The following is a 133,093-nucleotide window of genomic DNA, read 5'->3' as shown; positions in this document are numbered from 1 at the left end:
AATCATTGTTTTTATCATATTGAAACCAATGTGCTTTATAAATGCTAATAAATTCTGACGATTTGGGGTAAAGAAATTTACAGCGGGGTTTGAATCAACGACCATTTGACTCATTGTTACCAATATTTATGGATCTTGGCACGGTTCCGTTCTGTGACGATTGTGCCTCAAACAACATTCAATAGCTTGCTGGCCGCCATTTTGCAGACCATTTCTTGACAAATTGAAAATTGTACCAGTATGGACTAAAAACCCAATCCACATAGTTCCCCCAGCAGGATTCGAACATGATTCGAACAGGATAGGGTCCTACAGAAGGAAGGCGAGAAGAGATACCACTACCCCAACCAGGCCACCCAATTGTTAATTGGTTGTAAAATCATTGCTTAAAAACAACTTTTTTTTCTGTGTATGTCGCTCAAATTAATTTCAAGTCTTTGAGAAAACAAATATTAAGTAATTTCCCTGCAATTCCTAATTCCAATCTCATCTCAATTACGTACTACGCCACAGCTTATTATGCAAACTCAACATCGTAACAAGTCTACATTTTTTTCTTCAAATTCTATATATTTTATTATTTTTTCTTAAATGTCCTATAGTTTTTATTGATTGATTTGTTACCACTACTGGAGTACTCCACGCTGCGCTGTTTCTTTGTGTGTGACTCAATGAGCCGTGTTTTTATTGCCAATTTATGGATCTTGGCACGGTTTCGTTCTGTGAAGGTTGTGCCTAATAAATATACAACGACAGTTAATAAATTGCTGGCCGCCATTTTGCAAACCATCTCTTGACAAATTGAAATTTTTACCAGTATGGACTGAAACCTAATACACATAGTGCCCCCAGCAGGATTCGAACCGGGGTCCTAGTAGCCTTTAGTCAAGGCGCACGCGGCACCCCCAGATGTCAAGAACGACCCTAGCCGCGAAGCACCTTTAGCAACTCGTATTGGGGCCTTATGTTTTTTTTATTGGGTTACTCTTTGCCACAGTTCTTTGGTTGAAGAAATGTAATGCATAATGCATGAGCATGATGAGTTGTTAGCCAATAAGAAGACGCAATGCCATAGATGACACGCCGCATGCACGCCCCATGACCCACACACACATAATGGTGCACTAAAAAGTCATGTGCTGAGGGCAACATACAGAAGGCGCATATATTATGAATAACTAACTAGATAAACGAGTTGCTAAAGTCGCTTCGCGGCTCGCCGCACGCGTTTGTCTTTTTTTCGGGCGTGATATCTTGGGGTGCCGCCGCCGCGTGCGCCTTGATTAAAGGCTAGGGTCCTAGCGAAGGTAGGGAAAAAAAGAAATGACTTACTGTAATTTCGTCCACCAGGCGCATTTTAATGCCAAACCAAGTTTAACAATTCAAGTACGTTGTAAATTTTTGATTGCTTGTTATTTTGTTGTAAAGCGTTGTGGTACCCTTTTTTGTGTAAGAACGTTGTATAAATGCTAAGATTATTATTATATGTTAAATTTGCATTGGGGATGCAGAATATTAATTTTGGTTTTTACCCATACACCGATGTGTGTTAGCACTGTATACTCAGTACTATCCCGAGTCCTGTGAAAAAGTATCAGTAGGCTTGTTACTCGGGTGGGATTCGAACCCACGACCCTTGCAATTCTAGAGCAGTGTCTTACCAACTAGACTACCGAGGTTGCTCGATAGCTATAGCTAGGATTAGAACTGCCTCGGCCAATTTCAGAAAATATCCATTCATTTTAACTCCTGGCTCAATCAATTTCGTTTTGAAAATGAATGCACTCTGAATCAGCATTCAAGAGTCAAAAGGAGTTATTCAATTTCAACAGTTAAGCATTCACTGGTCAAATTAAATCATTCAATTTCATCAGGCCGCAAGACTCATTCAATTTCGTTAAAGCCAGGCAGCTAGAGCTGGTCAACCATTCATTTTCATTAATGGGCAAACATTTTCCCAATGTTTGCATTCAAATTAAAATTCTTCGTTATGCCCATGTGCTTATACTCATTCGTTGCTGCCTATGTTGGACAGATAACTCATGCAAAATGCGTCAGATGGTATAACCATAGCCAGACATACATGCCGAGATGTCTTGCACGTCAGATCATTGAAGGTTAAAGAAGAAGATGGAGACAAAATATAACCCAGAACAAAAACACAAATAGAACATTTTTGTATAACAAACAAAGAAAGAACCTGTAAAACAAAAAACAGGTTACATTGAGTTTAAAGTCACCTGGAAGTGGTATTTTTTCAAAATAAAGCTTTTGTCACTTATATATGTGTTTTGATGAGTTGAATGTGAATAAACAGTTAACTAAGGTTTAAAAAAATCAGTTCTTATGTTATTTACAAATTTAAGAGTAGACCCCGACCCGAGAGGGCGCTGTTCGTGACGTCAATCGAGGCAGACTTTGCCTGTAATGCGTAGAGTAAACACAATTGCAAAGTACATGTACGGACCAAGTCGTGAATTTGTACGTTTCAAAAAAAAAAGAAAAAAAAAGAAGATTTTTCCGGCAATGCCGCCCAGGTGTATTGCTGCTGAATGCAGAAAAACACTTTTTGAATTGTACCAACTCACGACTTGGACGTACATGTACTTTGCACGTGTGTTTACTATACGCATTGCAGGCAAAGTCTGCCTTGAATGACGTCACAAAAGGGGTAGGCGGAGTCAGCCCCCAAACAACTTTAGATATTTTTTAAACATATAAATCGTGACAAACAATTACTAAAAAATTGTTTTATTGTTCGTAAGCATATACTCTTATGTTTGAAAGAAAAAAATTCTATTTCCAGGTGACTTTAACTTATTTGTAAATTTGAGAACAAACCCTTGTATTTTTCAGCTTTGTGTTTCCGTAAACAAAACTTGTTAACAAAGAAAAGAACCTGTGTAAAAAAACAAAACAGGATAACATTGAGTAATTTTTAGTTTAACTTATTTGTAAATTTGAGAACAAACCCTTATGATTTTAAGCAAAGTGTTTCCGTAAAAAAAAAGACTCGTTAATTTCTTGTTTGACAAGTTCTGGGCATAGCAAAAACAAAGACAATAAGGCTAAAGCAAACAAAAAGAAAGTTTTCATTTCAATGTTATCGGATACAGGCTTTAACTTTAAGGGCAACAAGGCAAGCAAAGGGAACAATTATTACAGTTAAGAAAACAAAATGATGTAAATAATGTAAAGTACATGGAAACACCTGTAGGAAAACATCTGTGTTAGTGATTCTAATTTCCAGTTTACTCATGTCATAAAGCCATTATAAGTCATCTTTAATTTGAATGCAAAGAAGTTGAAATTTGTTGCACATAAATGAAAATAAAACTCAAACTAGCAGCAAAATCATGTTCGCTTCGGTGGCTCTTTATTTGAATACATCAATTGCAAATAGGTTGTAGAAATTCAACTTAAGAATGGTCAAAGTGTAGTCTTGAATACCTATAAATGAAATAGAATGACTGAAGCGAATCTGAACGATCAAAATGCAATCATGTGTGCACGAAAACGAAATTGACTGCTTTAAGAGCTGAAAAGAAACCCTCGTTTGAGGGGATTAGGGGAAACTGCGTGAATTTGAATGCTTGTTAATGAAATTGAATGATTTTTTTTGCTGAAATTGGCCGGGAAAACCTATAGTAAAGGATTTTAAATTGGCATATACTAAGTGGGCACTCGGACTCGCGCCAATATCTTCAGTCAGTGAAATAAATTTTAAGTCCTCAAGAAAACATTTTGCAAGAAAATTTCCATGACAACTTAATTTTTGGTTTCATCTAAATTTCTTATACGCCACAGCTTATTATGCACAACTCAAAATTATAATAAGACGAGTTTTTTTCCCTACAAATTTTATATACTATATTTGGGTTGAATTATCGTTGTTTTTGAGAAACTCACTGTTGCGCTGTTTCTTTGTGACCCAATGAGCCGTGTTTTTATTGGGAAATTTAGAATCTTGGCACGGTTCCGTTCTGTGACGGTTACACCTTCTTGGTTAATACCTGGCATTTTCAGGTTGTCAAGAGATGGTCTGCAAAATGTTGGCGAGCAAACTGCTGGGTTTTGTTGGTATATTTATGATGGGAAACTACGCTGCCGCAAACAGGCGGTGTTGGAAGCCATGCCCTCCTTTTTGGAGCCAGTGGCGAGACAAATGCTACAAGATGCATGGTGCCGACGTTACATGGGAAGAGGGCAAGCAGATTTGTGTTGAGTTGGGTGGGATGATTGTTGTCCCTCAATCCAAAGAAGATTTACAACACATCCTCAACATGTTCAGTTCCAGCAATTTCTGGATTGGTTGCAACGACCTTGACGCTGAAGGTTTGTACACTCTAAATTACAAGGATTTAAATTTAAATCCACAGAATTAAATTTTAAATTTTCAAGGATTGTCGTTAGGGACCAATCAGCGTGGATTTAAAATTAATCTTTCAAAAGATTAAAACAATTAGTCTTTGGAGGATTAATTTAATCAATCCCAGTGGATTTATTTTTTCAAATCTTTACAGATTTAACCTTCACCCGTTGAATGATTTAAACCTAGATGCTAGCAATCTTTTCGGATTCATTTCTAATTTACCTTGGGATTAAAACATTAAACACGATTTCTGAACCAGCAGGAAAAACAAAACAAAGTAAAAACAACAGTTTTTAAATATTTGCCTTCAAATTTTTATTTTCAAATATACATGTTAAATAATACACATAGTTTCGACAATAAACCTCGACATACATTTGACCTATGTTGTCCATAAACATGAAAAGTTCTATTTTGTAGCTACATGTTTATCACTCGAGGGTTAAATATGCAATTTCATTCAAATATTCTAAGAAGATTCGAGTGGTTGTTAACCAGTTGTTTACAGCCTCTGGGCACATTTGAGAGATTTAATTTTAATCTAGTTACGACACTAGCTTTATTTCAAATAACTTGTTTAAAAAAAAGATATTGCCACAAACAATTTGTTAAATGCTTTTGAATTAACTGATTAGCAACCATGCCAACAAATGCAAAATTTTAATTGTATCTTAATTGTATTACATGGGAATAATATATCAACGAAAAAACACAAGACATGCTTACCAGCTTGATCTGACTATTATTAATGTTGGAATTTGCATCAGATACAATTGAAATCTCTTGACTTTGCCTGAACGAAGAAAACTGTAAACAGCGACCAGAAGGAAGACAGGTCACCTGAAAAATGGAAACATTCAGACGATAAAAATTAAGAAAACCTCACATTATTAGAAAGAGTTTTAGTAGTAGCCTATGGAACTTCAAACAAAGCTTTAACTAGAGACAATTTGGTCCAACAAAATTGTGTCATTTTTTTTTTTCGACACTTATGTTATGAGACTTTTCGTTTCTGATTGACTTTGTCCAGGTACCTGGGTGTGTTTTGGTGAAGGTACTATTGACGTGCAAGACAAGAGATGGCAGGATGGTCAGCCAGACGGCGGAGACGATTGCGCAGAAGGCTGGGCTGGTGGCTGGCACGATGGGGGCTGTGGAGCAACACGCACGTTAATATGTCAGCGTCCCGTAGCTCCAGAATTTTAAAGGTTGCTCAATATTCTGGCCAAACTACTTCTATGAAGATTATTCGGGCACATTGCCCTAAAATCTCTTGAAAGTTTGCTGCTAATTGCTCAGTCAATTCGTAGATCAGCATCTTTTGCACTTCACAAACTTGTGAAAAATTCGCAATCTGATAGATAAACACACTACAGAACGCTTGATTCATGCTTTTGTAGTGTGTCATCTTGATTTTTGCAATAGCCTCCTTTCTGGGATTTCGGCTCGTCAAGTGCAGAAGATGCAGAACAAGTGCAGAACATTTTAGTTGTAATTAAGTTCATCTTACTAACTGATAAACTGATATGGCGTCAAACGTTGACACAAACGTTTAAGCATTCTCATGATCAACTTTTAGTATGAAATATGACAACTTTTTTTTTGATTCAAAGGAGCACCAATTTTTTCAAAGTTAGGCCCATATAAAGGTCACTTTTGGAAGTTGTTAAAAAACTTGTTAAAACAACTTGTTAAAAATGCTAAGGTTTTGCAAATGATTTGTTTACGACTTTTTTCTCCAGCTACCATCTTTAAAAATAGGTAATTTCAACCCTAAAGCAGAGTCTTTCTCGAAATCTAATGACAACACACAAACAGGAACAGAGCCCAACATCATGGCTCTGCTTACCGCTGAATTCTCCGCTTACGATCACCGTTATCCGCTTACTGTGGTGCAAGCGCCAAATTTCTGCCTTAGATGTGTGAGCGTATTTAGTAATGTTTAGTAACGTGGAGTACGCACGCCTCAAGCCAAAATTCTCCACTAACACATGAAATACCCTTGACATAAGTACAGAATTCCATGCTTCCGCCGATGAATTCGCCAAAAACTTGCGATTTGATGGTGAATAATTTCACGTTCGCCCTCGGTCACCCCTCGACCTGTCCATACCAATATGTTATGAATTTTTACGAATGCTTAACAATGTTAGCCAATGATTGCCAATGCCTTACAATAGCTTACGAAAGTTGCCAACGCGTACGCACGCTTTACCAACGTTACTAATGGCTACCAATGCTTACGAAAATCTACGGCGAATGACTGTCTTCGCAACATTCGCTGAAATTAAAAAGCGTTTTCCATTGCTGTTTAACACTGTTGCGAATAATGTTAGAGCGAATGTGCTTACGAATGAAACTATTTGACAATCGCTCATACTTCGCAACATTCGCCGTGTCTTCGTAAGCGTTCGTAACAAATTCGGAGCGGTTACCCGTCACGCCCCATCTCCTTACGAAGATCGGTCAATTAACACATCGGTTTGTTAATTTCAGCGAATGCTGCGAAGACGACCATTCGCCTCGACATTTGTTAGCATTGGTAAGCCATTGCTTTAGCATACGTAAGCGTTGGCAACGTTCGTAAAGGCACCTGTAAGGCGTTTGTAACCTTCGCGGGTCCCCTTTCTTACAAATGTGGTGTTGCTGTTTGTCAAACGAACAAGTGGCCAGAGCGAGATTCGCCCCGGTATTTATAGCAATCGCGGTCGCGTAATCCATCGTTCGGAAATTAGTCAGAAAATGGCAAGACATTGGCAAAGATGGTAAGACATTCGTAACATTCCTAAGTGCATTGTTAACGTTTGTAAGCCCTTTCGTAAGCATTCGCAAGCATTCGTAACATTCGCTAGCAATCGCTTCATTTGTTTGAAATTGTTGGTAAGCTCAGTCGCGACGTGCGCAACGTTCGTTGCCTTTTTTGTAAGGCATTGGCTAGCATTGTCAAGCGTTGGTAAGCATTCGTCATATATTGTTAAGGAGAGGTCGAGGGACAACCGAGGGGTGACTAAGATGAAAATATTCACCATCCAATCGCAATTGTTTGGCGAATTCACCGCGAATGTAATCATTTTTATTCGCAATAATTTATTCATAATCGCAAGAATATTTGCCACATTTTGATTGAGGGATCTTCGAAAAGAGGTGGAGAATGACTAGTGAATGTTCCGAAATATAATTATATGTAATCTTTATGATGTTTATGTTTTAAAATTATTTCTCAGCACTGCAAGTTAAATAAATTATATTATGCACAAAAAAACTACATTTTACTCAACTTCTCAAATGACTTGTGCGAAGTTATAACCGACCCCAAAACTTAAACATCAACCCTAGGCAACCCAGAGCCTTTAACAAACTAACCAACCCTAACCCCTCGCCCCAGTCTCTAAATATTAACTCTAACCAGCCTGAAACTTCAAAATTAACCTTAAGCAACACCGATCCTTTCAAACAAACCATAACCAACCTCGACCCTCCACACTAACTTAACCCTAACCCCTGACCCTTAAACTTAAACAACCCAAAACCCTTCAAATCTCCAACCAACCCGACCCTTCAAAAGTAACCCTTTTCAAAACAATTCTTCAAAATTACAATTGAAACCTAGCCGTCCCTTCAACATTACCCTTGACCCACCACCCGGCCCCACAAATTAACCCTGCAACCCCGAGCTCTCAAAATTAACCTTTCGGCTAAGTCCATTAACATTGGCCACACAACCGAGCAGTCATTACCACACAGTGAAGACCGGTATGGCTGGAGATTATGTCCCCTGGAGATTCGGTGTCGCCCCCCCCCCCCCCCCACCACCATATGGCGAGCTGTGTGTGCAAACCTCTTCTGATAGCGCCCTCTTTTGAATCATCATCATCTCATGTTAATTTCTCATTATGGGACAGAATTTTCGGCGGGCAGAATTTTCTGGGCAACGGCTCCTCACACTGTTTCTGCCTAAGGACATGATTGTCTCCCCCTCACATATTTTGTTCCTCCTCCCCCCCCATTTCAAACTGTGTAGTCATTCACCCTCCTTAATCTTTAAGGAAAGGTTAGACTGGGCCCCTGTCTTTATCCGCAACGTGCCTCGAAGAATGACGTCAGACGTTCAAGCTAGGGAAAGGTTTGCCTGAACATGACGTCAGACTTCGAAGCTCGTGAATAACGCCAGAGAGTGGGTTAGGGTTAGGGTTAGGGTTAAGGTTAGGGTTAGTCCTCTATAGCCTTGGTCAATCCCCGTCCATTTGCACCTTTTCACCTAGATTCATAATGCAGACGAAGTGCGGCTGCCTACGTCACCTCGGACCAATAAAAACACAGATATAGAAAGGTTACGTCACTGCACGTTTATCCAATGAAGTGATCGTCCAATAAAATCACTGGTTCTGAAAAGCAAGTACCTGGCATCTATGGACATGTGTCCTGGGGAAATCTATCCACTGGATATTCTGCCCCCCATATAATTATGGGAAACTAACATTGGCTAGAGGAGGAAGACTCAAAAGAGGGCGCTTTCAGACGAATATTGTGAGAAACAGCTCCCTATGAAGTAACATAGTGCGAGTTTCTGGTGTGTGAGTTTATTGGTTAAAAATATTCATTTGTTGTGTTTGTCGCTCAAATATGTTTTTCTTAAATGTCTTACAGTTTTCATTGATTGATTTATCACCACTACTGGAGTACTCCACGCTGTGCTGTTTCTTTTTTTGTGACTCAATGAGCCGTGTTTTTATTACCAATATTTATGGATCTTGGCACGGTTCCGTTTTGTGACGATTGTGCCTCAAACAACAGTCAATAGCTAGCTGGCCGCCATTTTGCAAACCATTTCTTGACAAATTGAAAATTTAACCAGTATGGACTAAAAACCCAATCCGCATAGTTCCCCCAGAAGGATTCGAACAGGATTCGAACAGGATAGGGTCCTAAAGAAGGAAGGCGAGGAAAGATACCACTACACCAACCAGGCCACCCAATTGTTAATTGGTTGTAAAATCATTGCTTAAAAACAACATCTTTTCTGTGTTTGTCGCTCAAATAAATTTCAAGTCTTTGAGAAAACAAATAAGCTATTTCCCTGTAATTCCTAATTTCCATCTCATCTCAATTACGTACTACGACACAGCTCATCATGCAAACTCAACATCTTAACAAGTCTAAATGTACATTTTGTTCTTTAAATTCTATATATTTTATTATTTTTTCTTAAATGTCCTATAGTTTTTATTGATTGATTTATCACCACTACTGGAGTGCTCTACGCTACGCTGTTTCTTTGTGTGTGACTCAATGAGCCGTGTTTTTATTGCCAATTTATGGATCTTGGCACGGTTTCGTTCTGTGAAGGTTGTGCCTAATAAATATACAGCGACAGTCAATAATTTGCTGGCCGCCATTTTGCAAACCATCTCTTGACAATTTGAAATTTTTACCAGTATGGACTGAAACCCAATGCACATAGTGCCCCCAGCAGGATTCGAACCGGGGTCCTAGTAGCCTTTAGTCAAGGCGCACGCGGCACCCCCAGATGTCAAGAAAGACCCTAGCCGCGAAGCACCTTTAGCAACTCGTTTTGGGGGCTTATGTTTTTTTATTGGGTTACTTTTTGCCACAGTTCTTTGGTTGAAGAAATGTAATGCATAATGCATGAGCGTGATAAGTTGTTGGCTAGTAAGAAGACGTAATGCCATAGATCACACGCCGCATGCACGCCCCATGACCCACACACACATAATAGGGTTTAATGCGTAACGCAGTAAACCGATTTAACACCAGGAAATATGCATAATTATAGTCAGGTTGCACAGTCGGGGCTATAAGCGATTGGGATTGTCAGGGCGCATTCAGACGTGGTTCCATTGTTCTTTTCAACCAACCAAAGCAATGCATTTGGGGAAAGGGTGCTTGTCTTTCTGGGAACCGTCATTGAATATTCTGCCACCGAGGAGTTAAGATAGATTGTATAGTTTCGCAAAATTTTCAGACCTAATGCTGGGGCAAGTACAGCCCCAACAGTAACGCTAGTAGGTAACACGAGTACCGTGAATACGGAAAGGTTTCAAACATCTAGTATGTATAAAGGGCCAATAATTGCGAACATCCCACAGATTAATAGTCAGGATATTTCATGGCCTTTACACGTAACTCGGGGTATAACGGACCAACATTCTCAAAGCATGAGTACAGGTACACAAGGACAAGAAAGGGCGGACAATCATAATTTTTTTGGCAGCTTGCCGTTTAATATGAAAGTTAGTCAGAGCTTGTGTCAGTCAGGCCAATCAGGAATAAGTAAGCCTAGTAGTTTAGTGTACAACTTGGCAAACTCTAGTCAATATTCAGGGTATTCCATACATAACAGGGATGGGGCATGTAGTAGGTTAGGAGGGACATCATCTTCAATAGAACTGGGTGGTGCCCAACTTTCAAATGCAGGGTGCAAAATAAGTACAGTAGGGAGCAGTTGCATGTGGGGGTCCATTGATTGCACAGCGGGCTCTTGAAGCATACCGATGGCGGATAACATGCAGCATATGAATTAACCATCAACTCCCTTTAATCCATTGATATCGGTTTGTAGCGAATTGGGCGAGGGCCTACCGCTAACCTTAAAATTTTTAAGATTATTCATAGCGAGTTTGTGGATTTTGCTGTGATCTTACAAAGAAGAGTGACCCTATAGTAGTACAAATAGCCTACCGCTAACCTTAAAATTTTTAAGATTATTCATAGCGAGTTTGTGGATTTCGCTGTGATCTTATAAAGCAGAGTGACCCTATATTAGTACAAATAGCGGTCAAGACACAATAATTCTTGCTGGCTGTAAACGAGGGGGGTTTTATAATATGGAAAAATAATAAACACAGGCGTCCAATTACTTCTATACATTACATGGACCTCTGCATTTTTGACTTATGTAGCAGTGTATTTGCGAGCTCATCTCCATAGAACACATAGAATTATTGAAATAGTGTCAGATCGTACGCACAGAGAGCAGCAGCTCGTCCAATAAGGGGGGATGGCGCACTTTTAGAATGAGGCAGCAATTAACACCAGTTAGATCATGGGCATAATTGACGATGAATTATGGGCATTGCACGTCACAGCACCATGTGTTAATCAAGCTCTAGAACAAAGGGTACATAAAGAATAGAAGGGCAATACCAAGTTTCATTATGACCTTTCGGAATGATTGATCATTATTAGGCACTAAATGGCCAGCTTCCATAAATCAAGGGGTAGCCTATTGCATAATATTAAAATTAAAGACCTTTGCATCTTCTTCCATTTGTACATACGTATCTGGTATTTCATATGTTTAATGAATAGGGTGGTATAGATGGCCTTAGCTTTCGATCCAAACCGGACCTAGTTCAGAGGCATAAAACAAGTACAAACAAATACATATCCATTCATAGAAAAAGAGAGGGGAAATGGATTAAAGGAAGAAAGAAGCGGGAAAATAACAGCCAATCAAAGTTTCTATTTCAGAAACAATTGGGGGCTATGAACCAATACGAGTAGAGTGGCGAGGACAAAGGAGGTTTCATATGAAAGGATGGATTACTGGACCATAAAAGTGGTAAATGCATCGTTCGTTAACAATGCAGGGAAACATGAAAGGGTAGAATTAGAGAACAAGTTGCATCATGATGCAATTAACAATGGTCAATTAATAGAGAAAAGCAAGATCAAAAGTACGATGGTATTAAAAATAGGTATGAGGGACCTGTGGGAAAAAAGGGGGGTTACTTACATGAGATAGTTATAGTAACAAATATATAAGAACAACTTTAAAAAAAAAAATTAATTTATACTTGAGTTACAGAATATAAACAACATTATAGTTCTCAAGCAGAAGTGAAGTGGGGGTAACGGGAATTTATTTAACACCAGTGTTTATGTTTAGTCCAAAGGACTTGACTGTCTTGAGTTGGTGAATCCAGTGTGATTCTCTATGCTTGCAGTTATATTTCATATGTTCATAAATTGCACAAATGGGAGGATCCCAAGGGTAGTTTCATTGTTTCCAAGATGAAAGCGGATTGTAGACGCTTGGACCCTCGGCAAGATTCAAGATGTTCCATTACATTTCCAGTGCTGAGCAGTCTGGTTAGTTTTTACCGCCAGTCTGCAAAATATTGAATTATTCGGTTGGGTCCTGAGGCGAATTAGAATAAACCTGCTTTATACTTGTTAAGTATAGAGAGTTACACGGTTCAATGGTTTGGCGGGAACATTGAATAGGACTGGGTGCGGTACCCAGGGTAAGGCTTATCTGGCTATGCTATCAATATACACATTAAAGCTTTGTTAATTTAGTCTTTTTTTTTAGTCGTTATATAGTTTAAGTATCATCGGTAACAGTAGCAGCTACCATAGCTTAGCAGGGAGGTCAGTACTAGCTTGAACCTGAAAGCGTTGATTTGCATAGATCAGGTGTACGTTTCCAATATCGGTTGGTTTTTCGTATCTGGCGGTCAACACAGCACTGATGTTCCATGGCAATGACACGTTGTGTCGTAAAAATGTCGGCACAAAATGTAACGAACAATGGAGGCAGGCTAAACCGTAAAGCTTACGTATTTGAACAACAAAGGCGCATGATTAAAAATTATCAGTTGATCCGGTTATTCAAGTTACAGGGTGTAATTATTGTCAGTGAAGACGAAAATTCGGTCGTTACAAAAAGTAACAAACATTATAATGTGGGACTAAACGTACAGAGTATGTACATGAGATGAGAAGACGCATGATTAAAAATGATCGAGTGATACGGTTATTCAAGTTACAGGGTGTAATTATTGGCAGTGAAGATAACAATTCGTAAAGTGGTTACAAAAAGTAACCCATTATAATGTTGGATTAAAATGTAACAGAGCATACACATGAAATGACAAGATGCATGATTAAAAATAGGTTCAATTACAGGGTGTAATTTTTACAGTGAAGACAAAAATGTTCGATGCAAACGTAGAAGAGTGTGAAGATGAAAAGAGAAGATGAATGATTAAAAAGGAATCAGTTGCTCCGGTTGCAGCATAGCTTGCAGACATCTTCATCCGGTTGCAGCATAGCTTGCAGACATACCATATTTGACTTATATGACCTTTATTAAAGTAGCATAGTTAATGTTTAAAGTATAATCAGCTTATGAAGCTCTGCTGTTAAAAGCAGCATTCTTGGTTGCCCTTTTCGGTTATTCTGAGGGTGAGTGAGTTTACAACTCACGATGGCAAATTCCCGGGCGTTGCGTATTGGTGATATTTCCTTTAATCAGGAAGGGAATTTGCAAGTAGTTCTAAGATATTCAAAAACGGATCAAGTGGGTAAAGTTCAATCATTTCTATTGACAGGAATGCCAATACTTCACCGTTTGTACATTGAGGGGGGACCCTATGTCAGCCAGACATGTTAATCACATCTTAAAGTAGGGATTAAGGCCTTCAGGTAAACCCCACACCCTTTTCAGTTCATAGTTGCAGGATATGTTTGGGGTTCGGGAGGAACAAATCAAAAGTATGGGGAGATGGAAGTCTGGAGCACTTGAATCCTACGTTAGGCCAGACTTAATGTTTTCAATTGTCTAAAAGGGGGTAGCTTGTAGCAAGGTCATAAATAAGCAGTGTAGACAACCGCTTCTTTAATTAGCATATTGCCGTTTAAGATAAATAATCATTTACAAGATTGGTGAATGTTGAGTTGGTTGTTAACAAATTGTGTACAACATTTTCAACTACATACAAGACTTTGACAAGATAAAATATTGGTCAGAACAGATTACCCAGGCTGTTTTTCTTTGAATTTGTTTTTATACAGATGTTTATCGGGGACAGTATCATTCGCCACAGCAGCGGCACAGTGGTGGTACAGTGAAATGGAAAGGCGTGTCTGGGGCACGCCTGGACGGCTGGGACTAGGCTCAGGAGATACGGCAAAAGGCGAGGTCCCGACGGCAATAGTGTTACATCTAAGTACCAAAGATATCTTGAAGGAAAATTCGGGACAGATAACACATAGGGTAAAAGGGAGCCTAAAGATGTTCATCAATCCGATGCAAGAACGTTGGTACCGGGACAGTATCATTCGCCACAGCAGCGGCACGGTGGAGGTACAGTGACATGGAAAGGCGTGTCTGGGGAACGCCTCGACGGCTGGGACTAGGCTCAGGAGACTCCTGGCAAAAGGCGAGGTCCCGACGACAATAGTGTTACATATAAGGACCAAAGATATCGTGAAGGAAAATTCGGGACAGATAAGACATAGGGTAACAGGGAGCCTAAAGATGTTCGTCAATCCGAAGCAAGAACGTGGATACCGGGACAGTATAATTTGCCACAGCAGCGACACAGTGGTGGTACAAGTGACATGGAAAGACGTGTCTGGGGCACGCCTGGACGGCTGGTACTAGGCTCAGGAGATACCTGGCAAAAGGCGAGGTCCCGACGACAATAGTGTTATATCTAAGGACCAAAGATATCTTGAAGGAAAGTTCGGGACAGAGTAGACATAGGGTAAAGAGAGCCTAAAGGTAATTAGGAACATCCTACCCAACACACGGTTAATTTGGTCAGACATTTTGTTAAGGGTGAAGTATCAAGGTAAAGTTAAAGGAGGGCAGAAAAACGCTGCACTTGGGATTTAAATATGTATGCAAAGAAGATACTTCGGGAGATGCAAAACGCACCTGTTATAAAACACCCCCATCTCATTAACCCTTCCCGGAAGGTGCGTACTGGCAAGACATGATTCATTTGGTTCCATCAAAATTTATCAGACGGGTTGACACTCGGAGAAAGTTTTGTAAAAAAAAAAAAAAATAAAAAAATAAATAAAAAAAATAAAAAAAAGGGGGGGGGGGGTGTTTGGGCAAATTTTTATATCAAAATTTGCTTTGGCGGTAAGTTTAGGTTGTTCCTATAAACAAGAAGCTAATAGGCATTGTAGCCTGTGAGGAAGTGGTAAATTCATTTATGTGAATTGATATGGATAAATATGGTGGTAATAAAATGATGTGATTGTATATAAAGAAGTAGATTAATTTGGTACCTTCTTGGCAACTCGCTGGAAGTGGGAACCTCATTGACCCGGAGTTTTCTCCAGTCAATGAGTGCATTTATAATTATAATAATTGTAATTAGTCTGGTACCTTCTTTGGCAAATCGCCGAGAAGTGGGAACCTTTGCGGATTGGAAATTTACCGTTCGCAAAGTGAGGGATTGGGACCCTTTGCGAATTGGTCGCAAAGTGTATTATAATGGGAACTGGTATACTTCTTTATGAGTGTGGATATCACTGGATGGAATTAAATAAAGGGAAATCCCTTATATTATTATGAATGGGCGTTTTACCACCGAATTCAGAGTACGGAATAAATTAACTCTTGGCAGAGTTCACTACAACAACAAATCCTTGTGTCTGTGTATATTTATCAGGTGGTAATAGGGTTTAATGCGTAACGCAGTAAACCGATTTAACACCAGGAAATATGCATAATTATAGTCAGGTTGCACAGTCGGGGCTATAAGCGATTGGGATTGTCAGGGCGCATTCAGACGTGGTTCCATTGTTCTTTTCAACCAACCAAAGCAATGCATTTGGGGAAAGGGTGCTTGTCTTTCTGGGAACCGTCATTGAATATTCTGCCACCGAGGAGTTAAGATAGATTGTATAGTTTCGCAAAATTCCCTCCCTCCCTCCCTGGGGTTAATGGAAGGGTCAGGGTATTACGAAATACGTGGTACAGATTGATATGACTGATAATATTACAACTTACACTTAAAGCGGTAAGTTTAGGTTGTTCCTATAAACAAGAAGCTAATAGGCATTGTAGCCTGTGAGGAAGTGGTAAATTCATTTATGTGAATTGATATGGATAAATATGGTGGTAATAAAATGATGTGATTGTATATAAAGAAGTAGATTAATTTGGTACCTTCTTGGCAACTCGCTGGAAGTGGGAACCTCATTGACCCGGAGTTTTCTCCAGTCAATGAGTGCATTTATAATTATAATAATTGTAATTAGTCTGGTACCTTCTTTGGCAAATCGCCGAGAAGTGGGAACCTTTGCGGATTGGAAATTTACCGTTCGCAAAGTGAGGGATTGGGACCCTTTGCGAATTGGTCGCAAAGTGTATTATAATGGGAACTGGTATACTTCTTTATGAGTGTGGATATCACTGGATGGAATTAAATAAAGGGAAATCCCTTATATTATTATGAATGGGCGTTTTACCACCGAATTCAGAGTACGGAATAAATTAACTCTTGGCAGAGTTCACTACAACAACAAATCTTTGTGTCTGTGTATATTTATCAGGTGGTAATGGTGCACTAAAAAGTCATGTGCTGAGGTCAACATACAGAAGGCGCATATATTATAAATAACTAATTAGATAAACGAGTTGCTAAAGGTGCTTCGCGGCTCGCCGCACGCGTTTGTCTTTTTTTCGGGCGTGATATCTTGGGGTGCCGCCGCCGCGTGCGACTAGATTAAAGGCTAGTGTCCTAGAGAAGGAAGGCGAAAAAGTAAACGACTAAAGCCCGGTTCATACTTCATGCAAAGCGAATGGGAAGCGAATTTGACGTGAATAGGACGTCACAACCCTCTTTTCGCAGCGATATTCGCAAGTGAGTTGCCTGGAGTTCAACTTTGCTGCGAACTTTTCGTTGCGAATTTGTGACGTCAACATTCGTATCGCATTCGCATTCGCAGGAAGTATGAACCGGGCTGTAATTTCGTTCACCAGGCGCATTTTAATACCAAACCAAGTTTAACATTTTAAGTACGTTGTCAATTTTTAATTGCTTGTTATTTTGTTGTAAAGCGTTGTGGTACCTTTTTTTGTGTAAGAACGCTGTATAAATGCTTAGATTATTATTATCATTATTACAAACAAACACTTCCTCAAACGAAAAACGACGTGTGAGTTGTCAGGAAAAACGCCAGAGTGTATTATGGCTTTGCATACGTACTGAATAGCGTATATAATAGCGTATATAAAATAAATAATAGTAATATTAATAATAATCATAATAATTATTATAATAATAACAACAATATTGAGATTTTATATAGCGCACGTATCTACCAACAAGGTAATTAAGGCGCTGAGTATATACAACAATTTAGAAAGATAGGTTACTTATTGAAGTGATGAATTCTGAGACCCAACACCTTCTAAGGGTTTACAAGGTGCTACGGCGCATACAGCAGCCAAAGCCAGGAACACTGGGGCGAACCCCTTCTCTTTTCTACAAGTGCACTCGGTTCTTTTACATGCGTTACACAACACATGGGACAAACGGCTTTACGTCCCATCCGAAGGAGGAAGCAATTGTTAAGTGTCTTGCTTAAGGACACAAGTGTCACGGCTGGGGATTCGAACCCACACTCTGCTGATCAGAAACACAAGAGTTTGAATTCTGTGCTCTTAACCGCTCAGCCACTACACTTTCCCACTTTTAGGGAAAAGTTGCAGCCATTTTACACATAGAAAACATTGGTGGGAGGTAGTTCTAACTGTCATGTGGGTCATTGAGGAGTCTGCCTCATGAGGGAAAAAGTATACACAAGTGTGTATACAATTCCTACCATTATATAAACTCAGACAATGATTTGAATGTGTATTTATTCAATGTTCAGAGGAGTATTGCACTGTTGGGTACAGCAACATAATTTTACAAGTAAACTACAGAACAAAGAAGATATAGTAGTAAAGGATTTTAAAGTGGCATATACTAAGTGGGCACTCGGACTCGTGCCAATATCTTCAGTCAGTGAAATAAATTTTAAGTCCTCAAAAAAACATTTTGCAAGAAAATTTCCATGACAACTTGATTTTTGGTTTCATCTAAATTTCTTATACGCCACAGCTTATTATGCACAACTCAAAATTATAATAAGACGAGTTTTTTCCCTACAAATTTTATATACTATATTTGGGTTGAATTATCGCTGTTTTTGAGAAACTCCATGTTGCGCTGTTTCTTTGTGACCCAATGAGCCATGTTTTTATTGGGAAATTTAGGATCTTGGCACGGTTCCGTTCTGTGACGGTTACACCTTCTTGGTTAATATCTGGCATTTTCAGTTTGTCAAGAGATGGTCTGCAAAATGTTGGCGAGCAAACTGCTGGGTTTTGTTGGTATATTTATGATGGTAAACTACGCTGCTGTAAACGGACGGTGTTGGAAAATGGCCACCAGCACAGGAGGGACACCTAACGGAGGGACACCTACCGGAGGGACACCTACCGGAGGGACACCTACCGGAGGGACACCTACCGGAGGGACACCTACCGGAAGGACACCCACCGGAGGGACACCCACCGGAGGGACACCGCTATGCCCTCCTACTTGGAGCCAGTGGCAAGACAAATGCTACAAGATGCATGATGTCAAAGTTACATGGGAAGAGGGCAAGCAGATTTGTGTTGAGTTGGGTGGGGTGATGGTTGTCCCTCAATCCAAAGAAGAGTTACAACACATCCTCAACATGTGCAGCTGCGACGTGTTCTGGATTGGTTGCAACGACATTGACGCCGCAGGTTTGTACACAATTCTAGAAACATATCTTGATAATTAGATTAATTTTATGACAAATTACAAGCAAAAGGCCGAAATGCTACTCAGGAAAAATTTAAAGTAATAAGATAATGATAGAAGGCTTCCCTTAAAATAATTACTGGCTGAGGTGCTGTAGTTTTGTTAGCAATGAGTAAAACAATGTCACGAAAATACGTTTTACATGCTAAAATAATGTCTGTTTGTTTTACACATTTCTCAAAAACTACAGCACCTCAGCAAGTAATTTCAAGGGAAGCTTTATACCATGAATATCTTCAAACTGTGTGGTGTAACAAACCCATACAGTTTGAAGATAATGATTGACTCTGAAGTCAAGCTAATATATTGTTAATAAAGGTTTTCTCGGTCAATTTCGGAAAAGTAGCAGCGAAATTAACCATCAGCCTATCTCATATTTCGCACGAAATAGAATGCTACTGAAAACTCTATAGAATGCTACTGAAAACATATACTCTATTGTTTGAAGGAAAACAAAAATATATTTCCAGGTGCCTTTAATTCAAACGCATGAACATTAAATTGGATGCTCATTTCCCGAAATTGACCGAGAAAACCTATACATTCATGTTATAAGACTTTTTGTTTCTGATTGACTTTGTTTAGATACATGGGTGTGTTTTGGTGAAGGTACTATTGACGTGCATGACGAGAGATGGATGGATAGTGAGCCAAATAATTCGAAGGGTCCCGAAGATTGCGCCGAAGGCTGGGCTAAAGGCTGGAACGATAACGATTGTGGAACACAACGCAGAGTAATCTGCCAGCGTCCAGTACGAGCACTGTAGCTGATGCGAAAAGTTGCTTAAAGGCAGTGGACACTATTGGTAATTATTCAAAATAATTATAGGTTTTCTCAGTCAATTTCGGCAAATGAGCAGCCCATTTAAGCACCAAGCTTTTCTATTTCGCGCGAAATCAAATGCTAGTGAAAATAGTCATTCAATTTAACAATGCATCAAAGCAGCATTCAAGTTCGCAGACATTTTTCGAGGCGTGTTTGTCACAAGAAAAAATGATGATACGCTTGATTGAACAGAGTGTTAAAGGAATTTGACTTGGCTCAAAATTGAACGGCCTTAGTCTGAATTTGAAACGCAGTAACAACTGGAGAGGCAAAACTGCTTCAACTCGAACGCATGAAAATGAAATTGGCTGCTGATTTTCTGAATTTGACCGAGAAAACCTAATTAGCATAAAACCTTACTTGGTAACGAGCAATGGAGAGTGGAATTGAATAATTAGTTAACTACGGTTCAAAAAAATTAGTTCTCATTTTATTTCCAAATTTAATATTTAAGAGTAGGCCCCGACCCGAGAGGGCGGTATTCGTGACGTCAATCGAGGCGCGGTATTGAAGAGAAAATGTGTAGTCTGGCCCCGCACCCTACGTCTGGGTACCTGATTGGTATGATGCCTACGGACAGAACTACGGTCACGGAGCAGACTAGTCTGGTTCCCAGACCCAAAAATCTCCGACTAGGCTCTGTCGAATTTAGGGTCCGGTATCACCCAAAATCACGTGACCAAAAAGGAGGAATTCATCCTCTTTCGAAATTATCCGAAATGTTCCGAACGTGTTGTCGTCAACATTCGGACAGTATCGTTGTTGTTCGGTACGGACTCGTAATGTTAGTCCTGTCGGCCGTAGATCCAGGAGTTTTTATGCCAGTTATTGCCAATGCAGGCGTTGTGCCTAAATAAAGCGTTTGCAAAGCGATGCGACAAGTTCAAAATATATAAACCTGGGAAATCGCTTCCAGATTGTCATTAATTGACGATCAAAATAATCTCGTAACCCTCCGGCCCGGCGGCCGTTGGGAGGAGGGTTACGTTATCGCAACTAGTAGTACGTGCAGACATGGTTTCCCTGGAGATGACCCCCCGACCCTGACAAGTTGCGTCATGGTCTATTTTTAACCGTGGGTTATACCTGACCTAAGATTTTTAACAAGAGTCGTCAAGGAATCTTTGGTCAGGGAACCAGACTAGGAGCAGACTGCACGCACTACGGCTAGCTGCTGTGCGGACGGCCCACTCGGATTACCCTGCACGGTGAATCGCAAGCTAAAAAGAAGTTCAAACTTACCAGAATTTGGTACGTTTGGCATACGCTTCTTTGGGTTCGTCACGTCTTTCATGTACCTTTTTTGCCTTCCCACTCTGGAAAAGTTGTTGGGATGGCGCCATGTTTTAGAACAACTTTTCTCTTCATGTCAAATGGTGGTGTATTCCGGATTCGAAGCACGACGCGACGGCTCGAAGTATTCGCTGCACAGCACTGAACAAGACGTCGGACCGGACCACTATTGCTCTTGTGAGTCTGACTTTCGCGACCCACAACCGCCCATACCTGGGATCTGCAGGAAACACATGCAACCTGACCCAATCGTTATAGTTGTTGTTTTGCTGCACCCTGCAGCAATACGTCTTGTCGGCATTGCCGGAAACATTTTTTTTCTAACCGTTCAACCTCACGACTTGGATGGATCGAACATGTACTTTGCACGTTTGTTTACTCTACGCATTACAGGCAAAGTCTGCCTCGATTGACGTCACAAAATGGGTAGGCGGAGACAGCCCCCTCAAACAACTTTATATATTTTTTAAACATATAAATCGTGACAAACAATAAAAACGGTTTAATTGTTTATAAGCAGACACTCTTATGTTTGAAAGAAAACAAAAATCTGTTTCCAGGTGACTTTATCCAAACTATTTGAAGTTGAGTTTTTCTTCAAAATATTCTCAAACACATTCTGAAAAAGAGCAGTTGGCAAGTTCTCTCATTATTACTTGCTGTTGATCTTTCTATAGAGTTCACTGTGCACTATTGGTTTGGAGCTAATGATAAGAGCTATATAAAGTTAGATTTGGTTTTTATTAACATATAGTTTCATGTCTGTGTGAAAAACACTTTAGTTGTAATAAAGTTCATGTTACTATAAACATCGATATTGCGTCAAACGTTGACACAAACGTAAGCATTCATTTGAATTATCAAGTTTTAGTATAAAATATGACATAAAAAAACAAAACTTGTATTGAAATTCGCTTTTGGAAGTTCAATTGTTATAATGCTAAAGGTTTTGCATTGTACTCTCCGGCTACCATCTATAAAACGAGGTAACTTCAACCCTAAAGCAGAGTCTTTCTCGAAGGCTATTTGACAACACACAACCAGGAACAGAGCCCAATTTCATGGTTCTGCTTACCGCCAAGTTTTCCGCCTACGATTACAATTATCCGCTTACTGTGTAAGCGCCGAATTTCTGCGCTTCCCCCGTGTAAGCGTAGAATGCCTGACTAAAAGCCAAAATTCCCCGCTAACCCGTGAAATATATTTGACATAAGCTCAGAATTCCCTGCTTCTGCAAGCGCCGATTATTTGCTTACGGTAAGTAGAGCCATGTAAACTGGTGAAACAATGGAATTCGAGGATAAAGATGAAGGAAAGTAAAGCAGGGGGGGGGGGGGGGAGGGTAACAACAGAGGCGGGGTCGGGAAGGGGATTGTTTTTATCACAGGGGATACTATGTTTTGAAATTTAACGATGGACTAAAAAGGTTTCAAATGTAAGTTAAGATAATCTAGATGTATTGTATTATAACTATTTGAACGGGGTTAATTATGTGAAATTTGAATCTTTACACATGAATGCTTAGATTAATTTTAATGTTACGGGTACACGATTTCAAAAAGATGGTGGCCCTGGAAAAGCCGATTGGTTTAGTCTCAACATTTCGACAACTGTACTTTCGTCGTTGCCACTATTTCCTATAACGACTCATTTAGAGCGTACGACATTGAATAATACCAACCGGCTCTCATAGAGACAACACCTAAGGTTTTCAAGAAGAAACAATTATATACAGTATCCGTCAGACTAAAATGATAGGTAATATTTAATTGATGTAAAAGTACAAGTTTAATGTAAATTGATGATGTTTATGTTTTAAAGCCATTTCTCAGCACTGCAAGCTCAAAATAAATTACATTATGCACAAACAAATGTATTTTACTCAACTTCTCAAAATGACTTGTGCGAAGTTATAACCAACCCCAACACTTAAATATTAACCCTAGGCAACCCAGAGCCTTAAAAAACTTACAAACTCTGACCCCTCGCCTCATCCCAACCCCTAAATATTAACTCTAACCAACCTGAACCTCAAAACTAATCCTAAGCAGCACCGATCCTTTCAAGTAAACCATAAACCAACCTTGCAACCCTCCACAACCTCCACAACCTTGCAACCTAACCCTAACCCCTAAATTTGAACAACCCCAACCCTCAAAACTCCAAACAACCCAAACCCTTAAAAAAGAAAACTTTCCAAACCATCATTCAAAATTACCATTAAAACCTAGCCGGCCCTTCAAAACTAACCCTGACCCATCCAACCCCACAAGTTTATACCCGGAAACCCGGAGCTCCCAAAATTAACCTTTCGGAGTTTTGGCTCTGTCCATTAACATTGGCCAGCAACCGAGCGGTCATTACCACACAGTGAAGACCGGGATGGCTGGAGACTCTGTCCACCGGAGATTCGCCCCTCAACTCCAACGGACTCCCCACAACACCACACGACGCTCAACCAATGATAGCTCTTCACGCGTGTACAATTCATCAAAGATGGCGGCCGATGACGTTTTCAACTAGTGGTTTAATCCCAACGAGGCCTGATTCTTGATAATTTACCTCGACGAAGCGTTTCATTTATTGAGAGGAAATAACTAGCAGTTCGCAGCGTGAACGGGGAACTTTTGGGACGCTTGGTGGCAGCAGACTTACCAGGTAAAATCCACTGTCTCGGTAATGTGCGCATGCTCAGAACTACGTCAACAATGAATTTTTTTTTAGTAAGTCTGCTGCCACCTAGCGCCTCAAAGTCTCCCATTGACCTACCCGCACGGTGGCTTTAACGGCACTTCGAAACATGAGTTTACGTTTATGTAGGTTAAAGGAACATTACAGAATTTAATTTTGCTGTAACAGTTAGTGGCAGTATAAGATGTAATCCACTATAACATAAACTGACAAACTTGTAAACGTTTGAGATTGATCGGCCATCTGGCTCACGACAAAATAGTGAAAAACAGATTACACATTTTTTACTTTTGCTTGACATCGTTTAAAATGAATTCATAAAACGCTGACTGAGCAATAAACTCCAAAAGGGAAATTATTTATATTTATTTCTTATTAAATATGACATTTCCGACAGAAGCATTTCAAGGGATTGTTCTATACTACTAGTAATAGCTATCATCATCCATATAGTTGAATGCAAATCTGTGATCTGGGACAAGTTTTTTTGTCTCCAATTCTGTAATGTTCCTTTGAGTAAATAAATGTTTGATGTCGCTAGCCACCAGCAACCTACCCTACCTGAGAAGAGAATAAACAGTTTAACATTAAACAAATATTGAGTGGCTCAGAGTGGGATAAAAGAATTATTATCGCAAGGTAAAATTTGGACTGTTCCATTTCACGAGGCGAAGCCGAGTGAAATGGACCAGTCCAAATTTTACCGAGCGATAATATTCCTTCCATTCCACGAATTAAAGCCACTCAATATTTGTTTTATATAACTGACATATAGATCCTTGTCATTTGATATATCTTAAAAGTATAACATTATGAAAAATCACACAAATTACTGGTTCGGAACAAATCATATATAGCGCCGCGTAGCGGTAACAATGCACAAATTTAATAGCATTCGGATCACAACCTTTAGCACAGGTGCTCTTTTGTTTTAGCAGCTGCGCAGCGGCGCTGTACTGCTCAAAAACATTGGGAACAATGATGATCCTAACTGTTGAATGGGAAATGCTATTCCCCATGGGCGAATAGGTCTTTTTGATCGCCGGTGCGGATGGGAGTAATAGTGAATGTCACGTGAAGTAAGTTCCACCAATCAAATGACAAGGATCTGTATGTCAGTTGTATAATCTCAGATATTCTTTTAATGAAACTCAAGTCAATAACTGTAAGCAAACAATATCAAGACAATCGTTACTACTATATCAAGCACTCTTGGCTAAATATCAAATTTACGCTCTTGTAAATATAATCATAATGTTTTATCATAAAGTAACATCCTAAAATGTTGACAGTTAATTTTAATTGACAAAGCAAAAACAAAACAGCAACTGTCTCAAACTAAAAGTTGAATTTTCTCGAGGAACATTATAACCCGATGTATCTTGTGGTACTCTGCTGGGTGCCAGCCAGAGCCAGTTTCACAAAGCTGCTTAAGCACAAAAAGTGGCTAAGCACAACAACAATAATTATGCTTATCAGAAAGTTGTTACCAGCCAAACTACCCTTTTCTATATCACATATGCAATTTTTGACTGGTTAGTGCTAATTAATTTTTGCAGACCGCTGAACATTTTTAAACAAGATTTTCTGCTAAAACAGGCCTATGAAATTAATGATTTTGCGAGCTACAGGCATTGTAAGTGCAGGCAATGCGGGTATTAATGTTTTGCTGAATGAATGGAAAAAAACAAAGCAAAGTCTTAATAGAGAGCTACATGTATATAATTCGCAGTTTCTTTCTCCGAAGTCTGGGAAGGGACAGCGGTAAAAGAAGAAGAACAAAGTATTGCTAAATTGTTTTAAAACAAAGCTAATCAAAGTCGTTTCCACTGAACCCTTAAATCAATTCGAACGATTATAATATTAATAGATGAAAGTTTGCATCGGGGATAAAGAATATTTATTTTGCCCACTGCTAAAATATAGGATTCGAACTGCCTCTAGCTACCTGGCAAGCCGTGGTTTAGTTGGTAAGACACTGCTCTTGAAGTGCAAAGGTCGTGGGTTCGAATCCCACCCGAGTAATAAGTCTGTTTTTTTTTCACAGAGTTCGGGAAAGTACTGAATATACAGTGCTAGCACACATCGGTGTATATAGGTAAAACCTAAATTAAGATCATAATCTTTGAATGTTTTTTTATCCGATGAAACAAAATGATAAAATGGAAAAAACCACAAAATCTTACGAGAATGCTACAATGTAAAACTCAATAATTTCGAGTTACACAACATTGTTTGTTTCAATAGTTACACTGAAACATAAAGTCAATAACTAGACAATGGGGAGTGTAGAAACTTGAAGACGATAAATCGACTGTGAGGAACCAAAATATCAATCAAAAAGAAGCAGGTTAAACCCATGAAACAATTCTTACAAACTTTCTCATAATTGGCGTGTTTTTTAAAATAAGTGCAATGAAATAAGTAGATAGTGCATTATCAGATTTCAAACTGTGGTTTTTATAAAACCTACTGGGTGCTTATTATTACTATAGCTAACATAATTTTGAACGCAACCGAACGGCTTTAAAAGAGTCTAATACAGATACAGATACAGCATTTTGTCATGATCCAAGGCAGCCGATTTCACGAAAGGATTAATCCTATCTCGAATTAGGACGAGTAACCCATCTCAACTTAGAATGGGTTCATTGCGTCCCAGCGTCTTCGGATACGGAACTTAACTCGTTCTAAGTCGTAAGATTAATCCTAAGTTAGGAAGAGTTTTGTGAAATCGACTTCGGCACGTTTACTCTGATCTTAGTGCTGCTTAGTCTTGATTGGAGACGTTCATTTTGTAAACTTAGTTGCTGATATCGCAACACGAATAGTGTCCGCAACAAAAATCACTGGAGAAGAGATATCTGTATCACACAAACATCTGGATCAAACCTAACAATCCATATGTGTAGACTTGCTCCAGTCCTTCCATGCCATGCTCTAAAACAGTCGATGTAGCGCCCTCTACCGGTGATTAATAAAACAAAAGTCGCGAATCAAGACTACGTGCTGCTCTAATCATCATCGGTGTCTCCCTTGACGAGGGCAATAAGAAGTTTACCGTAGTCTCCAGAGCAGTCGTCTTTGATGAAACTTGCTAAGCCGACCTCATATTTGATGAAGAAGGCAATCTTTATTTTCCTCATATCAATCTTTACGGATCAGAAAATGAATAAAGTCAATCAATGAAATGAATCGCTTATTATCGGAAATACTACATTAACATGCGCCATAAAAAAAATGTCATGAATGCAACTCTGGGCTCCATTCAAATTTGTTTGGAGCTTAATAACTGTCAAACATTATTTTGATGGAACGAAGCAACCATAACAAACGGGACCTACAGCTTTTACGTCCCATCCGAAGGACGCAACAATAGTGGTTAAAGTCACCTGGAAATATATATATTTTTTTTACAGTAGTTCCTACCTCTGATCGTGAGACAATGCATCGGATGAGTCGTTCATCATCAGTGCCAGCTCCCTTCATTGAATCATACATACGATCAGCGAAAAACTCTGCAGGGCTCTTAGCACGGGCAACTGCAATTTAGAGACAAGACATTGATCAGTACTTTATTTTTCGAACTGAAAAATAAATGAATGCATATTATGATTAAATCTGCAACCATAAAAGTGATTTATGTAGAGTTGCAAATTTATTGAACTCTTGATTCTGGCGTTTTGATTGTACTGACAGTATCACTGGAAACAATAAAGTCTTCAAAACGACAAACTTTTTAGACAAAGCATATTTAAATATTAATAAGATGCTAAGATTTTAAACAGAGTGTGCAAGTTAGACGCGCTTTAAGTATGTCAGTTGTATCCTTAAAAAATGCTTATAGGTTTCAAAGTGATTCCCTTTTAAGGCTGTGGACACAGTTGGTAATTACTCAAATAGCATAAAACGTTACTTGGTAAAGAGTAATGGGGAGAGGTTGATAATAAGTATAAAACATTAGGAGAAACGGCTCCCTCTGAAGTAAGACTGGTCTTTGACAATTGCAAAAGGTGTCCAGGGCCTTTAAGACACTGGACACTGTTGGTTATAACTTAAAATAACAGTTAGCATAAATAATTACTTGGTAACGAGCAATAGAGAGCCGGTGACAGCATTACATGTTGTGAGAAACGGCTCCCTCTTAAGTAATGTAGTTTTTGAGAAATTGGTATGGCTTCTAACCAAAACAATAAAATACTTCAATTGCCTAAAGCCTTTTACTATGTATCTGAAAGTACACTTATTTTTGTGCAACAAGGGTGCTTTTCTGCCATTATTTTCATGCAATTTCAATGAGCCATGAGCCCAAAATGTTCATAGGTTTGTCATTTTATGCATAATATGCCAGGATACACCAAGTGAGAACACCTGGTTTTGGCAATTACCAAACGTGTCCACTGTCTTTAAAGGAACACGTTGCCTCGGATCGGTCGAGTTGGTCTTTGAAAAGCGTCCTGTAACCGTTTGTTATAAAATCGATATGGTTAGAAAGATGTTGTAAAAGTAGAATACAATGATCTACACAAATATGCCTCGAAATTGCGTGGTTTTTGTTTAACCTCGTCGACACACAGTCGGTCATGTATGGGAGTCAAAACTTTGACTCACATAAATGGCCGACCGTGTTAGTTCGCGACGTAAAATGAAAACCGTACAATTTTGAGTGATACTTGTGTGGATCATTATATTCTACTTTTAAAACATCTTTATGCATTTTATAACAAACGGTTACACAAGCTTTTCATAGTCAAACTCGTCCGATCCAAGGCAACGTGTTCATTTAAATAAATGGATGATAATGTGTGTGTTTGACCTTACCTATAGCGAGGTAGCCATCCTGTAAATTACCGCTGCATTCATCGCGGATGGATTCTTCAATGTCACAACCAGCAATCTATAACAAAAACAAGAACCAGTGACGTCACTGTTTATCAACATTGATTGATTGTACATGACGTCATTGACCGCCATCTTTGATGTAAATAAACTCTCCATTATTCCTCTTTTCATTTTGAATATGACACTTTCAAAGGGTTTGGGACCTTTTTGTACGACACAATACACGAACGTCCTCAGATTTCATCAAACCTAAAGGTACAAAGCTTCCCTTAAAAATGACTTGCTGTGGTGCTGTAATTTTTGAGAAATAATTAATACTTTTCCCCGAAATTATATACGTCTCAACTGAAACCAACATTATTTTGGCATGTACAACGGATTTACGCGACGGATTTACGCGACTAAAAACATCACTCTGTGATTTACACCCCCCCCCCCAAAAAAAAACCCAAAAAACCAAAAACTTGCTTACTAATGAAGCTGAAACTTGATCAGGTAAATTAAACTACATGACTTCATTCACAGTGAGTAGGGATTCATGTCGTGGCCAAAAACTTGATTTACAAAAGGCATCAAACCATTTAAAGGCAGTGGACACTATTGGTAATTACTCAAAATAATTATTAGCATAAAACCTTTCTTGATTACGAGTAATGGGGAGAGGTTGATAGTATAAAACATTGTGAGAAGCGGCTCCCTCTGAAGTGACGTATTTTTGAGAAAGAAGTAATTTTCGTGTGACAAGGGTGTTTTTTCTTTCATTATTATCTCGCAACTTCGGCGACCGATTGAGCTCAAATTTTCACAGGTTTGTTATTTTATGCATAAAATGTTGAGGTACACCAACTGTGAAGACTAGTCTTTGAAAGTTGCCAATAGAGTCCACTGTCTTTAAGGCTGAAGTTTTTCTTGATCGTATCATTTCGATTTCAAAAATACTCAGATCATCAAGTGAATAATGGCAGCACCATTCTATTTAGTCTAATCGACCTCAGTATGTTTGTGTTTGGATTATCAATAAAGTCTAGTATCTGTACTTCTTGGTATTGTTTGAAGGTTTCCTTCAGCTGCTCGAAGTTTCTAGTTGCCAGGATACGGTTGAATGTGCTCTCGTCTGTGCCCCAACGATCTTCACCAGCCTAAAATAATAATAATAAAGATAATAGTAGAAACAAATCAATAAATAATTATTAATTGTTGGTTGTTACCCATCACCGATGTGTGTTAGCACTGTATACTCGGTACGTTTCCTGATTCCTTTGAAAAAGTATCACATGCATATTACTCGGGTGATATAATTTGACACAACCTAAAACTCAGATAACGAGCTGGTATCAACTTCTGATTAACCGAGAGGATTTGCAAATTATAAAGCATACTGATCGAAACGTCGAGTTAATCCAACGGTTCTTTTCAGAACCACCCCAACTCATTTAGAGATTGTTATTACATGGCGTTACCGCAAACTCTTCTATAAAGTAAACTTGGTAAACATGGGAACACTTCAAAACACTTCAGAGTTGAATATGAATGTGACTTACATCAAAGAGTTCTTGTGCATCTTCCTTTGCTTGGTCTTCATCCACATCATCACTCTCGTCACGGCCGCACTGAAACATCAATGTACAAAAGCGTGTGTGACAATTTGCATTTTTACCTTTGGATCGGGCGAGTTGGTCGTTGAAAAGCGTTTTAAACCCGATGTTATGAAATGCATATGGTTAGAAAGAAGATTTAAAAGTAGAATACAATGATCCACACAACAAATATGCCTTGAATTTACACGGTTTTCCTTAAAGACAGTGGACACTATTGGTAATTGTCAATCATTAGTCTTCACAGTTGGTGTAGGCCTACCTCAACATATGCATAAAATAACAAACCTGTGAAAATTTGAGCTCAATCGGTCGTCAAAGTTGCGAGATAATAATGAAAGAAAAAACACCCTTGTCACACGAAGTTGTGTGCTTTCTGATGCTTGATTTCGAGACCTCGAATTCTAAACTTGAAGTCTCGAAATCAAATTCGTGAAAAATAACTTTTTTTCTCGCAAACTGCGTCACTTCAGAGGGAGCTGTTTCTCACAATGTTTTATACAATCAACCTCTCCCCATTACTTGTAATCAAAAAATGGTTTTATGATTATAATTAATTATTACCAATAGTGTCCACTGCCTTTAAACGTCGTGAACTAACACGGCACGCAATTTTGTGGAGTCAAATCTTTTACGCCACCAAATGGCCGACCGTGTTAGTTCGCAAAAAAAAAGGGAAAACCGTGCAATTTCGAGGCATATTATTATGAGTGGATCATTATATTCTACTCTTAAGACATCTTTCCAACCATAACAACCGGTTATAAACCCTTTTCATAGACCAACTTGCCCGATCCAAGGCAACGTGTTCCTTTAAAGGTACTGGATATGTTTGGACTCAAATACTTGTTAGCATACAAAAACGACGACAGAGATCGTTGATAGTATAAATCGACGTGAGATACCACTTACTCTGAAGCAACGTAGCTTGAGAAAGAGGTGACTTCTCATTCAAATGTTTGAAATTAAGGAAGACTTCAGACCTGAAGCCTTTCTCAGACATCTGAAAGCACACACGTTTGTATAACAATATCACCCCGAACAGAGATATTAAAATATAGCGAGTGCGCCAACATCAGGGCTAGATAGCTCATAGCTTATAGAGGCTCCCCTCTATATTTCTGAACTTCGAATTCAAGTTTACACTCCATCAAGAAATCTTCGATCAAGTTCCATGCTTCTTCTCATTGAACCCAAGTCTCAACACTCACGGGGAGACAGGTCTTTTTCTTCAGCTGCGCCACGCATCTGGAACTCTCTACCACTTAATCTTAAATCTTGTCTTTGTACCACAACATTCAAATCTCTTCTCAAAACTTATCTTATGTCACAGTTTTTCAGGGACTAGTTTTGTTGTGTCTGTTTTTCTTTGTTTTGTTTTGTTTTGTTTTTGTTTGTTGTTGGTTTTTCTGCGCCTTGAACACCCAGCAGGGTGGATACTTGCGCATTACAAGTCTTCTTCTTCTCCTTCTTCTTCTTCTTCTTATTATTATAGCAACCTGTCCATGGTTCATTCAAACACACATAATAAATTAAAACCTACCGCGCAGATGGACAACATGAGATACTTAAAGTCCCCGGATGTCTCGCTCTCAAGGTCCTCAGCAAGGTCCCGCTCAAAAACTGAAATAAAAACAAAATGGACATTAGTCTACTGACGATGACTACCGGCCCCTGACCATGACTTCCAGGAGACTGTCTCCTGACGATTACTAGAGCAAGCTAGTCGAAACGTTGAGAACTGACTCCGGGAAGTCCCCACGATTCCACTAAAGCAAAAGTAGTTCCGGGCGATTTGACATCAAATTAAAGAATTTGAAGCTTCAAGAAACTTTAAAGTCACCTGGAAATAGTTTTTTTTTTTCTTTCAAACATAAGAGTATATGCTTACGAACAATAAAACAATTTTTTTAGTAATTGTTTGTCACGATTTATATGTTTAAAAAATATATAAAGTTGTTTGGGGGGCTGACTCCGCCTACCCCTTTTGTGACGTCATTCAAGGCAGACTTTGCCTGCAATGCGTATAGTAAACACACGTGCAAAGTACATGTACGTCCAAGTCGTGAGTTGGTACATTTCAAAAAGTGTTTTTCTGCATTCAGCAGCAGTACACCTGGTCGGCATTGCCGGAAAAAAAACACATTTTTTTTTTTTTTGAAACGTACAAACTCACGACTTGGTCCGTACATGTACTTTGCAATTGTGTTTACTCTACGCATTACAGGCAAAGTCTGCCTCAATTGACGTCACGAACAGCGCCCTCTCGGGTCGGGGTCTACTCTTAAATTTGTAAATAACATAAGAACTGATTTTTTAAAACCTTAGTTAACTGTTTATTCACATTCAACTCATCAAAACACATATGTTAGTGACAAAAGCTTTATTTTGAAAAAATACCACTTCCAGGTGACTTTAAGTCAAAACACCTCACGGATTCTTTTGGAAATGAAGAAGTAAAAAATCAAGGCTGACAAAATTGTGGGTTCCCTGGCTGTGTGGTTTAGATAGAAATTTGCTTCTTAACTTAACTTAACTAAAATGCATCTATAAAGCACTCTAAAACTGTTTCAAAGCGCTTCAAAACTTCTCTACCTAGTTATGATCTTTATAGCCATATAAAATACTGTACTTAGTGTGGTTATAATAATGTTCTACATAATCACTTTTTTCTTACCGATTGCATAAGCCATCTTGATTGCCTCAATTTCCTGCAAAGTTATAAAACAATTCTATAAGAAAAGTTTGAACCTAAATAATAATTGTGCTTTTGTTACAATTATTGATCAGACTCATTCAGTAAAAACAAAAGAGGAAACTTACCGTTTTATTTGCTCATCCCAAACAGTTCCCTGTATATACCCTATTGACATTAATACATTTATTCTCGTTTGAGCTGAAACCACTAAAGGGTCTGTGTACTTTTTGTCAGACAAAAAAAAACAATGTCCACAGATTTACATCAAACTTACACAGTTTGAAGATAATAATAATAGAAAGCTTCACTGGATATTGCTTGCTGAGTTGCTGTAGTTTTTGAGAAATGAGTAATGATAAACTTTCGTCTCAGTGATTATCAGACGTAAATTAGCAGGTAAAAACGTATTTTTATGACTTTGTTTTACTAATTTCACAAAAACTACATCACCCCAGCAACTAATATTTTAAGGTACGCTTTCTACTGTCTTTATCTTCAATGTAAATCTGTGGACATCGTGTTTCGTGTTACAAAAAGTACCCAAATGTCAGTTTTTACAGCACCCCCGTTTTGCAAATTTTGAACCACTATAAAATTAGTAAAATACATGTTGTACAAAACAGTCTTTTGTAAACAGCTAAGGCGACATCACTTCGTCTTTGGCTTACTGTGGCTACAACCTGAGGCAAATTTAATAAAGCCTATAATTAAGCATAACAAACTTGCTCAGCTCAGAAAAATATTGCTCAGCCGAAACTGGTAACCAGCCAAAAGTTCATAAGGTGTTACATTGTTGTGACTGGTGCCCAACCCATTTTTTGCTTATTTTTAGCGTAGAAGTTTGCTTAGCAGTATTTTCTGCTTAACATCTTTATGAAATTATGCCAAAAGTTTCGTTGAATAAATCAAGGTCCTGTGTCAGAAATATACTTTTAAAATGGCTGACCGAGCCCAAGGCACAACCTCTCAGCTAAGCCCTAAGGTGTTTGGAACATGCGTCTGCGCTGATTCTAGTCTTGGCCCAAGACGTCAGTGATCGATAGTGTATCCTACGCTGACTTGTAAGTCGCCACAGCGCGCCCTCTTACGGTATGATTTAACCACTATCGACCACTGACGTCTTGAGCCAAGACTACGGTGATTCAAACTAGGCTTGACAATAAGCACTTTGTATTATCGTGAGATCAATGGGGAGGCTACACTTATTCAGTCAGCAAAAAAATATTTAGTAATCTTGATGATTGACTGCCGTAATCAGCTGGATTCAACAATTATTATTGGTCCTACCTCATTCATCCTTGTACACATGATTTCAATTATAGTACGCTCATCTGTGCCAGCACCCTGGAAGACAAACACAACAGAAATGGTTTTGTTCTTAAAGATGCTATGTCAGATTTTTGGCCCCAAACATTAATTTTTTTTTGAGTAAATGGTATTTCAAAGAGTACCACCATCTCTAACGAAAACAAGTTTAACTTTTACATTTAATGGTCAGGAACGATGACAAAAATTTAGAGCGTTTCTTATAAAACACATAAGAATTGGTCACGTGATATATTGTCGGGATCCCGACAAAAACTAATTTTGAGCACTTCATTTCACTGCTACTAATAATTGGCGGACTTTTTCGAGCAACGGCTCATATTATAAGTTATCACACAAGCGCGAGTGGAATACGGAAAAATATAGCGCGTCTGCGTCCCATATCCAACTCGGCCTTCGGCTATTTTAATTCTATATCTATGCTTCGGCCTCGTTGGATATGGGACGCAGACGCGCTATATTTTCCGTATTTCCACGAGCGCGCGTGTGATAACGTATTTATCTTCAAGCAAACTTGGCGCGTGACATACAACACACAAGACGCAGGTAGTGATATTAGCCGTGCAATATTATACAAATATTGACTGCTTCGAGTGCTATGGTTAAAACTATGACTCCCGAGGTGATCTACGGAGCGTTCTATTTTCCCGAGGCGAAGCCGAGGGAAAATAGAACGCTCCGGGGATCACCGAGGGAGTCATAGTTTTTAACCATTGCACGAGTAAAAGCAGTCAATATTTGTTTTATAACACCCCAAACATTTCTAAAACCTGTATTATTATTATTAAGTTACAGACCTGAATGCTACAATCCACGGACGACGCGAACACAGATTGCAAACACTTTTACCTACTGTGTTGCATGTAGTGTCGGACAATCCGAAATGGTTACAGACTATTAATTTATCATCCTCGTACACGCAACGGACGTCTGGGTACTGCACGCCGTGTGCTAGTCTGTCGGACTAGCGCACGGCGCCATGTGCTAGTCTTCGGACTAGCGCATGGCAAACCGACGCTCTATCACACGGCCGCCGTCTAGCAAAACTAAGACATGTCATGTGACGCGCTCTAAACCAATGAGCAGGCACAATACTTGCAAGGGGTGTTATAAAGGTTTTTATCACCACTCCATTCTGCCAACCTGATTGGAGGATTAGCGCGTACTTGAAGATAAGACAGCTTGTTACTTTCTCGACCCCCATCAAAATACATATTGAATTTTAAATCAAAATTTTTGGGTCAAATCGGCACATAAGTGGGGAGACCAAATTGAGTTGGATTTTGTAAACACTGGACACGTTTAAAGATGTTTGTGATAGGGAGTAAACAGAGCGTCGGCCTCATTAAAAAAAACTGAAGGCCCTAAAAATATTTTATTCCAGACAGATTTGAGAGCCCAAGAAAAGAGGTACAGTGTTACAAATGTTACCCAACTGTGACCTTGGCTGGTTGACTTCCCGCTTGAGGTATTTTGGATGACATAGGCCATGCAATTAATGGTCTTTTTTTTTGCCGGGAGGTGTTGGGACATTTTTCAATATTTATGCTCAGACGTTTGGAAATTTACACTGGTTTAGGGTGTTTTTATTTTAAAAGGGTGAATGACTCGATTGGCACTGGGATTCCCCATATTTAACTGAGCAGAGGATTAAAGTTCAAGAGTCAATTAATAATTTCCCTTTTACAGTAAAAAGCTGTGAGACTTTTAGTATTTTAGTGTATTTTTTTAATATTAAAAAAAATGTTTGCTTTGGAAGTTTATTCAGTAGGATGCACCCTTGTACCTTCATTGCGTTGCGCAGTGTTTTTGCGTCAAAGACCGGTGGGGGCGTCATCAAGGCTTCTATGGCGTCTTCCAAGTTGCCTCTCAATTCACTTTTCAGCTCATCAACAAGATCCTTTGAGGTCAAACAGACATATTTTTGTGTGCTTAACTTAATCATTCATTCGAATTAAAAATAATTTATTCATCAGAAAGCAATACATGACTTACGGCAGTTATTTGTTCGGGACAAAATATAAAATCGACAATTATGGTGAAATAATCTGTTCCTTACGGTGTTTCTGTGGGAAAAGTTATATTATTTATTAGAATGTATTTTAACTGACATTACAAATCGTACACAGAACAGGATGGACAAGAAACTAGAAGAAATGTTCAGTTTAAAGGCAGTGGACACTATTGGTAATTACTCAAAATAATTATTAGCGTAAAACCTTTCTTGGTGACGAGTAATGGGGAGAGGTTGATGGTATAAAACATTGTGAGAAACGGCTCCCTCTGTAGTGCCATAGTTTTCGAGAAAGAAGTAATTTTCCACAATGTTTATTTCGACACCTCAAGTTTAAAACTTGAGGTCTCGAAATCAACCATCTAAACGCACACAATTCGTGTGACAAGGGTATTTTTTCTTTCATTATTATCTCGCAAGTTCGATTACCGATTGAGCTCAAATTTTCACAGGTTTGTTATTTAAGGCATATGTTGAGATACACCAACTGTGAAGGCTAGTCTTTGACAATTACCAATAGTGTCCACTGCCTTTAAGATTTGTAAGGCAAACCCCAAAATGGGGGAAACCCACTCAGGTATAGGGACCGAAAACCAAATCCACATGCACTCCGGTCTGACGTGGTTTTGGATTCGTTGAAGTCTGGAATCTTAAAACCTGTAGCTCCGTCCAAACCAAGCTAACAACGCCCTCTATGTCCACCAAGAAAGAATGTTAAAGACAGTTCATCATTGGATATGGTCACCAGTCTGAAGATGGAACACCTAAATAAACATTTTGAATAACATCTACGTCATTTTTGGATTCGTGAAAACTTCTTAACTTATATTCAATAGATTTTCCCAGCCTTTCCGAAATTTGTAGTATATATTGATACACTCGGGTTGACCTCTTACCTGTCCATAACATGCCTTGAACTTCATAGCGATTTGGAGTCTCTCCACACCGGTCCTATTGGCCAATATTTCAATGATTTCATCTTCATCCGTGCCTGCAAAAAGTGTGCAAGGGAAGGTACATGTTTTTTTATTACTCAAAACAAATATTAACTTAAAAACTGACTTGGTAACGAGCACTGGGGAGCTGTTGGTAATATAAAACATTGTGGGAAACGACTCCCTCTGAAGAAACGTAGTTTTTGAGAAAGAGGTAATTTCTCACTAAAAATAATAAAAGACTTCTAGCTAGAAGTCTTTTATTCCTATCTGAAAGCACACAAATTCGTCCAACAAGGGTGTTTTTTCTTTCATCCTTTTCTCGCAACTCCGATGACCAACTGAGCTCAAATTTTCACAGGCTTGTTATTTTATGCTTATGATGAGATGCACCAAGTGAGTACACTAGTCTTTGACAATTACCAAACGTGTACCTTTCCTTTAAGAAACAAACCGTTCTTTTTATTTTAAAGGCCTGGACACTTTAACTCAAAATAATTGATAGCATAAAAATTGACTTGGAAACGAGCAATGGGGAACTGTTTATATCATAAAACATTGTGAGAAACGGCTCCCTCTGAATTAACGTAATTTTTGAGAGAGAAGTAATTTTTTACTCATTATGTTAAAAGACTGGAGCATGTTATTGGGCATCTGATCGGAAAGCACACAATAATTTGTGCAACAAGGATGTTTTTTACTTTCATCATTATCTCGCAAACTACGATGACCAATTGAGCTCAAATTTTGACAGATTTGTTATCTTATGCATATGTTGGGATACACCAAGTGAGAAGACAGGTCTTTGACAATTACCAAAGGTGTCCACCGCTTTAATACAGTAGTCTTCAGTTAAAGCCTAATTGATTGTTACTTTATTTACAATTCTGACGAATTTATTTTATTCGTCCTTTTCTGGGCAGGTAAATAATAGGGACAGGGCTGACGCTCTCAGGTTATTGGAAATTAAATCATTAGAGATAAAAAGAATAAACATCTACCGCAGGTATCGAAACCCTTAAAACTTTAGTGCTCAGTTCGCGTTTTGCCAATCTGAGGGCTTCCGTCTTGTTCTCCTTTCCATATTAAGTTTCAACAATAACTGATTTGATCAATTAGTATAATAAGACTTTACCTAGTCCTCGCATGGCACCTTTCAGTGCAACTGCATCCTCCTCGGCATCAAAGTCATCCTTAGCAAAGATGGTTCCCTGGAAACGCATTCAAAAATTACGTTAAACAAAATGTATTGCTCAGCACGCGTTGACTTAAGCTAATTGGTTCATACTTCCTGCGAATGCAAATGCGATACGAATTTTAACGTACAAAAATCGCAACGAATGGTTCGAAGGCGTTGAGCTGCGAAATATTTGCAGCGAAAACAAAGCTGTCACGTCAAAAATTGTTTTGCATTCGCAGGAAGTATGAACCGGGCTTATGTAAATAGAGGTTTCTATGTTTTGACTTCAAGATTCGCTTCAGTTGCGGTATTAATTCTCCGCTGAATTTCTCGAAAATCTCCGACTGCACAACGTCTCAAACACAGAAGGGCAACAACTATTTAAAAACTTTATAAAAAGATAAGTAAAAAATCTAACACAAGGAACATACAAAGGGCTTATGCTAACTCATCTTATTGAATACAATTACTTGGGCATATGATATCTTAACAAATATTCAAAACAAAAATGTTTTCTCAAAGTCACCTAGGCTCGAGAATTGACTGAGCCAACCACTGTTTTCATTTTTATAATCATGGCGGAAGCTCCGTGCATATGCATAATTCAGGATTTGCTTACGCCATGTTTTTGACTGGCAATTTCCTTCGCTGCTCTACTTTAGAAAGCAAATTAGCTCTACTTCCTTTGATCCACTAGTCTTCATTGGCGACCCTGTTTTTGTATGACTCACCGCAGGTAGAGGGCGCTACATCGACTGTTTAGGAAAATGACTTAGACATTCGCAAATACCATTACGCAATCAGTCATGCTGGTCTACCTAGGGATCAAACTATGAGTGCTATCTCGACCACCATTACCTCATTCAACTCGTACAGCGCGTACCGATTTTTTTGCGATAAGGGACGCTTGGTGGCAGCAGACTTACCAGGTAAAACCACTGTTCAATGCAATCTGCGCATGCTCAGGACTACGTAAACAATGAACATTTACCTGGTAAGCCTGCTGCCACCTAGCGTTCCACAGTTTCCTTCATAGAGCTGCTAAGCACAAACATGTGCTTAGCATGACATTTCTTTCTTGATAAAAACAGGATTACCAAACAAATTTCCATGTGTTGACAATTGCTTGTTACTGGTATTCAGCTGGTGTTTGCTTATCCTAAAAATCACGTGGAAATTTGGTTGATAATCCTGTTATCAAGGCACGAGTTTCATGCTATTGCAAATTTGTGAAATCTTGAAATATACCTTTCCCATGAAATATTTATGTAAATTGCACATTGCGCCTGCGCACTAACATTTTGGTTGGCAAAATGAGGGAACATCGCGCTGTTTTGTACACGGCTAATGTGTACACGGCTATGGCGTTTGCCAACCAACAGGGTCTGTACGCATGCGTGAATGTGATTAGCATATTTCACGAGAAGGGTCCATTGAGCCAAGGTCTTTGGATAGACTACCGGGCAAGTTTACACATCTGAATCATCCAGATGTTTGTGTGATATATATATATCTATTCTCTAGTAGTTCGTTCTGCGATATCGGCATATAAGTGCATGAAACGAACCCATCGGACTTTGATTGGTATTAGTCAATAATTAAATCAGCTTTAAAGTGACACTTACCAGGAGTTCCAACCCAGCTCGGGCTGCTCTGTATCGCACTATATACTGCAGGAAGATAAAAACATTAAAACAATGTCAGAAAATTATTTTCCTTGACTTCAATCTCCCAGGCTCAATCTCTCTCTTGCGTTTAGAGGGCGAAAGGTTTCAGAAAGACATTGGGACAAACAACGACTTAACCTCGGTTTTTTTCAAAGAGGTTACCTTAAAGGCACTGGACACCTTTGATAAAATATCATTTCACTTGGTGTATCTCAACATGCATAAAATAACCAAATTTGGACTCAATTGGTCGTCGAAGTTGCGAGAGAATAATGGAAGGGAAAAAACATCCTTGTCGCACAAGTTGTGTGCTTTCAGATCGTTGAACTCGATACCTCGGAGACCTGGTCTCGAATTCAATTCAGACATATTAGTGAGAAATTACATCTTTCTCACAAACTACTTTATTTCAGAGGGAGCCGTTTCTCGCAATGTTTTATACTCCCAAGAGCTCTCCATTGCTCGTTTCCAAGTTAGTTTTTATGCTAAACAATTATTGTGGGTAATTTTAAAAACAGTGCATTTAGAAGGGTCATTAAATTAAGTCCGGAACAATTGTATGGTCATTCATATCTCAAATTTTTCAATTTTGTTAATGGACGCCAGTTAATCTGTTTGTTTGTCTGGCATAGTTTATACAATCGGAATTTAGACAAACAGACATCAGTTTGTGTAGTTATGCAACTTTGTAGTCTTTTGGGATCATAATGATAAGATATTATTCAGGATTAGATTAACGTTTACGGGGCGAGCTGGAGATAAGAACAAAATGCTACGCCAATATCTGACTAATTATTAAGGTACCGGCACGTTTTCTAATGCTTGTTCCAATCATCATTTGCACTGGCCACTATTGGTAGTTATTAAAAAAACTCTTAGCATAACAACTTGTTTGGAAACAAGCAAAGGAGAGCTGTTGATAGCATAAAACAGTGTGAAAATCGGCTCCCTCTGGAAAGTAATTTTTAGTAATTTTTTTTTAAACTCAATTTTTAAAGACTTCATGCCTGAACCTATAGGGTGTTTTTCTTTCATATTTATTCGCAACTTCGACGACCAATTGAGTTCAAATTTTCACAGGTTTGATATTTCATGCATAGTTGAGACACACCAACTGTGAAGACTAATGGGCTTTGACAATTACCAAATGTGTCCAGTGCCTTTAAATGAAAACTTACTCTAGGTTTTCTCGGTCAATTTCGGCAAATGAGCAGCCAATTAAACCACCAAGCTATTCTATTTCGCGCGAGTGCTACTGCAAAGGGTGATTCGATTTCGTTTTGTGATTAGTCAAATGTAATGTTGCGTCATTCGATTTAACAAAATAATCTTCAATTTAACAATTGCATGCAAATTCGCAGACGCTTCTTGAGGCGTGTGTTCACGAAAAAGAATGTCGATACGCTTAATTGAACAAAGTGCTAAAGGAATTTGACTCGACTCAAAACGAAATTGAATGGCCGAATTCTGAATTTGAAACGCAGTAACAACTGGAGAGACAAAACAGCTTTAATTCAAACGCATGAAAATGAAATTGGCTGCTCATTTGCCGAATTTGACCGAGAAAACCTATACTATAATTGATGCTATGCCAATCACTCTAACAAACCTGCACTCTAAATGGAAGAGATTTAAAAGTTAATCCAAATGATTGTGATAAGAGATCAATCCATTTTAAGATTTAAAATCTAAACCTAAAAATGGATTTGTCCCTAATAACAATCCCTTACATTAACTTTCTACTGTCTCTCCATAGTTGTAACTTGTTGGAAAGGACGAGTTACAGTACAGACTAGACACATATAGCATTAAAGGCAGTGAACACTATTTGTCATTAATCAAAATAATTATAGCATAAAACCTTACTTGGTAATGAGTAATGGGGGAGAGGTTGGTAGTATAAAACATTGTCAGAAACGGCTCTCTTTGAAGTAACGTAGTTTTCGAGAAAGAAGTAATTTTCCACCAATTTTATTTCGAAACATTTAGAACTTAAGGTCTCGAAATCTAGTATCTGATAGCACACAACTTCGTGTGACAAGGGTGTTTTTTCTTTCATTACTCTCTCGCAACTTCGATGACCGATTGAGCTCAATTGTGTACAGGTTTGTTACTTTATGTTTATGATGAGATACATCAAGCGAGAAGGTGTCCAGTGTCTTTAAGTCATTAAGAAAGAAAGTCCAACCATGCACGAGGGACAGTTGAAAATTAGTCTTTTATTACTTCAGATACCTCTAATGTTTAAATGAACACGATTTTTTTAAATATTATTTATTATTAATGATTCTAAATGAAAAAAGGGGCCTAAGACATCAGACTGCCACGTCAACAGAAATATATCTGATGCTCTTTTACTCATATTATACTTCGAGAAAGACATGACAAGTACGTCTTTCAATTATAATTGTGGCTAAAAAATAATTTACTTCAGTTTGTCTATATTTTCCTGTATTATTTTTTTCCAAGTGAACATAAAAGTTTTTTTTTTAATTGAATCGGAAATGAGTTCTTTTAGGCCTTGTTTGATTGTTTCACTTGTGATAAAATATGTGACAATAAAACAGCTTATTGTCTATTGACTATTGTGCATAACAACCTTATTTTGCGAAAATAGTCATTTATTATATGGATGACTGTTGTAAACGGAGAACCAAAACCCCAAAAATGTTTCTCTTAATAAAAGCTATCATGCGGTAAAAAGAAAACTGATGAAATAATACTCTTACCTCGGCAAGATCTTCCATGTTCTCAAATGACTTGTTGGTTTGTCGTCAAAGCTAGACACAATGATCAACAATTATTGCCAAGTTGTCGTGCCGCCGATCGACCCAACCCTATTCCGTAGTTGCGCTACCTCATACGATTAGTATTTCACCTTTGACCTGGATGAAAATGGTCATATCTTTAGTGTTTATTAAAACAAACAATATTACGTAAATATCTAACTTTGTTTTGCAACTCCTACATATTGCAATTGAACACACCTCCTTTGCATTGCACTCACCTTATCTCTAAAAGTTGTGTATTAACTTAAAATGTTTGATGTAGCCGAATAAGAGGATTAATGATTACTCGGGGATACATGATGATGTTTTACATGCACTTTAGTCAGCAACTAGCGCTGTTTGTTGAGGAAATTAGAAAATGTGTATGGACTTCGATTCTACCAGACTGCCAGGTGGCTTGTCGAGGATTCGATGTTGTCATTTCCTGGTTGTTAAAATAATTTACAGAAAAAGAAAAATATAAAACTGGGTATTTTGTCAAATATATTGCAGACTCTAGTTGTATCCAGAAAGATCACATTTTCATTGTTCTGTTTGATAAATATTAAATTCATAATGTAGGCTCCCTGAATTATAAAAAAGTGGTTCAGTATGGATTAGGTCTATAGTATTATAATTTGGACCTTCCTTTGAAAGAATCAAAATTATCCAAAGTTGAAAACTAAAAAGTGCACTGTGAAAAAATCCCGTAAATTTCAAGGTCCTTTCCTGGCAGCTAGAGTGCCTGTTAAGTCACCGTGAACTTTACAGTGGAAGGTTTGTAAATTGTGCCTTGAAGGGGTAGTTTGCAAAACTTCCACCGTGAAACTTACTGCACTATACCTGGCACCCTAGTTGCCAGGTAAAGCACCGTGAATTTAATGGGATTTTTTTTTTTTTTTTTTTACAGTGTGCCCCCCCTCCCCCATCCGAAACAAAAAAAACATGTGAAGTGTGCACCTACATGTTTACTTTTAACAGTTAAATAATACAACTCCACCAGATGTTCTTTATTAAGCGGTATCCACAAATTATTGATTCAGAAACGCGAATGACAGAACGACAATGGAAGTGCCGCACATCCCGATCCGTACAAAAATGTTTCTCTTAACGCTAACACACGAAGTGTGAACATTAGAACAAAGAGGTCAATATAATGTAGGGGCTTGAAACACTATGTGGACTTACATACGCCCACACGTTTTTTTTTTACAGTGTGTGAGAATATGATTTTCCTTAGTGTACAGAACAAAGGAGTGTCCACCTAGTGACTGCAACATACAGCTGGCTGTGTGTGCTCATTTTTCATCACACCTACCTAATTGAGACCGAGGAAAAAAAACAAAAGGAAACGAAAGGACTCCATAATATGGTAACTCTACCGACTGGGGCACTCCACAGAGAAATGTGTCTACAAAGTTTAGGGAAACTGTTAATTACAAGGACGAAGAAAAAAACAATAGAATGATCCACTTGGTTGAATGGCCAGGCCTACGTTGTTAATTAATTCAACGGATCGACCAATAATTGTGTTCACTTAAAGACACTAGACACCTTTTGGCAATTGTCAAAGACCAGTCTTCTCACTTGGTGTAACTCAACATATGCACAAAATAACAAAATTGGAACTCACTCTGTAGTCGAAGTTGCGAGCTAATAATGAAAAAATAAATACCCTTGTCACACGAAGTTGTGTGCTTTCAGATGCTTGATTTCGATACCTCAAAGTTTAATTCTGATTCGTGGAAAATTACTTCTTTCTCGAAAACTACGTTGCTTCAGAGGGAGCCATTTCTCACAATGTTTTAAACTATCAACAGCTCCCCATTACTCATTAACAAGTAAGGTTTTATACTAGCATTTATTTTGAGTATTTACCAATAGTGTCCATTGCCTTTAAAGGGAAGGTACACGTTTGGTAATTACTCAAACAAACATTAACTTAAAACTGACTTGGTAACGAGCATTGGAGAGCTGTTGATAGTAATACAACTTTGTGGGAAACGACTCCCTCTGAACTAACGTTGTTTTTAAGAAAGAGGTAATTTCTCACTAAAATATTAAAAGACTTCTAGTTCTAGCTATAGAAGTCTTTTATTCCTATCTGAAAGCACACAAATTTGTCCAACAAGGGTGTTTTTTTTATCATCATTTTCTCGCAACTTCGACGACCAATTGAGCCCAAATTTTCGCAGGCTTGTTATTTTATGCTTATGATGGGATACACCAAGTGAGAACACTGGTCTTTGACAACTACCAAGATGTACAGTGCATTTAAATGTGCATCTAAATTGAAGTGAAGTGATTTGTGAATAATGTTAATACTAAAATGCTGTTTACTAAATTCGATTTGATTTAGACAAACATAATTGGACCAACCTATTAACTTTGTGCAATATTACACGTTTTTAAAGCCAAGGTCACCTGATTATAAAAGTACCTGAAACACATTAGTACTTTGAATTAGTTTAATCTTAAAGTGCAATTGTCGATCCATGCCTTTTTATATAGCACAGTTGGACCATTTGAAGTTTTGTATTCAATGCTTGCACTATGATTGAATGCAGGTTCAAGCTAAATCATTTTAATAATTTCACGGCTAACCATTCCCCCATCCGCTTACCGATGACGTTCCCCCGGTAACCATAGGGAGATTAAAATAAACCTATGAGCCAACAACTTTACGGAAATCACATTTTAGAATCAGCGCTGTGCTGTGACTCAAGGGTGGGTCCTTTATGAACCATAGATAATGACGTAATGCAATGAAAGGGCAAAGGTCAATCTTGACTGGGTGAGTGCAAGCTCGTGATCTTCCATCATAGCTTGCCACTCTATTTGAAGCAAGGTTATCCACAGTACGATCTAACCTACTGCGAATCTGCTCAAGTCAAAATGGTAAGTCGTTGACATTGTTCATCTTTAACAGTTTCCTAAAAAAGTTAACATATTTATTGATTGGTGTTTTGAATGAACATGTTGGTGTTCTCAATTGATAAACTGAATAATGCCTTAACGGGTTATGTCGAGATGTAAAATGGACCCCTGAAAATGTTGGAAGATAAAAAGAGGGTGTATTTTTAGCCTTGTTGGTCCGGGAAGTTTGAACAGTTTGTATTTTTTCTCTCTTAACCTTAACACCGTTGCAACCTTTCTTCTAAATAATCAGTGAGTAAATAGTTGGGTCCGGGGCAAGGTACGTCCTTCATTACAGACTAGACACATATAACATTAAAGACACTAGGCACGTCCTATTGGCAATTACTCAAAATGATTATTAGCATGACAACTTACTTGGTAACAAGCAATGGAGAGCTGTTGATAGTATAAAACATTGTGAGAAACGGCTCCCTCTGAAGTAACATAGTTTTTGAGAAAGAAGTGATTTCTCACTAAAATATTTGAAGTGAAAAAGAGACCTCACCTGGGTCTCGAATTCAAGTCATCTGAAAGCACACAACTTGTGCGACAAGGGTTTTTTTTCTTCCATTATTCTCTCGCAACTTCGACGACCAAATGAGTTCAAATTTTCACAGTTTTTTTTTATTTTATGCACATGTTGAGGTACACCAATTGATGAGAAGAGTGGTCTTTAACAATTACCAAAGGTGTCAAGTCCCTTTAAGTTTATTTCTTTTCGTTTACATGAGAAGACAATGCACGCTATTTTTAGACAAGTTAAACATTTCGTTGGCATGTTTGTTGATTGTTATGAATTAACTAATAGGCAATTCTAATTTGGAGTTGGGACCATCCTGGGTGTTGCAAACTTAAAGACAGTGTGTAGTTATGGTAACGTCAGGGCACAACAGTTGAAAATAATGTAAAGTGGTGCAGGCCTGATACTTCACGAAGGCACAAAGGCGATTGTCTCCATGCCCTCTGGTCATTGCCTCTGGTCAAATTGTATTTTTAACGAATTTAGTAACGAACGGAAATATTGCTTATGTTCGACGTACTTGGACGATTCTATTACACTGCGGGGGCAGGGGTAATTTCTGAGGGCTGAGTTGTATTTTTTCTTTTTGGTTTTAGCTACTGTTTTTTCCTTTCTTGTTAGTAACTAAGCCGCCACTCTGGAATTCGAAGTGAAAAGGGGAGGTTTTAAATATAATATTTGTTTAACTCCATGAGATTGAGAGACACATAAAATGGTAAATAATCATCTTGTATGCTGTATCACCCCTGCGGTGTAATGGAATCGTCCAAGTACGTCGAAAGACAACATGGCGGATATTTCCGTTCGTTACTAAGTTGGGGGTAAAAAACACTTTTTTACAATAAGTAATACAATTTTTTCAACAGCTTGAAAGTGATTTGGGTGCATATGAATCATGTGCTATATTACACGGTTGACTTATGTTCAAATGATCTGTTAAGTTGTCGGTAATTAGTGCGACTCCCTTGGTGCCCTTGAAATGCTCCAGAATAAATTTACAATTTCTTTATGGTGCCCTTTACCGAGGACACAATGCCTTGGTGCCCTTGCCCTTTCAAAAACGAAGCGGTGTGTCTTACTAAAACATAGTAACATAACTTTACTTAAAATGAAATTGAAAAGAGGATGGGGGTTAAGACTTATTCATTTAAGATGATACTTTATCAAAATTTATTAAAATTTGATCGAGCCATGAATAATGGTCCCCCCCCCCTGTAGCTAAGCATTGATTTGCACAATGCTATGGGGGAAACGACACCGGGCCAAATGAACTATGCATCCCATTCATGGACCTTAGCAACAAATTTTGATCACCTCTTTTCTCAGTAAATCTAAATAAATGTGTTGGAAGTAAACTTGGTTGTTTTGTGAATTACTTAACAGGCTCGTAAAAGCAGGTACACTCCCACTATTAGGAATTAACAGATTAACTGATTTCCAACTGGGTTTGGGTATTATAATGATAAATAACTTGATCTCCATTAAAATGCTAATAATCCGAACTCCGACTGCCAAATTGTCCGGCGGCTTATTCGTCGAAACTCAGACGAACTAAAGCCGTCGGACTTAATTAAAACCGGTTGTAATCACTGTTCATTTGACGGCGCGATTTGTCCGGTATTGAAAAAACGAGCTGAATGCCAGCTAGAAACACCGGGCCCAATTTTAGCAGTGAACACAGTGTCGACAGATTTACATTCAAACCAGTTTGAAATAATGATGGTTGAAAGCTTCCCCTTACAAATAATATTAAAACGAGAATTAGAAGAAAAAAAAATATATATATAAAGGGTTTTGCAACAACAAATGAGACAAAACTAGAACGGTTACCAATTTGTGTACATAAGCGATAACGATGCCTCTATCGAGACAAGGAAATTGTGTGGAATGGTCGCTTTAATCTGATTAATCGGATACAGAGAGTACAAATAAAACCATTTTATCAAAATGCAATACAACTTCAGATGATTGATCGACATTGCTGATTGTTGAAACCAACGGTTGTGTTCAGAACCACCCAAACTCATTTAGAGATTATCATTACATGATGTTACCGAAAACCTGATATTGTTGTTTAATATGATTCCCGATAAAAATTTACCTTTAAATGCGCTGGGCACTTTTGGTAATTACTCAAGATAGATGTTAGCATAACAACTAGCATGGAATGAGCAATGAGAGTTGTCGATTATAAAATATTGTGAGAAACAGCCCACTGTGAAGTGACGTAGTTTTTGAGAACCAGGTAATTTTTCACCCAAGTATTAAGAGACTTCAGGCCTGAAGACTGTTTTTATGCATCTGAAAGCACATCAATTAGTGCATCAATGGTATTTTTCTTTCAGTATTATCGTGCAACTTCAATAACTTATTGAGTCAAAATGTTCACAGATATGTTTGGCTAGGTGAGACTACTGGTCTTTGACAATCATATTCCGGGGTTATTAAAGCCATTATACACTTTCGGTAAACAGTATTGTCCAAGTCCCAAACTTCGTGTATCACAACATATATATAAAATAACAAACCTGTAAAAATTTAGGCCTTAATCGGTCATCGGAGTCGGGAGAAAATAACGGGAAAACCCACTCTTGTTTCCGCGCGTTTCGCCGTGTCATGACATGTGTTTAAAATAGATCCGCAATTCTCGCTATCGAGAATTGATATTGTTTTAATGTTTTCTCAAAAAGTAAAGCATTTCATGGAACAATATTTTAAGAGAAGTCTTTACCATTACCTTTTGTAAACCCTGTAAAATATTTGTAAATCTGTGAACTTTGCTTTTTGTCTGTACCGAAAGTGTATAATGGCTTTAAAGGATGTCACAAAATGTTTGTGAATTACATCACGAACTGTCTTGGGAAACTGCCTTGGTATTACTTAAAGGGATTTTTTTTCAAAAACTCCAAGAACGGGTTCTTTCAAAAACTCCAAGAACGGGTTCTTTTAATAGCGCACAAATCCTTAGGTGCTAAAGGGCACTCTGAAGATGGAACACTGAGTTAGAATCTGTACAGTTCTGGTTTGAGCAATGTTCTTGAAAGTAGAAGTTGAAATAGATGCCCGGATGATGTAGGGAAGGCGGTATTAATATAAGGCTCCTCGGCCAACAAATATTTTTAGCAGTTATTCAAGTGAGATGATCACGGATGGGGAACTTTTGGGCGCTAGGTGGCAGCAGAGTTACCAGGTAAAAACCATTGTTTTTAGGCAATGTGCGCATGCTCAGAACTACGTCAACAATAAATCTGCTAGTTGGATAGTCTCCCATTGATCAAAGTCACTGTCTCGGTAATAAAATGATCTAAACCTAGAAAGTTAAGATGAAGCCTAGGAGTTGATGGATTTCCAGTCGATCAAGAGGATTTTAAATTTGAATTGAGATCCAGTGCATTTCCTTGAGAATACATGTGCGTTTTCGTAGTCGTGTTACTGTTTCATTTGTATTTGCTATTGGTTGATCACTGGTCATTGACCGATACAGTTTTGGGTTACAACCGCCAGAAACGCACACCGGGCTGCGATTTTGCTTCCTGTAGTCTAGAACTAAATTATGTTGAAAGGTTTGCGGTAACACCACGTAATGACTATTTCAAAATGAGTTGGGGTGGTAAGAACCGTTAGTTACAACACGCCGTTTCGATCAGTATAGGTTTAGAATTGCCAACCCTAATTTTTTTCCCTGATTTTGTTTAAAGATTTTAAATTTTTTTTACCGATCTTACTAAGAAAAAAAAAAAAACAATTTAAAAGTAATTCAACAGTTGCTACAGATACAAATATTGCCCCCGAGCCGGGGTAATGTGGTCGTGACTATAATATGACTGTGTTATTTAAAGAAAAAAACCTTAACTATAAGTAAACTCTCTTGACTTTGCTACAGGCCACCGTCACCGACTATGGAGGTTTCGATGCAGACAGTGACTGTCAGATCCTGCGGAAGGCAATGAAGGGATTGGGTGAGTATACACTACAGTGACTGGGTGCAGTCCTCGACGTACTGGTACCACGTGACACGAAGGTGTGGCAAAATTTAAATCACATGCCGTCACGATAGTGTGGGCTTTTTTTTTTTTAAACATTGCTCATTACCCGATATTACTAGTCGGTTAAAACCTTCAAACGAGACACATTGTCAGCACATGCTGCAGAATTGTGATAATTCTATTGTCTTAAAAATATGTGGTTTGATTAGAAAAGGCGAGAAAACTCTGCCAACATATTTTGTGTACAATTTCAGTTTATCTATTGTCCATGGTATGTTACTTGGTAACATGCAATGAAGAGCTGTTGATAGTATAACACATTGTGAGAAACGGCTCCCTCTTTTCGAGAAAGTATTTGTTCACTTAAATATTTGAATTTAATTTCGAGACCTCAGAGTTAGAGGTTGCTGTCCCGAAATCAAGCACAGTTCGCCATATGGAGGACAAAATATCCAGGGGACAAAATCTCATGCCATAACGGCTTTGGCCTGGAGCCGAAGCTCAAGTCGAGGTTTAGAAAACTTAGGAAAGAGTGTCGTCACTCTCTGATACTGCCTAGCCTCTAATAATTTGCTCTTTTATGTGGCTGTTTTATAATCAAGGAACTGACGAGAAGGCGATAGTGGACATTTTGGGCAACAGGAGCAATGCACAAAGACAGAAGCTGTTGGTTCAGTACAAAGCTTCATTTGGCAGGGTAGGTAATGCTAAAATAAGTCACGTCGAGTGCTGTTCACAACAGTCTCTGCTCCAAAGATCTTCTTAAGATATCACAAACACTGCATCCTCTACGGCAAGGTAGTTTGCTCTATAGTTATGTCAACTATACTACAAGCAAGGGCCGGTATCACGGTCTCAGATGTCCGGCGTGCTAAAAGTTCCGCGCGAAGTCACCGTCGGGCATTTCGGCACACAGTAGTCACGGTCTCAGATGTCTGGCGTGCCAAGCTTGCTGGGATGACGTAGCATGCTGTCGTTGCGGGCATGAGTCGCCTGTGCTCAGCTGCCGCTACGATCTCCAACATCTTTGTTGTTGTTATCGTACGAGTGCTTTATCGCCTGGCAGCCCAAAACCCTCTTCTGGCTTTCAGAATAACCTTCCTTGTAATTCTCGCTCCCCAAACACTCGATTATGAAGTACCTCTTTTTTTCACAATAATGCCGTAGTCGCTCCACTCGTTCCAGTCGATTTACTTGTGGACGCCGCCATGACAGCTACGAGCTCGAGCAAAACAGTTGACTCAGCCCGGCAATAAAATCGACAACTTTCGCTTGCTGGGCGCAGGTATGAAGAAACGTAATACTGCCGTTGTTGGTAATCCGGAGCTTTTAGCACGCCGGAAATCTGAGACCGCGACACCGGAAAATTTGTCCTCTATACAGGATCCCCTGCCACACACCGGTACCCAACAACACTTAACCGTGTTTCATCGTTTAAAAGAGTTATACAAAGCATACCATCTCGAGTCTCACACTTTGCAAACTTTGTGACAAGTCCAAATGCTAAAGGTGTTTAAAAGGACTAGCCTGCTTATCGCCTTTCCTAAAAAGTTTCTTACAATCATTGGAGTGTGTTTGCAGAAAGTGGCCGTGTTTTGCTGGGTACATCTCACACTTATTATAGCTACAATAACTGCTAACCCACACAACAATTGTCTTACCTGTAATTTCCTGAGGTCTGTGAAAAGACTGACGACCAAGTCCAGATTTTCACAGATTTGTTATTTTATGCATAAAATTATGTTGGGATACACCAAGTGAGAATACTGGTCTTTGATAATTACCAAAGGTTTTCAAATGCCTTTAAATCAATCGTCTTGTTTCGAGCCTAATGTGCCTACATTTATTAAACATGATTCTACAACTTACAATTCTTATTATTCTTAAAGGACCTCGTCAAAGATTTGAAGAGTGAGTTAGGAGGTAACTTTGAGGACGCCATTTTGGCAATGATGGATCTACCAGGAGTGTTTGATGCAAGGTGTCTCAAGAAAGCCATGAAGGTATCATTAGTTTACAAAACAATAGGCCTAAGTGGAATCAGTTCCTTTTGCCCTAATTTGGCCAGCAATTATCACGTCTTATATTCTTGATTCGGGGAATCAAGTCTATTGTGTTTTGAGTGCTGGTTAACAAAAAGTGTTAAATTTTTGATTAGTTTAAAAATGTAGATCCGCCTTAAATATGTGCACTTCATAATGTAATGGACACACATACGCTTTAAAAAGTTATTGTTTATATACATACATTTATGTTAATACATTATGAATTTTCCACAAAGTCCTAAGTTTGCAAGGAATGCACGTAGAATACTTGAGTTAAACAAACCAAACAACATTATTAATAAACGTATTTCTATTTGATTGTATAATATTTTCCGACCGTACACGAAGGCAAATGGTTTCCCAAAAGTGACAACTTTTTTACGCGTTCTAGGGGAGAATGGCGGGTGAGGGGGGGGGGGGGAGGTGCGGGGTCGGGGGGGGGGGAGGTGGGGGGGGGGGCACTGTAATTTAGCATTGTCGACTGTATCAAAGAGACCGCCAACTGCAGACTATTCATTGTTCTTGTGTGACATTGAATTTCCGGTTTTTAATTCTTTTTCTCTCTAACCGTGTGTTGTTTTTGTTGCTGGTTTAGGGGCTTGGTACCGATGAGTCTGTCTTAGTGGAGATCATGTGCACACGATCAAATGCGGTAGGTACTACGTTGTAATCAATCATTTTATTGTTGGTCTTAATAATATTAAAATTTCGAGTAAAGACAGACCACACACACTGTGACGGTGCATGGCCAAATTCAATTCAATTCAAAAACATTGATTTCATAATTCCTCAATCAATATATTAAATACATTGTAAACAAAGTGATTATTTCTAGGACTAAGGGGCACGGCCAAGTATGTACAGCTTTTGTTAGGGAGTGCCCATCACAACAACCCCCCCCCCCCAAACAAATATATAATAATAATAATAATTAAATGGCTACGCCCGCTCAGAGACTTGAGCAGTCTATCAAAAAATACCCACAATAAGTCGACGTTAATTTTCGGTCTTTTGTTTTTTGTTTGTAGCAAATTAAAGCCATCAAGGCAGCTTACAAAGCCGGTGAGTGATATTGCAATAATCAATATGATAAACTTTAAAAATAATATTTTGCATAATGAATGATCAATTATCCATCCACAGTTGCAACATTCATACTACATATTTTTTTATGCAGGTTTTGACAAAGATTTGGAGAGTGCATTAGAAAGTGAAACTAGCGGTGACTTCAAAAGGGTTCTGATTGGTCTATGCGCGGTAGGTACACATTGTAATGAAGCATCATCTACTTGTATTGGGGACAATTTCACAAAGATCATAGGCCGTGTCTGAATTAGCGGCTACAGCTGCGGCTCTGGCTAGATTTCCGCGTCATCATGCGTTGAATGTATATGACGTCCTTAGCAACACCCTTAGCAACAGCCGTAGCCGTAGATACTGCCTTAGATTGATTTTAAAGGCAGTGATTGGTGGTTGGTAAGGTATCGTACTGGTTTAAAGGCAGTGGACACTATTGGTAATTACTCAAAATAGCATAAAACCTTACTTGGTAACGAGTAATGGTGAGAGGTTGAGAAACGCCTCCCTCTGAAGTGACTTAGTTTTTGAGAGAGAAGTAATTTTCCACAAATTTGATTTCGAGACCTCAAAAGCAGAATTATGAGGTCTCGAAATCTAGCATCTGACATCACACAACTTCGTTGACAAGGGTGTTTGGTGTTTTTTCTTTCACCATTGTCTCGCAACGTCGATGATCAATTGAGCTCAAATTTTCACAGGTTGGTTATTTCATGCATTATGTTGAGATACACCAAGTAAGACTGTGTTCAGTGTCTTTAACTGCGAATCGTTCCTAATTGCCAAGAGTAGGCCTGATCGTATAACACAAATCACACTGACAACACATCGACATATGAATCTTATTGCTTTGTGAAATTGAGCCCAGATTTGACAAGATAATTATACAAACGCTCCAATCAGTTGAAATAAGTGTCAGACAACGCACAATTTTGTTAGTGCAGTGTATGAAACGGCAGTACAAAATGTATCCATAATATTTCATGTTTCTCCTCTATAGGCTGGTAGAGATGAGAGCCCTGATGTTGATGATAGCAAGGTTGCAGAAGACGCTAAGGCACTCGAAGAAGTAAGATAACTTAATCTTACACTTACTTAAGATATTATCGAATATTATTTCAATAGTTGAAACACTATAGGAAACTTTTGAATGCTAGGTGGCAGCAGACTTACCAGGTAGATGTCCATGTGTGTGAATCAAATTGACGTGGTGCAAAACAAGTAAAACGTACTGGTTTTGACATTGTTGTCATTTTGTATTGTGGACATTTTTTTGTATTTTAGCCATTGGTACAAAAACAGCACACATGGACAGGCAATCGAAAAAAAAAAAATATGTAAGGAAATTAGCCATTGAAAGCGCCCTCAAGCGGCCATCACAATTACGATTAATTGGTAGTAGTTAATTCTGAACAATCCTGCACCACAGATTATTTGCCGTTGATACAAAAATAAAACACAGAGTGAGTGACAGGCAGTATAAATAAGATATGTATGGAAACTAGCAGAGATGTGTTTTGAGAGAGTTGCGACATGGAGGGACCAGTTTTCTTTGGTCACGTGGTTGCTGGCCGCAGTTTTTGTCTCCAAATGCAGCACAACCCAACGACACCCCGTGTTCGCCGCTGCGTTTCTTGGGGAACAAAATGGCTTCTTACCGCAAATTGTCGTAACTCTCTCAACATACGGCTCTGTAGCCTTTGAAATAAAGCGCCCTCAAGCGGTCACAAATACAATCAATTGGTAGTAGTTTTTGTGGAAGTTACTTCTTGATATTCCCCCACACTAGATTAACGGTGCTATTTTATTATGACAGGCTGCTCAAGGAATGGGAACAGACGAGTCCGAGTTTCAACGCATTATTGTTACAAGAAGTCCAGTCCACCTCAGAGCAGTCTTCTCAGCTTTTGAAGAGGTAACTAACTAAGTTTGTATAATCACAACACTCATGGCACAATTTCTTAGCGCTGCGGTACAACACCCATGGCACAATTTCTTAGCGCTGCGGTAAGCAAATATCCGTGCTAACTGTAGCGGCAAAATTTTGCGATCCTGTAAACAGCGCTTTGAAATAAAAACTCGCGCAGATAAGCACAACATCGGCCGTTAAGCAGCTCTATGAAATTGGGCCAAGAAAAACCCCTGTTAGTATTACTCCATGTCAATTATATTGATTTTACCTTAATTTTCTTAGGTTATCTAATCTATGGATTGTCTGTTTTACTCTTATCTTTTCCAAGACAACCTCCGTCCATATGATTGTATTGTCCTCTGAATTAAACAATTGCACAGTACTTTTCTTAAACACTTTATACTCCTCCAATCGCAGCCCCTCCTTTTAGTCCCCAGCTGGCGGTTTTCATTAACAAGTTTGAATTCATCACGTGATTTTCATTCATTTGGGAAATAAGAATAAAAATGTTGTTACAATTTACTGTTAAACACACATTCTGAAAACGCCACACCTTGAGTCTTGTGCACTTCGTAAGTTATATAGCGGTTGCTTTTTGGTGAAGAGCTAGAAAAGTACTTGGGGAATTCATTGATTTATACATCTTGTTTTCCTTTCTAGTCCACAGGTAAATCCATCGAGGATGTAATAAAGAGCGAGATGACTGGCAGCCTCGAGAAGGCGTACTTGACTATCGGTAAATAACGCTTTTTATGACATTCCCTGTATATGTTAGTGTTAGCATTTTTTTGTTAGTTAGGCCGCGATGGGTGGGTTCTGATGCAAACATTGAGTGCAAAGACTTTCTGATTTTCTGTACACCCGTTTTTTAAGGTGCTTTTTAAATAAAGGTTGTTGGATCGGTCAAGTTGGTCTTTGAAAAGCTTATTACCGTTTGTCATAAATGTGCATGGGTAGAAAGATGTTGTAAAAGTAGAATACAATGATCCACACAAACATGCCTCTAAATTGCTCGGTTTTCCTTTTACCTCGTCGACTAACACGGTCGGCCATTTATGGGAGTCAAATTTTTGACTCCCATAAATGGTTGACCTTGTTAGTTCGCACAGTAAAAGGAAAACCACGCAAATTCAAGGCAAATTTGTGTAGATCATTGTATTCTACTTTTAAAACATCTTTCCAACCATATGCATTTTATTACAAACGTTGACAAATTCTTTTCAAAGACCAACTCGTCCGATCCAAGGCAACGTGTTCCTTTAATGTGGTGCTGTTAAATTTTCGTCTGTTTCTATTTTAAACCTCTTAAACGTATATATTTTTGTATTTTTGTATGTGCGTCATCAGACGCGAATAAAGAATCATGAACGGAACTAGCTGATCATTATCCCCTTTAACCCAGACATTACAAATATTTCTTAAAACCTTCCTCTTTTCTTTTTCTGTCAAGCTTTTATTATTGATTCCTTGTGAAGCGCTTTCATCATGTTCCAGGCGCTGTATAACTATTCATTATTGTTCTGATTTTGTACGAATTCAAAACTTTGTGAAAACGTCGCCAATTCCAAATTGGTGTTGATTTCAAAAACCAGCTCTTCAGTCTAAAAAATAGTTTTAAATGTATTTAAACTTTCAACAAATTTCCTAAAAAGTGTATACAACTGTATCAGAAAGCTACTGGTGTTGCTAGATGAAATTTATAAATCAGACAGTCAGTTTATACGGACATTAATTAGTTTATAATTGACGGCTTGATTTCTCTTTCAGTTGGTTTCTTTTCGCGCCCAATGGAGTTTTTTGCTGATCAGTTAATGAGAGCCATGAAGGGACTGGGCACAGACGAAGATCATCTCATTCGAGTTATTGTGTCTCGCTCAGAGGTAAATAACAACAACAACAACAACAACAACTGTTCCAATTGGTGGAATCAAACTCACTTAGATGCCAGTGCGTTAAGAAAGACAAAGCGTTTTGTCAAACATTTAAAAAAAAACACCATAGGTTAATTGTCACAATATAGATACCGACAACGGGATCACAATTTACACCGTTAGGGTTTTTAAATTACACGAATCAGGCCTGCTTCTTCACGGAGGCAACGAAAGCGATTGCCTCCATGCCCCCTGGTCATTGCCGATGTGCCCTTGAAAAGCCCCCGTAGAAACTTTAATGTCCTCGTTGGAGGGTGCCATATTTTATACTAAGAAGAAAATACCTTGGTACCCTTGCCCTTTCAAAAACGAAGCATACAGGCCTGACTAAATTTTGATTTGATTCTCTCGCTGCTATCAACGGTACAACACCAATGGTGTCAATTTTAACACCCCAATGTTTGCAATATAGGGTGCGTTCGTTTAGCTTCCCCGGGTCGACCCCGGTGTGTGGCGTTTTTTTTTCCAGGACGAACGTGTGCAGATAATTACCCACGGTTTCCTGGGAAAAAACCCCGCCACACACCGGGGTCTACCCAGGGAAGCTAAACGAACGCACCCATAGTAGTAAGATTATTCCGGTGTCGCAAGGCACTGCAGCTGGTGCCGGTGTGGCAGGAGATTGTGTTCCATGCGGAGATGCTGTTCCCCCTATAAAGCGCCCTCTTTTGAATCCTCATCTTTTAGCCCACGTTCATTTCCTGTGTGGGACAGAATCGCCGGCGGACACGTTTCCCCTGGACACCGATGTTGTTGTATTTCTTGTTCCAGAATTCGGATATAATTTCTTCAATGGAGTCCCCAGAATTATTTGGATTATAGGCAATGATTTTTTAGCATAGTCAGCTCTGATACTGAACTTGATAATACATCATTGCTGTACATTATCAATTTGAACACAACTGAGAAAGGTTTTCAGTAACACCATGTGAATATCTCTAGTTGAGTTGTGTAGGTTCTGAGAAGAACAGGTGGTTAACTACTCAATGTTTTGACAACTCAATGTTTCGATTTAAATGGTGTTACCGAAAATCTCTCTTCTTAGTCATATCTTCAACTATGCAAAAATTCAAATCTTACTTAACTTGAACACAATTTACATGCTTTCGATTTGACTTTGTTTTGTAGACTGATCTCCGGGCGATCAAGGCAGCTTTTGGCTTGAAGTACGGCAAGACTCTGGAAGAAGCCATTGTCAGTGAATGCGGGGGGGACTTCCGCAACGTTCTGGTCACCCTCGCAACAGCTTAAACACCCACCAAGCATTTACTGAACCATTACAGCAACTGATTGTGATAAATCGCATGAAAATCAAACTATGAAGTTGACTTAAAAATACACATTCGAAAGAGCTAAACATAATGTTTCATTGGCTCGATTTCACCAAGAGTCAGGACTAGTCCTTACTTAGTAGTATGTTCTAGCCATAGAGCTATATATCAATATATATAGCTCTATGGTCCTAGCAGATATTTAAAACTTCAGGCCAGTCCTAAGTTAGGAAGAGTAACTCGTACCAACTCGAGATAAGAGTCCTAACTTAGGACTATGTCTTAGGAGATATTCCAAACTTAAGGAAAGTCATAACATGGGAAGAGTAATTCGTCCTATCTTGAGATAAGACTAGTCCTAACTTAGGACTACGTCCTAGCAGATATTTTAAACTTAAGGCAAGTCCTAAGTTAGGAAGAGTAACTCTTCCTAACTCGAAATAACACTAGTCCGAACTCTTTGTGAAATCAACCCCAAGGCTCGATTTTAATCTTAAGATGAGTTGTCAATATTACCATGTTTGATTAGCAGTTTTAAGATTGATAAACATTTAAGATCAATCTTAACTCTTTACAAAATCGGGTAGACCTAAGGCAGTCCATAGGTGCAGCTACTTCACGTGATTTTAGGAAATGGTACATGCAGTGACAACACTTTGAAAGCAGCAATTGTTTGTATATGATTTAATTGCTGAGATTTGTGCCTCACTGTAAATCAATATCTTGAATATTCTTAGATTTGTTGTCTTATTCTGTTGGTGTTTTGATGTGAAATAATTGTCAAATGTAAGATTTTGAAGATTAAATGATACTGTACAATGTGTAACTATTCGGTACCAGACGTGCCTGTTTGTTTTGTGTTATTGAGACCAGGGTTAACAATTATCACAACCGTCCAAATAGCCAACATATGGGAAGTGTAGGTGCTGAAGTTTTGTATCAAGTTTTGTAGCCTTTTCATTTTCAAAATGGCAGTCTTTTTACTCAAAAGTGTTACCAATAATCATTCACACGATGATGCATAACTCGGGAAGTAAGAGTTCTACAATCTTTTTTTTTGAATCTATAATGATGATTGAAGAGTTTAACCGTTGAAAAGAAAACAAATTCACAAGTGGGAGTCAAAAATTTGACTCCCATAAATGGCCGACCGTGTTTGTCGACGAGGTATTAAAAGAGGAAAACCACACAGTTTCGAGTGATTGTGGATTATTATATTCTACTTTTAAAATATGTTTCTAATCATAATGCATTCTATAACAAATGGTTACAAACGCTTTTCAAAGACCAACTCGACCAATCTAAGGCAACAACAAAACATTCATAATGGGTTTTTGGTTTGGCCTGTTGCTGGGGCAACATGGGGGTTGAGCTGATGTTATCATAATAAAAGAAACAACAATAAAATACTTATAAAACGTTTTTTCTTTATTATTTAAGACAGTTGCTGATACAAGTACAATAATTCATAGTTACCAGAGAAAGGTCAGCTGAACGTTGCCAAAAACATCCCTCACAATTTTACCTCCGCAATTATTATATTGTTTATTGAAATAATATTAGCATTTGTTAGTCAACAATAGAGGGAAGGCAATTATGTTGGCTTCACTATGTTTTGTTTTTGTTAGAACCACATGGTGATCACTGTAAGTGCCACGTGCTTGTTAAAATGTTTACTAATAATGCAATATGTGACAAAAAGTGCCAAACAGGTACAGCCTGTAAGCACAAAACTTGAAAAGCACCCACAAAACATTGGTTGGCAAAAACAAAACCAGCCTTTATTCCATAAAGTTTACAATGTTAGAACTGGTGCGACCAACTTCCATATTATTTGCTTCATTTTCTCAGCAGTATTTTTTGCACTTTTATGAAATCGGGCCATTATAAGTTTGAACCCTTTGCAAATGCACTGCTGTGCGGCGTTTCTGAAAATAATGCAATGACAAACAAAGTGTTTATAGGCCTACGTCCACTTAATCTGCTTGACATTATGTTCCATTTCCACAAAATGACAAATGACAATAATATAATAATTTAATTTCCGAGTAGCTAAAATACTAAAGGTATTACATGTACTTAAATCGTTATTTTATACTGTGTTTAACATGAGCCAATAACAAACCAACAGGGTCAAATTTCACGGCTCCTTCGGTCACCCCAAATAATTATATCAACCCACCAACACCTCTCAGTCACAACAAACATGGCGGATATAATAAACTGACAAGGAACCAACCCATAAAACTGGTACAATTTTATTTTGCAAATTTTCAAGTCAATAGTCATGAAGTGTCACTGAATTTGACAGCGCCATCATTTATACCAGTACTCTTGAGTTGCATTTGAATTCCTGCTCAATAAAATATACGCTTTCAGTCAATAAGACATAGACTTGTAATAAAAACTTACGATAACAAACACTTTGATTCAGTTTATGAGCACTAGCACAGACTGCAGTTTTTACATTCTTAAAATAATGTTATTCATTGTTAAAAATTGCTTAACTCGAATGTTTAGCCCGTTAAGATTAGTGTTTCAATTAACTAATTAAAATTAGCTCTCAAGTAGCCATCAAAAGGATTACACAACATGATTACATACAGCATGCCTAAACATGCATGACATTATTTATTGGTTTTAAACAATTCCTTGAATAGTAAGAGCTATATAACAATCAACAATTGTGAAATGTATCCTACTTTCTTGGTACAATGCTGTGATGCTCGCAAATGAAGTTAGAATAACAGTTTTATTTGCAACCTTAATATAAAACGGTTTGATTAAATACACTTTAATACAAAGCAAAAATTGCTTTAAAACTATGATTCAAATGATTTGGCTGACCTATTGTTGGATTCTGACTTAGCATGTACGTACAACCAGTTGTTACTTTTAACTCTATATTCGTGCTATGCGTGCCTGAGTTTGACCTTGTTAGTATGCACGTCACACACAGAAAGAATGGTGTGCAAAAGCAGCTATATCACAGCTTGGATAATATAAATACTTAATCTTTGAGTTGTCTATCCGAGTCCAAGTAACTATACAAAACAAATAAAAATAACTCTATCCTATAATTGCAAACTCATCTTTAGTTTATCAAAGTTAAAAAACAAAAGCAAAATGTGTGGTTAAGCTGGTTTAGTATAGTGAGCACCCTATTTTTACAGGTGTTATCATCATGCCTCATTTACATACATACATCTAAATATTTATAAAGCGCCTTTACATCAAGATCAAAGCGCTGGAAAGAGCAAAACCAATGGAACTATAATTTAATACAACAAATTACATCTGATACAAGTGAGTTTTGAGAGATTTTTTGAACAATGTCAAAGAGTTACAATTTCTGATGCGTACTGGGAGGTAGTTCCATTTTCGCGGAGCAATACAGGAGCAATACAGTCCAGTTGTGTGCACGATGAGTGTTCTGGTGGTTAAATGTTCGGTTAGGCGTGTGTTGTCAGAAGCTGACCGCAAGCTTGAGCATGGCGGTTGGTAGAGAGCAAGGCAAGACGATATGTAGCCCGGTGGAGACATTTAAACACAGTAACTAAAACGGTGAAAGTTTTGTAGCAATAAACTACAGATCTTAAAGGCACTGGACACTATTGGTAATTGTCAAAGACTTGCCTTCACAGTTGTCGTATCTCAACATATGCATAAAATAACAAACCTGTGAAAATTTGAGCTCAATCGGTCATCGAAGTTGCGAGATAATACTGAAAGAAAAAAACACCCTTGCCACACGAAGTTGTGTGCGTTTAGATTGTTGATTTCTAGACCCCAAGTTCTAAATTTGAGGTCTCGAAATCAAATTCGTGGAAAATTACTTCTTTCTCGAAATCTATGGCACTTCAGAGGGAGCCGTTTCTCACAATGTTTTATACCATCAACCTCTCCCCATTACTCGTCACCAAGAAAGGTTTTATGCTAATAATTATTTTGAGTAATTACCAATAGTGTCCATTGCCCTTAAAGGAACACGTTGCCTTGGATCGGACGAGTTGGTCAAAACAAAAGCGTTTGTAACCGTTTTTTATAAAATGCAAACGGTTGGAAAGATGTTTTAAAAGTAGAATACAATGGTCCACACAAGTTTGCCTCGAAATTGCGTGGTTTTCCTTCTACTAAGCGAACTAACATGGTCGGCCATTTATGGGAGTCAAAATTTTGACCCCCCATAAATGGCCGACGTGTTAGTTGACAAGTTAAAAGGAAAACCACGCAATTTCGAGGCATGTTTGTGTGGATCATTGTATTCTACTTTTACAACATCTTTCTACCCATATGCATTTTATAAAAAACGGTTACAAACGCTTTTCAAAGACCAACTCGACCGATCCAAGGCAACGTGTTCCTTTAATGCTCTGAATCGTCCTTTGAAGTTCGATTTTAACTTTGGAGTTCGCCGTCACGCCCAATCACTTGACACATATTCATCCATTCCCATCTCCAAATCAAACAACCAACGATTGACAGATTCATAACATTTTTGGAACTTGTGAACTTTAAAATGAAAAACAGTTTCATATTCCCACTGCTGAAACCAATAAGCAAATGGTGAATTGAGGGCCACAAAACAATTATAAATTTCCCCGTTTTGAAAAACATTTTAAAGGGTAACATTGGCTAAAACAAACAGCGTACAAATTCTCTTAAATGAATTGGCAAACACTTCCAAAGATATTAAAGTTGTGTGTCAATTTTGTGCCATCTACTTGACCAATGACAGAGTAAGCCATTTCTGTCAAATGAGTTTCCTTTTCCTTTCTGTTTCTTTTCTTCCTTTTTTGTTTGTAAAGCCATTTGACACTTTCGGAACAGACAAACAATTAAAAGTTCACAGATTTACATATAATTTACAGGGTTTACAGAAGGTAATGGTGAAAGACTTCTCTTGAAATATTATTCCACGAAACGCTTTACGAAACATTAAAACAATATCAATTCTCGATAGCGAGAATTACGGATTTATTTTAAACACATGTCTTGACACGGGAAACGTGCGGAAACAAGGGTGGGTTTTCCCGTTATTTTCTCCTGACTCCGATGACCGATTGAGCCTAAATTTTTACAGGTTTGTTATTTTACATATAAATTGTGATACACGAAGTGTGGGCCTTGGACAATACTGTTTACCGAAATTGTCCAATGGCTTTAAGAAATACATATCCAGTTATTAAACAAAATCGGTTAAGTATTATCACTTCACAATATATAAAACACCCTCAACCTGCATAAAATGAATGTAAATAAAAAAATATTTAAAACTTAACAGTCATACAAAAGTAGACCGGTATTTATAATTTTCTGACTGCATCGTTTTGGTGCCAGCTTCCACAAGGAACCTGTTGATGGGGGGTTTCTACACGTATCCATACACGACGTCATCATCCAAGTACATCTGTAAGGCTTCGTAAATCAACTCGTACTGCTCCTGAACGAAATAAAATAAAAATGGAATAAAAACAAAACCAATGATTTATTATGCTTTTCATTTTACTACCATAACTAAATTCCCAGGTTTCTGAAAGAAGAATTATTACAATTTGTACTATTTATACTATTGTTGGTTACACTCAATGACGATGAGTTTGAGTTTACATGCATCTATTGACCAAGTCTATAAAATACTACGAGTACTGACCGGTAGAAAAAGATAACAATATTAACCATTGGAGATCATATCATGCCCTGATCAAGATGACAAAGAACCTTCAATATAAATCTTACCAATAAGTGAAATCAAGCTCAAAAGCTCTTAATGGTAAAGTCAGTGGACACTATTGGTAATTACTCAAAATGTTTTTGAGCATAAAACCTTATTGGTAATGAGTAATGGGGAGAGGTTAATAGTATACAGATAGTGTGAGATACTGCTCCCTCTGAAGTGACGTAGTTTTCGAGAAAGAAGTAATTTTCCACGAATTTGATTTCGAGACCTTCCGATTTAGAATTTGAGGTCTCGAAATCAAGCATCTGAAAGCACACAACTTCGTGTGACAAGGATGTTTTTTTTCTTTTATAGTTATCTCGCAACTTCGACGACCAATCGAGCTCAAATTTTCACAGGTTTGTTATTTTGTGCAAATGTTGAGATACAGCAAGTGAGAAGACTGGTCATTGACAATATTACAAATAGTGTCCAGTGTCTTTAACTGTGACTGCACTATGATGCAATGCCCTAATGGTAATCTCAACTTACCTGTGACTGTACCAATCTATGACATGAGACTCTGAGTTTCTTGACTGCTTGGAAGACATCCACCTCATTCTCATTCAGTCTCTCTATGACGTTAAGGAGAGCACAGAAAGCCCCACTAGCGCCCTCACCGTCACTGTCAAACACAAAAACATCATGTTGGTTTCTAATAATAGTAAAATGATAAATTTATTTATTTTTGTTTGTAGGCTACTTGCAACACAACTACATTTCATATTGACAACCTGAAACAACGTTAAATTTGAATCTGAATCTTGAGTGAGCATTAGAAATATGAAATATTTTATTTTAAACCTTATCAAAAATATCAATAAGGTCGAAACAAATTTAAATTTGAGCAAAACATCATCAATTTTAGGTGTAAAACTGATATGATCGTCATTTATACACAAGTTAAACATCTCAATTGGCAATTATCACTGATATTGTTTGAAAGATATGTGGACAAGTTTTACCGAGTTCAGTAAAATATGTGCACAGCATCTCTAGTAAAATATGAATGCATTGCATTGATTTCTAACAAATTTGCCAAATATAGTTGATTAAATTTTCAGAGTTTGGTACAGAATTGTATTTTTATTGAAACTAGAAAAAAGTAATGATGAACACCCTACATGCACTGAATTATAATTCGGTCGTCTTGATGCTCATGTTGCCACTCTTTAACGGATGTAACCAATTCCACGAGGGATTTGGTCGATGATGGTACGCCACCAACGGGCCAGTTGAGTAGTTGAAGGTGACAAATCAGACGGGATTCCTGGGTATCAATGACAAGAATGAAACTTGTAACTTGATTGAAAAGTCAGTCAGTGCAAAAAAAAAAAAACATTGATGTTGTAATTACGTGTGTGAAAGGCTCGGACTAAGAATACTGTCATCTTGGACTGATCTATATTATGGTATATTTCTATATTAGGCTCAGTTACTTCCTGCGAATGCGAATTCGATACAAATCGACTGTAATCGACTGAATTACTCGTTGCGAGTTTTTTGCACGTAAAAAATCATATCGCATTTGCATGAAGTAGAACCGGGCTTTATACCTGATCGTCATGTTTAGCCAGGTATAGGTAGCGTGTAATGATGTTTGATCCCACTTTATCAGTTGACTGTAGAGTGACTGTCAGATTACCATATGATGCAGAGTCTCTCTCTGGCCAATACTCAACACATGTCTATATATGGAAGAGATATTAATAAGGTTATTTCTCATTTTCATATCATGTTGATGGAAAGAGTAAGAGATGTACAACTAAAGCTAATGTTGAGCACAATTTTACTAGGTACAAATCTTCAAATTAAATACAAGTTGATGTTCAAAATTGATTTTTTTTTCTTCAAGCAACCATACATGTAAACTGATTTCGAACTATTTATAAGTACACTTTCTACTCACGGGGTCTTTTTGGTCTAGGGTATTCAACATGACGATACAAGTTGACTTGTAGTCATAGACCATTCTCCACATGTCACTGATGGTGTGGGGTAAGGGCATTTGGGTAGCAATGTACTTTCCTTTGGAGCTAGGACTCTGTAAAATAACAAAGATGGAAGACAAAGTCATGATTCACGGCGGCCTCAGCGAAAAACATATCCTGTAAACTTAAACGGTTGACAAAGAGAAAACACGTTCTTGTAAAAAAGGTTACGTTTTTGCAGTGATTTAGTGCCGTATTTTGATTTCGATAAACAAAGTAAATATTGGTGATTTTTCAATGTGTGTGAATACTTCTGTTGAGGATTGGCACTATTATACACCTTATAAACAGTAAGATTTCAGATGGCTGGAAGGTTTATTACCATGTATAAATTTTAAAATCATTTAGCTTTCGGGGAAACATTTCTTAAAGTCACCTGGAAGTGTTTTTTGTTGTCAAAATAAAGTGTTTTGTCACTAAAGTATGTGTTTTGATGAGTGGAATATGAATAAGCAGTTAAACTAAGGTTCTAATAAAAAAACAAAACAGTTTCTATTTTATTTACAAATTTAAAAGTAGTCCCGACCCGAGAGGGCGCTGTTCGTGACGTCAATCGAGGCGCGAGATTTGAAGAGAAAGTGAGTAGTCTGGCCCCGTACACTACGTCTGGATACCGATCGGTATGATGCCTACGTACAGAACTACGGTCACGGAGCAGACTACACGCACTGTATGGCTGATGTGCGGACGGTCCACTCGGATTACCCAGCACAGTGATTCGCATGCAGTTCCAACACAATATAGTGACGCTTGGCGCAAGCTAAAAACGTGCCCTCAAAGTTGAAACAATACCCGTTTTGTTCACGTTAGGCAAATGCTCATCTAGGTTCGTCACGTCTTTCATGTACCTTCTTCGACTTCCCACTAGCTGGAAAAATTGTTGGGATGGCGCCATGTTTTAGAAAAAGCTTTTCTCTTCATGTCAAAATGTGTGGTGTGTTCCGGATTCTCGAAGCACGACGGTTTGAAGTGTTTGCTGCACAGCGCTGGAAAATACGTCGGACCGGACCACTTTGCAAACTGACCCAATCTTTAGTTGTTTTGCTGCATCCAGCAGCAATACACCTGGTCGACATTGCCGGAAAAATGCAAGACAAAAAAACTTTTTTTGAAACGTACAAACTCACGACAAGGACTTGAATGTACTTGTGTTCGATGTTCGATCGAGGCAAAGTCTGCCTCGATTGACGTCACAAAAGGGGTAGGCGGAGTCACCCAAAACAACTTATATATATAAATTATGTATATTATCGTATCAAACAATTACTCAAGAAATTATGTTATTGTTAATAAACATATACTCTAATGTTTGAAAAAAAAATCCAGGTGACTTGAAGAGGATTTGTATTTATATGAAATTTAGAACCAATTATTTCTCTGGAGGATTGGAATTTTAGAATCAGTGAGCTTTCAGATGGAAATATTTATCTGGAGGATTGGTACAGGTATGAACTTTAGAATCAGTGAGTTTTTAGATGGAAATATTTATCTGCAGGATCGGTACTGGTATGAACTTTAGAATCAGTGAGCTTTTAGATGGAAATATTTCTCTGGAGGATTGGTACTGGTATGAACTTTAGAGACAGTGAGCTTTCAGATGGAAATATTTCTCTGGAGGATTGGTACTGGTATGAACTTTAGAATCAGTGAGCTTTCAGATGGAAATATTTCTCTGGAGGATTGGTACTGGTTTGAACTTTAGAATCAGTGATTTTTTAGACAGAAATATTTCTCTGGAGGGTTTGTAGGCCTACTGGTAAGAAATAAAGAACTATAGTGAGCTTAGGGAATGCTTTTCTGGGGGATTGGTTTGAAGTAAGAAAGTTAAAGAAGTTTGTATTACTTACATTGAGGAAGCAGGCATTGATGTAATCGCTGGATGCATATTCTCCTGATGTCATCAACAAAGGTCGGAACAGATCAACTTAAAAAAAAATAAATGTTTATTGACTCTATATTATTGTACAAGAAAGTCCAACACAGAGCATGCCTGGAGCTGGTTCGACCGGTCTGTAAATTAGTAACAGTTCATGACAAATCAGGAACGGTTCCAAAATAACTTCTAATAATGGTCAATGCAAAGAAACATTGTAGAATTAAGCGTGTACGGTAAGTCTCTTTGTAATAAAGGCAGTGGACACTATTGGTAATTACTCAAAATAATTATTAGCATAAAACCTTACTTGGTAACAAGGGGAGCTGTTGATAGTATAAAACATTGTGAGAAACGGCTCCCTCTGAAGTAACGTATACGTTTTCGAGAAAGATGTAACTTTCCACATATTTGATTTCGAGACCTCATATAATTAGATTTTGAGGTCTCGAAATCAAGCATCTGAAAGCACACAACTTCGTGTGAGAGGGGTGTTGTTTCTTTCATTATTATCTCACAACTTCGGCGACCAATTGAGCTCAAATTTTTACAGGTTTGTTATTTCATCCATATAATTGGATACACCTAGTGAGAAGACTGGTCTTTGACAATTACCAATAGTGTCCAGTGTCTTTAAGCGACCCATTGGGGTTCAAACTTTAGTTTAAAGTTGACATCTTACTCATGATTATCATTTATTTCAAACAAATGAAAAGAAAAATTGCTTCAGTTTGTTCAGAACAAACATTTACTTCTGCTAAACCACACACAATATTTGATGTTTTTCTGAGAGGTCATCTAAAAACTGAAAAGAAAAAAAAAAACTCACCTGGTACTTTGCATGGAAATCTGTTTTTCTTAATGTTTTCTGGTAGCTGGCCTTCATGAAGTTTGTCAGGGTCCGGAATGTTGGTCATCAAATTCAGACTCTGTTTCAAGGCAATCAAAATGAGGTGAACAAAAGTTTAATTAGGTGCATTTTAAATTCTTATTTCAGTAGCCACATGTCTAAATCAAAGATGTCACAGTTGTATTTTGCAACCAGGGCGGTTTTATACACCACAACAATCGGGGACTCCGATATATTTAGAATTACATTCAACATTTTTTTAGGAGTTGAGGCCATGCAATGTGAGGTATCAATACATATTTGGTTTGCGGTAACACCATGTGTGTATCTACTTGCCAGGTAGAGTTTGTTCTTGGAGAACTATCTTACTTTGTTCTACTACCGCGGAGTAGATGTTCGGGGGTTCGGGAGACTTCGCCGGGAGACTCAGCAGGACAGAACATCCACTCCGCGATAGTAGAACAAAGCAAGACAGTTCACCAAGAACAAACTCTACCTGGCAAGTAGATACACACATGGTGTTACCGCAAACCAAATGTATACATTCAACGTGATAGAGACAGGTTTCCAAACTTTGGTCATCCGAACATGGAACTATTGGTTTACTTGCAGATTGAGGGTCAGTTTGCAGCTACACGTAGCAGCTACACGTAGCTTTCGACCTTGCATTCGATGCTCCGACGCCCATCGACTGATCGAGCCTTCAGGAATAAAGATGTCCTTTATTCTTTATATTAAAACATATTTTAGCTTTGTACAGAATTATTGTGAATTAATGTTATAGTGATGAATGTTAAACAGTGGCTACAGGTTAATCCATACAGTTTAACAATCACCCTTTTTTTGCCAAAAAGACATCGTAGATTCCGCTTTATAACAGTTTTACACTTTAAATTTGCGTTTTAGTAATAAATAAATCAAGTAAAAAGTGAACTTCACCAAGCGGCTTTTTCAGCCAAGGGTCAAAAACTGCTTATCTATGAAAATGATCTGAATGACCCCTTGACGCCATTGGCGTAATGTCCCAATAAGGTTTGTACAGTTCTCCAGCTTTGGCCAACTGAGGGCACTTTTGTCCATTTGAAATAGTCACCGAGGACGTCACGAGTCCTCTGCCCCCCTCTCCCCACAGAAAAAAAGAAAAAAGAAAAAAAATGTATCCAAATGAAGCATGATTGAGTAGAAGAGGATTTGCATCGCACAAGCACCAGCGTTTATTTGTGTCAAATTTTATATTTTACGTTTTTAAATTGAACCCATCACCTCAAACTGTAGTTGGAGTCCTGTCTCCCCACTGCCCTTTGCGGTCTTCTTCAATGCAGTCAACTTGGAGAGAATATTTTCTGGTTTGATGCTGGTGTCACCACAAAGGAACGTCTCAATCAAGACATCAAAGATGAACTCGTACTGTGCCTGTTTGGATTGAGAAAGTTAAGTTTTTTTCGTCTTGGCAAAAAGGGCACTTTCAAGTCTTATTTGGAACGTTTGATGGGGGCACCATGGCCAAAACCAGGGCCATGGCTTCTGTGTAATTCAAGGCCTGCTGTACAGTCGGCTGTATATTGTACTGAAATTTGGTTTTTAAATAGTGTAATACAAGACTTTTAAAACTTAACAATCATGTTGAACATTAAAGGCAGTGGACACTATTGGTAATTACTCTAAATAACTATTAACATAAAACCTTTCTTGGTGACGAGTAATGGGGAGAGGTTGGTGATATAAAACATTGTGAGAAACGTCTCCCTCTGAAGTGCCATAGTTTTTGAGAAAGAAGTAATTTTCCACGAATTTAAATTCGAGACCACAGATTAAGAACTTGTGGTCTCGAAATTAACCATCTAAACGCACACAACTTCGTGCGACAAGGGTGTTTTTTCTTTCATTATTATCTCGCAACTTCGATGACCGATTGAGCTCAAATTTTCACAGGTTTGTTATTTTATACATATGTTGAGATACACCAAGTGGGAAGACTGGTCTTTGACAATTACCAATATTCCACTGCCTTTAAGAGATTTTAATACACCATAACTGATATTCTATATTCTATATTGTCTACCAAACGTTATTTATTTTTGTAAACATTGTGGCGGTAGTTTGGTGATTAGCCTTTCTCTAATGTGATTAGTGTATTTCTAGTTTCAGGCAATACTTATCAACATTGGACAGAACAGGGAAACAATACACAAATGACCTAGGATAAACTGAAGTATCTAATTTACCGGTGTTTGAATCATCTTCATCCGTTTGTATCTCATGCCACAAGCAAAATTCCAGATATCGACTCGACCTTCTGCCTTTGCCTGGTCCAACATGGCGTCCAAAACCAAAAACACACCAGTACGACTGATTCCAGCACTACAAAGAAAAATAGATGAATATCGATGGCATGAACATAACAGGAATATACCATAATGGAATATTTAAACTTTGATGTTATTGTTTAAATTGACTGCCCCTGGATAGCAAATTTATTTGTAAAATTAATATTTATTTTGGTATTTGACCATAACAACGCAATTTCCCTAAACTAAGAGTCAAATCTGTAGAAATATAAAACCAAAACAGAAATACTGGAAGGGGATAAAGTACATCAGCAGCAACCTGGATATGTTGTTGAAGTGCACCACAGTCTCAGAGAATGTTTTGTGAGGGATCGTAATACGTTTGTGCGAGCTGGAAGAATTGAACGCCTCAAGATGACAAGGGTTGTTGATCAGTGCTCTCTCAAACTGAAGAAGTCTGTGGTTGCTTATTTTTTTCATCAACTCGTGCTTGCTGAAAATTTGGTTGTGACTTGTTTGTATTCAAGTCAAGGTTAAACACAGAATTCTTGACTGAGCTGGACGTTAACTTGTGACCCCTTCTGATCACATTAGACCGGGATCCCCTTAAAAAAAATAGGGGGGGGGGGGGGGGGGGTTCGCGGGAAAAAGCATGATCTCTGTCCCGGTGTGATCCCATCGGGATCCGTCTGGGATCCCTGATTTCGTTTATGTTGGTCACTAAAGGCCTTTTCACACTACCTCCAGTTCGAACCACGTTGAAAACTACCCGGGTCCTCTCCCGTTCAACCTCGCTTCTTTTCGACATGGATCAGATACAAGCAACATTCGCACTGGTCTTTACGTGAACCGGTTAATGTGTGAACCGTGTTAAACAATGCAATTTCGATCCGGATTGAGATTTTCAACCCTGTTCCCGGCCAGGGTTGATTTCAATCCGGCTAAAGCATGCTACCCGGATCGGAGGCGGATTGAAATTATTCCAGCGTGAAACGGGTTGAACAAAATCTCCGGTTCGGAACCGGTTCCGACCCCGAGCTTCAACCTGTGACCTCCTGATAACGTGCTGTGCTCAAACTACCAACTGAGCTTTCTAGTAAAAATGTTGCTGCCCTCCCTGTCAATTTTCCTTGTGGTTTATAACAAACTGATTAACCCGCTAAGGACAAACAAATAAAGTGCAATCAGTAAAAATACCAACCTGCAATGAACGACCATCGGACCAGCGTTCCTGGGGTTGTACTCCTTCACCGCTTCGACAAAATCCACCACTTTGGTGTGATCGTGGGGTAGGCCAGTATGAGGCCATGCTATGAATTGATAATGACGAACATGTCTGGTCTTTTCATCCTAAGATGTTGTACAAAATAAGATTTTGAGTGTCATTAAACAGGCTTCACCAAATAAACATTGTGGCAAGTCTAAAAGCGTTGTAGCTTGTCTTTATATGGTGCGTTCGTTTAGTTTCCCTGGGTCGACCCCGGTGTGTGGCGTTTTTTCTCCAGGACAAACGTGGGTAATTATCTGCACACGTTCGTCCTGGAAAAAAAAAACGCGCCACACACCGGGGTCGACCCGGGAAAGCTAAACGAACGCACCCATAACGCCATCTGACTCATCAGAATGTCTTTACACTGGATAGACCAAGGCCCTATCCCAGGCCAGTGGTAACCAGTGTTCGGCAGGAAAACTGTTGACGGTGTTCACAACTTATGTCCTACGATAGTATAACTACTGCATAGCGCGCAGCAGCGTATTGCCGACGATCACATGTAGAAGCCTATAAAAAGAGTGCCTCTCGACGATTGAAACAATAACTGCACTTGACATCGTATATTCTGTGTTTTTAAAATGTAATGTTTGTTTTTGTTTTTCTATAAGTGTCAAATTTGAATCTTTTTTGTGCATACAGGGAAAACAATTTTCCCTTTTTACTTGTAATCTGTGATGAAATAAATAAATTGAATTGAATTGAATTGAATTGAATATAGTCCTCCTGCGAACCCAAAATGTCTTATACCGATTCCCATAAACGCTTCAAATAAGCCGTTGTACGGTAGCTGTCAGTTAGAAACACGTTCAGTAACTTCTGTGGTCGTCCGGAATACGTCAAATATGTTCGACAAAGGTTTAAATCACAATACCCATAAGTTAGAAATAAGTTTTGGGTACGCTAGACATTATCTCGACGTAAATCGACTTATGGTTAACTAACAAGTAACGTATGTGAACGTGTGTAAACGATGGTATAACTTACCTACAACGTATGCAGAAGTTATGAGCGGCACGCTGGCGACGACCTTGCCTGACACAACGCATATCACCGTGTTTCAGCGTGCTCTGAACTTGAACAAAACTTACCCATAACTTATTCGACGTACGCCAGCGTAATCGCAAACATTTTCATACGTTGGCATACGCTGACTCAAACGTCAAGGTGTGACTGGGCCTTAACAGATTTAACCGGGATCCCAGTCGAAATTGACAGGGATCACGAAAATCCAGCCGGATTTCTTGTGGGGGTAGAAGACGAGTCCATTAATTTTGGTTTAGACACAAAAAGGTTTGTAATTACCTGCAGTTTTAGATTTATTAAAAAATCTCGGACAATGTAGTCTGCGTGTGTTTCCTCCTTTCTCAAAGTGACAACAACATCACCATGGTATGCTGTTTTGTCTGGCCAATATTTCTCACATTTTCTCTGAAAGTTTGAAACGGAATAGAGCAAACACCAAATGAGAATCATCCAGTAATGTATATAAAACAAGCAGAAGTATTCTTTGCAGCTACGAATGCAATTAGACAAACATTTAGCATCCCCCTTTGTCAGACCATGGAGGAAGGAAGAGAAGGAGCTCGAACGATCCGCAAAACCGCAGAGTAACAAAATAATACACTTACAATGCCCCTGTCTGACCAGTGGAAAAAGATAGGAGACCTCCAGCTGGACGGCACCGTTGCCTTCGTGTGAAGTTGAATCGTTGGATACAAGAATTGTGAATACACACGTTTTCATGGACCATTTGTGGTGTTTACATGGAAATATCATAGCATATTTTAACATTTTTTGTAACTTTCCGGTCATTAGCGGTGGATCAAAATTGGGTATAAGCACACGAGGGTGGTTGGTATTCAATTGTGTTCATCGTTTAGGTGTCTGATAGCGTCCAAAAATGTAATCGCGTCTCAAAAAGTAGTTTTTATATCCATACGACATACGACGCCATAGCTTGGTGAAGAACGAAGTGCGCACGCGCAAACTCACACACGGCAGGTCGCCCATTGTTTGTGTATTGGTATGTGGGTGATTACGGTGATTACGAGGTGTCGTTAAACGACCGCGGTACCACAGGTTCGACTTTTGAAGTCCCTTTGTTCGAGCTCCTTCGCTTCCTTCCTTCATGGTCAGACAAGAGCCTCTAGTATTATGATGTCTCACTCTAAAATAGCACACCCACTGAGACAAATCCAGTATATAAAACAAGTAGAATGCTACGATGCAGCTACAAATGCACTTAGACAAAAACTTACTTGAGTAATGGGGAGCTGTTGATAGTATGACACATTGTGACGTAGTTTTCGAGAAAGAAGTAATTTTTCACAAATTTGATTTCGAGACCTCAAAGTGAGATTTTGAGGTCTCGAAATTAGATTTTTAGGTCTCGAAATCATACATCTGAAAAGCACACAACTTCTTGTGATAATGGTGTTTTTTCTTCGATTGTTATCTCGCAACTTTGACAACCAATTGAACTTAAATTTTCACAGGTTTGTAATTTTATTTATATGCTTCTGTTGAGAAACACCAAGTGAGAAGACTGGTGTTTGACAATTTATTACAAAAAGTGTCCAGTGTCTTTAAATTACCTTGACTCCTTCTTGTAGGTTGGTGAGCATGACAATCTTAGCGGTTTTCTCCTGCCAAACCATCCTCCACATGTCACAAATTGAGGTCTTGTTTGGACCTAAATGTTTGATATAAATATAAAATATTACGAGATGATCAGACAGTAAAGTGCTCGCTTGCATTCCAAACGAATACATTCCTCCGATGGAACAGTGCTAGTACTCAAAATGAAAAATTTTATCTCAGAAAACCTTTTCCCAAGTTTTGAAGGAAATTACAAAAAGCTATTTAATTTCGAAAGTATCAACTTTTGTTTATATGTACCTTTTTAAAACATAAAAGCGACAGCACTTTGTAAACGCTCAAGGAGAAAATCAGTGAGAATTAAACTTTTATTAGGATTGTTAGGCGTTTCTGGTTATTTAAAACAAAGGGTGCCTTACAAGCAAAATTAATCACTTTAGCTCCAAACCAGAGAAAACATTAAACCAGAACCGGGGTTAACCCCTACTCTTCCACGATATACGCATGTTCTGTGATCTTTTCGTGCACATAAATCACACTTAACTGGACCAATCACTTATTGTCCCATCCGAAGTAACTATGGTGTCTTGCTCAAAGACACCACGACTTAGAAAATGGAAAATTAAAACAAAAGCCAACGTTTTCAGATCCATAGTGGTTTAAAGCTCCAAGGATTATTTAAAAAAATATATATATTCATAAATACCTCAGACAGTTTAAAGGACTTTTAAAAACACATCTGTTTAATCGTTCCATCTAATGTGTTTTTGATTCTGTCTCTTCTTGTATTTTTGCTTATATTGGCTCTATTCTCTTTTGGTTGCTTTTTCCCTAGCGCTTTGCATCCTTTGGAAAAGGCGCTTTATAAATTCGGTTATTATTATTATTATTATTATTATTATTATTATTATTATTATTATTATTATTATTATTATTATTATTATTATTATTATTATTATTATTATTATTATTATTATTATTATTATTATTATTATTATTATTATTATTATTATTATTATTATTATTATTATTATTATTATTATTATTATTATTATTATTATTATTATTATTATTATTATTATTATTATTATTATTATTATTATTATTATTATTATTATTATTATTATTATTATTATTATTATTATTATTATTATTATTATTATTATTATTATTATTATTATTATTATTATTATTATTATTATTATTATTATTATTTCGCTATTCCTATTGGTGGAGAGTGCGTCACAGGGGTGTGCATAAACCTTTGGTTAATGACCGGTAAAAAGTGTTAACTCATGGGCGTGACACGCGACCTTGCCCCTGTTCTTATAACACAGTTTCTTCGTTCCTTTTGGTCGAGAGCAACGGCTGAAACAGTTGTGCCACATCACGCGATACGCGCGACGCGCACAGCATTCCCTTATAAGGAGTTGTTTACCCGAGGGGGGCGGAGGGCTTTACCATTTTATAGCTGGAGGGGTGTTGTGTTGAAAAAAATCATTTAACAATAATTATGATTTTTGCATTTATTTTACTTTTTGACCAAAAAGTGATGATGTTTTTGACCGAAAAGGTGTTTATGAATGGGAATCAAAGTGTGTTGAATTGGTTTTAAACTCGTGGTTTAAACCCGCCGAGGCCTGGTTCTTGATAAAATTTTCAAGAACGCAGGCCTCGTTGGGAGTTAACCACTAGTTGAAAACCTCTTCATCACACATTGATTCCCTTATTTGACTCACCTTGGCTGGCTATGTATCTGTTTGGTTGATTGAAACCCTGTAAAGATGAGCAGGAAAACGAAAACAGTAGGCATATACATTTCAGATTTGTAATGTGTTACTAGTTACTGACATTCATGTTAACCTGGGAGACGAGGTAGTAATTTGTGTTGGTGAGAGCTGTGAACATTTAACCATGTTTTGTGGTAACTACTAACATAAATGTGGAGTACCGGGTGTCACATCACATCTGCATTTCTACAGATGTCTCGAAACACTATTTATTCTATTTTGTGTGGGGGATGTACTGAAACTATAAAGAGGTTAAGAAGCTTCTTAAATTCGGCGTGCTTCATTATTACTTCTTATTAATTGCGGGCTTACATGGATTCTCCCAACTTGTTTCAATTCTTTCAAATTAGATTAGAGTTGTCCACATTAATTATTTATTCATGCTTACTTGGAACTCTACTGCTCAAGGAACCTTCCTAACTTGTTTCAGTTTCTAAAACCAGAGTTGTCCATCATCAACTATTAACAGGCTTAAAGCGATCAGTCAGAATAGAAACAAATCATTATGATTAACTTACATCTATGTAACTTGCATTTACATAATCTGAGTCAGGTTCATCTGGTAGTTTCTCAAGCACAACACGAGAAAAATCATCTGTGGTGGATACAAATTTATTAATCAAATCAGTTCATGGCAAAGTGAAGGGAATGTGAAAGTGGGTGGACATGGGAAGAGAAGGAGCGACAACATCAAAGAGCGGACAGAATAAGAGTTAGCAAACTCACAAAGTGGAAGACAAAGAGCTGGAAGAAACTTGCAAATAAACAGAGGGCAGTGGAGAACAGAGAGAAGTGAGTTGGACTGTTTACACAAATTTGTTTCACCTTTGCAATGGAAAGGTTTTTCTTTCACCAACGTCTTCAGAGTACGGTAAGTCACGTCCGCAAATTGTATGATGAATCATGCAGGGGGAAATATTGTTACAGCAGATGACAGAGAGACATGGACATAGACGGGCAGTGTAGGACAGAAAAGCATGGAGAAAGACCTTTGTGAAGTCGGTGATATTACTGATTACAAATGTTAAGCTTATTTAACTCACAAGGAATGACGTTAACATAGCGATTCTTGTCCTTGTTTTTGTCGTCCTTTGCTCTTTCACATGAATGGCGGTCGGAATCAGGCAAATGCTAACAAGTGCAATAAATATTAAATGAAGCAGCTTGTTATTCTTAATCATAATGAAGTGGCAGTGGACCTTGTAAGCACCGATGACTTCATTAGTTTGTAAAAATGGGAACCCGAATGTGTCTCTTTCAGAAATGCAGGTTTTTTGTTAACACATTCTGGCACTTCAGCAATGCACTACACATATAAATATCGAAGTCTTATATAGCGCATGGGATATCTACCAAACAAGTAACTCAAGGCGCTGAGTAGAAAGATAGGTTATTGCAGTGATCTATTTTGAGACCCAATTATTTAGCACCTTATAAGGGTTTACAAGGTGCTACGGCGCATACAGCAGCCACAGCCAGGAACACCGGGACGAATCCCTTTCAGAAACACCAGAGTTTGAATTCGGTGAATTCGGTGCTCTTAACCGCTCGGCCTCGACACGTACCTTAATGTCAACAATCAGGAAGATATTTAAAATTGCATCAACGTAATTTCGAAAAAGTTTACAAAATCGGTAAGATTTTATATCTGTTCATCAGAACATTAAAAGATTGGTTTATATACGCAGGGGACTTCCTGTAGAATCGGGGAGAGTTGTCTTAAAAGAAGAGTGAATTATTGAGGTCCATTGAGGGTTCTACCTGCGGTAACAAGCTCACATTTTGATTTAAGTACAGAACCATTACTATCATGACTCACCTCATAGTCAAACAGAAACCCATTGCCTTCTTTGTACGTTTCCTTCTTCTTCTTGCTGACATAATCTTTCAACTCTGATAACGGAATCGGGAAAGGAGCCGTAAATTGCTTCTTCTTGCTAAACTGCTTCGGTCTGGCTGCTGCAGTTGGCGGTACAGTGCCTCGTGAAGTGGCTGGTGCCGTGGCTGGTGAAGTGGCTGGTGCAGTGGTTGGTGCCGTGGCCGGTGCCGTGGCTGGTGCCGTGGCTGGTGAAGTGTCTGGTGCAGTGGTTGGTGCCGTGGATGGTGCCGTGACTGGTGCAGTTGGTGGTAAAGTGGCTGGTGCATTGGCTGGTGCAGTGACTGTTGCAGTACCTCGTCGTGCAGTGACTGGTGCAGTGCCTCTTGCAGTAGTTGATGCAATGGCTGGTGCAGTGGCTGATACAGTGGCTTGAGCAGTACCTCGTCGTGCAGTGCCTCGTGCAGTGGCTGGTGAACTGGCTGCTGCAGTGGCTGGTGATCTGGCTCCTGCAGTGGCTGATGAAGTGGCCGGTGCAGTGGCTGGTGAAGTTGCATCCATGAATTCATAGTCGTCATATGGATTTTCTTGTCCTGCAGAAGGTTTGTCATTGAATGCTCGCACTTCAGCTGCGTATAGACACATTAAATAGTTGTCATCAATTATGAGGTGCAGATCTTGTTCATTATAGTGTACTATTTGATCAATCTTTTTTATTTAAGATGCTCTAACACATGTCTTAGATTTTCATTTTTTTGCCAATGAGAAAATTGGGTTCAAACTTTAAAGTTTTAAACTGGCTACATCCGCCAACTGACGGTGAAGTACTGTTTTTGTTTGGCAACAAACCAAATTCACAAAAACAGTCAAGACTATTAAAGCAAAAAAAGCATAAAAGAAAAATGCTTTGAGCAAGTCATCATAGGGCCTCGTGGTGAAAGTTTGCTGTCCCCGCTATAATAAATATTTTTGTTGAAGTTTTCCAAAATATAATTGACAAAATCAAGCAGTGAATAGAAACTTTTGTTTGTTTGAGATAGACAAAGGGGAATGACTGTCATGGTTTATTAAAATGTCTGAAACTACATCATTCAAATGCTGCGATGTTAAAATGACGACTATCAAACTTTTTAGCAACCCCTGGAATTACACCTATCATCAGTACTAGAGAAACAGACTAATGGTCAAGATTTATTTGTAAAATTTGAAGAAAATAATGGAACGAATAGTTTTTGTTGATTTACTAAACCGATGTTTATATAGGCCTTCATTATGACGTTATTCTAAAATGTTTCATCTTTGCAGGAGGAAGAAATGTAAGGACAGATTTTCAAGAAAACAAAATCTTATTTTGTTGGATCGAAATCGTGTTTTGAGGGAAATAAATTCAACATTTTAAATTCTTGTTTTGGATCAGTACAAAAAGGCTCCACACATTTGGTTTGTTTATAACTTGGGTTTCCTCCGTTTTGCGAGCTACCGTGCATATTCATTTCAGTAGCATCAAGAAGTGAATAATATGAACCATATCAGGGATGTAAAATATGCCCTACCAGTTGCAGCGTTGAAATGCCTACGATCCACTGAGCGGCGATTAAGCATTTTATTCCTCCTGTTTCAGGTACAAAAACAAGAAATGTTTGAAAAATTTAAGGAAAAGTAACGACATTATTTTGAGAAAACAACATAGTATTTTGTCGGATCAAAACTGTATTTCGAGGTTACAAAATAAATCAAACTTTTAAAACCTTGATTAGAAACTAAATGCTTTGGTATATTACACTTCGTTTGTAACGTTCGTTGATTCATTATTTTGGAAAGGTTTTTCACCCCCTTGTCTTATTAGAAGTTACAAGCTGAACTGCACAGAACACATGTTACAGTAAAACAAAATAGTATAATGGCTAGCTTTGATCGGCAGAAGTTTGTGACAGGCATTTCACATAAAATGCCATCTTCAATAGGAGACTTTGGGATGCTAGGTGGCAGCAGACTAACCAGGTAAATTTCCATTGTTAACGTAGTTCTGAGCGTGCCCACATGACCGAGAACAATGGATTTTCAAAAGTCTCCCATGGTTTTGATTTGAGCGTTTTCCCGCTCAATTGTGACAATAAAAATTACCTTATTTTGAAGATCAATACAGCTATAATACAAATCCATACAAGCATGACAACCGGAATCACAATAGCAGCTATTGGTGTGCTTGCATTTTGTGGCACTGCCAAACAAAGAATACATTTTTTAAGTTTTAGAACAAAATTGTAACATCATTATTAACCAATTGTATTGATGTTAAGCCAACACCTTCCACATTCAAGAGAAACCTATCTATTAAATGTGTTTTTAATATTAAGTTTGATAACAATGACAAAATAACAAGTTTAGGATACCGGGTCAGTTTCAACCAAAAGCTGGCTGCTCAGTTTGTGAGTTGTCCAATCAAAACCTAAATTTTATAATTGGCCTAGTACAAACTAAGACAATAATGTAACTAACATTGTAACCTTATTACTAAATCAACTGATGTGAAGCTGAGTGAATAGGACAAACAATATCCACTGAGGGATTATAACACAAATATAACATGGTTTGAGGGTGACTAGTCGACATAGGGTGACTAGTCGACATAAGCTCCCCGAGGTATTGGAAGTTGACAAACTAGTTCCCGAGGCGAAGCCGAGGGATCTAGTCATTCCAATACCGAGGGGAGCTCATCGACTAGTCACCCGAAATAAACCATGTTATACTTGTTTTACTATACTACATACATATTCAGTTTCGGAAAATGAGTCTTGAGCATGAACAAAGTATGACTGTGAAATAAAATGCACATGATAAGTTTGTTCATGTGTTGGATGTCTCTAAGAGAGCGCTGTTGGTGCGTGTGTAGAAAACAGTACCACGGTCGTAAAGCGCATGACAAGTAGAATAGTGCCCGGGGATGACGTCGCACAATGATAATGCGCAAGACAAGTATAATAGCTACCGAGGAGCTATTCTTGTCATGCGCATTCACCACTTGCGTGAATACTCACGAGTGCTCTTGGTAATTTAGCAAAGTTAACACCTGGCACGTGATGATGAATGGACCAATGAGAACTCGACTCTCGGTCATGAATATGTATGACGTATATAGTAAAGTCATTGACAGTTTGCAAAAAAACAAACAGTATTTGATTAATAACTCGCCCATAGACCCGTCATTTGAAATTTTTGTCACAATAATTATGGAAACATAAATCTTGTCCGTCGTGAAACGTTTGCCTTTGACGTTTAGACAAACGAGTGTAGAATGGTTAATCCAATGTTGTAAGGAAATTCGGAAAAGATACTCTAAAATAATGGCTTCAGTATCCGAGATACTCTTTATGGCACAAATCAAAGACTCCATACCAGCTAAATTATTTTGTTCCCTCTAAATAGTGTTTCCTTCTAACTAAATAATTAATAACTAATTTTTAATGAAAGTTAATTCTAACTAAATAATTATATTTCGCTTCCTTCGCAATATTTTTTTCAATTGAAATAAACGATTTTGTTCATTCAAATTAATATTTCAGGGGGTATAAGAACAAATAGTTTGCGGAAAAGAAATAATATATAGGCCTATGTAGCAACAAATTAACATTTCCAACAAACAAGGGGAAATTATTATATTTTTGGAAATAACGCAATACGGAGCCTCCAAAGTGCCTAAATTCGATGTGCGACTCCTATAATGGGTTTTGGAGTGTCGCATTAATGGCAACAAAAAGGTTGACATGTAACGCGTGCCTAACCAGTCAAGTGATCAAGATGGGTGCGTTCGATTAGCTTCCCCGGGTCTACCCCGCGGTGCTCACTCAGGTGAGCACCTGACAAGAGCTAAACGAACGATCACTCACCGCTCTCTTAGTGACGTCATGTACCTGGGGCCAGCCCCCAAGTGACCCACTCCACAAGCAGGGCACTGATGGGGGCTGCCTCGGGTGAGCCCCTGGAATGACGTCAAATCTATTCGATCACACCGGGGACCCGGGTCGACCCAGGGAAGCTAAACGAATGCACCCGATATGTGAGTGATATTATGACACAGCGATGCATTGTGTGCCAATGTGGTTACGTGGTACCCAAAGAATTGTAGCTTTTATCCACATTACACACTTAAAAGAACCAGACTATTGCTTTTTACCTGCCTCAGTTTGAATAGCCTGGGTAGTACGATAAAAGGTCAGTAATAGAGCAGTAAATTACCTTGAACTCTGAGCGGCTCACTCCACTCAACGGCATAAGTCTACAAAATGAAGAGGGATAAAACCACAATTTGATTTGTACCTTGTAAGTTACAGTAGAATGAACCATGTTTTAATTGTTCATAATAATATCATAAAAGCATTTATTTTTAACAATGATATAAATAGCAGTGCATCTTGACCATGAAACTATGTAAGAGTCGATTGTTGATAATTTGGTTTAAATTGTGTTATTGTTACTTTTTCGCGATCTGACATTCCTCAAACCTGCGGTATATGTTTTGCGAAATGCCGCATTTCTGTCACGTCACACGAGTCGAAAGCACAAGAAAAGCCCTTTTTAATATGTTAGGCATACTTCGCGTGCCACCCTTATTTAACTATGTTCATGGTAATTAAGAACCCCCCCCCTTTGGCAAATGCCTATGTATTTATTCATTGAAACAGTTGGATAAATGAAAGTTAATGTGGAGTGTGAGAATGTGTTGTGAAAGTTAAAAGCAATGTGAACTTGAGAGAGCTGTTTTTTTTCTCCGGGGGGGGGGGGGGGGGGCGTTTTACCCCGGGGTTAACTCCCCTTACCATACCCCTGAGCAGATTATTGTCTGTAGTGTGAAAAGATCGACCAGAAGTTCTCTCCCGGCAAATAACTAATAGTGTGAAAGGGGCTTATGTGAGAATGAGGTATTATCGCTAACTTTGTCAAGCAATTCATCGGTGTATTGGCATTGGCAAGCATGGTAGAAATTAGCCACATACACAGAATATGGCACAAGATAAAAGGCTCACTGATTCAGAAATCCTACTGACTGATCCCAGATAGATGTCATATTGAGTGTTGCTTTCCAGGGGTTTGTTTGCATTATTTCCCAGTGTTTCTCCATCACCCACAGTGAATGTTGCAGGGAGATCCTTCTTGGGTAATTCTGCTGCTACATAATCGAGAGTTGGTTCAGTGGATCGTTGGTACCTTGCTCCCCTGGTGTCTCTTCTAGTGACTTTCCTGTTAACTCGCCTTACACCAATTTGCATGCCTCTACACAACACACAAACATGTTCATGAGAAACAACTTAAATTTATGTTTTCTAGAGAAAGGTTATTTCTCTGTGTATACCACACGGGGGCAATAACTAATAATGCTTCACTATACAATACATTAATGCAGATGAACGAGGCAAGGTGAATGTTGGCGCAGTGTATATATGTTGATTTTAAGAAATAAAATTTGAAATGTTTGTCATTCAATACATAAAACAATTTGCTGAGAAGGCTAGGCGAGACATAATTAAAGAGATAATTCAAAAGAAGTACCTTTCCACTTTGAGGTGGTTACTTTGTAAGCTTGGAATTTCCAAACAGAAATCATAATAATTGTTAGAAATGGTATGTCCACTTCTATTCATTTTACTTGATATTCATGGAAATTCCAAATGAGTATCTTCTAGATGCCTTAAGGGGAAATGTTTTGAGTTAGTTGAATTGATTAACAACTTTAAAGGAACACGTTGCCTTGGATCGGTCGAGTTGGTCTTTGAAAAGTGTTTGTAACCGTTTGTTATAAAATGCATATGGTTAGAAAGATGTTTAAAAAGTAGAATACAATGATCCACACATATTTGCCTCGAAACTGCATGGTTTTCCCTTTACTTTGCGAACTAACACCGGTCGGCCATTTATGGGAGTCAAAAATTTGACTCCCATAAATGGCCGACAGTGTTTGCCAACGAGGTAAAAGGAAAACCACGCAATTTCGATAGATACTTGTGTGGATCATTATATTCTACGCTTTTCAAAGACCAACTCGACCGATCCAAGGCAACGTGTTCCTTTAAAGAAACTAATCGCAAAATCGAAATAACATAAGCAATTTCAAGTTAATACAAAATTAAGCAAAAGTGCACAGTAACCAGTCAGCTTCAATAAATGAAATTCAGTGCTGATAGGCCGGTGGTCTGAAGCTCGCGTTAAGATCTTAGGTGGGGTTTATCTAAAAAGGTGATCATCCCAGGCCAAGATTTCACCAAAAAAAAGATTGACCTATAAAGCCTAGCATTGCTTCAACTTACGTAATGAACTTCGATGGGGATGGAAGATTCAAAGCAATAGTTACTGTAGAAGAAGTCAAATCTGAAATATCTTTTTCGGATAGCCGAGTCGGAGCAGGAAGATCTGTAAAGTCAAAGAAAAACATCAGGGAACATTCTGTTTCTAAGGATTCATAAAGGAGCATCTTAAAAGTAAAATTCTTTGGAACGTTCTAATTCCAGAAGACGTACACTTATCAGTAAAGCCTCGGTCACCATCCACCGTGCGTGTTTTTTTGTCCGTTCGTTTTTTTGGGAGGCCACGTCCGCCACGTTTTTCTGAAAACATGGGGAGGGAGTGACAAGAGCAGGGAGGGAGTACGTCAACGCACGTCACGCCTGGCTTTGAGTGGTTGCGTGCAACGTACGTTGCGCACGTGGTAAGTGAGTTGTACATGCTTACAGCGTGCTTACAACGTGCGTACAATGTACGATAATCTTGCGATTGCCACGTTGTCGTACGGAGGCCGTACTTACACGTGCGTGTCACGTACGGTGTCCTTACTCACTCGCATGTTGTAAGTGCGCGCAAGTGCGATGAACGTGAGCTTTTCGCCCGATGTCGGGGGGGGGGGTATATATAGGACGAACTTAAGCTGAAATTGAAAGGAAGTTTTACACATTAATAAGTTTCCTTTTTTCAAAATGTACAATTGTGTATTTAGAAGCTATTTGGCGGACTATTAAAGTTCTCCACTTCGGGCCACCTAGCATGGCAAGATCGGGTTGTTTGAGCACATGAGCTCATGGTATTCATGATTTAATTTGATGTATTCATTGTGACAAACAAATAGTAAAATGTTTTTGTTCTTATTGTGACCCACTCTCCGATCCACCAGCAGCACCCTTCTCATGATCAGACTCTCTGGCGTCACCATCTGACTCTTCTTCACCCTTCCTCCCCTCTTCCTCTCTAGCCCTCTCATCTTCCGTGGCCCGTTTCTGTTGGGCCTCTCTGGCCGTATCCGCTGCCTTTTGAGCTGCAGATGCAGCGACCTCTTATTCTGTGTCTTCTTCGGTATCTTTGAGACGAAATGATGGCACTCGTCCGACGGCTCGTTTTTTCTATACTGCAGAAATAAGTGCGCACACGTGTGTTGTAAGTGTGGAGCACGTGCTTACGTACTCGTGCAAGTGACCGTTGGAGAGAAAAAAAAGACTCACGGAGTCAGTGCGCTGTGCGCACGTTGGCTGTAGAGGGCACGCACGTCACCCGTACTGGGGGTGAATCCGTACGGGTGACGCAGAGAAAGTTCCTCATGCACTAAAAGTGCTACGTCGTGTCTTCGTGCTCCCAAATCCGTACTGAGGCGGTACTCGGCACGTACTCGGCACGTACGGATCCCCAAACCGTACGTGCAAGTGCGTGCTGTCTACTTGCAAAAACGTGGGCAAGATTTGGGGATCCGTACGTGGTGAGTACCGCCTCAGTACGGATTTTAGAGCACGCACTTTTAGTGCATGAGGAACTTTCTCTGTGTTATCCGTACCGATTCACCCCCAGTACGGTTGACGTACGGGTGACGCGCGTGCCATCTACAGCAAACGAGCGCACAACGCACTGACTCCGTGGGTCCTTTTATTTTTTTCAAACGGTCACTTGCTCCACGGCGCACTTAGCACATGCGTGCGCATGTGATAAGTGCGTGGTCCGTGCTTACTCGGCACTTCCCCAGTTCAGCTGTCCAATGAGCACGCAGAACTCACGTGGACCGTACCGAGTAAGCACGTGCTCCACACGAGCTCCGCACTTGCAACGTACGTACGTTGTGCGCACTAATTTTTGCAGTATAAAAAAACGACTGACGAGTGCCATCATTTCATCTACAAGATGCCGAAGAAGACACAGAATAACGGGCCGCGGGAGATGAGATGGCCAAAGAGGAAGAGGAGAGGAGGAGCGAAGAATAGTCAGACGGTGACACCAGAGAGTGGGTCACAAAAAGAACAAATAAAAACCATTTTATCATTTGTTTGACACACAAACTTGTACATGTTTATTCACACATGAATGTATAAAATTAAATCATGAGTTCATGGGATGTCCCCGGAGTTCATAAAATAAAATCATGAGTAACATGAGTTCATGTGCTCAAACAACCCGATCTAGCCATGGTAGGCGGCCAAGTGGGAACTGTAATAGCCCGCCAAGTAGTTTCTAACATTAACATGTAACATACTATGGTAAAAACATGTAATCATTCATTTAAAATTTCAGAACATGTAAATTGAAGAAACTTATTAATGTGTAAAACTAATGTTCACATTCAGCCGGAGTTCGTCCTACTATATTACACCCCACCCCCCGACATTGGGCGAAAAACTCACGTCCATCGCACTTGCACGCACTTACAACATGCGAGTGAGTAAGGATGCCGTACGTGACCAGCACGTGTAAGTACGGCCTCCGTACGACAACATGGTAATCGCACGATGAGCGTACGTTGTAAGCATGTACAACTCACTTACCACGTGCGCAACGTACGATGCACGCAACCGCGGGCCACGTACTTACACCTTACGCAGACCGTGCGAGTGACGTGCGTTGACGCACTCCCTCCCTGCTCTTGCCACTCCTTCCCCACGTTTTTAGAAAAACGTGGCGGCCGTGGCCTCCCCAAAACACGTACGGATAACAAACACGCACGGTGGGTTGTGACCGAGACTTAACTGACAGTTTATATCACCAACGTCTACAAAGCAAAATCTTTTAAATAAACTAAATTACTCAAGTAAGAACGTAGAACGTCATAAACTCAATTCAACTAAAGCTATTATCTGATTTCTATGTCAAACATACCTGTCTCAACTTCAGTAAATGCCTCTAATGTTGTTCTATTTCCAGCACCAGCACTGTTGAAACCTTTCAGCCTGAAATCATATTTTGTAGATGGTTCTAAACCACTAATGTTGCGATGCATATCTGGTGGTTCTATATCAACCGTTTCAAATGAGTTGGTTGGACTGAAGTTGGCGTCATAAGGTTTTGCCAGCACCCTGTATGAGAGCTGTACATTGTTTGTCAAATGGGAAACGATAAAAACACAATTATAGATGCTCATATTATGTTTTGAACAAAATTTACGATTGTATATTTGCTAAACATTCCACCAGGGCACGATGACTTTGTATTTGCAATGGTGGGAGATATTGAATTCCTTTTAGGTCAGAGACGATGCAACATATAGCACGTTTAAATTTGCGAACTCCAACTTAGAGTCAGTGTGTATTGGTACGTTTATGTATCGTATGGTTTTACACGTACATCGATTTGTGTAAAGCCCTCTCGAGACTTTTCCCCAAGTCTTGTGTGCAAAAAAGGTGTTTACCACAATTAAGAAACATAACATAATATAGCATGATCAGTTAATACACTGGGCACTATTGGTAATTGTCCAAGACCAGTCTTCTCACTATCTCAACATATGCATAAAATAACAAACCCTTTATGAAAATTTGAGGTCAATTGGTCGTCGAAGTTACGAGCTAATAATGGAAGAAAAAAACACCCTTGTCACACGAAATTGTGTGCTTGGAAATTTCGAGACCTCAAAATCTAAATCTGAGGTCTCGAAATCAAGTTCGTGAAAAATTACGTCTTTCTATAGAAAACTACGTACCTCAGAGGGAGCCGTTTCTCACAATGTTTTATACGATCAACCTCTCCCCATTACTCGTTACCAAGTAAGGTTTTATGCTTATAATTATTTTGAGTAATTACCAATAGTGTCCACTGCCTTTAACGTACTGTTGCAAAGCAATGATCTCGAAATTATGTATAATTGGATTGACAAAGATACATTAATCGGATCGAAACAATCTGCTATGAAGACTCACTCTGTATTTAGTTATCACACCGTTTCTTTGGCCACATGGTATTTCACTCCATTTAACTGCCACACTGTGCTTCGTTGCTGATGTACTCGTGAAATCTGTTGGAGATCCCGAAGGCTCTAAGAAAGTAATTTTAACACAAGAATCAGCAATTAGGTTAATTGTTTAATATCCTTTTGCTAAAACTTAAACATTTTGGATCTGTCACGATGAAAGAAAGTATTATAGGTTTTTAATCTAAACCTGAACATTTAATCATAATTTTCTCTCTACAGTAATATCGTCGGACTAATTAGAGGTCAAAGTGCTACAAACTTTGAAGGATCACTCGGTTGGTTTCCTTCTGAAAGATTTCACATCAAAAGAAATTAGAGCAGATGTACCCTATTGTTAGGGTCATGCTACTTTGGATAGTTTACAAGTTGGCCCATTGGACTCCATTCAGAACCACATTCACCCTTAGTCATTGATTTTCCTGGCGATATCGGCACTGAAAAAAAACCCCAGCTCTTGCTTCCAAAGTGTTCATTTTGCATGCAGTACCCTGCCTTCATGGTTTTTCTAAATTGTCGGTGAAAGTTGCGTATAATGGACACATGCCTTTTACCAAACATGTGCAAAGTCGTTGCTACTTCAAACTCCAAAGTATACACTTTACCTTTAATTTTCTTCATCCAAAAAACAGCAAAAGTCAAATTAGTCCTTATAAACCACATGTAAGCTATTGAGAATCAGTATTTTCGAAGGAATATTAAAATGAGGGCGTTGCTAACCATTGGGGGTATTGATTTCCGAGAGCTCCTTGGAACAGATAAAATTCTTATCGGAGAAGTAAATCAGAAGAGCATGATTTATTTATATCTTTAGAAAATAAATTTGCTTTATCTTCATTAGGCAGACAAAAAGAAGTCTGAATTCAGATAAAAGTCAGAAAGTTCCCATTCCTATAGATGCTCTCCTATATATCACGAACTTACCCTTCTCAGGTGTTCTCAATTTGATATAGTCCTCAGTCTGAGGTACCCCAAGTCCTGCCTCATTCCTGGCAAGAACACGAACCTTGTAGATTGAATTGGCCTCTAAAGATGAATCGGGATGTGGTACATAAGACTGCATCTCTGTTGTGTTGTGTAGAGTTTCAAACTCCCCAGCCCCCTCTTGGCAAAGAACTCTCTTTACCAGTTGATACTGTACCGCATAGTCAATAACAGGACACTTGTTTTGAGGAGCTTTCCATGTAATGGTTCTGCTTGGAAGTACCCTCAAACTGACTTGGTAGATCACTGCAACAGGAACTGGGGGTGAATGTTACACAATTTAGTTTTTCATAATTGTCAATGTCATGTAACAAGTGGTGTCCTGACCAATCAGTCAAGCAGACTGTACTCAAGCTATGGCGTTTCCGACCAGTACAGTGTGGATTTGATTGCCGGTCTTGACATGTGTTTTCTAAAAGGCATTGGACACTTTTGGTAATTACTCAAAATAATTGTTAGCATAAAAACTGACTTGGTAACGAACAATGGAGAGCTTTGATTGTATAAAACATTAAAAGAAACGGCTCCCTCTGAAGTGAAGTTGTTTTTGAGAAACACGGTAACACCATGTATGTCCTACGTGTCAAGGTAGAGTTGGTTATTTAGAGATCTGCCTTGCAATTTATATTTTATCACCGCCCAGTTGTTGTTTTTTGGTTTGTTTTGCCCGGGAAACTTCTCAGTTGTAAGCTTGGACTGCAACAGCTTATAAGGTCGTGATAAATTGCACTACCACGGAGTGGGTTTTTATATTCTCAATCAAATAACAAAATACTTCAGTCTCCTGACGATGACTAGAGCAAGCTAGTCGAAACGTTGAGACCAATTCAGAACTGACTCCGCGGCAGTACAGTTAATTACGATCCTAGAAGCTAAAGTAGTAGTCCAGTCTATTTTCTATACCATCCGCCGTGGTAATAGTTAAAAAGCAGGACAGTTCTTTTCAGAACTGAGAAGTCTCCCGAACCTCTGATTATCTACTCCGCGGCAGTAGAATAAAGCAAGACAGTTCTCCAAGAACAAACTCTACCTGGCAAGTAGATACACACATGGTGTTACCGCAAACTAATTTACATTGATACCTCACCATGCAATGCCTCAAATCCAATAAACAAAATAATTGCCTAAGGACTTTTATTAGACATCTGAAAGCACACAAATTGAGCAACATTTGTGTTTTTCTTAATTATTTTCTTGAAATTTAAGTGACCAATTTGAATCTATATTTTCACAGCTGTGTTATTTGATGAATAGCGTTTGAATAAGCCAAGTGAGAAAAACTAGTCTTTGACAACCAAACATGTGCAGTGCCATTATTGTCCTCTGGATGTGACGTAAAGTGGTAGGTCCGTGTGTTGTGTAATTCACCTAAAAGAACCCAGACACTTCGTTAAAAAAACTTGAACAAAAAAGGGAAATGATCTTTGCCCACCTCTCTGGTGGCTGAATGCAGTAGGACGCAACGTATTCAACAAAATTATATTCATTGTTTGTATACAATATTGTTTATCTTTTGATGGACTTAATGTTTTATCTTCTAGTATTCCTGCGATGGTATAATGGTAACTAAACTGGTAAACCCAAGACATTTCTTTTTCCCCACCCATCCTAGTTTGTTTGTTTTTCTTTTGTTGTCATAGTCTCATGTAAAGCGCTCTGTTCTCCGTAGAGCGCTAATATTATTATTATTATTATTATTATTATTATTATTATTATTATTATTATTATTATTATTATTATTATTATTATTATTATTATTATTATTATTATTATTATTATTATTATTATTATTATTATTATTATTATTATTATTATTATTATTATTATTATTATTATTATTATTATTATTATTATTATTATTATTATTATTATTATTATTATTATTATTATTATTATTATTATTATTATTATTATTATTATTATTATTATTATTATTATTATTATTATTATTATTATTATTATTATTATTATTATTATTATTATTATTATTATTATTATTATTATTATTATTATTATTATTATTATTATTATTATTATTATTATTATTATTATTATTATTATTATTATTATTATTATTATTATTATTATTATTATTATTATTATTATTATTATTATTATTATTATTATTATGAAGAAGTTTATTTTATGCTATCTACGATACATCCTACAGAGCCGGATCCAGACTATGGATCTGAGGCGCTAAAGGGGTGATGTTATTTAATGGACAGAATTCTACGTAGTATGTGAGCTGTGCCGAGGAGTGCAATCTTCTGGACTAAGTTGATGCTTATGCTGCCAGGGATACGTTCAATGAATTTCTCCAGTCCTTTCTTTACTAGTCCCAGAGCTCCGATGACCACTGGGATTGTCTCGGTCTTCATACTCCACATTCTGCTAATCTCGATCTCAAGGTCTTTGTATTTAGACAGCTTCTCGGCAACTTTAATTGAGGTGTTTCGTTCGGAAGGTATTGACACATCAATTAGTATACACCTCTGGTCTTTCTTGTCCTTGATGATGATGTCGGGTCTGTTGGCTTTAATCTCTTTGTCAGTATGGATTGGCATGTCCCAGAGGATGGTGACTACATCATTCTCTGTGACCGTTGTCGGCTGATGTTTGTACCACTCCCCTGTCGTCTCTATGTTGTAATGCCTGCAAATTTTCCAGTGAAGGTACGCCGCTGTCTTATTGTGTCGATGAATATACTCCGTCTTCGCCAGCTCTGGACATCCAGAGATAATATGGTCTACGGTTTCTTCATATTTTCCGCATATCCTACATTGTGGGTCTATTCCATCTTTGATGATGCGATGGTGAAATGACCTGGTGGCGAGACTCTGGTCTTGGGCGGCAATGATAAGGCCCTCCGTCTCTGCTTTCAGCCCGGTGTTTTTAAGCCATTGGTGTGTCTTCAGTTGGTCAACATCTGCTTCTTTCGTCCTTTTTGGATACTTCCCGTGCATTACCTTGTCTTCCCAGGTTTTCTGTAGTTGTTCATGACCCTTGGTTTTTGCTGTCTTCTTTACTCGCTTTGTATAGATAGTTGTTGCTTCATTATCTGATGGTGTGATTTCTGAGTAGTCAAGTTCTCTTTTGAATTTTACTGCTTCTTTTTTGATGGAGTAGAGCTTTTTCTTGTCATCATGTTGTTTCACTATTTGGAGGAGTGGGTCATTAGTTTTCGTCAGATAAGCATCTAGACCGATTGTGGAGGTTTTGAAGGTCAGTTCAAGCTGGATCAGGCCACGTCCTCCAGTTGATCTTGGCAGGTACATCCTGTCAATGTCTGCTTTTGGATGGTGCATCCTGTTCATGGTCATTATTTTTCGTGTCTTTGCATCCATCCTCTTATTATTATTATTATTATTATTATTATTATTATTATTATTATTATTATTATTATTATTATTATTATTATTATTATTATTATTATTATTATTATTATTATTATTATTATTATTATTATTATTATTATTATTATTATTATTATTATTATTATTATTATTATTATTATTATTATTATTATTATTATTATTATTATTATTATTATTATTATTATTATTATTATTATTATTATTATTATTATTATTATTATTATTATTATTATTATTATTATTATTATTATTATTATTATTATTATTATTATTATTATTATTATTATTATTATTATTATTATTATTATTATTATTATTATTATTATTATTATTATTATTATTATTATTATTATTATTATAATTTGGAAAGTTCTTTTTAAAGGTTTTACAACATTAGACTGTTGTTTGCCAATCTTACCGTAACACACTCTGCAGTTTGGATTAATGCCAATCTGACCATACGGACAAGAGTCTGCAAAACAAAAGTTGTTTTAAAAATCTTGGTTATTTTTTTGATATTTTCAGTTATTCTCTTGGCTCACGGCCTTGGGAAATTAAAATCACAAGGCATGTTGCAATTAGAACATGACGGAAAACTGACTTGGTGACCTGCCAACTGCTCGATGGAGGAACAAAGTAATAAAAATGAGAAAATGAAACAACATTTTGATGAGCTGAGCGACTGGGGTTGAGCTTGTTGAAGGCGTTAGCGTCAGCATTTTGTCACCCCAAAATTTTCAAATTTATCAAAGTCAGCTGCGGGGATTGACATCATCTATGTCAAATTAAACTTTTTCAAGGTCAGCTTACATTATAGTTCGTTTGGTAATTACAAATGTATTGTTTTAAATTAACAGCAGAAATGAAAGAAAGAATGAAAATTGAGTGGTCTCAATTTAATTAGGTGTTCGGCCACCAGCCGAACAACTATTGTTATTGTTCTGTTTTTTTTTTTTTTTTTTTTTTTTTTTTTTCTGCGTGTTCTTCTCCTCGAACGTTCTCGCGCGATTTTCGCAAAAACTAAAGCTTGTATGAACCTGAAACTTACCATATATATTGATCTTAATGAGTAGACGAAACCGCAACATTTTTGGAATGATGACGTCATTGATGACGTCATTACGTTCAAAAAAACGCTAAAAATTGGAGAGTTCATATCTTGAGAACTACAAATGCCACACACAAGATATTTGGTGCATATAAAAGGTCTTGTAATTAGCTACAAAAGTCGTGCACAACGTGACCTCATGTGACTTTTACTTCCGGTTGAAACCGGAAGTTCAAAATTTCAAACGTTCATATCTCAAGAACTATATATCATATTTGCAAAATTTGAATATCAGTTTGAAGATCAGTTATCCTGCTCAAACTTTTGCACAAACATAATGCCAGTTGAATTTTGCCTTCTGGTCGTAAAAGCGCGCGTTTGTGTTGACCTCCATTCATTACGCGTAGAAACCAGATAGTATCGCCATTCATGTATGTGAATGCTACTATTTTATTGTGGGTGTGTGGGTGTGTGTGCGTGTAGTTCATGTAGGCCTACATTGTATCCATGCTCTACGACAAAACAGCACTGCGTGGCTGTGGGCATTACGGGTTGTGTATACACATGCAGACTCCGTTGAAGGCGCGCGTAATTCAAATTCCACTACGCTGGGATTCGCCTCATCTTTCTTCGTGCGATTTTGAACAAAATGTTAAACTACTATGAACTTGAAACTTATCATAAACATGAACCTTCATGAGTAGATGAACCCGCAACTTTTTTGGAATGATGACGTCATTGATGACGTCATTACGTTAAATAAACGGTAAATAATTGAAAAATTTATATCTTGAGAACCACAAACGCTACGTACAAGATTCTTTCACTACATGAAACCTCTTGTAATGTTCTACAAATGTTGTACACAACGTGACCTCATTTGACTATTCACCCGAACACCCTGAGTTTGTACACAAACTCTCAATTTCTAGTGTGTACTTACTTTGGCAGTTTTCACCTCTAAATCCTCCCTCACAGAGTACACCAGTTTGGCATGCACCAGAAACTCTGTTACAAGCTCCACCACCAGCACAATGACACTCCTGGGCACAATTGACTCCAAACCACCCATTGGAACAGTCTGTATGAGGGAATCACCCAAAGTGGGTTTAGAAACAACGCGGGATGTGAAAATACCAGTATTACCAGCTAATACCAGAAAATACCACTACCTATTCTTAAAGGCAGTGGACACTATTGGTAATTGTCAAAGACAAGCCTTCACAGTTTGTGTGTCTCAACATAGTATGTATAAAATAACAAACCTGTGAAAATTTGAGCTCAATCGGTCATCGAAGTTTCGAGATAAGAAATAAGAAAAATAACCCTTGCACACGAAGTTATGTGCGTTTAGATGGTTGATTTCGAGACCTCAAGTTCTAAATCTGAGGTCCCGAAATCAAATTCGTGGAAAATTACTTCTTTCTCGAAAACTATGGCACTTCAGAGGGAGCCGTTTCTCACAATGTTTCATACCATCAACCTCTCCCCATCACTCGTCACCAAGTAATGTTTTATGGCAATAATTATTTTGAGTAATTACCAATAGTGTCCACTGCCTTTAAAGGCACTTGAAGAATTTACTCAAAATAACGAATATTCATGTTGGTTTTACCCATGTAAAAAGTAGTATTTTATATAAAGGTCTGTCATTAATATGACATCTCTACTCACCCTCGCAATTCACACCTGTGAAGCCAGATTTGCAATTACTGCCTGGTGTGCAAGTACCAATTGTACTGTTACAAGCTGCATTTCCACAGCGACATTCCAAAGAGCAACCTGCACCATACATACCATCTGGGCAACCTAAATGAGAGAAGTCAGTGAGAGAAGCTGCAGGTTTTTATACTCACAATAGAAATTGAATAATATCTAAGATTATCAATGTATACAAATTGTTGTAGCCGAGCGGTCTTATTCATCGGACCCGAGCTCCGGTGTTGTCAGCAGCAGGGTGTGGGTTCGAATTCCGGTCTTGACATCACCCCTTGAGGGTAAAGTCGGGGGTAAGTATAATGCATTCTGCCCTACCAACCAGCCTCCTATAATGGATGATACCCTTGCATACATCCTTTCAAACTGTGAATGGTTGGGGGGGGGGGGGTAAAGTACAATGCTTCATCCCCAGGTGGGGCATCAACGTGCCCCCATGGCAGTTTATCTTGGTCGATAGCCCTAACTAGTTATGTGTAGCCATAAACCTTGTAGTTGCCATCCGACCGGAAGTATTTAAAAATTTAACAAAGGACACCAATAAGGTTTGTCCTGAGTCTCCCCTTAGCCTAGCTCAACCCATGATTTGGTTCCCAGGCCATTCTCAGCATAATAATTCTCATACAAATTAAATAAACACTTTTTGCTGCAAGCATTATTTTTAATAAACAAACTCATTTTTAAATGCATTTTTTCCCCTTCTAATTTACAGCTTCATATTTTCATAATAGTCCGCTAAAATTCTATTAAGACTTCAAAGAAACATTTTCAGTTTCCGATAATCACCCCCAACTGTGAAGAACATGCTCCGAATTTTATAGATCAATCTTTTGTCTAAGCTAGCAATTTAATCCGCATTTTGTGAGCAATATGACACACATTTTGTCATATAACAAGAAGACGGAACATTTCACAAGACGGAACAATTAATGATAATATAAAAATATATCCCTTCCTCTCTGGCTAGGTTTAAGGAACAAGGAATAAAGAAATCATTTTCTTGTTTCTTTTCGGCTGGGTTTAAGGAGCACTGGATTGAATGATATATCTCTTCCTCTCTGGCTAGGTTTAAGGAACAAGGAATAAAGAAATCATTTTCTTGTTTCTTTTCGGCTGGGTTTAAGGAGCACTGGATTGAATGATATATCTCTTCCTATTTTAGCTGGTTTTATGCAAACACTCACCCCCATATACTTAAAGGAACACGTTGCCTTGGATCGGTCGAGTTGGTCTTTAAATAGCGTTTGTAACCGTTTGTTATGAAATGCATATGGTTAGAGAAATGTTTAAAAAGGAGAATATAATCATGGGAGTCAAGAATTTGACTCCCATAAATGGCCGACCTTGTTTGTCGACGAGGTGAAAGGAAAACCACGCAATTTTGAGTGATACTTGTGTGGATCACTATATTTTACTTTTAAAATATCTTTCTAATCATATGGATTTTATAACAAACGGTTACAAACGCTTTTCAAAGACCAACTCGACCGGTCCAAGGCAGCGTGTTCCTTTATTACCGCCCGAACCACAATCAGACTCCCTTTCCGCAATAATGAATCATACATTGTCAATGACCGATGTGCGTTTATCTTCGATATTAAGATGCACAAAATACTATTTTGGAGAAAAAAATTGGCAAATTATTTTACTTAAACAAAAAGGAATAAATCAAAAGACTGTTAACAACAAAAAGTACACTAACTTTTTACGTTGTTTCTCCAGCAATTGTACAAAGTAGCCTATTTTTGAAAATTATGACAAGAAAAGTTTCTTTACCAAAACAGTGGGGATAAATAAACATGTTAATAACACTAGATTGTGTATTGATTTGATCTGTCTTGCCATGATTTTCAAAAGGAACTTTGTTCATACCTTGTTCGCAATTTGGACCTGTGAAGCCAGCAGCGCACGTACAGCCAAAAGGATCCGGAAGACAAAGTTGATTGCCATGGCAACCATTAGCCCACTTAGAGGTGCATCGGATACCACAGTCTTGACCAAAGCAGTTGTTGTTATGCACTGTGAAAATATTAAATTAAATTGATTATCAATTGTTATTTGGCTTAGTATTTTTATTGCCAGCTTTAAACTAACTCTTAGAACTGACATCAGATGAAAGATCGATGGGAAGATCTAAAAGAGTAGTGCCCCACCTCAACATCTTTGTTTGTGTGTGTGTTGTCTTTTGGTAGATGTTTGTTCTTGTCATTCCTTTGTATAATTATACCACACAAAAAAACCTTCTTCCTGACAATCAAACATCCACCAAGTCATCTTAAATAATTCTTCACATGATAATGTGCTCATTAGTTTATCTTAAAGTCACCTGGAACCAGAATTTAATTTTGTTTTTCAAACATAAGAGTATATAGTAACAATAAAACAATACAAAAGAGTTGTTTGGGGTTGACTCCGCCTACCCCTTTTGTGCCGTCAATCGAGGCAGACTTTGCCTTGATGCGTAGAGTAAACACACGTGCAAAGTACATGCAAGTCCAATTCGTGAGTTTGTACTTTTTGAAAAAAAAATGTTTTCTTGCATTTTGCCGGCAATGCCGACCAAGTGTATTGCTGCTGGATGCAGCAAAACAACTAAAGATGGGGTCAGTCTGCATGGCTGGTCAGACTCACAAGAGCAATAGTGTCTAGTGGTCCGGTCCGACGTCGGTGCGGCACCTAAATATAGCCCAAGCCCTAAATGTAGCAATACCTAAATGTAGCCCGAACCTTAATGTAGCCCCAAACATGTTCAGCTCTGTGCAGTATTTTCCCTTCAAATATCGCGCCTCGATTGACGCCACGAACAGCGCCCTCATGGGTGGGGCCTACTCTTAAATTTGTAAATAAGATTAAGAACTATTTTTTTTAGAACCTTAGTTAACTGTTTATTCACATTCCACTCATCAAAACACATATACTTGTGACAAAAGCTTTATTTTGACATTTACCACTTCCAGGTGACTTTAAACTGTGGTTCAGAATTGTGTTTACGTTTGTGACTTACCTGATCGACAACGGACACCGCTAAATCCTGGAGCGCAGATACAATCACCAGTCTTATCGTCACACTGACCGCCATTGTAGCAGAATGGACAGTCATTATCACACGATGGACCCCATTTATTGGGAGAACACTCTGAAAAAGAAATGTATAAAACTTGTCTGTGTTATTGTTTATTCAAGTCAACTTAAAATGGATTGCATAATATGAATCTTTAAAATGGGCAATGGCCATCATGATTATGCTAATAATTGTATGTGGAGTTGTAAGCTTTGATTATGAAGTGTGGGTGCATGTGTTATTAGTTAAATTTTGTGGCAGTAGAAGAAGCTGGTCTAAGAAGTTTTAAAGCTTCAAAGTTGAATATTCAAAAACAAGTATAATGGGATCTGAACTTCGGTCGGCAAGTTCTTATCACAAATTAGTGATGAGGTGCTAAAGAGGATCGTGTTCCAAAAGTACAAGACCTGATTTTGAAACATGATCTTTTTAGTAAAGTGTGCATTATAAAGGCTGTAGTTTATTATTACTATTTTTATTTTCATATGAATATCAACAGTCTAATTGACTAATCAAGACAACTAAGAGAAAGAAGTCACCTGGAGACTTACGTCTTACAAGAAGTTTCATAAGTGCATGGTTCTGCAGTTGATGTCTGCCATTTCTGAAGCATTCATAGATACCAGCATGATGGAGTTGAACATTAAGGATACTGACGCTTGATTGGCCATTCCACGCAGTGACGTCATCACCATTGTGTCTCCATCGAAGCTCAGGTAGTAATCCGTAACGCTGTGTCATTGTCAATGTTACATCCTCTCCAGCACTCGTAGTCAAGGTGGATGAGGCTGGAGATACATCACCTACAATCAATAATATTAAAGCTCAGTTGATAGACCGTTATATAAAAGTGTCATTGTCAATGTTACATCCTCCCCAGCACTTGTAGTCAAGTGGGATGAGGTTGGAGATACATCACCTACAATCAATAATAAGCTCAGTGGACCTTTGTATAACTGTGTCATTGTCAATGTCGCATCCTCTCCAGCACTCGTAGTCAAGATGGATGAGGCTGGAGATACAAAAAAGGCTTTGTCATAAAAGTGGGTTGTAAAACAAGCCTTTGTAGAAGTATTGTCAAAAACGTGAACCATCATACAAAACAAAAACCCACACCATGTACCTTTTAGTGGAACAATTGAATCAATTTAACTGGACATCACTAATTTCAAACTTTTACCACCGACTCCATTTCGGAGATGAAAACACATTTCGTGTTTAAGAACACGTTCTTTGCGTTCCTTACCATTTCCATGCAAAAGAATTGTCGTTATCTTTACAGTTTCTTGTGAGCTGAAAATACAGTTGTAAGCACCGAATCGTTCCGCCCCAAGTGTGTCCGGCATGTAATAAAGTCTGGCACTGACTGTGTTGTGATTGCTCTCCCTTCCTCCAGTTGGTAAATTACTGCCACTGCCAGTGTCTAGAACACGATCAAAGGAGACTTCTGCACTGGTGTCTCTACCGCTTTTGTAGCCACCAATAAAATGCGATATAGGAGTATCATCGTTTGCATAAAGCTCTACATTGAAGCAGGTGAAATCAGGAACTGCTCCTATAGTTAGCAACAAACAAACAAGATATAAATGAGAACCATGTTGTTTATTGTTATAATTACTATGTGTTTGTAATCGAAAACGTAAGTTCTGCCATATTTAATAAATTAAAGTTCTTTCTGGGCTATGCTTGGACAATACAAGAAAAGTGTCATGTTAAACAGGAATGACTTCTGGTTAGTGGGCATCAGTTACTATATGCTTTGTTTAGGAGGTAAACTTCAGTACTAATTTTCCTATATTAGAAAGTCGTTGCACCATCATTTTGTTCATACCAAACGACAGATATGCTCTTCGTTTCAATTAACTTGTGCATTAATTTTGTTTAGACTTTTCAGAAAAGGCCGAAAAAGACTGAATTCCAGAAGCCCTTTTGACTAATTAAATATTCATACCGAGGTCACGCACCAAAACCCATGAATATTTTGCAGATAAAAGGAACACGGATTTTGTATGTGCTGCGGATTGACTGGGTATTTAACGAAAATACAGCCGATAATGGTCCGTCGGTACGAGTCTTCCGGGGCCTTGACCGGATCCCCGCAAACGCTCCGCGCACCCCGCTCGCATGCTCCATCTACGACAGACTTGGCCCCCTATATATATGCCTTATTTATGCTGCTGGGGCTCTGGCTTAGCAAACGAATATCCTGACACAAATAGCATTATGTACGTTTTTATTTTGCAGGTCAAGAAAACAAAACAAAAACGAAAGTGATACCAAGTTGTTTCCCGTTTTGTTTTCCTAAAGGAGAAAATGTGTTTGCTTTGTCAAGTTGTATGTTTAGTGATGTAGTCATTATTTTATAGGGATTAGATCTATGTCCCGCCCCATTTACTCATTGTTTGTAATTGTTGTGTAATAATTGTGTCCGATAGACAACCACATCTACATGTTTCCTCTTCATCAAGTTTGAAATTCAAGTTTGCATTCAAGTCCCGCATTTAAGTGCATTTCCCTTGTGGTTTGAAGCTAAATAATGGAAATTAAAAGCGATTATCCCCAAGCTCCTATTCCTAAAAAGGTGACTCAATTGCTGCCGCTTCCCAGGCTGTATTATAATCTTGGATGTCACCCTGGTTAGCTTTGATATTTTGAATTTTCAAGCAATAAAACAAACACAGTGAGAGACAAAAGACAGCGAAAACATTTCTAGCCTTAAACAATCGTCTTACCTAGTGAATGATGTGGTAGAACTAGAAGGACCAGCAGGCCAAGTAAAGCATACCCAGACACAGCCGGAGAGTCTTTCAGACCGCGTCCATTCATCGTAGTTTGGACAGCTTTAAGTTTATGTTGAGATGGCCTGTATTTCTTATATTGGAAAACTGCATTATTCCATGTGTGAACAAAACGTCGTGTGGTCTTATCCAAAATTCTCTTGACCGGCAGATCCGAAGAGAGCCAGTTAAAGACACTGGACACTATTGGTAATTGTCAAAGACCAGTCTTCTCACTATGTGTGGAAATTTGAGCTCAATTGGCTCGATAATAATTAAATAAAAGACACCCTTGTCACACGATGTGCTTTCAACAGATGCTTGATTTCGAGAAATCAAAATCAAATTCGTGGAAAATTGCTTTTCTTGAAAACTACGTTACTTCAGAGGGAGCCGTTTCTCACAATGTTTTATACTAATTATTAATAGCTCCATATTACTCGTTACCAATCTTTGGTTTTATGCTAGTAATTATTTTGAGTAATTACCAATAGTGTCCACTGCCTTTAATGGTACAACAAAAAATATGAACCAAGAGGCGGCTTTCATAAGACTGTACTCTATGAATGAGATCGTAGACAATTTTTTTGAGGTGAGCCCATCTTTTTATTTAACCTAAATGCAACATCAACTTTTAAGTCACGATAAATGATAGAAATATTTATCACAAACAGGTAAAAGTGAGCCAAACGACTTGTAATTCATTTTATTGACCATAAAAACAATCTTCGCAATTGTGTGGAGTTCGTTTAAGGCCATGGCCACTCTTACTTTCGAAACAAGATATTCCTCAAATAAAAGGTAAATTTGACTTACCTGCTGCCCTCACAAAAGCATCCACCAATATCAAAAGTAGGAAATGCAATGTTGGGTTTAAACACAATGATGAAATGCTATAGTCTCTTCACTGAACTTTTACTATACCTACTGGTCCATATTAATCGTTTCAATTGTGGTCTGTGTGAAACATCCGATGAAAACATGGAACTATATAAACACACAATGTGAAACACTTGGAGCTGACAAAGCGGAACACACTGTGGAAAAATGATATAATCACAGTTCACCAAAAGTGCCTGCGGAGTTTGTTTGTATAAAAGGTCATCATTGTATCGATCAGATTTCATCATTATTCAAAAGTTCATGGGCGGCACGTGACAAAACCAAATCCGATAATAGAGAATAGCGTGATATTCGGTCTTCAATAATCGATTCTTAAAGTCAAAGCTCACTGATTGAGAAACAAAGTCTACAGAAAGGGGAATTTTACAACCATGGAAAGTATGTTGTACACAGTTGTAGCTTGTTTTTTTTATAAGGGTGTTATCACCTTTTTAGATCTGAAACCGCCTAGGAAATGTTTTAGGGTTTGACTGTGCCTATATACACACTTATTCAACTCTACAATAAAAAACAAATTATGTTGTGAACGTTGTTTATAAACATTTGTTTTTATAAACAGTAACCACATGGACAATATTTTATTTCATGAATGAAGAAACGATAGATTAAGTGAATAAGTGGCATAAACGAGCCTATTTCTGCTTGTGTTTACTGTCATGGGTCATTCCATGTCAGACCAACACACTTTTTTACCTCATGTCTTCCGATTTTGATAAAAAGTGCTGTGCTTGTAGGTCCTTATGAGCAATGAATGCACACACATTTTTAGCCCGATCCGACTTACCAAGTGGTCAGGGCAAAAACCAATAAAATCTGACATTTTTAGGGTAAAATATCACCTTTTTGGTAAAAATATGTCATAACCATGTCAATTTTCATCACATGTATGCAAATTTGGTATCAAAATGATGAGAATTGCATGCTAGAATCAATTCTTTTGTCAACAATAAACTTTCTGAAATGTAGGTCACTGTAATCTTTAATTGGTTATTGTCACGTTTGACCCAGTTTTTGAAATAATGTATCATTCCAAAAATCAACGAAATAAAAACCACTTGATAGAGCATGTCTTCCTCTATCAGAATCCACTAAGAAACAGTTGGGCTCTTCATCAAAGTTTACAACTTTATGACTATTTGTGTACTAGTCACTTTGATATTTAATAATGTTGTTGTGACCTTGACCCAATTTTTGAAATAACGCATCATTTCAAAATTCAACGAAATGAAATTAAATATAATAGGGTTTAATGCGTAACGCAGTAAACCGATTTAACACCGGGAAATATGCATAATTATAGGCAGGTTGCACAGTCGGGTTCCATTGTTCTTTTCAACCAACCAAAGCAATGCATTTCGGGGAAAGGGTGCTTGTCTTTCTGGGAACCGTCATTGAATATTCTGCCACCGAGGAGTTAAGATAGATTGTATAGTTTCGCAAAATTCCCTCCCTCCCTCCCTGGGGTTAATTGAAGGGTCAGGGTATTACGGAATACGTGATACAGATTGAGTTGACTGATAATCTTACAACTTACACTTAAAGCGGTAAGTTTAGGTTGTTCCTATAAACAAGAAGCTAATAGGCATTGTAGCCTGTGAGGAAGTGGTAAATTAATTTATGTGAATTGATATGGATAAATATGGTGGTAATAAAATGATGTGATTGTATATAAAGAAGTAGATTAATTTGGTACCTTCTTGGCAACTCGCTGGAAGTGGGAACCTCATTGACCCGGAGTTTTCTCCAGTCAATGAGTGCATTTATAATTATAATAATTGTAATTGGTCTGGTACCTTCTTTGGCAAATCGCCGAGAAGTGGGAACCTTTGCGGATTGGAAATTTACTGTTCGCAAAGTGAGGAATTGTGACCCTTTGCGAATTGGCCGCAAAGTGTATTTATAATGGGAACTGGTATACTTCTTTATGAGTGGATATCACTGGATGGAATTAAATAAAGGGAAATCCCTTATATTATTATGAATTGGCGTTTTACAACGGAATTCAGAGTACGGAATAAATTAACTCTTGGCAGAGTTCACTACAACAACAAATCCTTGTGTCTGTGTACATGTATATTTATCAGGTGGTAATGACACGCTGCAAGTTGGTACTGAAACGGAGAGACATGCGATAGGTCATGTTTACCGTACATAGTTGCGCAAAAGAGCAAGCCACGTCACTTTTGCTGACAGAGCCTTCTCGGTATATTATGGACCCAAACTCCGGAAAGAGTCCATAAGAACTGGGGCATGACAGAAACAAGTGAAAAGACAGGAGCAAAACCTGACTAGCGATCAGTAGATTTACGAAAGATTTTTTAATATTTACATGGGAAAATTAATATAGTTATGACAAACAGACCCTATCGGAAGTTGTTTGTATTGGGCTCAAGTGGTATCATTTGCTATGGGTCGGCCATTTTATGGAGTCAAAATTTTGACTCCACAAAATGGCCGACCGTGTCAGTTCTCGAAGGAAAGGAAAACCGAGCAAATTCCAGGCATGTTTGTGTGGGTTATTATATATTAATTTTAAATTATCTATCTAACCAATTCAACAAAATGGTTTCAAATCCTTTTCAAAGACTAACTAGCCGGATCCAAGGCAACGACGTGTCCCTTTAAGCGGCCGATTTCATCGTTACTTGAAAAGCTACCACAGTTGTACTGTATATCCACATACTGACAAAAAAACTGTAGTAAATCATTCGTAAATACCAATACAGCGAGTCATGCTGTGGTATTGAAATACTTGTTTTCAAATTTTTTCTTTAGGCTTCCATTTGTTAAAAAAAAAAAAAAAAAAAAAGCTACACTGCCGACAAAAGCAAAACACCAAAAGCAACCCCATACGTAATAACTTCCTTCTAATTGTTCAACAGTTCGATCATGTGTTTAGCTTTAGTTCATTAGCCATGTGTTATGGATCGCACAGCGTCATCGAGCGCCATGTTTTGAGGATAAACAATGTAAAATGCACAACTCTCAGCCAATGATAGCCTTTCTCACATGCACGTTTCAACAAAGATGGTGGTCATTATGACGTCATACGCAATCCATAATTAGCCACAGGGTTCTTTATAACTTGCTCCCTCTTTATTTATTTGCTGTTCTTGTTCTTCGTCTTCACTGCTTTCAAGATCATGTCTCTCAGTGCCGTAGTGCTCCAACTTCATTGACAAGAAAAACTAGGATGTTCCTTTGCTGTCGAGTTGATCCTCGTGGCCGGTAGCTTATCCTCATAGAACCCGTACCCATATATATAGTGTACAGAATGTCTTCTCTTCGAGCAAAACGTTGCACGTTGCACCAAGGAACAATGTTGTGTTCTAGTTTGTTTTGTGTGGTACCACTATAAACACTATTGCCAAAGTGTGTTGACGGTATGCTTTTACATTTTGGGCGCAAAGCGGCCATTTGCATTAGCCCGAAGGCACTCCATCGCCGGCGCGATTGGTTGAGTGGCAGAATGCCTTGGTGTGATTGGTTGAATAGCAGAATGCTGACACACCACGGAATTGTCATGAAGGCATTGGATGTTATTCCATTGTCCGTAGTATTGCCGCCTCATCTCAATGCAATCTTCATCTAGATAACCCTCGTTGGGTTCACCCCAGTACCAGTTGAAGTACTTACACTCTGTCCCGCGGTGATCCACCCACTTATCTTGGCCATTGCGTATACAACCGACCCAAACACCCCCTGAAGTGTGATTACTTTCTTTGAAAATGCCCCAGATGAACTGATGCTCCAAGAATGTTTTGGCGACCGCTAAATCCCCACCCATGGCGGTGCAAGTAACAATGGCATCTGCCCATCCCATCACGGTGTGAATTAAGTGGTAGCAAGACCCGCTAAACAATGTCTGATCTGGCGGACAAACACCTGCAAGTCCGATACATACAATACTCAGTAAAACTAACTGCTTCATTTTATCCACACTTGAAGAAGCCCCAACACGATGCGTTTGGTTTTCACAAAGTTTGGTGCTCACATTACAATTGTTGGTTGGTTTGTTTGTTTGTTTGTTTAGATGATCTTCCCGTCAAAGGCAACCCCTTCAAAGAGCCAGGCTGGCAACAGCCAATGATTACTATGCCTATTATTTTAAACAGTCCATTTTGCGTGTGTTCCCTATCACAATAGTGAGAATGATATATGATATAAAGTTCAATGCAATGTACTGTCCGACGTGCCGAAGAACTGAGCAGGAAGCAACAGGTGGCACCAAGAATAAAGTGTCCACAAAGAGACTTTTGTTTCAACAAGTCTTACTAAACAAAGGAGCTGCGTGTTTGGCCGTGTCAGTCCGACGCTGCAAAAAAAAATCAGTGGTGAAGGTGTGGTATTGTGTTTTACACCGCAGTCGGCTTGACGATTCAATCGATAGACATTTTGAGGCCAGCGCACCAATTTAAATGGTATTTTTAGAATCGTTGCCAAAGAGATAGCGTGGGTGACTGTCACGCACGGCCATTATAATAATACCAACACTATATATAGCGCCTAAATCATGTTGACATGGGCGCTGAACATGGTACTGGTAGAACAACTAAGCAAGTACTTATTGTAAGGATGAATAACACTTAAAAAAATACAAACATGTTACAATAGGAGTAAACACATCTTTTATCATTCAACCTTTGAGTAAAACATGTAACTTAATAAGTTGAATCCCTGAAGTATTACAAATGCAGTTTAAAGGCAGTGAACACTATTGGTAATTACTCAAAATAATTATTAGCATAAAACCTTATTTGGTAATGAGTAATGGGGAGAGGTTCATAGTAAAAAACATTGTGAGAAACGGCTCCCTCTGAAATGACAAAGTTTTCGAGAAAGAAGTATTTTTCAACGAATTTGATTTCGAGACCTCAAGTTTAGAATTTGAGGTCTCGAAATCAACCATCCAAAAGCACACAACAATTCGTGTGACAAGGGTGTTTTTTCTTTCATTATTATCTTGCAACTTCGATGACCGATTGAGCTCAAATTTTCACAGGCTTGTTATTTTATGTATATGTTGAGATACACCAAGTGAGAAGACTGGTCTTTGACAATTACCAATAGTGTCCACTGTCTTTAATCTAAAATCTAATATACGAATATAGAAAAATACAAATAAAAAACAGAACTATAACAATAGCAGTAAGCAAATCTTTTGACATTCAACATTCGTGTTACCCGATAAATTGAACTCTTGAAGTATTAAAAATGCAATTTTGCGAAATATTGCGAACCATTACAATCATTAGACAGCAGGCTAAAAATACATAATGAGAGGGGCGGTAATAATGTGTGCATTCTAGGGTAAAACTAATAGTTTACGTGTCTCCCCCCCCCCCCCAGGAAGCAGTTTAGAAGCGTCAAGGTTAAAATCGTCGATTTAAAAAAAAAAATCGGACCTGTACCCATCCACTCCAATCGAAATTTCGATTTTAATTTGAAGTGCGTCACAGTAATCTATTAGCTTCAAAATGAGCAATATAATAAATATTTAGATAAAAGGTCTCCAACGCCAACAGTTTTCAATGGCTTTTCCTAATACGTTCGGTAATGACTCTGAAAATGAATCAATAAAAATTGACGTGATAAGAAGTAGGCGGCTTTGCAATCTTTTAAAAACAGTTCACTTCAAAGTAGGCGACTGTGGTTATACAATGGGAGACTTTGGGCAGCAGACTTACCAGGTAAATTTCCATTGTTTACGTAGTTCTGAGCGTGCACACATTACCGAGAACAATGGTTTTTACCTGGTAAGTAAGTCTGCTGCCACCAAGCGTCCCAAAAGTCTCCCATTCAGGCGCGCAGTGTTGAGCACCGTGCCCCATTGCTGAGGTGTACATGTGCTTAGTTTTGTGCACAAAGACATGAGAAAATCATGTTCCTTTTCACTCTTTATGGAAATTTAATGTTTTCCTCAACGACTTACACAATTTCCTTAACACGACATCATGATATACTAATGAAGATCACTAACTACAAAATTTGCAACTAAATAGAAACTGAATCATCTTGAAAACGGTGCTTGTCTTAGGTGAATTAGAGGGAAAAGACTCGGAAACTGCATTCAATAGTCACTAAAATGAGATTTTGTTCAGAATTTCAGTACTTTCCTTTGTGCTTAATTTTGAATTTTTTTTAGCAAGAATGTAGCACATCGTCATATCATGCAGCCATGTCAGAGAAATCGCATAGATTGTCGAGAAAGACATTAAATTTCCATAAAAAGAGAAAAGAAACATGATTTCCTTATGTCTCTGTGGACAACACTAGGCAAATGTTACCTCAGCATAGGCCGAGGAGCTCAACTTTTGCGCGCCCGGTGCGCGCCTGAATTGGTGTATAGACAAAACAAACTTGTTATTGCCCAAATCTTGAATATTGTAATAAGCGTTACCAGTAACGATAAGAAGCATTGCCATTCTAAGATTGTGTGTATTCCTGCGTGGACAGTGCCCCTGAGTTTCGGAAAAATCTCAAAACGTGACGTCAAGGCCCGTGAAAAGCCAACCATTTTAAAATGGAACTTTCATGAGTTGTTTTATCGTATATGCCTATCTACATGTTAACTATGTTAATAGGCATATTGGAAAATTTGTAGTTGAATCGGGAACTCAATTGATGATGTTTCTTATCAACTGGATATATTTTAATTTGTTTATGTATGTGACATACTAGGCCGCCTATAAAAATACTAATAATTTTTAAGAAATAAAATTTGTTTTTAAACAAAAAATATTAGTAACTAAAGAATAAATATATGAAGACGTTTTCAATGAAGATGTTTTTATAAGATGGATACAATTTTACAATTGTGTGAAAGCGGCCATTGCTGGATATTGCGCAATCACAGTCGGTGAAAAACTTTGTGGGCGCCCTGCACATACGCGAATCATTCACATGATGATGCATAATTCGGGAAGTAAGAGTTCTAAAAGCTTTTTCTTTGAATCTATAATAAATATTAAAACAAATTCACAAGTGTGAGAACTTAAGTTCACCAACTTTCAAAAGGTTAACCAAATTTCGATATTCCGCATACAATTTGTTTTCTGTAGTATGTAACTGCCATCCTCAACAATTTTCCAGATTTGTTTTGAAGGATCCCATTTGAAAATCGATTATAAGAAAAAAAATCCCCATCAGAAAGCACTACGACAGTGGCAATATTGTACTGGAAAAAAATGCATTCCGCGGACGTAGGCTATACTATACATTATCTTGGGTACCGGAAAAAGGAGGTCAACTGAGTGTCATTTAATGTTTCTTACGTCTTGAAAAGCACGACCGAAATATAGGCCTATAAATTTGACCAAAAAACATTAAACTTCGTAAGCGAAAGCACATGAGCAATGAACGAAATAAATTTAGAATTATATTCATTTATTAATAAATAACCCAATAAGCAAAACAATGGATTAATTTATCATTAGTAAAAAGACCGTATACATATTTTCTCAAGCACTTAATAAAGCAATTAATAAAGCAAACAGTGGCACAGTATTAATAGTCAATCAGCTAAAAAAAATTAAATCAGTTATGTTTACCTGAAGGAGGCTTACATTCATACCCTGACCGTTCCCTTTAAAATTAAAGTGCATACGTTGTACCCAACGACTGCAATGACCAATTCAATAAAGCCTGTTAGCACAAAACTTGCTAAGCATGGAAAACTCTTGCTAATAGCAAAGTAGGTTGCCAGCAAAAACACTGTCGGTGTGAGTAGTAGCCCCACCAATTTCATGCTTAGTAAATGATTTTGCCATAAATCAGTCCATAGCACAAATCAGTCCATAGTCAGAGGTAGGTAGGGGTAGACGTTGACCCGGGAGTTAAGCTCATGACCCAAGGGTCCGGTCTGGCAACGCCGTCACTCGCGGCTACGATCTAGACGGAGGAGGAGCGGGCCCAACGCTGCACCAACCGGTTCACACAAAGCATGCCTGCATGGGCAATTGGTCATAGACTTGATTCAAGTCCCATACTCCTGCGAGAGGTCAAAAATGTAGATTTTGTGGTCCCGAGAATGAACAGGTTGCGCGCAGTACAAAAGTTGAGTCAGTTCTTGAACGGGCATCGACTGATGAGAACTACCCCAAAGTGGTCAAACCTTGCAGAGCGTTCAAAAAATAGTACAGAAAAGTGGCCCGGCATTGGAACCGTTTCTCACAATGTTTCATAATTATCAACAGCTCTCTATTGCTCGTTACGAAGTATTAAGTTTTTTGCTAACAATTATTTGAGTAATAACAAATAATGACCAATGCCTTTAATAACATCTGCTGACATGTCACTACACACATCGTATCATCTCTAAAATGTAAGAATTCGTCAAATATTTTCATGCATAATAATAATTTAATGATCTATATCAAACAACTGAATTTTGTTATAAGCCCGTGAAAAAGAAAAGGAGTATACATTAATAACGGCTATTTAATACACAACCATTTGAATAAATATAATAAGGCTACCCAATGTCATGACTGGAATGCAATGAACCTCATTCTACATTTTCCAATTTCTTCTCATTTTTATATTATAATGCCGAAAATATTACCGCCAGTACTGTGAAGTCCGACACCCTAACGTGTGGACCTTTCAACTTTGACACGATCTAACTACTCGGTTTGCCACCCTCCACAATCCGCTTGAGAATCTCACAGTAAGACTTGCTGGTGTCATCCTCAATGAATGCGACCAAACTGCTGCCATATTTCTCTTGGAACAAATCCTTGATGTTTGCCAGATCAACCTATCAGAAAGGGTCATTATAAGATTGTCAATATTCAAGGCTCAAGATTCATTTCTTTTTCACAGTATCACAAAAATAAAAAACGTTTCTCTCAAAAGTGTTCAGAGTCCATTTCAAAAAGCTGCTTAAGCACAAAACTTGCTCAAGCTAAGCATACAAATCCATGCTTAGTAAAATCAGATTGCCGGCAAATACTCCACATACTATTATGCGAAGGAAACAACAGCTAAATACCATTTAGAAGCAGTGTATATGGTATAACATTTTGACCAGTAACATTTCTTTTTTTGTAAAAAAAAATAAGCGAGCTTTTTTCGTGCTTAAAGCCATTATACACTTTCGAAAACAGTATTGTCAAAGTCCCACACTTCGTGTATCACAACTTATATAAAATAACAAACCTGTGAAAATTTAGTCTCAATCGGTGATCGGAGTCGGGAGAAAATAGCGGGGGAAACCCACTCTTGTTTCCGCACGTTTCGCCGTGTCATATGTGTTTAAAATAATTCCGTAATTCTCGCTATCGAGAGTTGATATTGTTTTAATGTTTTCTCAAAAAGTAAAGCATTTCATGGAACAATATTTCAAGAGAAGTCTTGCACCATTACCTTTTGTATACCGTGTAAATTATTTGTAAATCTGTGAACTTTTTTTTCTGTACCAAAAGTGTTTATTGGCTTTTAGCAAATATTGTATTCTTAAAAATGGGGCCAATTTCATAGGGCTGTTTAAGCACACAACTTTACAGTATAAGACGGAAATAAATATGGCACTGCAGGCCACTGTGTTCAACCATTTGGAACCAGCATCAGGACCAAGATTTCTTTAACTAAACCTTTTGACCATTTTGACTTGAACCCAGGCTGGTCGACCATTGGTAGTCTGGTTCCCAGACCCAAAAATCTCCGACTAGGCTCTGTCGAATTTAGGGTCCGGTATCACCCAAAATCACGTGACCAAAAAGAAGGAATTCCTCCTTTTTCGAAGTTATCCGAAATGTTCCGAACGTGTTGTCGTCAACATTCGGACAGTATCGTTGATGTTCGGTATGGAATCATAATGACAGTCCTGTCGGCCGTCGATCCAGGAGTTTTTATGTCAGCTATTGTTATTTAAAGCCAATGCAGGCGTTGAGCCTATAAAGCGTTTGCAAAGCGATGCGACAAGTTCAAAATTATATAAACCTGGGAAATCGCTCCGGGATCTGGTAAGTTTTGTCCCTTTTCTTCAAAAATAATTGTTTCAAAGGTGTTTTGACATGAGTGTTAATTAGACATTGATTGAGGATTAAGTTTCATGATTTTTGAAAGTGGTAAAAATGGGGCAAATCTGGTGACTAGCTGTCGAATTTATACGTGTTGAACCAGATTGTCATTAATTGCCGATCAAAAAAATCTCGTAACCCTCCGGCCTGGCGGCCGTCGGGAGGAGAGTTACGTTATCGCAACTAGTGCAGACATGGTTTCCCTGGAGATGACCCCGACCCTGACAAGTTGCGTCATGCTCTTTTTTTTTAACCGTGGTGATACCTGACCTAAGATTTTTAACAAGAGACGTCAAGGAATCTTTGGTCAGGGGACCAGACTAGACCATTGGTTGACTACTGTTGTCGACCATTTTGGAACCAGCCTCAGAGGCAAGGTTTCTTTAACGTAAGCTTGACAATTTTGACTTGAACCCAGGCTGATCGGCAATTGGTTGACTACTGTGGTCGACCATTGGAACCAGCATTAGGACAATGGTTCCTTCACTGGTTCGATAGCCCGTTCCATGCTAACATGTGTAAATCACAGAAGGGAGCCAGTGACACTAAAGCGAAAACGCGGAAGGCAATGGAGTGTTGAGTACCATGGTACCGAGGGTTGACTAGACTTCCAAACGAGTCGTTCGAGTGAGTGCGTTACTGCGCATGCACGCAGCTGCTGGTCGGTAGTCGACTAAATAAGTGCACTCGAACTTGTTCATAGCATACATACACATAGTACATTTTCTATTGTTCCTTCATTTTGCCCAAACGCGTGACTTACCTCTGATCGCGTGATGAGTGTACGAATCAGCATAGAGTCATCTGTACCAAGTCCTTTCATGGAGGAATACAGATGATCAACAAAGACATGTACCAGATTGCCTTTAGCTGTCTCAACTGCAAACATGAATTAGGTTGGCAGGTCAGTGAGGATTAAACTTAATTCCATTTGTCAATGAAATGGTTGACGGAACCATTTTGTAAATTATGTTAAATAAGTCTAAACGAATAAGGACAGAAGATCAGGGGACAATTTAATGGTTTTGCTTACTGTTGAATTCTGCGCGTATGTCCCATTATACAATTTGGCTTTGGCGCAGAATTCTGAGGTAATTAGAGCCATGAAATTGAGCCCAGTCTGAGAATTTCAGTCTGAAGACAAAGCACTTCTATAAAAAGCCGTGTGAACCCGCAGCTGCAGTGGCTTTCACAAAGAGTTAAAGGCAGTGGACACTATTGGTAATTATCAAAGACTAGCCTTCACAGTTGGTGTATCTCAACATATGCATAAAATAACAAACCTGTGAAAATTTGAGCTCAATTGGTCATCAAACTTGCGAGATAATAATGAAAGAAAAAAACACCCTTGTCACACGAAGTTGTGTGCGTTTAGATGGTTGATTTCAAGACCTCAAGTTTTAAATCTGAGGTCTCGAAATCAAATTCGTGGAAAATTACTTCTTTTTCGAAAACTATGGCACTTCAGAGGGAGCCGTTTCACAATGTTTTATACCATCAACCTCTCCCCATTACTCGTCACCAAGAAAGGTTTTATGCTAATAAATATTTTGAGTAATTACCAATAGTGTCCACTGCCTTTAAGACTAGTCTTATCTCGAGTTAGACCGAGTTACTCGTCTTATCTTAATTAGACTTGTCTTAAGTTTTTAATATCTCCGAAAGACTCCTAAGTTAGGACTCTCTTCGTAAAATCGACCACAGCACACCTTATTGTCCGACCTAGCCTATGTCAAAAAAAAAAAAAAAAAAAAAAACGGGTAGAAAAATAACAACTACAATGATGCAGAGTAGCAAACAAATTGATATGACACGCACAAACAAAATACTCGGCAGAAATATAGGCATACAAATTTGGAATAATACAGACTCCCGTAACTATAATAAGCAGTTACATAAACGATAATTTATTGTTTCGAAAAAATGTAGAATTAAACAATCATAACGCCGAGGTGAATTTTCCCTTAACCTCCTTTTGCTTTTTGTCCATTATCAAGCGGATGATTCTTTACATACGTACCCAATGCAAGATAGGCAAGTTCAAGATCCCCGGTTTCTTCAGCAAGGATAGCACCTTCAATATTCTCTTTCTTTGTCATCTGTTGAAGTGGAATCAAAGTATGAGAAGTGTGTTAATTTTACTAATATGATTACAAAACAAATAATTTCACTCTCACAAGTTGTAACTCATAAGTTGTAATTTATACATGAATGAGATCTTGTATCCCAGGATCCGTAGTGTTATTAATTAATTCGTAATTGATATTTTTTACTTAAAAATAAGATTTGGATTAATTTATACAAAAGGATATTTTTAATGTTGTTTCAAAAAATAACCGATTAGTCCGGAAAATCGGTTACTTCTTGTCTATCAATATTATGCTTTGAAGAGCCACTGGTGGTACTTTTTTGTTTTAATTATTGTTGATTAATTGTAGTTTTTTCAAAAATACAATAGTAAGACGTTCCAACAGTCAAAACTTAAATTTACAACTAGGCGCCAATGAAACGGCCTGCATTTGGTGAGAGGGCAGTTTTCCCGGAGCATAGTATGGGGTCTGAGGCCTCCGGAGGGGAGTGTTCGTGGGGGTTAGCGGAGCGCCGTTCCCCACGAGCCTACACAAATGGATTGGAAATATGTTGTTCGTGAATTGTATTTTACCTGCTGATACTTCTTGAATGTTATCAGGTTCAGTTGGATGAGTGGACGAGTGCCAAGAACTTCAATAAACACTTTGTCATTTCGGGGACCACCTTTGCGACCCTCGCCGCCCTAAAAACAGAAATAGGAAATATCTTGCATTTAAATACATATAATAATATAAAATTATAACAAGTTCTCCAATAGCGCATTTCACAATAACCGTATCAATAAGCTTTACAAAAGTGCCCTGGGCCCAATTTCATAGAGCTGCTAAACACAACAATTTGCTTAACATGAAATTTCTTCCTTGATGAAAACAGGATTATCAACCAAATTTCCATGTGATTTTCAGGATAAGCAAAAAACAGCTGAATACCAGTAACAAGCACTATGCAACAAATGGAAATTTGGCTAGTAATCCTGTTTTTATCGGGGAAGACATTTCATGCTTAGCAAATTTTTGTGCTTAGCAGCTCTATGAAATTTGGCCCTGGTCATTGCGCCAATAACATTCTTTTAATCTTTCTCAGCTCCCTGATGGGGAGAATACAACCTGGGCAACAATAGTGCTCCAAATACATTTCATTCACTATATCAACCTCTACCCTCTCAGGTACCCATTAACAACCCCTGGTTGAAGAGAAGCAATTACAGTTAAGTATCTTGCCCTAGAGTACAAGTGTCATGACCGGGATTGGAACCTACACTCCGGTTACTCAACCACAAGAACTTGAATTCGATGCTTTTAACAACTCGGCCAATTAACAGCATTTGGGTTAAGTTAGTACCATTATCCAGTTCTCACCAAATCATATGGTCAACGTGCCTTCCAATTCACTGCACCTGAACTATGGAACAATCTTCCACTTCACATCAAAAACTGCCCCACCCTGGAACAATTTAAGTTACAACTTAAAACACACCTGTTTACCCACTCAAGCGCGTAGAGACTTAATTGTAATATGCGCTTTATAAGAACTGTTTATTATTATTATTATTAACTTCGACTCCATTAAAAAAGAAGAAAACAACGGTTCTTTCGTCGTGAAGGATCAGCTCTTAAAATGCCATATAACAGACAGATTGGAACTTTTGACAAGTATACACACTGAGATATAATTGTGTTAAACTTGTTTAAAAGGAACCATTATACAATGTCGATTATTTTAAGGATTTTCATTAGTGTGGCCAATCGATTACTGTTTTAAGATAAGAAGTAAATTAAGATAGATTCAGTTGTAACGCATCTAATGACGAACACAAATCCCGAGCTTCCGGAAAACGGCAAAAAGAAGAAGTTCCACACAATGTACTTAATTCGTCCGAAACAATACTTGGAAATGTACTTTTAGAAATGGCAAATAGAGAAACTCACAGTGAATAGTGCTTGGGCATCTTGGGTGCCTTGTGCTTCCATATTACTTGATGGGGCTTCATCACGATTTCCCTGTACAGATAATAAATGTAAGAGGTGTAAAAAGTTGAAGGGTTTGGGTACTTTTTGTAACACAAAACCCAATGTCAATGGATTCACATTAAATTTCCACAGTGTAAAGAAAATGACAATAGAAGGCTTCCCTTAAAATATTACTTGCTGAGGTGCTGTAGTTTTTTTAGAATGAGTAAAATAATGCCACGAAAATACGTTTCACATGCTAAAATAATGTTCGTCTCTAAGTAATATCTTAATAATATCTTAAAGGAAATTCATATACCAGGAATAATCAAACCAGGAACACCGGGGTGATCAAACCCCTCCTCTTTTCGATAAGTGCACTGGTTCTTTTCGTGCTTTAAGCAACATACGGGACCAAGGGCTTTACGTTTCATCCGAAGGACGAAGCATCATGGTTATGTGTCTTGCTAAGGGCACAGGTGCACATCTGGGACTCCTGATCAGAAACACCAGAGTTTGATTCCGGTGCTCTAGCCGCTGGGCCATGACACTCCACATTATCTTCTATTAAGGTTTGATTATATAGCTTTTAAGCTGTTCAACCTAGAAGCAAACAGTGGTTATGGAAATGGCGTGAGAGTATGGTCTACTGGTTTCCTTCTTGGCCGTTTTTGAGTTAGCTGATATGGCTGCACTACCAAATCAAGGCACATTGAAGCCCTTATCGACACCCTTGGCAATAGCCAAAGCCGTTCATCCTGACTCAGTCTTAGCCACGACAAAAGTGATACATATTCACAGCATAGTTTAAACTCTTACCGCAATTCTTACTACTAACCTTAGCCAAAGTGCACAACAGTGTCCTGAGAGGCTCCCCAATTTCTGTCTTAATATCAGTTTCCAGATCACGGTTGAACACTGAATAAAGAACACCAAGTAGAACAAAATAATAAACACACCAGTCGGTGAAGCGTTGACCTTTAATGGGTTTGGAAAAGGGAGTCATTATGTAAAGATGTCTCTTAAAATTAAATCGTAAGTATTACTTAATATTTATTTAAATCTTATAAACTCTTCTTCATGTCACTTTTAATCTTCCCTTCTACTTACTTTCCGTGTAAGTTTCCCTGATAACTTGCATTTCCTGACGAAATTGAAACACAAAATAAAGATTAGTATAGTGAAGAAATATAAACTTGTATAATCGAGCAACAAGTTTTATTATGCCAAGATTTGCAGGTCAAAACAAAATGGCGCACAAAATGGCGTTAATGGTGTATACATACCACGTTCCTAGTTCTGGTACACAGCACATCGATTAATGCTTTTTCATCAGTTCCCATGCCCTATTAAACAAAAAGAGTATCAATACCTCAGTAAAAATAGAAACAATTATAATTAATTGTCAATCAGAATTTATTTAATTGGTTTTTGAACTATTTTAAAAACTGTACAAAAAATAGTTAATTGCCTGACGTTTTGACCCTAGCAGAGTCTCTCTTGAAAGCTAAATGACAATACAACAAACATGAAAAGGTATACTTATTTTAAAAAATATGAAACATTTGGAGAACTTTTAATTGCATCTAATGAACTCTGAATCGCATTTACAGAACTGTGAATCGCATTGAATCGCATTTGAAGAACTGTGAATCGCTTTTGAAGAACTGTGAATCGCTTTTGGAGAACTGTGAATCGCTTTTGTAGAACTGTGATTCGCATTTAAAGAACTGTGAATTGCACTTTGGGAACTGTGACTCGCATTTAAAGAACTGTGAATCACAATGAATCGCTTTTGAAGAACTGTGCATCGCTTTTGGAGAACTATGACTCGCATTTGGAGAACTTTGACTCGCATTTGAAGAACTAGCTGTGAATCACATTTGAAGAACTGTGTGACTCGCATAAATGCCACAGTTCTGTAAACTTACAGAACTGTGACTCGCGTTTGAAGAACTTTGACTCGCATACTCGCATTGGGCGAACTGTGACTAGCATTTAAAGAATTGTGACTCGCGTTTGAAGAACTGTGACTCGCGTTTGAAGAACTGTGACTCGCATACTCGCATTTAAAGAACTGTGACTCGCATTTGTAGAACTGTGACTTGCATTTAAATAACTGCGACTCGCATTGGGTGAACTGTGACTTGCATTTAAAGAACCGTGACTCGCATTTAAAGAACCGTGACTCGCATTTAAAGAACTGTGACTCGCACTTAAAGGAACACGTTGCCTTGGATCGGTCGAGTTAGTCTTTGAAAAGCGTTTGTAACCGTTTGTTATAAAATGCATTATGTTTAGAAAGATGTTGAAAAAGTAGAATACAATGATCCACACAAACATGCCTCGAAATTGCACGGTTTTCCTTTTACCTCGTCGACTAACACGGTCGGCCATTTATGGGAGTCAAGTTTATGACTCCCATAAATGGCCGACCGTGTTAGTTCGCAAAATAAAAGGAAAACCGTGCAATTTCGAGACAAATTTGTGTGAACCGGTGTATTCTATATTTAAAACATCTTTCCAACCATATGCATTTCACTATACAAACGGTTCCAAACGCATTTTTTTTAGACCAACTCGTCCGATCCAAGGCAACGTGTTCCTTTAAAGAGCTGCGACTCGCATTGGGTGAACTGCAACTCGCGTTGGGTGAACTATGACTCGCATTTAAAGAACTGTGAACGCATTTGGAGAGCTGTGACTCGCATTTAAAGAACAGTAAATCACTTTTGGAGAGCCCTGACTCACATTTATAAGAACTGTAATCGCCTTTTAAGAGCTGTGAATCGGTTTTTGAGAACTGTGAATCGCCTTTGATTATCTGTGAGACTCGCATTTGGTGAACTATGACTTGTGAATGAAAAACTGTGACGCGCTTTTGGAAAAAACTTGTGAATCACATATTAATGTGAAGAGCTTTGAATCGCTTTTGGAAAAATGTGAATCAAAGTGTTTGTATGTCATTGGTAATCCCTCTTCTGCTAAGTATGTTTTCAACAGCTAAGCAGTTCCATCAAGTGTTATACCTTCATTGCTTTGTCCATGATAACAGCTGGGTACTCAATATTGCTGTACAGCAAACCAATCACTACGTCCTTAAACTTTCCATTAGACAGTTTAGCATTGACGTCGTCAATCAACTCCTGTTAAATAAAATAGTGTTGTAAATATAATAAATCAAAAAGACAAGCACACGGGGAAAAATCAATTGGCAATTATGTATACTAATAGAGGCATTCCGTGTTTTTACAGATGTTACGCTTTAATTAAATATTAAAGGCACTGGACACTAATGGTTATTGTCAAAGACCAGTCTTCTCACTTGGTGAATCTCAACATGTTCATAAAATAACAAACCCGTAAACATTTGAACTCGATTGAAAAAAAAAAACACCCGTGTCCCACAAATTGTGTGATTTCAGATGCTTAAGTTCGCGGCTGGTCGAAGCTGAGATCTCAAATTCGTTGAAATATTTTAATGGGAAATTTCTTATTTAAAAAAACTATGTTACTTCAGAGGAAGCCGTTTCTCACAATGTTTTATACTACCAACAACTCTCCCTTGTTCTTTTAACAATTAAGTTTTATTCTAACAATTATTTTGAGTAATTACTAATTCTGTCCATTGCCTTTTAAGACACTTGACACTATTGGTAATATTGTCAAAGACTACCCTGCACAGTTAGTGTATCTCAACATATGCATAAAATAACAAACCTGTGAAAGTTTGAGCTCAATCGGTCGTCAAAGTTGCTAGATGCTTGGTTTCGAGACCTCAAATTCTAAATCTGAGGTATCGAATACAAATTCGTGGAAAATTACTTCTTTCTCGATAACTGCATTACCTCAGAGGGAACCTTTTCTCACAATCATACTTGTTATACTATCAACGCCTCCCCATTACTCGTTATCAAGAAAGGTTTTGTGCTCAAAATTATTTTGAGGAATTACCAAAGGTGTCCACTGCCTTTAAATATCCACAAAAGCCCATAAGTCATTTTGAGATATGACTGTCATGCACTGTTGATTTTGTTTACTAGGATCGTAAAGAAAAACGATAAAAATTAACCCTCGTCGGCAACATCTTATAGACCTTTATCACGGTGTGGTCATCTTAAAGACACTGTACACTATTGGTATTATTGTCAAAGACCAGGCTTCACAGTTGGTGTATCTCAACATATGCATAAAATAACAAACCTGTGAAAAATTGAGCTCAATCGGTCTTCGAAGTTGCAATATAATAGTGGAAGAAAAAACACCCTTGTTACACGAAGTTGTGTGCTAACAGATGCTTGGTTTCGAGACCTCAAGTTCTAAACCTGAAGTCTCGAAATCAAATTCGTGGAAAATTACTTCTTTCTTAAAAACTACGTCACTTCAGAGGGAGCCGTTTCTCATAATGTTTTATACAATCAACCCTCCCCATTACTCGTTACCAAGTGAGGTTTTATGCTTAATTATTTTGATTAATTACCAATAGTGTCTTTAATTTTACTTCGTTCCAACTGTTGTAATCAAACTGATGATAGGCGATTAATAGCCTGGCGCCATGCACAAGGACTGTTATCATTCTTTGCTGTAAGTTGGAAGCAGGGAACATGACCAAGATTGTGGCAGCGTGACAAAGGTTTATGACCGAGGTTTCTAGACACGATGATTTAAGACACATTAAACTCACCCGACCGGTAAGTGTCTTGTAACCTTCTCGGATCTCCTGGCGTTGCTGGTTGCTTCGGCAAGGTAGCATCTCAATTAACACTTTATCCAGAGTAGTTGGAGCTGTAAAATGAACAATTAAGGGCGAAATATGGAACATGGACAATAAAAGGACACGTTGCTTGCATTGGATCGAGCGAGTTGGTCTATGAAAAAGATTTGTAATCCATTTGTTATGAAATAATTGTGGTTGGAAAGACGGTTTGAAGGTAGAGTTTAATGATCCACAAAAATATGCAACGAAGTTACGTCGTATTCCTGTTTATTTTGCGAAGTAACACGGTGGGCGAATTTTGGAGTCAAAATTTCACTCTAAAACTGGCGTGCGTTGTAGACGAAAAACCATGCAATTTCGTGGCAATTTTGTTTTTATCATTATATTGTACTTTTTAAACATCTTTCTAACCATGAATATGCATCAGACCGGTTTTAAACGCATTCCATATTGTAACTCGCCCGATCCAAGTCAACGTGTCTCTTTTACTAAACCAATGTGATCTCATTTATGCGCTACTTGTATTTTTTGTTAACTCGAAATACTATGTTTTGCATCTAAACATGAATTGATTTTGAAATACGTTTTTAATACCCATATGGGCCTAATCAGTTTATACTACAAGATTTATCCAGCATTTAACATACCACTCAAGGCTTTCATCAGTGTTGATACATCGCCTTCCATGTCAAATGGATCAATTTTAGTGATGGTTCCCTAAACAAAAAGATTAAACAGAATAAAATAATATGTTTTTGTATTTGAAAAAGGGTTAATGGCCTGAAGCAGCCTGTTTCTCAAAGGCCGACACAACGCCTTCGAGACAGACTCTGCTAGGGTCGAATTATCCTTAAAGGCAGTGGACCTTATAGTTGCGAGATAATAAAGAAAGAAGAAAACACCCTTGTCACACGAAGTTGTGTGCGTTTAGATGGTTGATTTCGAGACCTCAAGTTCTAAACTTGAGGTCTCGAAATCAAATTCGTGGAAAATTACTTCTTTCTCCAAAACTATGGCACTTCAGAGAGAGCTGTTTCTCACAATGTTTTATACCATCAACCTCTCCCCATTACTTGTCACCAAGAAAGGTTTTATGCTAATAATTATTTTGAGTAATTACCAATAGTGTCCACTGCCTTTAACTAATTATTGCAATCATACAATGGGTCTGTTTGGTTGGTAAACAGTTTGCATTCTATATTTTCATCACGCCATCTACAGTACTTGGAGTCCATAAAGGGGACAAGTCAAACAAGAATAAAAAAAGAAAACAAGAAACACTAATCCTTCGAAATACTGCTTCATTCCTCGAAGGTATTCAACTCCCTCATACATGATTGTTTCCACTTGAAGTACCCTCACATTTTGTCGTTATTGCAAGACATAATATTATAATCAACCTTGTTTTCATTCATTACGAAATGGAACTAATAAAATCAAGTAACCTTGGATCTAATCATTGTTTTGAGGAAAGCGGGCAACACGATGAAGTTGACGATGAAGTACAGAATCTCAGGGGGCAGATTTTCTCAAAGAAACCTGTCGTTCCCTCCTTTCAGGTTTACCTTTGACTCCACAACCCAATTCGCACGGACAGAGACCCGTCAAACATTAAATTGCAATTCAATTAAAAAAACTTTAATAATCCTTTGCAGGCAATTACAACTTAAAGGAACACATTGCCTTGGAGCGGTCGAGTTGGTCTTTGAAAAGCGTCTGTAACCGTTTGTTATAAAATACATATGGGATGTTGTAAAAGTAGAATACAATGATCCAAACAAACATGCCTTGAAATTACCCGGTTTTCCTTTTGCTTTGCTAACTAACACGGTCGGCTACTTATGGGAGTCAAAAATTTTATTCCCATTGGCCGACCGTGTTTGTCGACAAGGTAAAAGGAAAACCACGCAATTTCGAGTGATACTTGTGTGGATCATTACATTCTACTTTAGCATATCTTTCTAATCATATACATTTTATAACAAACGGTTACAAGCGCTTCTTAAAGACCAACTCGACCGATCCAAGGCAACGTGTTCCTTCAGTAATGTTTTTACGAATACAAAAAAAAAAAACATTAGGCCTAAATACAACCATTTTAATGCACACACAGTAGCAGAGGATCGAAAGTATACAGTTAGCTGCGTTGTAGCTGTCAATCTACGTCACTTCGAAGCTGACCAATCACATTACAGAAATTGAAAGCTCACGTCACTCGATTTTATCCGGTAAAATCATTGGGCCTGTGAGACCAGGGCCCAATTTCATGGCTCTGCTCACTGCCGAATTCTGCGCTTACGATCACGATTCCCCGCTTACCTACAAGCGCCGAAATTCTGCGCTATTCTTGTAAGCGTAGTCAATGTTTTATAGTAACGTGGAGTACGCACGCGCAGAAGCCCACAATCGCCGCTAACCCGTGAAATACGCTTGCCGTAAGCACAGAATTCCCTGTGCTTATGGTAAGCAGAGCCGTGAAAATTGGCCCTGTACCCAGTTTCATGGCTCTGCTATACCGTAAGCAAATAATCGGCACTTGCATAAGCAGGGCCCAATTTCAAAGAGCTGCTTAAGCAAAAATATTTGCTTAAGCAAACAAATCCTTGCTTAGTAAAACCAGATTACAGGCCAAGACTCCACTCAATTGTTATGCTAAGTAAACAACAGCTAAATACCAGTCAAAAGCAATGTATATGGAATGAAATTTCGGCTAGTAACTTGTGTCAAATAAGCAAGCTATTTTCGTGCTTAAGCAAATTTTTTGCTTAAGCAGCTCTATGAAATTGGCCCCTGGTAATTCCGCGTATTTTACAGGTTAGCAAACTCCACGTTACTATAAATGGCGTGCTTCGCATCCTATACAGCATGCGCAGGATTCGGTGCTTGCTCTGCTGTCTAGCGCGACAAGACCGGATGCTGTGACCATACATTTTGCAGCCATATGGAATACTTAACGAGTTTAGTAGTTTAAGTCTAGATTGTTGTACACATTGTGAGCGTGATATAGCAGGATGACAGCGATGATTAAGAAGGATGCCGATACACTCGGTTGTGAGCAATGGCGATATCAATGGTATTATGATCGTCATGCATCGGCATGCGGCTTTACCAGCACCACTATCTGGATCTGAATATTATACTCCGATAAAAACGGAAACCCGCATCGCATCACTATCATGATAATATCAAGCACAGGACCATAATATCAATTATAACAAATTAAAATGACAAACTGTTCAATTGCCTGGCATTTTAAAAACGATGTCGTTGAATACGTGTAGGTGCAAAGTTTAGGATCCATAACATGTTTCCCAAATCGTTGCCCAGATCAGTATAGAATCGCATTTCTACGAAGCCTGGGAGGACTATGTCTAGGAGGGGAAAATTGAAAAAGGTAAAACAAAATTCGTTTTATTGTTTTCGCTCATTCGAAATAATATTTTGATCACTCGAATTAGGGCACGAAATCCTTTCGATGGGACGAACAAACATTTCGAAGAAACGAAATAAGTTAAATATTATTTTCTTTTCTTCAATAACCCCAACCCCCGCAACCCCAAAAAATGAGCAGCCTCAATACAAATACCGCTTTTGCCTGGTCACAACAAAGCGTGCCCCTTTCTCTCTCTCTCTCTCTCTCTCTAGTCGACCGAGGTCGGAATCATGTTGAGGCTCCCCCATCCCTGTCTATCTCTTATTAGGTTGGGAAGATCAGCTGGAAGCACCCATGTCCTTATAACAACTACATCTGTATAGCTGAGCCTTTGTCTTCCCCTGTTTCTCCTTCCATGTTTCGGTGACCAGGTGATAACCTGGAAGACAGGTTCTATGGTGCTTCTGTATTAATGCCCTGCTAATCTCAGACGAAGATGTTGTATTTTGGTTGTATTTTGGTTCCTTACCATACAGTTCTGTATTTGTCCTGCATTTCTGCAGGAGTTTTGTATAGCAACCATCCAGTTTTTCTTCAAGTTCCCTTGGAAGCGTGCCCAATACTCGTTAAATATATTAAACATGAGCTGCAGTCAAATTTAAGAAATGGAATGAGATGTAGTTCGTGGAGATTTGAAGCGAGAACATCAATTCGCTCTGTTGCATAAGATAAAACTTATACAACCTAAAATTCTTAAGAGGGACTGGATTGTAACGTACTTCAGTGACGATCAATTACTATAAAGACAAATGTTGCAATGTTAAAACTGCAGTGAATGTTTCCTATAAAAAATTATGTTTATTAAATTGTTGATAAAACTATAATATCATACCCAGCACAGTAGACCCAGTGATGACTTGCATTAACAAACTCATATTGACAAAACAATATTTTTTAATAATGACAAATAAGTTAACTTAGTTGTTCGGCAGTCTTCAGATTGTTGTTGTTAATTGTTTTTTTAAATTAATTGTTTGAAGCAGGTTTTTTGATTACTTAGAATCTAAAAAACAAACCTGCAGAGGGCATTGACTTCACCACAAGAAAGGCTTATAAAATATTGTTAATGAAATAAAAAAACGAATAGTTAAATGCACTGGACCCCTTTGGTAGTTGTCAAATACCAGTTGCCTCACTTGGTGTATCCTAGAGAATAACAAACCTGTGAAAATTTGGACTTATATTGTGATCGACGTTGCAAGAGAATATTGAACGAAAAAACATCCTTGCTGCCCAACTTTGTGTGCGTTTAGATGCAGTATAAAAGGCTTCAGTAAATAAATAATTGAGTGAGAAAAAAAAAAAAAAACACATTTTCCACAAAAATACGTTACTTAAGAGCCGTTTCTCACAATGTTGGCATCACCAACCCTTGCTCGTTACCAGGGAATTTGTTAAGCTAACAATTATTTTGAGTAACTACCAATTAAAGTGTCCACGACTTAAAAGGTAAAAATTTAATGACGGCACAAGAAAGAAAGAATACAAAGAGAGATGATGTGAGTCTGACGCTTACCTGAACTGTGGCCATTTTGCTTAAAATGTTGTGTTTAGCACAAGCTAAGATTGCAGCAGAGTTTGGAAAGTTAGTCTTTTCAGTCAACGAGCCAGTTATCGGAGTGAACATTTGGCCAGGTTCGTTAAATTTGTACCAGGGCGTTGGCTGGAAATCCATTTTATTCAAAATTATTCAAATATCGAAGCGTTGTGTAGCCAATCATATTAGAGACCGTATAATGAATAATTTAGTCAGGGCTTTAAAGCTGAGAACAAGGTCCCAGCTAGACAATGTACTGGTAAAAAACAATGGATCACTGACGGATTACACCTGCTGCCAGCACGTGATTTGAAAGCAATAATCATGTTTAAAGGTGCTTGACACTTTTGGTAATTACTCAGGAGTAATATTTATAGCATAAAAACTTACTTGGTAACCAGCAATGGAAAGTTGTTGATAGTATAAATCATTGTGAGAAACGGCTCCCTCTGAAGTAACGTAGTTTTTTAGAAAGAGGTAGATTCTCGCTCAAATAAGAAAATACTTTAGCTGAAGCCTTTAATTAGGCATCTGAAAGCACACAGCCTTGTGCAACAAAGGTGTTTTTCTTTCAATATTCTCATGCAACTCCAAGGACCAATTGAGTCCCATTTGTCACACTAAAAAAAAATGTTATGCACATGTTGGGATAGGCCACACCAAGTGAGAGTACTGGTCTTTGACAATTACCAAAAGTGTCAAGTGCATGAAAACGTCTGATATTTTCAAAGTCTTCCGTTATGAAAAAAAATCACAACACGGAAGCCTACAACCAAATTGACTTTCTTCTAATCAGAAAAAAATGCGGCAATTTGCGGCAAAACCTCAGATTTAGAATTTGAGGTCACGAAATCAAGCATGTGAAAGCACACAACTTCGTGTGATCATGGTGCGACAAGGGTGTTTTTTCTTTCCTTAATATCTCGCAACTTCGACGACCGATTTGGCTCAAATTTACACAGATTTGTTATGAATTGATACTGGTCTTTGATACATATGTTGAGTTACACCAAGTGTGAAGACTAATCTTTGACAATTACCGATAGTGTCCAGTGTCTTTAAGCAGAAAATATTGCTTAGCGATTTCCTGCTTAGCAGAAACGAGCAGGATACCAGTTACAAACGATACAAATGCAGTACCTTGGTTGGTAACCTGAATCTGGTAAGCATAATGCTGATGTGCTTAGCTACTTGTTGTGTTTAAGAAGTCTAAAATCCATAAAATTGGGCCCGGTCAATACTATTGCCATAGTGTGATCTGAAAGAACAGATTCATTAAAGACAATGGCGTCTGCAATCTTCCATTTTGCTTTGTCCTTTCATTTATCCGGGTACACATTTCAATTAACTAATTTAATTTGATAGCATCAGTAGTCGTCATGGTTGAGTTATATTCCTTTACAGTGCATTTGAATTTGAATACAAACCCGAGAGGATTCGAATATAAAATACAATCATAAGTAGGTCGCATAATTAGTTTAAGTCGGCATATGCATGAATTTTTACATGGTAGCCAAGAACGTGTTTGGACCATTAAGTTTGACGAGAATGTTGACCCATTGTATCTGACAATGGGCCGGATAAATAAAAACCAGCAACTACTTATCAAGTTAAAGGTCCAGCATTAGCAAGAAGACTGAAAAGTAATAGTTCAGGCATGAACATTTTGCTCGTGGGATTACCTTTCACTTATAGCCATATAAATAAAAACGGTTTGTACTAACATACTGTAGCAATTACTTGTATTTTTACAAGCTACTGTATGAGGAGCTTGAGATTTTACTTAAACAACAGTGTTGCATATAATTATTACTCGGTATCGGGTCAGTATTAAAGGGTTATTTTTCCCTTGGCCTAATGATCCAACTATTAATGTTACTTATAAATTTATTGTGTACTTTAATTGCTCTAAAAGTACCAAACTTTGGAGCTCTGGCGTGGAGAGGCTGGCTGTTTCCTCATCATAGCCACCGCCGCCATCAAAAACTTGACTATGTGGAAACTCACTGCCCCGCCTGCATTTCAGTAAATCGCTATTGATCTGCCAATCCATGCCTCTATTGTTATACTCCTGAATACCCCGCTATTGAACCCAAATATATCTTTGTTTTGTTTGGGAGGGGGGCTGACAAATCAAGCCTCCGCAAGCCTAAACACTTCTCGAGCAAATGTAATCCAGACCAATATTTTAATTGTACAGGAAATATTGATGAAACATAAGCGAGCTCAACGCACTTCAAGTCCCATAAAGCCCCCCCCCCCCCCCGCTCCCTCTCATTGCGTCGTTGATTGTGTCCGACAGACCTTCCCCGGATCGGTAAAGGGGAACACGAAAAATATGTGTGTGTGCATGTATATACATTCAAACCGGGGACATAATAACAAGAGGACAATAGGTTACATGGTTCGGAAAAGGTCCTGGATCAGTTGGATAACGTGTACAAAACCAATGGGAGCTTTTACCAAAAAGTTATTAACAAAAGAGTGACAATAGGAGGGTCCCGATTGACGGTGCTTATAATGGGTGCATTCGTTTAGCTTCCCTGGGTCGACCCCGATGTTGCGTATTATATTTTTTTCCAGGACAAACGTGGGCACACAATTACCCCGCGTTCGTCCTCGAACCAGGAAAAAACCCCAGACACGTCACCACGTGAGCCTTCCCGTGGTGACGTCAGTGCACCTCGGGCCAGCCCCAAGTGACCCTATCCACAAGTGGGGCTCTTGGGGCTGGCCCGAGGTGCACTGACGTCACCACGGAAAGGCTCACGTGGTGACGTGTCTGGTTTTGTTTCGGGTTCGAGGACGAACGTGGGGTAATTGTGTGCCCACATTCGTCCTGGATAAAAATAAAATACGCAACATCGGGGTCGACCCAGGGAAGCTATAAACAAACGCACCCACAGAGCGGTGTGCGTGGGTTTATAAACACATTCAAACAAGGGACCCTGTTACAAAATCGGGGTGTGTGTGGGTTTGTATCCACATTCAAACAGGGACCCTGTTACAAAATAGGGGTGTGTGTGGGTTTGTATCCACATTCAAACCGGGACCATAGACCATGTGAACTTTGTTTACAATAAGTGTGACCTTGTACATTCTTTAAGTATTCTGGCAAGCACTGTACCACACTGGTTCTATGGGAAAGTTTACATTTTGTGTCATAATTTCCACATAAAACCAAGAGTTATGAAAGTCAAGTGTGAACAAATTTTAAGATGTGCCTCCTTTAATCGTATCAAAAGTTGAAAAGAATTAGACAGTGCAATCTCCATAAAATATTAGATTATATATTTTATTCCACTAAGCTCTGTACAAATCATGCCTGCAGGAAGTCTAGGCTCTCTACTAGCTCTTTTGTAAACCTGTGATGTCACAGGATCGTCTATTACAAAATGGACAAAAGGTCCACGGTTGCTATCACAAAGGAATACGATGGGGTTTGCGGTTGCTGTCACAACGAGCTGAACAACGAGGGTCCACAGTTGAAGGTGGGGGAGGGGGTGTATAATTTACAAAGAAGTAGATATGGGCATCTTTTGGTTAATGAGTTGATGTGGCCTGTACGGAGCCGATCTCAGCGTAACGGTGTACCGGTGTGGCGGTCTCGGAGCTCCGGCGTACTCAGAGCTCCATATTACCAAATACGGTAGTATTACGTCATGCCATGCCTGCGCACGCCAAGCGAAAATAGTCGACTTTAGCGCCGTTCCGAGTCGACCGACTGTTTTGCTCTACACTTCGTAGCTGTCTTGGCGGCGCCCACAAGTAAATCGTGTGGTGAAGGACATGGAGCGTCTACGACAGTATTGCGAAAAAAGTAATCACATAATAAAGTATTTGAGGAGCGGGAATTGAAGAAGGTTCTTCTGAAAGCCAGAAGAGGGTTTTGGGTTGCCCGTCAAAAACACTCGTACGATAACTAAACAGGTCTCGTGAATCTTAGAATACCACGGCAGTGTGAAAATCGAACTTTATTTTATCTGGGTGCCGAGTTTGTGTTTGTACATGTAACGAGTTTGTGGGTGCAGAGTTTGCAAGGTGCCGAGTTGCAGGTTGGTATCGTATAGCAGCAGAGCAACGGAGACTCACGCCCGCAACGACAGCATGCTACGTCCATAGATATATAATTAAATAACTAGATCGGCCGCGCGTACATACGCACCGTTAACTGTGTAGAAAATAAAATTGTTTGCCATGGACGCGGTAAAAATTTTACGTTCGAAAGGCGACGCGCAAAAATGAACACGAGAGATAGGCCTTTGACGCGCAAAATGTCACGTGCTGACGGCAAAAAGTTACGTGCTGACGGCAACGCACAGAAAATGTACACGGGAGATAGGCAATGGCAGCCCCCATGCCAGAACCCGCGTATGTACGCGCGGCCGATCTAGTTATTCTATTCTATATCTATGGCTACGTCATCCCGGGGAGCTTGGCACGCCAGCGTGTACTGCGTGCCGAAATCCGCGGTGACGTCACCAGAGCTCCGAGTACGCCGGAGCTCCGAGGCCGCCACACCGGTCTTTAGTCTCATTTTTGGGAAAAGTGCTGAGGGCGTGGGTTCTCTACTACTTTAGGTTGTAGAATCAACTGCACTATCGCAGAGTCAGTTCTTGAAATTGGTCTCAACGTTTGGACTAGCTTGCTCTAGTCATCGTCAGGAGACTGGAACCCTCACCTTACAAGACACGTGATGATCTGTTCAGTGCATGTAACACGTAGATGCTAAGGCCTAAGAAGGTTCAGAGAATAAGTACCCTAACTCAGCAGAGTTTAGTTGACTTCGTCAGCTTATGTACCCTGGGGTCAATTTCACAAAGATGGTCCTAACTTAGGACCAGTCCTATGACACTTTATTTGTTTTATAAACCTAAGGCTAGTCCTGAGTTGGGACGAGTAACTCGTTTTAACTCGAGATTAGACTAAGTCTTAACTCTTTGTGAAAAAACAACAACAACTGCAGAGCCAGTAGAGGATCCGTTTCAGACTTGGACCCAGCCTTATCACAGACCCGACTTAAACACTGATTAGGACTGGCATGCTTAGCAATGTTTCATGCATGTAATTAGGTGTTAGTTTGTTATGGATTGAACAGCTGGTCAAATTAAAAAACTAAATTGAGAAAAATATTCAATACATCAATTAGACCTATCACACAAACAATTAAAAGCACAATTAATAAATATTTGCACATTCTTTTTTTTCCGGATACATAAACCGAAAATATACTGGGTGACCCAACCGGCTTATGCAACTTAAAATAAAGAAGTAAATTATTAAGTAGCTGAAAAACAACACCAATGATCCAGGGTCAAAATGTCCGACCATAAATTTGACCAAATTAACAGAACATTATAGTGTCTTCTTATGTAAATTTTAGCTCAATATTTAAAACTCAATGTCGGTCCTGACACTGTAACATACAGAATTTCATGTAAGGTATGTGGGCACAACGTTTGCATTATGAGATCTATTCTTTATAGGCCTACGCCTCTCTTAATATTCATTCATGACGTCACCATTCTAACCCCAAATAAGGCCATTATTAGTGCGCCTAATAAAATTGTGGATGTTAATATTTGGAGATGAGCCCATCTGTTCGATCTCAGCGTTACTGGTATATTTCAATGCTGATTTTCAAAGCTTGACCCCACCACTGCCGATTTTCAATGCTTGACCCCACCAGCCTGTCCTGCCCACACTCACACATCGGCGAGAAAAAGTGAATATGAATGTGTTTTAATAAAAGTATCGTTTTACTTGTGCTGAAATTGAACGGGAAAAGGAAAATTATGTATATGCCATCACTATATATACAAATGTCTGAAATTTTGCAAAGAAAACAATTCTTAAAGGCAGTGGACACTATTCCTTTGCCAATGCCTTTCTGCACAACTCTGCCGCGCGCCCCAAGATACGCGCACGCATGTCGGACCTTAGTGTTGCAATACGCAATGAGGCGGAGCTTAATGGATCGGTCTGGAAAATTGACTAGACTTGATGACCTAAACATCCCATAATAGTACACCGACTGCTTATTCTGTATTGTTTGAGATCATGAACGATTATAAAGTACAACTATTATACTTTGTCTCTCCAAAACCTTGTGTAAATCTTAATCCAAACAAAAACATTTACGATGCATTCTTTAAAGGGAGTGTACATTGCTAGCATAACAGCTTCTTGGTAAACGCAGCAATGGGGAGCTGTTGGTAGCATACAATTTTTCCTACTCAACTAATAAAATACTCAAATAGTGAAAACGGCCCGAAGCCTTTTTAATATTGGCATCTAAAAGTGTGTTTTTTCTTTCATTATTCTCACTTGCAACTTGATACACCAAGTGGGAATACACCAAGTGGGAATACTGGTCTTTGACTTACCAGGTGTCCCACGAAGTGACACGAATGTCAAAATTTTACTCTTTTCAGAATTTTATAACACATATTTCGTTAGGGTTGAGGGAAATCTGCATTCAAAAGTAAAACAAAAAAGTGTTGTCATTGTATCATCCGCCCTTGAGCCACGCCGTCCGTCGGGCACGCTTGACCGGCTAGTGCTGTGGAGCTCACGCTGAACTTTGATTTCGATGT

General features: G+C 38.4%; 7 protein-coding genes across 8 annotated transcripts; 3 read left to right on the top strand and 4 right to left on the bottom strand.

The window, feature by feature from the left end:
* Positions 1–4,175: 4,175 nt before the first annotated feature.
* Positions 4,176–5,578, top strand: LOC139952669 (C-type lectin domain family 4 member M-like). The gene is made up of 2 exons (XM_071951871.1): positions 4,176–4,335; positions 5,403–5,578. The coding sequence occupies exons 1-2, from the start codon at positions 4,176–4,178 to the stop codon at positions 5,576–5,578; spliced, it is 336 nt and encodes a 111-aa protein (XP_071807972.1).
* A 13,185-nt stretch (positions 5,579–18,763) lies between these two features.
* On the top strand, positions 18,764–19,748 carry LOC139952668 (C-type lectin domain family 4 member M-like). Its single transcript, XM_071951870.1, has 2 exons — positions 18,764–18,923; positions 19,567–19,748. The coding sequence occupies exons 1-2, from the start codon at positions 18,764–18,766 to the stop codon at positions 19,746–19,748; spliced, it is 342 nt and encodes a 113-aa protein (XP_071807971.1).
* Positions 19,749–24,906: 5,158 nt separating this feature from the next.
* Positions 24,907–42,926, bottom strand: LOC139952341 (annexin A13-like). Its single transcript, XM_071951451.1, has 13 exons — positions 42,778–42,926; positions 40,007–40,051; positions 38,337–38,412; positions 37,163–37,257; positions 36,039–36,152; positions 34,214–34,270; positions 32,906–32,939; positions 31,772–31,851; positions 30,175–30,243; positions 29,671–29,772; positions 28,613–28,688; positions 27,221–27,333; positions 24,907–26,943 (listed from the first exon to the last, which is right to left on the bottom strand). The coding sequence occupies exons 1-13, from the start codon at positions 42,793–42,795 to the stop codon at positions 26,806–26,808; spliced, it is 1,017 nt and encodes a 338-aa protein (XP_071807552.1). The 5' UTR covers positions 42,796–42,926; the 3' UTR covers positions 24,907–26,805.
* A 2,652-nt stretch (positions 42,927–45,578) lies between these two features.
* Positions 45,579–59,303, top strand: LOC139952465 (annexin A13-like). Its single transcript, XM_071951600.1, has 12 exons — positions 45,579–45,714; positions 50,139–50,214; positions 50,844–50,938; positions 52,131–52,244; positions 52,882–52,938; positions 53,315–53,348; positions 53,464–53,543; positions 54,364–54,432; positions 55,180–55,278; positions 55,936–56,011; positions 57,043–57,155; positions 58,335–59,303. The coding sequence occupies exons 1-12, from the start codon at positions 45,712–45,714 to the stop codon at positions 58,455–58,457; spliced, it is 939 nt and encodes a 312-aa protein (XP_071807701.1). The 5' UTR covers positions 45,579–45,711; the 3' UTR covers positions 58,458–59,303.
* A 3,468-nt stretch (positions 59,304–62,771) lies between these two features.
* On the bottom strand, positions 62,772–102,786 carry LOC139952607 (receptor-type tyrosine-protein phosphatase T-like). Of its 2 annotated transcripts, none has more exons than XM_071951797.1 (33): positions 102,662–102,786; positions 101,801–101,931; positions 100,315–100,623; positions 99,620–99,871; positions 99,012–99,143; positions 97,880–98,026; positions 95,966–96,100; positions 95,235–95,372; positions 93,662–93,715; positions 89,807–90,124; positions 88,833–88,948; positions 87,796–88,003; positions 84,978–85,080; positions 83,700–83,946; positions 82,912–82,951; positions 80,800–80,896; positions 80,229–80,287; positions 78,679–79,304; positions 77,903–77,990; positions 77,378–77,454; positions 76,809–76,845; positions 75,066–75,163; positions 73,774–73,899; positions 72,400–72,548; positions 71,136–71,271; positions 70,174–70,323; positions 68,890–68,989; positions 68,035–68,111; positions 66,106–66,240; positions 65,753–65,884; positions 65,321–65,466; positions 64,689–64,821; positions 62,772–63,920 (listed from the first exon to the last, which is right to left on the bottom strand). In XM_071951797.1, the coding sequence occupies exons 2-33, from the start codon at positions 101,892–101,894 to the stop codon at positions 63,849–63,851; spliced, it is 4,731 nt and encodes a 1,576-aa protein (XP_071807898.1). In that variant the 5' UTR covers positions 101,895–101,931; positions 102,662–102,786; the 3' UTR covers positions 62,772–63,848. The 2 variants fall into 2 exon arrangements, with proteins under 2 accessions (XP_071807898.1, XP_071807897.1); XM_071951796.1 differs by having other exon boundaries at positions 101,801–101,939; positions 102,662–102,779.
* A 3,353-nt stretch (positions 102,787–106,139) lies between these two features.
* LOC139952667 (C-type lectin domain family 4 member M-like) lies at positions 106,140–106,679 on the bottom strand. Its single transcript, XM_071951869.1, has one exon. The coding sequence runs from the start codon at positions 106,677–106,679 to the stop codon at positions 106,140–106,142; it is 540 nt and encodes a 179-aa protein (XP_071807970.1).
* Positions 106,680–110,197: 3,518 nt separating this feature from the next.
* On the bottom strand, positions 110,198–126,579 carry LOC139952415 (annexin A13-like). The gene is made up of 12 exons (XM_071951537.1): positions 126,477–126,579; positions 122,175–122,244; positions 121,495–121,595; positions 119,840–119,956; positions 118,097–118,156; positions 117,921–117,954; positions 117,649–117,728; positions 116,790–116,861; positions 115,433–115,543; positions 114,791–114,869; positions 113,534–113,649; positions 110,198–111,506 (listed from the first exon to the last, which is right to left on the bottom strand). The coding sequence occupies exons 1-12, from the start codon at positions 126,489–126,491 to the stop codon at positions 111,369–111,371; spliced, it is 993 nt and encodes a 330-aa protein (XP_071807638.1). The 5' UTR covers positions 126,492–126,579; the 3' UTR covers positions 110,198–111,368.
* Positions 126,580–133,093: the final 6,514 nt, after the last annotated feature.

The sequence above is a fragment of the Asterias amurensis genome, chromosome 20 (assembly GCF_032118995.1).
Source record: "Asterias amurensis chromosome 20, ASM3211899v1".
NCBI lineage: Eukaryota > Metazoa > Echinodermata > Asteroidea > Forcipulatida > Asteriidae > Asterias > Asterias amurensis.
Note: the sequence above shows the minus strand (reverse complement) of the source record. Positions and strands in the feature narration are given on the sequence as shown.

Excerpts from the sequence above, each read along its gene's own strand:
- LOC139952669 (XM_071951871.1), top strand. The coding sequence starts at position 4,176 with ATGCATGGTGCCGACGTTACATGGGAAGAGGGCAAGCAGATTTGTGTT. Across the intron at positions 4,336-5,402 it reads CAACGACCTTGACGCTGAAG|GTACCTGGGTGTGTTTTGGT; the intron begins GTTTGTACACTC and ends GACTTTGTCCAG.
- LOC139952668 (XM_071951870.1), top strand. The coding sequence starts at position 18,764 with ATGCATGATGTCAAAGTTACATGGGAAGAGGGCAAGCAGATTTGTGTT. Across the intron at positions 18,924-19,566 it reads CAACGACATTGACGCCGCAG|ATACATGGGTGTGTTTTGGT; the intron begins GTTTGTACACAA and ends GACTTTGTTTAG.
- LOC139952341 (XM_071951451.1), bottom strand. Across the intron at positions 38,413-40,006 it reads GAGCTGGGTTGGAACTCCTG|GGAACCATCTTTGCTAAGGA; the intron begins GTAAGTGTCACT and ends ATGCGTTTCCAG. Across the intron at positions 27,334-28,612 it reads GGATGGCTACCTCGCTATAG|TTGCCCGTGCTAAGAGCCCT; the intron begins GTAAGGTCAAAC and ends TCTAAATTGCAG.
- LOC139952465 (XM_071951600.1), top strand. Across the intron at positions 53,544-54,363 it reads TTCTGATTGGTCTATGCGCG|GCTGGTAGAGATGAGAGCCC; the intron begins GTAGGTACACAT and ends TCTCCTCTATAG. Across the intron at positions 56,012-57,042 it reads GAAGGCGTACTTGACTATCG|TTGGTTTCTTTTCGCGCCCA; the intron begins GTAAATAACGCT and ends TTTCTCTTTCAG.
- LOC139952607 (XM_071951797.1), bottom strand. The coding sequence starts at position 101,894 with ATGAATGGACGCGGTCTGAAAGACTCTCCGGCTGTGTCTGGGTATGCT. Across the intron at positions 99,872-100,314 it reads AATTCTTTTGCATGGAAATG|GTGATGTATCTCCAGCCTCA; the intron begins GTAAGGAACGCA and ends TATTGATTGTAG. Across the intron at positions 73,900-75,065 it reads ACCTACAAGAAGGAGTCAAG|AGAAAATGTGAGAAATATTG; the intron begins GTAATTTAAAGA and ends TCAAACTTTCAG.
- LOC139952667 (XM_071951869.1), bottom strand. The coding sequence starts at position 106,679 with ATGAAGCAGTTAGTTTTACTGAGTATTGTATGTATCGGACTTGCAGGT.
- LOC139952415 (XM_071951537.1), bottom strand. Across the intron at positions 118,157-119,839 it reads TCATGGACAAAGCAATGAAG|GGCATGGGAACTGATGAAAA; the intron begins GTATAACACTTG and ends TTTGTTTAATAG. Across the intron at positions 115,544-116,789 it reads ATGCCCAAGCACTATTCACT|GGCGGCGAGGGTCGCAAAGG; the intron begins GTGAGTTTCTCT and ends TTCTGTTTTTAG.